The sequence below is a fragment of the Ruditapes philippinarum genome, unplaced genomic scaffold (assembly GCF_026571515.1).
Source record: "Ruditapes philippinarum isolate M1 unplaced genomic scaffold, ASM2657151v2 ctg1674_1_1_1_1, whole genome shotgun sequence".
Taxonomy (NCBI): domain Eukaryota; kingdom Metazoa; phylum Mollusca; class Bivalvia; order Venerida; family Veneridae; genus Ruditapes; species Ruditapes philippinarum.
Window position 1 is genome coordinate 1 of NW_026863016.1, and position 104,756 is coordinate 104,756.

Sequence of the window (104,756 nt, forward strand, 5' to 3'; positions counted from 1 at the left end):
GAAAAAAATATCTTAACCCCACAACAAAAAAAGTTTAAGCATAACACCAAGAGTCTGAAAAACACAACACCAAGAAGGTTTAGACACAACAACAATATGCTTAAGACACAACATCAAGAGGCCTAAGACACAAAACCCAGATGCTTCTGAACCAGCATCAAGAGTATAGGACCAAACACAAATAGGCTTTTGTCATAACACCAAAAGGCTAAAGTCACATTACCAATATGCTTGGGACACAACATCAAGAGGCTTAAGACACAAACCCAAGAGGCTTCTTACCAAACACCAAGAGGATTAAGTCACAACGCTAAGAGGATAAAGATACAACACGAAGAAGCTTAAGACACAACACCAAGAGGCTTGAAACACAACACCAATAGGCTTAAGACACAACACCATGATGTTTAAAGGGACTCAACTGAGGTTTTTTGACATGACGGGACTGGAAATATTTTTTTAGAGATTATTACTCTATTTGGTTTAGATCTATACTAATTTCTTATGTGCAAAATTTCAGATCATAAGTTCGCTCCGTTTTTCCAGAATAATTATCATAAATAGTGAAAAATGACCCAAAATTGAAAAGCGTTTAAACGCTTTTCACTCAACTCGGACTGAGAATAGCACAAGCATATGATTTTCAATGTGTTTCTTGTATATTTCTTAGTTATATTTTATTTATATTTCTGTTTAAAGTGTTCATGTTTATCTATGTGAAAAATTAAAATGGGATGTTTTAGGCTTATAAACCTCAGTGGAGTTCCTTTAAGACACAACACAAAGATGCTTTTAAAAGACACAACAACAATACGCTTAAGACAAAACACCAAGAGGCATGAGACACAAAACCAAGAGGCTTAAGAAACAATACAAATATGCTTAAGACTAAAACACCAAGATGCTTGGGACATGATACCAAGAGGCTTAAAAACAACACAAGAGGCTTAAAAACAACACCATGACGCTAAACACACAACAACACCAAGTGGCTGAAGACACAGCTAAAAGAAGTATAAGACACAACACTAAGAGACTCAAAACACAAAACCAAGATGCTTCTGAACAAATATCAAGAGGCTAAAGTAACAACAAAAAGATGTTTAAGACACAACACCAAGATGCTTCAGACTCAACAACAAGATGCTTAGGTCACAATAGCAAGATGCTTAAGATACAACACCAAGGTGTTTCAGACATGACAAGGGGCTAAAGACACGAAACCAAGAGACTAAGGTCACAGCACCAATATGCTTCTGAACCAAAATCAAAAGGTTTTAGTTAAAACAACAAGATGTTTAAGTCACAAAAACAAGAAGCTTAAGTCATAACACCAAAAGGCTTAAGACACAAAACAAAGGGGCATAAGACACACCACCAAGATGCTTCAGACCCAACACCGAGAGGCTTAAGTCACAACAACAAGATGCTTAAGAAACAAGATCAAGATGTTTAAGACAGGCCGAAAGGGTAAAGACACCAAACCAAGATGATTTAGACACAAAACCAAGATGCTTAGGACACGGCGCCAAGATGGAGGCTTTTGACACAACACATTGAAGATTAAGACACATCACTAAGAAGAGTATGACGTCATGCCAAGATGCATAAGACTCAACACCAAGAGGTTTAAGACCCAACACCAAGAGGCTTAAGTCACAATAGCAAGAGGCTAAAGATACAACACCAAGATGCTAAAGACTAAAACAACAAGATGCTTAGAACATGCCAAGAGGATTAAGACACAACACCAAAAGGCTTAAGACAAAACACCAAGAGGCTTTTGACACAACACCAAGATAATTAAGACTAAACACTAAGATGCTTCAGACACAACATCAAGATGTTTAATTAAAAAACACAAAGAAGTTTCAGACACAATGCCAAGATATTTAAGACGCAACACCATGAAGCTAAAGACATAACACCAAGAGGCTTAAGACACAACACCAAGAGGCTTAAGACACTGCACCAACATTCTTAAGACACAACACCATGAAGCTAAAGAACAACACCAAAAGGCTTAAGACACAACACCAAGACACCAAGAGGCTTTAGGTACAACCAACACCAAATGCTTAAGACACTACACCATGAAGCTTAAGACACAACACCAAGAGGTTTAAGACAAAACACCAAGAAGCTTAACACACAAAACCAAAAGGCTTAAGACACAACACCAAAAGGCTTTAGACACCAAACCAAAATGCTTCTGAACCAACATCAAGAGTCTTAAGTAAGAACAACAAGATGTATAAGACACAATATCAAGAGGCTTAAAGCAGCACGCCTCCAGATTCATGTTCATTTCCATGAACATTTTGAAATTGTATTTAAAACTAAAATATTGTGTCAGAAATAAAGCTATTTACATAATGCAATCGGCACTTACAATCCAAGAAAATTACCAAAAGGCGGTCAAAATATGCAAAACCAGCCCTTACTGCATAAGTAACGCAGTAGACATATGGTGATAAATACAAATGTACAACAAAAGCAGTCTTTAACCGCATATAACATGCAAAATATCACTTGGATCTTGATGGTTTTTACCTATCTTAAAATTTTAGTATATTTTTCTATATGTTGACTCATCTGAAGGCGTGCAGCTTAAAAACACAAAACATAGACATGTCATCTTTGTGCCACCGTAGGTAGACTATTTTAGGAATCTTGAGTCCCTCTAAGTGTAAAATTAAGAACTTCTTATTCTACCTGCATGCTGTTTTTAGACTGACAAATATAGACATGTTTGCTAATCGTGTATTGTAGCTGCCGATTTACAAAAATAATTTGTATTTAAATTAGCGTAAAGTGACAGTCAGAAGAAATTTTCGTTATAAAATGGAGAAAAATCAGAACATTCTTACACAACCAAAGCAGGGCGACAATGCCAGCTTGTGACGACTACGGCTTGATGTTTGAAAACGCACATGATCTTCAAAATCAGGTGAAATGTTGGTGTCCTGAGCAAGAATCACTGAAGACAACGATGTCATACCCAACAAGAGGTTGAAATACGATTATTATGAGGACGATAGCAGTGTCATGGATAGAGATATGAAGAATGAAGTCTACATCGAATATGCAGAGTCAACAAAGAAATCAAATATTCAAAAATGGCAAAATAAAGTAATAAATAATAATGTAAAACAAGGACTTTCAGAGGATGGGGCTGAGAAGAAAGCAAATACTAAACTCGAGAAGAAGACATTCAAGTGTTTTTTTGAAAAAGTTTACTACTCTCATGTTTCATATACTGAAATTGAAGGGACGTGTGTATACCAAAATAATGAAGTCTGTGGAGAAATATTTACAAAAAATGAAACTCGAACGTGTTATTCGCCTGACAGTGGGAAAATACAAAAGTTTACTTGAGGCGATTCTTGAAGGTTCTTACTCCAACGATGACGAAAGCGATGACAGCAACGAGGAAGATGACACCGATGATAAATGAGACGGTAAAATTAGTGACACGGATACAGATGACGATGAAATGAACTAATAAATAAGCGCATTAATATAAGATATGAAAAAATGACACTGTTTGAGCAGATTTATGTGTAAATAATAGTTTTGCATCCTGTGTGTTAAATGTTCAATATGTATATTTGAAGTTGCTTATATTATTTAAGTAGACAATAGTTTGATGTAAATAAAGTGTATATAAAAATTATCATGCCTGGCTTTATACTTTATGTACTGAAAGATGTTTCTGAGAAAGGCACTTTTATTTCAAAGGTAACCAAGGAAAATTAAGATCAGATTTTTTTTAACTTTGCCCTTGTTAAAAAAACACATCTCCTAGATACAGTTTTAAGGGAAATTTAGAACTTCAATTTTACCTTTATATTGCTTAACAAGCTGTAGGATAATTAAAGCAATACACTTTCAAAAGGGTAAGATAATCTTCAAACAAATTGTCACAAATTACACCAGTCAGAAATGCGTAGTCTCATAAAAGTGAATATTTATATTAAAATCTCACAATTCATGACAACTAAAATATTGATACTCACATTTTCATATCTGACCTTTGACCCGACTGCTCGTGACCTTGACCTTAGTCAAAAGACCCTGCATTTTTCCTCACAATGTTGAACATTTATGCAAAGTTATCTAACAACCCATCAGTGTATATAGAATTTTCAATATGGACAAATGCTTTCTGCTGACATCTAAGTGTGACCTTGACCTTTGTCCTACATACTTGCTTCTAGTCTGCAACGAAGCACATTTTCATTTCAAGATGGTGAACAATTGTGTCAACCCTACCTGTATGCGCCAAACTAAATATGGACATTTCATCATCCCTGGTGACCATAAACCTTAACCTGGATTAAGCTGGTTACATTAAGAATTATGAACATTTGTGATATAATCTATATATTCAGAACAGCTAAATTGTTCTAGTTATACACATACAGTGTATATCATTTTTTTTTCCTGATGGGACTGTAACCTTTGAAAAAGGAACCTGAATTTTGCACACTACCTCAAAATTGTAAACATATTTTTGCCAAAATTACATTCAAATTTGTCAATGCTCTTAGCAATTTTGCTCATTCATACACAAATGAAACAACCACAATGGAAGTTTTTAAAAAATAGCAACACATCAGGAATTTTTAATACACTTTATGTTCAACTAAAAATGAAGAATGAACAGTTTTGTACTATGATATAAACATTAATTCACTTAAAAACAGACTCACAATTTTTGAAATATTTAGCACCCTTAACAACAGTGGATGTCATTTTGGGGGTCATTATTCATGATATTTGACAAAATATGAAAACAAACAAAAGTAACAGATGATTTGGGTAAACAGTCATATTCATTTACACATGTGAGACAAAACAAATGTAACATGAAAGGCTTATATCACCCAGTGTTGGTGATAGGGTAAACCAGTACTAGATCACACAATGCTGATAGTTATAAGAGAATTCCATGGAATCTTAAAGAAGCTTGACTGAGGTCAAAAAGTCTAAAACTATATTTGAAAACATTACATAGATCAATTGGGGCAGCTCATGAATAATGAAATATACTAAGAAGTCAATTCAGGATTAAATTTTTAGTGTGATTCCTCACCCAATTTGAGCTTGAAGTATTTTACCACTTCATTTTAAGGTCATTTGCCCAATAAAAATTATTTTTCTGAAAGAAAGAAGAGTGTTGCAAATGATCAGAAATTTTGAACGCACAAAAAAAAATTAAAATATACACTCTCTAAGAAATATTCCAGAGCTGTCATGTCAATAAAAACTAAGAAGAGTCCCTTTAAGCACCTTCAAAATGGCAGCAAGGGGAGATAAACCAGTAATAAGAGAAACATCAACAGACATAACCCAAAGAATGAAACAATTCTTTCTTTGTAGCATATTAATTATTTTACCGGTATTCATTCAATTATTGTTCATAATAAGTTAGATTTTAATGTCATGAAAACAAAGATTTTTTTCTTTCAACCTCCTCAAGCAAATAAAGGATTTTAACAATAGAATCTTTTCTCAATTATATCTTACCAACATGTGATGCAACATTAAATAAACAAATTTCACCTTTGCTTTTATTACTTTGTTCTATTATAATTAACATGTAAAGTCAAACCTGTATTAAAAACAACCACCTATGAATCATCCTTTTTCAACAACAGTTTTATAATTTAATTGGATTTAGTACCCCCCCCCCATATACAGACCACTTGTCTTTAACAGTCATGCTTGCTTTCTCCCTTAGGTGGCCTTTGTTAACAGGATTGTAAGATTATCCATGACATAGTCCTTATACAAAAGATGGAACTTAACAATTCACAAACAGTTAACTACAACCCAATAATCTTATCAGGATCATTGATGACATCACCTCCATCAAACCCTTTGTATTTTCGCTTATATTTTATACTAGACACTCTAGTTGGTCTGCCAGGGAAAGCTGTGATTCCGTCATAAATATTATCTGTATCTGGGTGAAATCTGATATATTCTGTATTTATATGAAGATTTTTCGGCAAGTCTAATTTAGTAAGGTCCTCTAAAGCAGAAGTATCCTTTACTTCAACCTTGAAATACTTAAAAACATCTTGCACAGTATTCATGTCATTAAGATCAACACTAGCAATGTCATGATCCAAATCTTCCATCACACGAGTCAGCAACTGCAATAAAATCACAAATGTCTGACATAAGTAAGGTATTAATTATTCAAAGAAATAAGAATTTGAAAACTGCTGATTTATTGAAATTGGTAGTCAGCAACTATAATCAAATCATAGAAACTTGCCATAAGATAAGCTGATTCTAAAAAAAATCAGAATTTGAAAACCATAATGAAATTGGTAGAAATAACCATGTCTGTGAACTTTGTACAAGTGATGTTGAAGGTGAATTTCATCTTTTGCTTTTTTATTCTATTCATAGAGAATTACATCTTAAATATTGTATAAACTCTTCTTTTTCTACTGAATTTGTATTTTCCTTTGCCAACTGAATGTCCAATAACTATTCAGGCTATTGAGGTAATGATTTGATTTGCTTGTAAATTTTGTTGCTAATTGGGGATCAGTTACATTTGTTAAACTAGAAATGTGTCCGTAGGAAACTGATGCCCCTACTTCATCTGCCTTTCCAGTGGCATATGCATACATAAAGGTCAAGTTATACCTAACCTATTATTTTAACAGGTTTATATATCTATCTAAATAGTATCAAAATATAAATTTCAGAAACCTATGACTAAGGAATCTGTTTTGATTGATAACAATAGGATTTCACAAAAAAAAACGTCACTGTAACCTTGACCTTATTACCTCAAAATCAAGGGTCATCTATTGGCCATTTCAACGTCCATAACAAGCCACAATAAACATTCCTTCTAAAGTCACTGAACAGGATGTTCATACAGACGGACATACAACATTATGCTTCTCACTTTTTTAACTTGGCCATCTGTTTTCAATAAGCTAGGTGATAACTATAACAATTTCAAGCATCAATCTCATTTGCCATGTTGCCATGGAAAAAATGCACAGCATCAAAGGAATTTGGTTTTTACTATTATGGTTATAAATGTACTAGTTATCTTACATCAAACTTTTGCGCTCGATTATTCAGTTGTAAATCCATATCTGCTTGGGAACCATACACCTCTTCCACAATGTAAGATATTCTCTCGACAGCATCGGCAGGTGGTTGATATGACCGGACTTCCTCTATACATCTGAAGTATAAATAATCACTCGGGAATGTGGAATTTTTTTTAGAAAGTCTGAAGTTACCAGACTTCCCGAAAGTTGAAAAAAACTGTCAGACAATTGGTCTGACAAACAATGAAAATCTGTCGGACCGAAACAAAATCTGTCGGACCAAATAAAATTGATCAAAATCAAAGAAAAACTTGTATTTGTATTTCTAAGACACTTTTTGTTTTTTCGCCGTAAAAATCGGCACAATCCGTTGATTCATGTTCTGCTTCCATTTTTCATTAAATTTTATCTCAGGTCTATTCTTTTCATCCTTTTATTGCTGTTCTGCGCACTTTTCTGATGTAGATTTTCGGTTTTTCCCAGGTTTGGCATACATGGCACCTTTAGCGACGCCATTTTGTATACATGCGGCTTGGATAAAAGTCGGACAGTCGGACCGATCCGGAATAAAAAATTGTCGGACCTGATCAAAACTTATCGGACATGTCCGTCGGGAAGTCTGAGTTACAGACAAATTCTGCAAACCTGACTGTTAAATATAAATTCTTAATCCAGAAAATAGTCAGCAAACTTCTGTAAAATATGTTTTGATAACAGTTCATTGATAATTACACATAATATATAAGATGGCCAACAATGAAACATAAACTGATTATACATGCACTTGGTGTTCACTAAAATTGTTTTTTTTGTTGTTCTTTTTTGTCATTCAAGTTAAATGTCAGGATAAGATATTAGGTGGAGAGTTTAGCAGTAATGACAAAATGCATGTTAAGACACTTACTCCCTTTTCCTCACAGGTATAGCTGGAACAATATTTGTTTCGTCTGCACCATCCTCAATCACACTCTCTTCAGTTTCCTTCTCCGACCACCACTGCAAAGTCTTCAACTTGTCTACAAAGCCCATCTGTCTTGCATGTAACTATAAAAAAATTAATATATATCACAATAGTATCCTTGCCAACAATTCTGTCAAACAAAGTTTGTCTGTAGGTATATTTTTACTTGTGTTTAATTGTATTTTGTATACACAATGTTCCCTGGTTCTAAATGAGAACATTTCTGTTTTTCTCTAAGTTACTAGTACCAACTTTTACACAAATTTGAAAAAAATCAATGTTTTATCAATCGGTTTTATATCCAATTGGCACCAAGACTGGACGAGCATCTGTGTTTCTTTCCAGCTCCCCAAAATAAAGAAGGTCTTAACAAATCTTCAGAATATTGAATTTGTCCATGCACTTTTTAATTCTGATTACTTGGAGCAGAGATGACTGTTTGGGACAATGCTAGTGTTTTAATTTGACCCACTAACTTATTATTATTAGTCCATATGATATGAAAAAGGCAAATTTAATGTCAGAAAAATCCAGCAACATTTTGACAAAAACTATGGCATGGACACCTCAAATTTTAAAAAAGGAAGCTTTAAAACGTAACCAACACAGGTTAAGCCTTGAAACCCTTACATGAGTCTTGCACAGGCAAAGGTCACTTGTGAAAAAGTACCCCACCCACTTTTTAAACGTTATGACATTTAATTTCATTAAGATTTTAGATGTAGGTAAGTTAAATTTAGCATAACGTCTATGATAAATATTGAGTATTTGATATTTTAATGAAAACATGCAAGTTTACCAAATATGACTGTTGAGAACAAGTAAGCAGTCTGTAAAATCGGCGAATTGCATTTCGTGCTTCCATGGGCGCTGCCATCTTGGATTGTTATTCGGAATACTCTTACATTTTGGTGTAACCATGAAGAGGCTCCTACAAAAGATTTATCATTGTTCAAAAGTTTACGGGTTTACAGCTGCAGGGGCAGTTGCTATTGTTGGCATTGTGATCTATGAAAGAAGCAGAAACAATCCAGTATTTTCATCATGGACAACAAACCATGACCCGAGCGTAAAATGGGATTACAATTGGGATAAGTAAGAAATTTCATCACTCATGTACTAACATGTTTAACTTTCGTTTTTAACACATATTGCTGTAATAATCTACTATATTTTGAAAGCTACTCTTTAAAAATTAAAATACGTGATTCCTTAAATGAAATAATTTATTTGACAATAATTATTCATACTCAACAGTTCAATCTGACCTGACACTGTGACTGATCCATATTTCTCTAAATGAATCACATGACCTGTGACAGGACCAGTTACATTCTTTAAACTATATATATATGTATGTCACCATAGAACTTTTTACAAATTAGTGGAGGAGTTGAATAAGGAGTCAGACAGCTCAGTCGGTAGAGCTGTGAAACGGTATTCTGATCAAGGCTAGACTCACCTCTAGAGTGACATTTGGCACGGATTGAAGGCCAGAGATGGTATAGTTACAATGTATAGAGTTACTGAAAAATAATAGTTAAAGAGTTACTGAAAAACACTTTTAACGAAATTAGAGGACGAATTTCAGTATACACATAGTCGGAGAGTGTGTCACAGTTCAGAACTGTTCACTAATAATTATAAAGGGAGAAGATGTGTAAGCAGCAAGATTTCTCTGTCACAGTAGAGTCAAATATCACCAGAACAGGTTTGAAACATTTGCAGCCTAACTTGAACTCAGTCAAATGCTTGACCCTCAGAATACTGTTCTGCATCTTCAAATGCTTGACCCTCAGAATACTGTTCTGCATCTTGGCCTATTGAGCTTTAAGTATAGGTTATACAACCAGTGAAATTGCTCTATTTTAGACGAGAGCCGGAAAGTGTAATAAAGCCTCCAAAAGAGACAGCGACTGATGATGAAAAACTCCAGTACAAGGAGAAGCTTAAAAAGGTTCCCACAGCAACCAGACATATCATATTGATTAGACATGGCCAGTATTATGACAGGGAAAGTTTAGATATCAACAGGAAATTAACAGATCTAGGTTTGTTACTTTTTATGCCCCCACAATGTGGGAGCATATAGCGTTGCACTTGTCCGTCCGTCCGTCAGTCCGTCCGTCGGTCAGTCCGTCCCGAAATCTTGTGAACGCAACTCCTCTTAAACCGGATGACAGATTTTGCTTAAACTTACAGGGATGAACAACTTTAATGTGTAGATGGTAGTAAAGGAAGGAATTTTTGCTGCGACCAAATTTAACAGAATTATGGCCCTTTGTTGATTTTTTTCACTAGATACTATGTAGAAATTTTGTGAACGCAACTCCTCTTAAACCGGATGGCAGATTTTGCTTAAACTTACAGGGATGAACGACCTTAATGTGTAGATGGTATTAAAGGAAGGAATTTTTGCTGCTACCAAATTTAACAGAATTATGGCCCTTTGTTGATTTTTTCACTATATACTATGTAGAAATTTTGTGAACGCAACTCCTCTTAAACTGGATGGCAGATTTTGCTTAAACTTACAGGGATGAACAACCTTAAGGTGTAGATGGTAGTAAAGGAAGGAATTTTCGCTGGGACCAAATTTTAGAGAATTATGGTCCTTTGTTGATTTTTTCACTATATACTATGTAGAAATTTTGTGAATGCAACTCCTCTTAAACCGGATGGCAGATTTTGCTTAAACTTCCAGGGATGAACAACCTTAATGTGTAGATGGCAGTAAAGGAAGGAATTTTTGCTGCAACCAAATTTAACAGAATTATGGCCCTTTGTTGATTTTTTCATTATATACTATGTAGAAATTTTGTGAACGCAACTCCTCTTAAACCGGATGGCAGATTTTGCTTAAACTTCAGGGATGAACAACCTTAATGTGTAGATGGTAGTAAAGCAAGGAATTTTTGCTGCGACCAAATTTAACAGAATTATAGCCCTTTGTTGATTTTTAGTTTTCAACTTGTGGCACATGTAGTCCAAAAAATATTTGACCTAGAGTCATAAGATTGACAGAACAGTGGCGTGTGGGGGCATCCGTGTCCTATGGACACATTTCTAGTTCACTTTTGACTTGAACCTTTGGCATTTGATATTATTCTTTCAAAGTTAGTATGTTAGAAGAAAAAAGCTAATTTTAATATCAATGCATTTTTGCAAATTAGAATAACGTAAAAGACAATTAGGAGAAACATCTGTGCAGCAAGGCTTTTGCTTCTCAAAACAAAATATTGACTTGGGTGACCTGAACAGCACATTGACATTAACATGCTAAAATAAATGATTAAAAAAGGGCCAACTTAGGGTAAAATGCCATGTCCTTACAAAGGAAATATTATAGTTTCATACTTATTTGGGAATTTGAGTCAACAGTTTTATTTTACAAAGCAAATTATAGTTTGGACATTGTAAATAGCTTTAAGGTGCCTCAAAGTGCTTGTGAATATATGCATTAAACACAGAAATACTACTTTTTTGTTTAAATGTTGTTGTGTTTTTTTGTTGTTTTTTTTTAAAGATATACCGTACTTAATTAAACATCTGATGCATTTTAGGCCGGGAACAAGCGCAACTTACTGGTGCAAGATTAGTTGACATGAATTACCCATGGTCCAAATTAATTTGTTCAACAATGACCCGTGCACAAGAAACAGCTGACATAATTCATAAACAGCTTCCAGATCTTCCTAGAGAAGAGTGTGATTTACTAAGAGAAGGTGCTCCTATACCTCCAGAACCACCCTCAGGTAACTGGAGACCAGAAAAACAGGTAATTAACAACAATTTCTTGTGGAGCAGACTGGTGTTTCTGTTAGTTTTACACATGCAGGAAATTTCATCTGGCATGGGGGCGCCAGATGAGTCGCATCATTTTAGTGCATTTAATGAATTTTACCGTTGTAGATTTATTTCCTGTATAAATTTATTTATAAATTTTATGAAAATCTCCAACTTTCAAAGAGGAATTTGTGATATATTCTGTATTCACAAAATTAATATATTTTCTATATTTCATACCATTTGGTTGAAAAACAGTGCATGTAAACTTGCAATTGGTGAAGATTTTACCTCACAGACAAATTTCAGAATACATGTACATATATATGCTAGTACTCAAATAAGACTGGTAAAAATTCATTTAAAATAAGTGTTTGATTTGTATCAGTTATGAATTTATGCAGCAATTAATCTGTGGTTTACAACAATGATGCATTTACATTGTATTTATGCCAGTACATGTAAAACATTTATACCAGTATTAAATTTATACCAGTAATATGTTTATACCTGTAATACACTTATGTCAGTAATACATTGTAACAGAAATACATATAGCAGTAATACATTAATACCAGTATTACATTTTCACTGGTAATACAATTTTACCAGAATGCATTTACACTGGTGAAAAATTTATACCAGTTATACATTTACACTGATAACATAGGTAATTTTGTGGTATTACACATACAGAAACACTGTCAGAGTGAAATATTATCTGTTGTTTCAGCAGTTTTATAAAGATGGTGCTAGGATTGAGGCAGCGTTCAGGAAATACTTTCATCGAGCTGACCCTGAACAAACCAATGACAGTTACGAGATCGTGGTGTGTCATGCAAATGTGATAAGATACTTTGTATGCAGGTAAAATAGTCATTTACTAGTATGACAAGTATGTGGTTAGTTTTCAAACATTACAACTTGATGTTAAATGTGGTAAACCATGTACAGACAAATGCTAGTTGCTTGTACAGCCTAAATGCCTAACAAAACCGGCTTAGCTTGATAATAAAAGAATGCCAATGGCTGTCAGGTTTGATCCTCAAGCTAAGCTAAATTTAATTTCATTGAGATAATTCATCTTGAGTCTATTGGTCATTTTTCTATTTTTAAAGTATAGTCTTATTAGAAATTTGTTTTTTTATCTCTTACTAAGAGGGTAAATAATTAAAGAAAAACATCTTTAACACTTGTTTCAAATACAAAATGTACTAGTAAATAATAGCACAGATAAGTTAATTGATATAATATATAATCATGTTATAATGTAAGTATAGCACAGATAAGTTAATTGATATAATATATAATCATGTTATAATGTTTTCAGAGCGTTACAATTCCCTCCAGAAGGCTGGCTACGTATAAGTCTTAACCATGCAAGTATAACATGGCTGTATATAAGACCAAATGGTAGAGTAGGCCTTCGTACCCTTGGAGAGGCGGGATTCATGCCAGTGAACAAAGTTTCTGTATTATGATCAAAGCTTACCGGTAGGGCTATATTTTCAAGGTAAGGTACGTTTTTTGGTTTTTTTTCATTGGGCTCTTTGTCTTTGCACTGACCTTTCCTTCAAGTCTTTGGTCACGTAACTTTCTCTCATAGAATCTTTATGAAGATATGTTTTAGGATTTGGTGTCAACCATTGGTTGGAGTTTTCAAGTCAATTAGGGTTGATGTTATTGAAGCTAAAAATAGATTTTTCCCACATAGTAAAGACCATGTTTTTAGCTTTTTCAAGAAATCAGCAAGCATAAACTTAATGGTGTTACCAATATACTAATTCTAATTCTATTTTGGTTGGGTTGTGTAATAGAGAAAAACAGAATCTGTGACAAAATTGAAATTGTAGGCTTGTTTAGACAGTAGTTTATTTGAAAGAATTTTAGAATTTTCAGCCTATGCTCATTTAAAATTGTTTACATGTAACTAAGTGGTTATTTTAAGTTTAAACGTTTCCTGTAACAACTTGAAGGAGTGCCTTTGTTATCATTTTAGAATAAAGAGATAATCATTAAAAATTACACAATACTTTGCTTTATTTCAGGTTGTTTCAAGGGATGGACCACTTCACAGGGAAACTGTTGTTTACGAGTCAAGCTGTTGTATCTACGTTGTTAATCTATGGGCTTTGACTTCTGAACTTTAAATATTTAATATGGATCTCTATTTGTTATAGTCATTTGGTAATGACTGGAATTAAAATTTTAAAAAATAAAGTTAGGTTTATACAAATATATTTTCTTCACAACATGAAATGGTGGGATATTTATCATAAAAAGTGTTGATTTGAAAAAATACGACTAAAACTGGCAAATATAGGTAGGAGGCAAAATTCTTAGCAGTGACAAAGTAAGAAAAATATGTTTTGTAAACTCATTTGATAATAATAAAAAATTTACATCAGTGAAATTTTTTCATTTATTTGTTGTGTATTTTTCAAATGAATATTTTTTTTGTGAATGATAAAGGGTGCTTTTCTCCTGCAGGAAATGTTGGGTGTAAAATACGAGGGATGTGCAAACATTTTTTTCTCTCTTTAAAACCTAAGTGTTTGATTTTTCATTTTGTATAAAAATAACACAAGACGGATAATTGTGAGCATGTAATAATTTGAAGCTAAAAATATTTTGAATCTCTTTCTTGTTGCAATAGTGAAAGCATTTGGACTCGTACTGCATAAAATACATTAGTCATTAACGTATATTTCATGGGACACCTTTAATCAAAATGTTTGACCATGTTTTAAAGCAGTATGCCTCCAGATGAGCGAGAATATTTCAATAAATTCAAACTTGAGAAAAATGTACAGAGATTTTAGGAAAAGTAGAAAGATTAAAGTAATAATTTAAATGTTATGAGCAATTAATGGTTAATTTTTCAATATAAGTAGCTACCGGTATATTGCTTCTGCTTACTAACACAGTAAGGGCAATTTTTGCATATTTTGACTTTTTTGTAATTAATGTGGGTTGCAAGTGCCATTGATAATGTGAAAATTACTTCCTTTTGGTTACTTTACAACATTATACTTTTAATAACATTTTCATATTTTTCATTAAAATAAGCATTAATCTGGAGGCGTGCTGCTTAAAGGGAGATAATGTTCTCATTTTATCATCATAAAGTAATGAAAGAAAATTGTTCAAGAAATTTTATACATAATTATGATGATTGACTAAGGCATAATTGTCTATTGAAAATAGCGCAACATTTTATCATTCATGCAAGAAAATGTATTTTATATATAAAAGACAATCTGTTATCATGGGAAATAAATATACATTTCGTAAGAAATATCATCTTGTTATCTCTTGCATTATATTTCCAGCATTATCAATTGCTGTTTACTGTAACCCAACAAAAAGAAAACAGAAAAAAAATTAATATCACATTCTACAATAGGCACTAAAATATTGCAATTTTTAGCTCGACTTTTCTATGAAAAGGGGAGCTATCCTACTCGCCCCGGCGTCGGCGTCGGCGTTAGCGTTGGCGTCACACCTTGGTTAAGTTTTTCGTACCACCTCACTTTATTTCAGAAGTATTACAAGTATGGCTTTGAAACTTACCATACTTGTTCACCATCATAACCTCCATCTACAGACAAGAGTACATAACTCTGTCAAGGTTTTTGACAGAATTATGGCCCTTTTTTGACTTAGAAAGTGTATTGAGCTTGGTTAAGTTTTTTGTACCACCTCACTTTATTTCAAAACCATTGGAGGTATTGCTTTGAAACTGACCATACTTGTTTACCATCACGACCTTCATCAACAGACAAGAGGACATAACTCTGTCAAGGTTTTTGACAGAATTATGCCCCTTTTTGACTTAGAAAATACATTGAATATGGGTAAAATCCACTTATTGCCTTAACCCTTTGAGATATTGCTTTGAAACTTTTAATGCTATTTCACATCATTACCCCCATCTGTACGCAAGAGAAGGTAACTCTGTCAAGGATTTGTTTTAAAAATTAAGGCCTTTTATCGACTTAGAATCTTGGTTAAGTTTTTAGTACCAGTCCACTTTTTGACTGAACTGTTTGAGATATTAATTTGAAAGTTGGAATACTTGTTTACAATCATGATTCCCAAACATGTCCAGGAGAAGGTAATTCTGTCAAAGATTTTATTTGAATTATGGCCCTTAACTTGTATTGCCTTTTACTGCAAAAACTTTTTTTATTGGCAAGCAATAAAAAAGTCGAGTGCGCTGTCTTACGGACAGCTCTTGTTGTACATCCAATGTATACTAAAGATTTTTTATAGTAATGTAAAATTTTAAAACCTTATTTTAGACCTTCAAATATTTTGGGGATTTGTTTCATGTCTTGTATGTTAATGTTAAATGATGACAAAAATAACTTGCTAATATTAGCAGACAGAAGCTGAAAAGAGTAAAAATAGTAATAAAGTTTGTCATTTCTTTTCTCTGGACTGCATAAAAGTTTTAAGATATTTGTAAATTTCTAATACAAAAAGCTATATGCAAATGTCTAAGCTCTTTTGCATTGCAATTTCACTCTATTTTACAATGTAAGTCTATATAAAATAAGTGACCCCCAGGGTGGGCCAGTTTTGACCCCAGGAGCATGATTTGAATAACTTGAAGAGGTCCACAAGGTGATGCTTCATGTAAAATATCTATGCTCTGGGTATTGGTAGTTTCACAAAAGAAGATATTTTGAGATAGTGTTACTTTATTTACTACATGTACAGTTTCAGAGATTTTTACTTTACAAGTTTATGTAAAATAAGTTACCCCCCTAGTGGGGCCATTGTTGACCTCAGGGGCATGACTTTTACAAAAAACTTTTGTAGAGATCCACTAAGCAATGCTACATGCCAAATATCAAGGCTCTTGGCATTGCAGTTTCACATAAGATTGTCCATGCCTGAATAATGCAAGGATGGGCACCCAAGGACTTACTCCACCGGTAAAGCTGGAGTCACCGTACGACCTATACTGTGTTTATGTGATGTTAAACCCAACCAAAAAGTGTTTCATAGGAGGTTATACTTGCTCATGCATGAAGCCAGCTGTACCAAAGTTTCTAATTTTACCTGTAACCATGTACACAATTGTTTTATGTGGCTGTCATTACTAATTGTTATCTAAGTGGCATCCTATTGTTCCACACAAAGTTCTTCTAGCCACACAAAATATTTTTTCTAGAATATAATAGAACAAGATCAGCTTGCATGTTTACATAGACCTTTCCAGTGTTTACAGTTTTATGTAAATTGGCTAACTTGTTATCCAATTGCTACACTGAGATAACTGGTTGACCTGGTTTGCACAAAAGAACACATGGTTATGTTTGTGATACTGTTTGTGAGGAGTTAACCTAGCAATTAATGGAAAAGGTGTGGCTAAATGTTCTGCTACGAAAAACCGGAAAGTTCCATTGTATACCCAAACCAGACTACTGTTTACAATTTCTGAAGAAAAGTTCTTCAGTGTGTATCAGAGGTCCTTTTAAGTTCCCACTGAACAAGTGTGCAGTTCAGAGGTTCTTTTAAGTTCCCACTGAACAAGTGTGCAGTTCAGAGGTCCTTTTAAGTTCCCACTGAACAAGTGTGCAGTTCAGAGGTCCTTTTAAGTTCCCACTGAACAAGTGTACAGTTCAGAGGTCCTTTTAAGTTCTTACTGAACAAGTGTGCAGTTCAGAGGTCCTTTTAAGTTCCCACTGAACAAGTGTGCAGTTCAGAGGTCCTTTTAAGTTCCCACTGAGCAAGTGTACAGTTCAGAGGTCCTTTTAAGTTCCCACTAAATAATTGTACAGTTCAGAGGTCCTTTTAACATAAAAGGGCATCTGAACACTTAAAAGTTTTAAGTTCCCACTAAACAAGTGTGCATCAGAGGTCCTTTTTTAAGATCCCACTGACCTTAATCAAATTGCTTTCTTATTATAGAACAAGTTCATATTTAAAATTCACGTTGAACACATGCAGATAATAAGCTAAGCAAATGTTTTTCCTAAAACTTTGATTCAGAAATGATATCAAGACCGCCACAGTGTTTGACATTTATTTTTCTTCACAGACATTTACAATGTTACATAAACACAATACTACAAAGTACAGAAACATACAAAGCTTTAAACAACGTTGCTACCTTCAGTATTTTGGTAGGCTGTCATTTGTAAACTAATTGTTCAATTTCCTTTGACCATATGTGCCAACAATTTGAGAAAAAAAATCATCTGCTTACTAAATTTTAGAAAAATAGTAGTAAACTTGAAAGATATTACAAAAAAACACATTTTGTATGAAAATAATGATAAACATTCAAGCCTGGTATAACCTTCTTTCAATGACTCCAAATTATTATGTACATCAGACCAGCTTCTGTACCCACATATCATAATACATTGTATGTAAAATTGTTGAATAATAACATCAAGTTCCTTTCATACTGTCACTAAAACATATTTGAACACAATTGATAATGCAGTTTCTTCCAGCCAAGTAACTGTTCTTATAATATTAATGCTTTCCACATAGCAATTATTACCTCCCCTGGCCTCCATTTTGAGGGTCATTCACAATTTATTACATGCATAATGCCTAACATAAGATAAAAAGCCCTTGTAATTCATCTTTATGAAAACTGATGAAAAGCTTTCACATATATGTGCTTAAATAATATTTTCTATCATATGTGTATAAAAGAATTTGACAATTTGACTAAATCAGCTGTTTATATTGACTTTTTTCATATTCTGTCAATAATATAAAGAATATTGATCCCTCAAAAATGGCTGCCATTTTTGGCAAGGGAGGTAAATATTGTAAAACTCAGGAACTACTATGCCACAACAAGTGATGGTTCCAATATGAATAGGCCGGTTGATACTGCTCCCTACCACAATGACTCCTCCCATCATGAAGTTCACCATGAAGGTGCTGTATTTGCTAATCGTCTCATACGTCTGAAATAAAACATGTGACATGTCTATCAGTCTGCTTCTTCATTAACAATCAGTTACTATTGTATGAAACTTTCAAATTATATATTGAATGAAATATATCACCGAGAAATGTGCCATAGGACACTGATATTCAACAAGAAATCCTGTTTAATCACTGGTGTGCATCATCATAGCAGTTTTACTTCTTGAGATACATGTGAACATCACAAAGTCTTAAGTTTACTAAATTTTGCTAAATCAAGGTCCATAACTTTCCTAATCTCTAATGAATTTGTAAAATGTTAAAAAATAATTGTCATGCTTACAAAAATCCTTAGTTTAATGGCTTTATTAAGGTGCACAGCTATGCCAATCTTTTAAAAATTTGGTATTCTTAGAAAGATTTATGGCTCAAACAGTTCTACATTTGGAGTAACAAGAGACACAAGAGCTGACCATGGAGCAGGGCGTTCCACAAAGAAGTTAACAAACAGTGATCTTGACTTTTGACCTTCACATAAGTGTAGTTCATAGAACTCATTAAGGTGTATCTAAATACAAAGTCTGAAGTTCCTTAATCAATGCACTTTGATTTTATGGCAAGTTTTATGTTTGGCTATTACAGATCAAAGTGACCTTTGACCTTTAGCCCTAAAATTGGATGAGGCAGGTAAAACTTATCAAGGTGCATCTACATACAAATTTATAAGTTCTTTGCTCATTGTAGCATGTACTTTGAATAAACTGCCAGTTTTATGCTTTATTATTTAAGGTCCCAGTGACCTTTGAACTTTAACCTGAATATAGGTAAAGCAGGTAGAACTCATCAAGGAATCCTACTATTAAGTTTCAACTTTGTTTTGTAAGTGCTGATGATGACAGTAAGTGAAAATTATCATAAAAAGTTAACCAACACTGATATCAACACCATCATGACAATAAAAACGCCTTTCCTTCGAATGGTAAACTTTAAATGCCATTTTTGCTGAATCAAAGAGGATAACTCTGCTTTTTCTGCAATGAATTTGCATAAAAATACCCAACAGTATAAGTTTACATATAGACATCTATTTTTAAAAAGTTTCAGGGCTACACTTTTGGAATTACACATGACACAATCTGGTCTATGTTCAGTCAGTGTGACAGCAAGCTGTGGGATATGGGCAAATCTACAAGCGGTGGGGGGGGGGCATACAAATGCTAAAAGATATCATATATTAATGACAAAGGACATGAAAATTTTGACAAATTGCTATATGACAAAACTATAAAAAGTTACTGTCAATTACAATATACTAAACGGTAAAATTAATGGAGTTGTTGTCAATAAAAAGACAAAATGCTTAACAGTATAAAATTTTGAGATCTACACGGTAAAAAAGAAAGAGAATTTATGATGATATGGTTTATAACATGAAATAAACAAAAAATATTTATTTATAGATGACCAAAAAAAATAAAGTCCCTCCATGGTGCAGCATACTCTACTTTTCTCAGTGCTGAATTGCAAACTGTACATATTTCAAAGGGTGATATTGATCACTTGACCCTAACCCCAAAGTAGGCTTGGGCAGCAGAATTGGTCAAGATGCATCCATACATCAAGTTTTAAAGGGACTCCACTGAGGTATTTTGACATGATGGGACTGAAAATATTTTTTCCAGATAAATGTACCATTTGATGTAGGTTTAGACCACTAATCTTTGTGCAAAATTTCAGATCATTCGCGCACTTCGTTTTTCCAGAATAATTATTCAAATTGTAAAAAAATGACCCAAAATGAAAAGCGTTTAAACGCTTTTCACTCAAATCGGGCTAAGAAAATCATTAAAATACGATTTTCAATTTATTTCATAGTATATTTCTTAACTATCTTTGCATATATTTCTGTTTAAAGTGCCCCAGCTCATTTATGTAAGAAATTCAAATGTTATGTTTTTAGGCTTTTAAACCTCAGTGGAGTCCCTTTAAAGTCATTTGAGTTATTGACATAAAAATTTCATCAAAATAGATACAAAGGTCATTATGCTTTTTACCCAAAATGAGTAGGGCAGGCAGGACTTATTAAAGAACATTAACATACAAAGATTGAAATTCTTACATCAATGTTATTTGCTTTAATGGTCAATTATTTATCTTAAAATTACAGGTCCTTGTGACATTGACAGGACAATAGGGTGTTGCAGGTGTAGAACTCATCTAGGCACATGTACATCCAAATATGAAGTTTCAATAAAGCATTAAAGTTAATGACCATAACTGAAAAACTTAACAAAAAATGTTAATGAATGCCTACAAGTAGGTCATGACAACTGCTGGAAAAGCAGATGTTTTGATGTCCTCTATTATAGTGAAATCTGGGCCTCTCAAGTGGAAGTTTTGGAGTCAGTTACTCCTTAACTTGGCTTTCGAAGTCCAACATGTAATGTTTTTCCTTCTTTACCTATAATATATGATTTGCAATGTGAAAGATTTCGCAGTCTCTGACTTCCAAATTTTGGAACTTAATGGAAGCCCTGTGAAATGATTGGTCATTGCAGGGTAGATAACCAGTCGATTTTTTTTTACAATATGACACAGCAAAAGGATGACACTGACCTGGTATTTCTGTCTTGATCTCGAATCTTCTTCTCCATTTCCTGATCTGTAAGAATCTCAAGGAAAGGGCACCAGTTGTCGGACTCATTCTGGTTTCTGATGGCCACTTCAACAAGAGGCAGGGGTGTTTCACTGCAATCAGTATGCAAACTAATTAGAGAAATAGAAGAAAAAACAATTGCCGTTGTTAATTAGAGTTATCATCCTATATAATAAATCTAAAAAAAATTTAATGACCTATGCATTGTTCTTTCAAAGAGTTCATAATGTTTACATACTTGCTGTATTTGTTATTTAAACTGTTTTCTTAAGAGAAAATACTGTCAGAATTATAATCACATGGCAAATATGACTCTGTTGCCTTTGACATTTTTTTATTACAAGAGCTTAAACAAATTCTGCTGTTTTACTTATATTTTGTAGGTTTATTTTTCGCTTGTATTGATTGCAAATGGGTATTCAATGTGATGCCTCAATTCCCCCAAACACAGTTTCAGTGCATTTATGGTTGATGTGTTGTTGATACATTCATAAAATGTTCAACAATATGGTAAAGGAATTGTGGTTTCATGGAAAAGATTGATCCAACTTTCTTTGCATTCTAAAAACCTATCTTATACATTTAAGTGGACTATACAATATTTATACCATAGACAAGGAGTATTTCTCAACTAACCTAAATGCATATGTTTTCTGATGCCAGCTGATTTGTCCTCGGATACTGTAAGCTATGGCGGTCACAAACTCTCCACCTAAACCTAGAAAGTAAACAAACAACAAAAATACTATTACTGATATGCTTTACAGGGTCCTATTTTCACTAACAACACAGTCTTTCTTATCTATAAATCCTAGTAACTCAGGTCTTGCTAATTATGTCACAATAAAGTCATTTTCAAACTTTTCTTTACTGGGGGATAAACACTGTGACAGGTATAGGTCTTTGCTCTTTGCTACTTTTGTCAAAAGTAAGTATTTATAATTTTTCTCCAACTAAATGAACAGAGAAGCACCTATGTAACACCAATTTTCCCCAGACAGAAGCTAGCAAGTGTGACACCAACCTACATCTGTTAAGTCAGTTAAACAGTTTCATCACACTAATTATTTCAAAATCATTGTAAATCACTGAAACATACCTAATTCTGCACACAGTTTAGTAGCAAATTGTTCAGGGCTGTTCTCTGGCTCTGATATGTCCCATTCAAACTGGTCCATCAGTGATATATTGCCAACATGAATATTCAACTGAAAATTGTACAGGAAAAATATGTTTCATTCTTTGTTTTTTAATACATGAATAAATATCTCATGCAACAAGATTATGTTTGTGTATGATAAATCACAATGTTCATCACATTATCAAGTATAAAACATGTCAAAAACATACATTCTTAATGGTTAAGGATATAAAGGGAATCTTCAGATCAGCTTTTTTTTGTTTAATTGGGTTTTACGTCACAATGACACATTATAGGTCATACGGCAACGTTCCAGCTTTGCTGGTGGAACAAGACCTCAGGTGCCCTTCCGTGCATTATTTCAGGCACAAACGGCACCTGAGTTGAACCAACAACAGTCCCTAAGCTAGCTGGATAGCTTCCTTACATGAAAGAATCAAAAGTACCTGTCGGGATAGCAGTGAAGGGCAAGTGGTTTGAAGTCAACGAACTTAACCACTCGGCCACAGACGCCCCCTTCAGATCAGTAAACGAGGGATGGCTAGTTTGATATTCTGGTGTGGGGAAATTTTTTTGTGAAATTAATATTGGATATCGAGTCAAATGGTCATTTGTATCTCACTGCTTATTCAGAAATCACATGGCATTAGTAATCTGCCACATGTGAAGAAATTGGTACCGGTAATTACTGGTAAGTTATTCACAAAAAATGGTTAGGTGGATTGACCACAGAAATATGACTAAAGTCAGTTAAAATAGGTGTATAACAAGAGCTGTCCGTAAGACAGCGCGCTCGACTTTTTTATTGCTTGCCAATAAAAAAAGTTTTTGCAGTAAAAGGCAATACAAGAATCTCTGTATTTTTAAAGTGGACAATGGCCATGAGCATTAAGATATTTAGTGAAGAATTATTTTACTGAATTCTCCTGGACATGTTTGGGAATCATGATTGTAAACAAGTATTCCAACTTTCAAATTAATATCTCAAACAGTTCAGTCAAAAAGTGGACTGGTACTAAAAACTTAACCAAGATTCTAAGTCGATAAAAGGCCTTAATTTTTAAAACAAATCCTTGACAGAGTTACCTTCTCTTGCGTACAGATGGGGGTAATGATGTGAAATAGCATTAAAAGTTTCAAAGCAATATCTCAAAGGGTTAAGGCAATAAGTGGATTTTACCCATATTCAATGTATTTTCTAAGTCAAAAAGGGGCATAATTCTGTCAAAAACCTTGACAGAGTTATGTCCTCTTGTCTGTTGATGAAGGTCGTGATGGTAAACAAGTATGGTCAGTTTCAAAGCAATACCTCCAATGGTTTTGAAATAAAGTGAGGTGGTACAAAAAACTTAACCAAGCTCAATACACTTTCTAAGTCAAAAAAGGGCCATAATTCTGTCAAAAACCTTGACAGAGTTATGTACTCTTGTCTGTAGATGGAGGTTATGATGGTGAACAAGTATGGTAAGTTTCAAAGCCATACTTGTAATACTTCTGAAATAAAGTGGGGTGGTACGAAAAACTTAACCAAGGTGTGACGCCAACGCCGACGCCGACGCCAACGCCGACGCCGACGCCGGGGCGAGTAGGATAGCTCCCCTTTTCATAGAAAAGTCGAGCTAAAAACAGATAAACAAACTGGATTTAGAGTTAAATCAATACAGACGCATTGCATTTTAACTACAGGAAGAATAACCTCACACACCTCTTCCAGCATTATTGGTATGACAAGATATTGTAATAAAGCAATGAATAGGCTATCCAGATAGCATCCAGACATGAAAAATCTTTTCTTTCCCCAATCCTTGCAGGCATGAGGAAGCAACCTTCACCAACCATAAAATAGGCTATCATTATAAAATATGAAGTATTCCTAATTTTATCAGACATTTATCATGTCATTACAAAATTAGAAAATGGTCTGCAACTTTACCTTTAAAATGACCCGTTGATCAAAAGGCGTTTCTTCCACAGGCTCTGGCTGTTCATTCTGATACTGTTCTAGTTGTGACCTGATGACCTGTGCTATTGCTGGTACAAAGTTTACAGGATTAAGGTCAAGGTCATCGCATAAAATCTCGGCAAACATTTCTGGTGAGATCAAGGTTTCTGAAATTAAATGAAATATGTGAAATGAACCTTTCATTTCCTTCAAGGACAATCATGCCTCAAAAATCCATTTTTTTTAAATTCTTTAGAAATGTCAAACATTGTAAAATAATGTTAAGATAATGGATTAAATGCATATAATATCTTTTACGACTGAAAAAAGTAGCACTGAACATGCAGTTATGTGTAGCAAAATGTAAACAATGTAGTATTTTGACTTCCATACAAAATACTAATTTGCTATAATTATAACAGAACTACAGATGTAAAAGATTGTTCATGTTCACAGCAAATGAGTAATTTTTGGAAACTGTAACAGGATAAAAAATTAATTTTTGAAAAAAAAAAATGATAGCATTTCTGCAATCTGACTAAAGTTCAGATCTTCTTATTTCTTACATGTAGATCTGATTTCCACCGCATTTGTTTCACCTTCATTGTCATTCAAAATTCTTGAGAAAGCTATTTTTAGCAATGCAATCAAACCGTCCTTTACAGATAGACATTAAACGAAATATGAAAATAACATTGTCTGTGGAAGTAAAACAAATTGTTGATTTTTGTTAGAAAAACAATGTTTGAAGTTATGTAAAAAATAATCAACTGGAAATAATAGACTCAATTTTTAATGGTCAAGATAGTTTTGCCAGTTTACCTGCCTGTTATATGCACAAGGCCATGTTTGTTCTCAAAATTGTGAAAATTACCTTCTCAAATTTTGATTTTTCCAGCAGTTAAAAATATAGAAATTGCATCGCTTTCAAAATTATGATAGCTCACCGATTATTGGCTGTTTAAAAGGATACGAGAAGGTGACCTTTTGCTGATCATCAGATCCTAAAGTGTAGCGTTATTAAGGAGCTGATTTTAATCAGATTGTTATTTCTGAGGCATAATGGGCATGTAAGAATTTTCAAGAGTATACTTTGGAGAAAGCTTCCACTTCTTAATGTGCATCAAATTCATACTTTTTTATAAACCTACATCAATTATTTGTACCTCAGATAATCTATAATGCAACAAACCATTTTTATTCCATGTAAAACAGTCTCTGAGTTTCTGTCCCTCGTACTCCATGTCCAGTCTGATAGGTACGAGGTTCTCCAGCTGGTTGGCATTCTCGTGATTCTGTGACGGATCTGAGTCATCGTAACTGAAAATATCATAAAACATATATTTCACAGCTGTTTAAAGATGAGAAAATGTGCAGCCTGACAGTTCTTCATCCCTGAACTACAGATTGCTATTAATCATTACCAGAAGAGCTACATTATGACTTATGGTGACGCATTTTCTTTACTTCCCAATTGCTCACTAATGTCAGATACCAAAGAAAAAAATATGTCATAACTTGTATCTACATTAAATTTCCTGGGTAAATCAACCTCTGTATTAATTTTGTGCTATCAAGATTATCTAATTCAATGAAAGACTTCAATAGGAGTACTTTTTTTTCTTTTAATAAAATGCTAAATGCATAATTCTGATGGTAAAAACAAAAATTTGATCAGTAACTTGATAAACTAAACAACAAGACCACAAATAAAGGAATTTTAAAGCAGCATGGCTTCAGATTTGTATTCCTTTTTAAGAAAAATTCATAATTGTTCTAATGAGTAAAATTTTGTCAGTTGTTCAAGTTATTATGAAAGATTTATACACTTTTTGAAACTATCAATAGACTTTTCTAGTGTTTTTATTAAAGACTTATCTATCATACCTTAAGACATGCCACTTTAAAGTCTAAATAGTAACAATTTGTGAAGTTGTAATTCTTTTTTTTTTTAATTTCTACTTCACCGGATCTCCAGTAAAACCATTTATTCAGAAAATCTCATTGAGATCATTTAAAATATTTATTTTTTTTCAATATGAGAGATAACTAAAGGATCAGACTTTAAAATAAGTTCATACTCAAACTTACCATGTTGGGAAGGTTCTCACTTTGGGTTTTCCCAATCTGTTTCTATTTATAGGTGTAGAACATGGTACTGCATCCAGATGATGTGAAGTGCTGGGAACCGTTGGTACCCATGTGGAACGCTTCTGCTTAGATTCACCTCTTTGTATAGTAACAAAATAAAGTGTTAGTACAAGAGAATAAAATCATGAAGGTGAACATCTTGAACCAACTTAATTTAGATAGTCTCCTCACCATCTGATAAGGTGTGAAGGAAATTGTTTAAAATTAGCTTCCTGCTACACTGTGCTGCCAATACCATGGGATTTTAAATAACTTCAAAAATTCAAAGTTCCCATTCTTCCTGACCAGGAGGTTTCAGCAGGCAAAGTTTCAATTAACTGATGCTTAACAATATTATAATGATTGAATAAGTTAAATATAGAGTTGAAAGCAATGTACAAGTAGGAAAACAGTAATTCATCCGTATTGTCTGTGTAATTAATTGTGCTAACAAAACAGGCAAAAGGCCCTTTTTCAAAGAAAGATAAAAAAAAAAAGAAGTTTCTACCTGCAAGTATTTTAGAAATCGATTTTATCACTAGTCATTAACTTATAATTATGTTTTCAATTATTTAAAAAATTCCACACTAGTCAAAAAAAGGAGAGCCAAAAATAAGCATAAAGGAGATCTAAAAGCAAAACATTGTAACAGCAATATCTTAAAATTGCGAAAAAAGCATTTATAAACACAAAATAAAATAAAATATTGCACGGCTGTTTAACCTTCTTTGTGATTCTATTTTTGATAAAAATTATTTTTATCACTTCATTTGGTTTATACAGAATTTATTTTAGTTCGATTGTATAGGAAGCTATAAGCTTATAGACACACTTTGAATCTGTTCCTGGAACCAACCAGTACTGAGCCATGAAGTTCTTGCTCAAGGAAACAACAACTTGCCCCCTGACAGGGTTTGAGCCTGTGTGGCTAGCGAACATTAGATTACTAATATGACAAGTTTAACCACTCGGTCATGCAGCAACTTGTTTAAATTGTTTAATGTTCATGACCTAACTAATAAATGTTGATAAAATATTGAAAATGAATAACATGTGTACAAAATATATAAATGAAATTTCCTATATCTAGTTACCAGTAGCAACAAATACAACATACAAATGTATAAACCATTCAACACACCATTGCAGTGTTCCCACTAGTATTTGAGAATCTCTATTTTCCCTATTTTACTGACATTTACCCCCCCCCCTTCCCCACCACCACCACATTTGCCATTCACTCTAAAATATTAGCCCCCCTTTCAACTAGAAGGCAAATGGCCAAGTGCCCCGAGGACTTTTTTACCCTCCCAGTAAGAAAGAAATAACTAAAACCCTTGAAAACTAAATCAAGTTAGTGGTAGTGTAAAAATATTTGGAGATTGTAATTTATTCCCACCAAGGGATATTTTGGAACACTGAATAGTAAATAAAAATGCAGCATTTACATCACCCTATTCATACCATTTTGACATAGCAATATCTTAGTTCTGGCATGCAACAATAAACAATAACAACATAACAGTTGCATGCAAACCATAATCTGAACTTTCACAGTGACGTAACATTGTAACCAAGCTATTAGTATAATTTTACAAACCTTAACCAGTATTTCAAAATAATAATTATTACCATAAGTAATTTAAATGAATCAAAGTGTATTAAAATACTGATAATAATAACATAGAACAAGAGGCCTATCAAAGAGCCTAGGCCTATCAAAGAGCCTGTATCACTCACAAGTTATTGTTAAGGAAAACAGATAGTTTCTGGCAAAGGACAAAATTTGTTACCCTTGTCATTAAAGTTGTATGTTGAAGATTACTAGACAATGTTACATACCTAGGCTCAAAGCTCTAAGTTTATGTAGTTACAGAGATTTGTGCATAAAATTAACTTCAGGGTAACTTGTTGTTTTTTTTTTGTTGGTTTTTTTTTTACAATCTAAGGCATGGCCTGCAGAATTTTAAAGAGACTAAGTACAAGGCCTAGCTAACTACAAAATTTTAGTCTTTTTTGTTTTTGTTTTGATAAAGTTTATGTTACCATCACAATGAGGCAATTCAGAAGCATGACTTCTTAAGTTTTGTAAAGAATCACTAGAAAATACTAAATTCCAAAGTTCTAAGCTCTGGGCCATGCATTTTAAGAATAAATTTTTTCTCTTACATTTCAATTTTTTAAAATTTATTTTAACTCCCATGAACATTTTCAGTATAGTTCAGTGTTACCAGTTAATGAACTTCTGCAGACGACAACATAAGGATCATTTCGGAGATGTTTCTGACTATCTAAAAGGTGATTTGACAGATAATGCTATTTATAGAAATTGAGGAAATCTAGGGTTGGCAAACACCAGGCAATCAATTTGTGCTAAACTGAGCCAAAACTAAACATGCAAGCCCAAATCTACCCTCTTCTTGCTAAATCAATAAGGCTGAAGCATCCACTTGCGCATGAAAGCATTAACTCATGCATGACAACATTGATCTACCTTTTGAACACAAGTTCACTAGAAACCCCAACATCCTTGTACTTATTTCCACCATTTTCAATAATATCATCTACTTCGGTGGCTTTCAGTAGGGTAATACTTGTCGACAGCGAATGCTGACCGAATCCCGCTGAAATAACGTACAATCATATATATCAGGTTAAGTTACGATTAACAACCATTGTATACCTTCTAATGATGGGTTCAGATGAAAAACCAAGCGCTTCCTTATACTTGTCGCCACCTCCCTCGATGATTTCATCAACCTCTGTGGCTCTCAGTAATGAAATGTTTGTAGCTAATGACTGTTGTCCAAAGCCAGCTGTTTATTAAATCATGTAAATAAAACTGTCAATCATATAAAGGCACCATATGAAAAGGGCGTCACACTTAAGAACCATACTCCTATGTACATGAACATGTATTGAAATAATTTTTTGTCATATGCATAGTTGTTACGTTTTTTTCCTTTTATTGTAATGAAACATAACACAGATGTGAGAGAAATCAGGAAAGAAAGAGCTGTCTGAGGCACTGCTCCACTTTTATTCCTCTCGATTTCATGACCAATTTATGTTTTGCTATATATATATATATACATAATGTACCAATGACCTTAATCTGTAAATGGGCAAGAAAAGTAGAAATAATCAAAATGCATCTACATGTTAAGATCCAGGGTTATAGCTTTGTTAGTTAGCTGTTAAGTGTTAAAGACCATAAACAAAAACTTAACCAAGATGGTTTACCAACTATGTCATGAAGAAAATTGTATCATTATTGCTGACTGTCATAGGATTATCATAATTTATGAGTTCTTATAAATTTATATTAATTATAACAAATGTGTTTGTGTACTCTATTTCAATAATAGCGATACACAAAATTGATAACGTAGTCTATTCATGTATTTCAAAATGAAATTTTATTATAAATAAGCTACCAATTTGTGCCAATTTCTTTCGTTCATCTACTGTGATTAGACGTCTCCACATGGATGGGAACCTCTTGTACAGAGAGCCTCTAAACATGCGCAGGTAGTTGCCAACCTATTAATAGAAATAAAAATAGATAGAAATTCACATACAATAAACTGCCTATAACAATTAAATACGAAATCCTTGCAAATTGTGTAAGTGACTTTAGTGTGAATATTTTTCTTAGCCTGTGACATTTGGCACCCAAAGGGGGACCATGACAGTAAATGCTCCGAATACATTTATATAATATTTGGTATATACAGAATTTATTTTAGTTTGATTGTGTAGGAAGCTATAAGCTTAAAGACACACTTTCGCATTCATCTTTGGAACCAACCAATACTGAGAAATGAGTGTATAGTTTCTTGCTCAAGGAAACAACGACTTGCCCCTGACGGGGTTTGAACCCAAGCAGCTAGCCATCATAAGATTACCAGTCCGACGCGTAAACCACTCGTCCATGACGCCGCTATATAATACAGGGAAGTCAAAGGCCGGGACTGCAAAGCGGACCCAGGATTTGGCTTGCCAAAATAGACTACATGTGTATATTTAAAAGAAAATCAAATAAAAAAACAGTTAAAGAATATAATTATTGAATTCTATACCTATCAATGAAATTTTCAGGGTCAGTTCTAGTCAGGCGCCGCTATTTTAAATGTAACTTAATGATAATATTATAATTAATAGGCAGGATATTGAATCAGGGTCAGATCGGCCCTAAAACGTACTTGTCCCCCGAGCCAGCTCGGCTCTATTCCAAGTCCGCACGGGTCAACTCAGTCCACTTTTCTATTTAATAATTTATTGGTTTGTTTTATCACTCTTTATTCAGGGATTTTTTTTGGCTTATTTCATAGCCGTTATTGGGTCATATTCCCAATTGAAAATAGTATATTATTTTCCCAATCCACAGGAAAGTATTCCCAATTGAAAGTTACGAAAATAAAAATATTGAATAAAGAATTATAAAATCTTTGAAAATAAAGGCTTCTTCACTGTAAAAGTGCTTAAAATGTTTTAAGATGCCATCATAGACAGTAATTGTTTGCATTCATTTAATCACTGCAAAATTTCAGTCATGCATTTTTTCCCAATTTTTAACAAAATATCGTTGAAATTCCCAATTCCATGGGTATGGGTTATGTTCCCAAAATCCTGGAAAAAATCCCTGTTATTGTTGGGTCCACATAATTAATATATGGACTTATTTACAAACGTGGAAAGATGTTTTCATAAATCACTGTAAATTATTACATTTTTTTTGTAATGAAAGAGTTTTCAATGATTTAATAAACTTATATAAATAGCAATTCATCCATGTGACATTGCAAAATACATTGCATGTTAATAAATGCATAACATTTGTTTTATGTATATAAGATAAAGAACATTTAAAACTATTTTATATAATTAATATGTACACGTTTTTATTTCATATTCTATCGAAGATTACTTTACAAACAAAAAGCATCAAAACTAATTTTAACGAATCTGCAAGAATGAACAAAACAAATTTCTTCGAAATATACTTTAATTCTACAGAAGTACTATGTACAGTCATATAATAATATCAATCTCCTACGCAGAGATCTCCCATTATCAGTACAATGCTGCCAAGGGAGGTAATCAATGTGAGGATATCTCATTTGAAACAACTTTCCTTGATAACATGCAAGTACAGTAATAAAAAAATCATTAAAAAGTGGGCCGAGTTGACCTGTGCCGAGTTGACCTGTGCCAAGTTGGTTTAGGGCTGAGTTGACTCTTTACCCAGGATATTCCGATAACAAACAATCGCAATTTTTTGGATTAGTTTATTAATCGTCAATTTTTCTGAATGAAAACGGATTCTAAAGCGGTTCATGAAATACTGAATGACAGCTTTAAAATGGAAAAATGTATGATTTCTTCACCGACTCTCCAGTTCATAGGCTTTGCCTAAAACTGAAATGTTCACTAATTCGCGGAGAAAATGTGTATCAGACCGTCTTCGTCACACAAGAGTAAGAAATTTCCAGGCATAACATATTCGAGACAAGAAAAACATTTACTGAAAAAAGCATACATTTTCTGAAAATAATTTCTTTGACCATAAACAGATAAACAGATAATTTATTTTTAAAAACAAACAAAGAACATCTCGGACAGTTATAAATCGCCTGCACTATCTTAAGCATTAACGGTTAAAACAGAAAACGTGGTCATTTATGACACAAACAGTAACTATTTACTTCAGAACCAATGTAATACGATTCTCCATTTTCTTCAAGTGCGAATGACTTCGGTTTATCGCCGAAAGTTTTCAATCTTCCACCCGACGCCATCCGAATTGGCTATCTATTAACACTTCAGGAACAAAATATCCCAACACTCGAGTGTATACAATGGCACAGTCTAAACGCTCACTATAATTATAGAGAAAGAGCGAAACACGGACGATATAAATAGCAGATGGTTAATTTGGCGATGGTAGCTTGATAATAATTGGATATAATGGCACGTGTTTTAATTTACAATTAAAATCCGTGATAATTGAAATCTGATAAATTTAGTTAATAGTGCTTTCAAAGAATTAAAAAAAGATTGAATTTTATGTCACTTTTATTACGTTTTATTATAGATACATTTATATTTTATATGATAATTCATGTTTGTTACTCCATTATCCTTCAAAAATAACTTTCTTCGTATAGATATTGCAATAAAAGGTAAGGGTAGTTATTATAGACTTTTTACGTCTTCATCTAAAACTTTTCTTACGTGCATATACAGTATAGGACACTCGCGGACGATAAAGAAAGTAAACGGACAAAAAAGCATAAAGTAAAAGTACTAACATTTATATTTACATTTTATTTTGCTGAACAAACATATATATCTTGTAAAAACGTCTATAATGACTTATTTAGTGTTCTCAAATGCTGGGATTTCAACATAAAGACAAGATGTATTATGCCTCTCAAGTGTTGGGATTTTAACATGTAGACAAGATATTTCTATAATGACCTTCAAATGTTGGGATTTCAACATGTAGACAAGATATATGTATAATGTCTCTCAAGTGTTAAGATTTAAACATATTGAAACGATATATGTATGAGTTCTCTGAAGTGTTGGGATTTCAAAATATAGAAAAGATATTTGTATAAACAAGATATATGTAGTATATCTCTCAAAGTTTGGGATTTTAACGTCTAGACATGATATTTCTATAATGTCCCTCAAGTGTTGGGATTTCAACATATAGACAAGATGTATGTATTATGTCTCTCAAGTGTTGGGATTTCAACACAGACACAAGATATATGTAATATGTCTCTCAAGTGTTGGGATTTCAACACATACACATGCTATGTATTACGTCTATCAAGTCTTGGAATTACCGGACAGGATATTTCTATAATGTCCCTCAGGTGTTGGGATTTCAACATATAAACAAGATATATGTATTATGTCTCTCAAGTGTTGGGATTTTAATGTGTAGACAAGATATTTCTATAATGACCCTCAAGTGTTGGGATTTCAACAAATAGACAAGATGTATGTATTATGTCTCTCAAGTGTTGGGATTTTAACATATAGACAAAATATGTATAATGTCTCTCAAGTGTTGGGATTTTAACGTCCAGAAAAAATCTTTCAATAATGACCCTCAAGTGTTGGGATTTCAACATGTAGTCAAGATATATGTATAATGAGTCTCAAATGTTGGGATTTAGACATATAGACATGATATATGTATTATCTCTCTCAAGTGTTGGGATTTCAACATATAAACAAGATATATGTATTATACATTTCAAGTGTTGGGATTTTAACATCTAGACATGATACTTCTATAATGTCCCTCAAGTGTTGGGATTTCAACATATAAACAAGATAAATACATTATGTCTCTCAAGTGTTGGGATTTTAATGTGTAGACAATATATTTCTATAATGACCCTCAAGTGTTGGGATTTCAACATATAAACAAGATGTATGTATTATGTCTTTCAAGTGTTGGGATTTTAACGTCTAGACATGATATTTATATAATGTCCCTTAAGTGTTGGGATTTTAACATATAAACAAGATATATGTATATTGAGTCTCAAATGTTGGGATTTCAACATATAGACACGCTATATGTATTATGTATCTCAAGTGTTGGCATTTTAACGTCTACACAAGATTTTTTTATAATGACCCTCAAGTGTTCAACATATAGACAATATATATGTATTATATCTTCTCAAAAGTGTTGGGATTTCAACAAAGACACAAGATATATGTAATATGTCTCTCAATTTGTTGGGATTTCAACACATACACATGATATATGTGTTACGTCTATCAAGTCTTGGATTTTAATGTCCAGACAATTTTTCTATAATGTCCCTCAAGTGTTGGGATTTCAACATATAAACAAGATATATGTTTTATACCTCTCAAGTGTTGGGATTTTAATGTCTAGACATGACATTTCTGATAATGTCCCTCAAGTGTTGGGATTTCAACATATAAACAAGATATGTAATACAAGATAATGTATTATGTCTCTCAAGTGTTGGGGATTTTAATGTGTAGACAATATATTTCTATAATGACCCTCAAGTGTTGGGATTTCAAACATATAAACAAGATAATATGTTTTATACCTCTCAAGTGTTGGGATTTTAATGTCTAGACATGACATTTCTGATAATGTCCTCAAGTGTTGGGAATTTCAACATATAAACAAGATATGTAATACAAGATATGTATTATGTCTCTCAAGTGTTGGATTTTAATGTGTAGACAATATATTTCTATAATGACCCTCAAAGTGTTGGGATTTCAAACATATAAACAAGATATATGTATTATGTCTTTCAAGTGTTGGGATTTTAACGTCTAGACATGATATTTATATAATGTCCCTCAAGTGTTGGGATTTCAACATATGAAAAGATAATTTGTATAAACAAGATATATGTAGTATATCTCTCAATGTTTGGGATTTTAACCTCTAGACATGATATTTCTATAATGTCCTCAAGTGTTGGGATTTCAACATATAAAACAAGATATATATGTATTATGTCTCTCAAGTGTTGGGATTTTAAATGTGTAGACAAGATATTTCTCTAATGACCCTCAAGTGTTGGGATTTCAACAAATAGACAAGATGTAATGTATTTATGTCTCTCAAGTGTTGGGATTTTAACATATAGACAAAATATGTATAATGTCTCTCAAGTGTTGGGATTTTAAACGTCCAGAAAAAATCTTTCAATAATGACCTTCAAGTGTTGGGATTCAACATGTAGTAAAGATAAATTGTATAATGAGTCTCAAATGTTGGGATTTAGACATATAGACATGATATTATGTATTATCTCTCTCAAGTGTTGGAGATTTCAACATATAAACAAGATATATGTATCATACATTTCAAGTGTTGGGATTTTAAACATCTAGACATGAGATACTTCTATAATGTCCCTCAAGTGTTGGGATTTCAACATATAAACAAGATAAATACAATTATGTCTCTCAAGTGTTTGGATTTTAATGTGAAGACAATATATTTCTATAATGACCCTCAAGTGTTGGGATTTCAACATATAAACAAGATGTATGTATTATGTCTTTCAAGTGTTGGGATTTTAACGTCTAGACATGATATTTATATAATGTCCCTTAAGTGTTGGGATTTTAACATATAAACAAGATATATGTATATTGAGTCTCAAATGTTGGGATTTCAACATATAGACAAGCTATATGTATTATGTATCTCAAGTGTTGGCATTTTAACGTCGACACAAGATTTTTTTTATAATGACCCTCAAGTGTTGGGATTTCAACATATAGACAATATATATGTATTATATCTCTCAAGTGTTGGGATTTCAACAAAGACACAAGATATATGTAATATGTCTCTCAAGTGTTGGGATTTCAACACATACACATGATATATGTGTTACGTCTATCAAGTCTTGGGATTTTAATGTCCCGACAATATATTTCTGTAATGTCCCTCAAGTGTTGGGATTTCAACATATAAACAAGATATGTAATACAAGATATGTATTATGTCTCTCAAGTGTTGGGATTTTAATGTGTAGACAATATATTTCTATAATGACCCTCAAGTGTTGGGATTTCAACATATAAACAAGATATATGTTTTATATCTCTCCAAGTGTTGGGATTTTAATGTCTAGACATGACATTTCTGATAATGTCCCTCAAGTGTTGGGGATTTCAACATATAAAAAAGATATGTAATACAAGATATATATTATGTCTCTCAAAGTGTTGGGATTTTTAATGTGTTAGACAATATATTTCTATAATGACCCTCAAGTGTTGGGATTTCAACATATAAACAAGATATATGTATTATGTCTTTCAAGTGTTGGGATTTTAACGTCTAGACATGATATTTATTAATGTCCCTCAAGTGTTTGGGATTTCAACATATAGAAAGATATTTGTATAAACAAGATATATGTAGTATATCTCTCAATGTTTGGGATTTTAACGTCTAGACATGATATTTCTATAATGTCCCTCAAGTGTTGGGGATTTCAACATATAAACAAGATATATGTATTATGTCTCTCAAGTGTTTGGATTTTTAATGTGTAGACCAAAATATTCTATAGACCCTCAAGTGTTGGGATTTCAACAAATAGACAAGATGTATGTATTATGTCTCTCAAGTGTTGGGATTTTAACATATAGACAAAAATATGTATAAATGTCTCAAGTGTTGGGATTTTAACGCTCCAGAAAAAATCTTTCAATAATGACCCTCAAGTGTTGGGGATTTCAACATGTAGTCAAGATATATGTATAATGAGTCTCAAATGTTGGGATTTAAGACATATAGACATGATATATGTATTATCTCTCTCAAGTGTTGGGATTTCAACATATAAACAAGAAATATATGTATCATACATTTCAAGTGTTGGGAATTTTAACATCTAGACATGAATACTCTCTATAATGTCCCTCAAGTGTTGGGATTTCAACATATAAACAAGATAAATACATTATGTTCTCTCAAGTGTTGGGATTTTAATGTGAAGACAATATTTTCTATAATGACCCTCAAGTGTTGGATTTTAACATATTATAAACAAGATGTATGTATTATGTCTTTCAAGTGTTGGATTTTAACGTCTAGACATGATAATTTATATAATGTCCCTTAAGTGTTGGGATTTAACATATAAACAAGAATATATGTATATTGAGTCTCAAATGTTGGGATTTCAACATATAGACACGCTATATGTATTATGTATCTCAATCAATCGTATGGCATTTTAACGTCTACACAAGATTTTTTTATAATGACCCTCAAGTGTTGGGATTTCAACATATAGACAATATATATGTATTATATCTCTCAAGTGTTGGGATTTCAACAAATACACAGATATATGTAATATGTCTCTCAAGTGTTGGGATTTTCAACACATACACATGATATATGTGTTATGTCTATCAAGTCTTGGGAATTTTAATGTCCAGACAATATATTTCTATAATGTCCCTCAAGTGTTGGGATTTCAACATATAAACAAGATATATGTTTATCTCTCTCAAGTGTTGGGATTTTAACGTCTAGACATGACATTTCTGATAATGTCCCTCAAGTGTTGGGATTTTAACATATAAACAAGAGATATGTTAATACAAGATATGGTATTATGTCTCTCAATTGTTGGGATTTTAATGTGTAGACGAATATATTATTTCTTAATAATGACCCTCAAGTTTGGGATTTCAACATATAAACAAGATATATGTATTATGTTTTCAAGTGTTGGGATTTTAACGTCTAGACATGATATTTATAATAATGTCCTCAAGTGTTGGGATTTTCAACATATAGAAAAGATATTTGTATAAACAAGATATATGTAGTATATCTCTCAATGTTTGGGATTTTAACGTGTAGACATGATATTTCTATAATGTCCCTCAAGTGTTGGGATTTTCAACATATAAACAAGATATTTGTATTATGTCTCTCAAGTGTGGGATTTTAATGTGTTAGACAAAATATTTCTATAATTGACCCTCAAGTGTTGGATTTCCAACAAAATAGACAAGATGTATGTATTATGTCTCTCAAGTGTTGGGATTTTTAAACATATAGACAAAATATCGTATAATGTCTTCAAGTGTTTGGGATTTAAACGTCCAGGAAAAATCTTTTCAATAATGACCTCAAGTGTTGGGATTTCAATCATGCAGTCAAGATATATGTATAATGAGTCTCAAATGTTGGGATTTTAGACATCATATAGACATGATATATGTATTATCTCTCTCAAGTGTTGGGATTTCAACAATAAAACAAGATATATGTATTAATACATTTCAAGTGTTGGGATTTTACATCTAGACATGATCTTCTATAATGTCCCTCAAGTGTTGGGATTTCAACATATAAACAAGATAAATACATTATGTCTCTCAAGTGTTGGGATTTTAATGTGTAGACAATATATTTCTATAATGACCCTCAAGTGTTGGGATTATAAAATATTAAAATCCCAACACTTGAGGGTCATAATACAAATATCTTATCCTGACGTTAAAATCCCAACACTTGAGAGATATAAGAAATATATCTTGTCTATGTGTTGAAATAATAACATTTGAGAGACATATAGTACATATATTTTGTCTTTATGTTGAAATAAAATACATATATATATTGTCTAGACATTGAAATGCAACCATAGGAGAGACATTATACATATATCTTGTCTATATAATGAAATCCCAACACTTGAGTGTCATCATACAAATATCTTGTCTAGACGTTAAAATCCCAACACTTGAGAGTCATCATACATATAACTTGTCTATATGTCTATATGTTAAAATCCAAACATTTGGCAGACGATTTTAAGTATATCTTGTCCAGATATTAAAATCCCATCACTTTAGAGACATGTCAAGAGGTAGTGTCTGTGATCAAGGTCAAGGTCACTGTTACTAAAATTAGAAATTCAGTTTCCGCTCAATAACTTGAATTTGCTTTGGCCTATTGACGCCTTATTTGGTGTTTATGTAGCTTATATCAAGAGGCAGCGTGGGATTAATACGCATGTGTCTGTGATCAAGGTCAAGGTCACTGTTTCTAAAAATAGAAATTCAGTTTCAGTTTAATAACTTGAGTTTGCTTTGGCCTGTTGACACCAAACTTGATGAATGGGTAGCTCATCAAGATAGAGCTTTAGACTGCTACATAGGTGTCTTTGATCAAGGTTAATGTATTCAGTTTTCACGTAATAACTAGAGTTTGCTTTGACCTTTTGACACCAAACTTGCTGTGTGGCAGCTTTGGATTGTCACTTAGATATCTGGGAGCAAGGTCAACGGTCATTTGCTTACAATAGAATTTTCAGCGTCTTCTCAATACCTTCAGTGCACTTCGACCTATTGATTACTGTCACATCAAAATTTGGTCGTTGAAAACCTGGTTTTTCGTCGCATTGCGGCGCTTCTTGTTCATATGTTGAAATCCCAACACTTGAGGGTCATTTTTGCAAATATCTTGTTGAGACGTTGAAATCCCAACACTTGAGAGACATAATACCAATATCTTGTCTATATGTTTAAATCCCAACACTTGAGAGTCATTATTCAAATATCTTGTCTAGACATTAAAATCATAACACTTGAGAGACATAATACATATATCTTGTTTATATGTTGAAATCCCAACAATTGGGGTCATAAATACAAATATCTTATCCAGATGTTAAAATTCCAACACTTGAGAGACATAATACATATATCTTGTCTATGTGTTGAAATAACAACATTTGAGAGACATAAAACAAATATTTGTCTTAATATTGAAATCCCAACACTGAAGAGGCAAATACAGAATATATTGTCTAGACATTAAAATCCAACCATTATAGAGACATAATACATATATTCTTGCTATATAAGGAAATCTTGAGGGTCATCATACAAATATCTTGCCCCATACATTAAATCCAACAGTCATAATATATATCTTGTCTAAATGTTAAAATCCCAACACTTGGGAGACATTTTCTATATATATCTTGTTCCAGACCTTAAAAATCGCAACCATTAAGAGACATTATACCAATATCTTGTCTTGACATTAAAATCCCAACACTTGAGCGACATAATACATATTTCTTGTCTATATCTTGAAATAACAACATTTGAGAGACATAATACATATATTTGGTCTTCATGTTGAATGACATAATATATATATTTTGCCTTTATGTTGATATCCCAACACTATAGAGACAAAATACATATATATATTCTCTAGACATTAAAATCGAACCATTTGAGAAACATTATACATATATATATTGTCTATATACATGTAATGAATTCCCATTACTGTAGGGTCATCATACAAATATCTAGCCTAGAGGTTAAAATCCCAACACTTGAGAGACATTTTAAATATATCTTGTCCAGACCTTAAAATTTCAACACTTGAGACACATCATACCAATATCTTGTTTAGACATTAAAATCAACACTTGAGAAACATAATACATATCTCCTATCTATATGTTGAAATTCCAACATTTTAAAACATAATATTTATATCTTTTTATATGTGGAAAACCCAACACTTGAGGGTCATTATGCAAATATCGTGTTAAGACGTTGAAAACCCAACACTTTAGAGACATAATACATGTATCTTATCTAGACATTGAAATCCCAACACTTGAGAGTCATTATACATATATCTTGTCTAGATGTTAAAATCCCAACACTTGACGGTCAATATAAAAATAACTTGTGTAGACGTTTAAATCCCAACACTTGAGAGACATAAAACATATATCTTGTATATATGTTGAAATCCCAACACTTGTGAACCATTATACAAATATCTTGTCTAGACATTAAAATCATAACACTACATATATCATGTCTATATGTTGATTCCCAACACTAGACAATTAACTTGACTAGAGGTCAAAATCCCAACACTTGAGAGTCATAATACATATATCTTGTTTATATGTAAAAAGCCAAACACTTGGGAGACGTTTTAAATATATATTGTCCAGACATTAAAATCCCAACACTTGAGAGACATTATACTAATATCTTGTCTAGACATTAAAATCCCAACACTTGAGAGACATAATACATATATTCCATCTATATGTTGAAATTCCAACACTTTAGAGATATAATATTTATATCTTTTTTATTTGTTGAAATCCCAACACTTGAGGGTCATTATGCATATATTTTGTTTAGACGATCAAATTCCCAAGACTGAGAGACGTAATACAGTTTATCTTGTCTATATGTTTTGAAATCCCAACACTTGAGGGTCAAATATAAAAATATCTTGTGTAGACGTTTAAATCCCAATACTTGAGAAGACATAAAACATATATCTTGCCTATATGTTTGATTCTCAATACTTGAGAGACATGGAACATTAATCTTGTCTATATGTTGAAATCCCAACACTTGAGGGTCAATATAAAAATATCTTGTGTAGACGTTAAAATCCCAACACCTGAGAGACATAATACATGTATATCATATAGACATTGAAATCCAACGATTTGAGAATTATTATACATTTATCTTGTCTACATGTTGAAATCCCAACACTTGAGGGTCAATATACAAATATCTTGTGTAGACGTTTTAATCCCGACATTTGAGAGACATAAAACATATATATTGTCTATTATGTTGAAATCCCAACATTTGAGAACCATTATACAAATAGCTTGTCTAGACATTTAAATCATACCACTTGAGAGACATAATACATATATCTTGTCTACATGTTTGATTCCCAACACTAGACAAATATCTTGTCTAGACGTCAAAAATCCAACACTTGAGAGTCATAAATACATATATCTTGTCTATATGTTAAAATCCAAACACTTGGAGGCATTTTAAATATATCTTTGTCCAGACATTAAAATCCAACACTTGAGAGACATTATACCAATATCTTGTCTAGACATTAAAATCCCAACACTTGAGAGACATAATACATATATTCCATCTATATGTTGAAATTCCAACTCTTTAGAGATATAATATTTACATCTTTTTTATTTGTTGAAAATCCCAAAACACTTGAGGGTCATTATGCAAATATTTTGTTTAAACGTTAAATCCCAAGACTTGAGAGACATTATACATTTATCTTGTCTATATGTTGAAATCCCAACACACTTGAGGGTCAATATAAAAATATCTTGTGTAGACGTTAAAATCCCAATACTTGAGAGACATAAAACATATATCTTGTCTATATGTTGATTCCCAATACTTGAGAGACATAGTCCATTAATCTTGTCTATATGTTGAAATCCCAACACTTGAGGGTCAATATAAAAATATCTTGTGTAGACGTTTAAATCCCAACACTTGAGAGACATAATACATTTATATTATATAGACATTGAAATCCAAACGATTTGAGAATTATTAAACATTTATCTTGTCTATATTTTGAAAATCCCAACACTTGAGGGTCAATATACACATATCTTGTGTAGACATTTAAATCCCAACACTTGAGGGCTATTATACAAATATTTTGTCTAGACATTAAAAATCCCAACGCTTGAGGTACATAATACAATAGATCATGTCTATATGTTTGAAATCCCAACACTTGAAGAGTCATAATACATATATTCTGTCGATATGGCGAAATCCTAACACTTGAGAGTGATAAAAAATATCTAATTTGAGAGTCATAATACATGTACTAGCTAGTATGTCAACGGTCAGAACTGATCACTATTAAGGGGAATTGGTGTGATAAGCGGCCGAATAGCTCAGTCGGTAGAGCCGCGATACGGTATTCCGAGGTTTTCGGGTTCGTGTCCCGGCCAGACTGCACATTTTTCTCTCCTTGTGACATTTGGGGCCCAACAGGGGATACCGTGATGGTATAAACTCCAAGTTTAATTTCACATTGTTGTCTGTACCCATTTCAATATAGCGGAGGAGTTTAAAAATGTGCAGGCTGATCGGGACTCGAACCCGGACCTCGGAATACCGTACCGCGGCTTAACCGATTGAGCTATCCATCCGCTTACCCATATTCTCCCCTAAATAGTGAACAGTTTTGAACCGTGACAAGTATATATACATGTCAAAAATTGGAATCATTTCTATTTAATATGTCGGTGTTTTCTTTAAATATATATAAAAAAACAATATACTTTATAAATTATTTTTACGTCACAAAACCTTTCGTATGATTAAAAGTTGAACATAATGGCCATTCTGTTGTAACAAAATTTAAGGGATTTAAAACCGATTCCGGTAACTTTCATCGCGCAATATAATGTCTGCTTTCATTTTCCATGTATAATAATGCTATTTTAAAATCACAATGATTATCATAATAATCTAATATCATATACATAGCTAAAAGCAATGTTTTTTGCGGAGCTTTCCCTTTGCTGTCTTTGCAGTATTATTTGCACTTGTTGCATAAATATTTTATGTTTAAAAATGAACATACTAATAGAATGTATGAGGTTACGGGAAATCCGTGATGAGGTCAACTTCGTTGAATTTTAAATAATGATACTTCTAAAATGTAAAAAATAATTTATTAGCATAGTTATAAGCATAGTATTGCTGCAATTTAATGTATTTAGGTAAGATTTATAAAGCAATATGGCGCGTTTGTCGTGAATTGTTTTATTTATGTTGTAATATAAGTAAATAAAGCAGATTCTACATCTCCCGAAAAAAATATAGTAGAAAATGCTTTTTTAAAATTTCCTTCTTATTTTTAAATGAGCATCAAATTCAGCGTGCGAGAACTGCTGACCAGTTAAACATATAATAAAAACTACTGCCCAGTTAAACATATGGTAGAATCTGCTGACCAATTAAACTTATTATAAAAAGTGCTAACCAGTTAGATATATAAAATATATTATATTTTCCCGCAGTTTTCCATTTTAACTGGCCAGCAGTTTCCTATTTACTCTCTATCGTCAGCTAATTCGTCAGCGGTTTAGTTTACAGCGGTATTTCCTCAAGTGTTGAGATTTTATCACGCGTATGTTTACCTCAACTGTTAGAGTATAGTCAGACCCCAATCTTGCAGTGACCGTAATATTTGCCAGTTGAAATAATTACTATGTCAAGGATGCACGATACTAAATCACTGTAGTGCGTAAGATAGTTACCAAATCAAAAGAACTTTCTTATAGATCTACAATTTTTGATTGACAATTCACATATTTACCATTTTGGAAACAATATCACAAAATAGAATATATCATTGTTTTATATAACAAATCTCAAGATTCTAATTCATTTTCACGAACATCTAGAAAATGTTTTGTAAACATGTAGATCTATGTTTGCATGACTTTTTGACTTATAAATTAAAATACCTTCCTCGTGATTTCATTCGAATAGATCAACCAAGGTCTTTCAAATGTTAAGAAACTATTTGGACATATTTTTAAGTAGGAATTCAACTTATGAAAATGTCAGTTTAAAGATCTTTTCTCTCACTCTATTAATGTATTATAATTTGTGCGTCCTGTCTTTGAAGTGAGGTTTTTTTTTGTGGGCAGCACACAGCTTTGAATGATCTAGCTGAAAACAGTACCTATTCTTTCATAAATGTCTGCTCCAGTTCATTGTGATTGTGAGGGCGTCTCTAAAAATAAGAAACCAGATTGCATTAAATATTATTATTATCATTGCAATGATAAATGTACTTTATGATGGTTGGAATTTAAATAGCCATTTTTGCTACTAATATATACATAATGTTAGTATTGCAATCCTAATAAATCATAATTATCTGACTTGTAACATGCAGAATGCGCAATCATGCTCGTGGATATTTATGCTTACCAAATGTAATGTTTTGTAAAGAACTCCAATTTTTCTTTCCAGAATTCCTCATGTGACACAGTCATCATGAATAAACTATGTACAATATGTATCTGATGGAAAGAAAACAAATAAATTTGTGTATTGTATCAAGCGATTTCAAATAATTATGATCAAGATATGGAATTTTTGAATTGTCGAATTAAAAATAGCTTTAAATTAATAAAAACTTTTATTTTCATCTTTAAAACAGAAGCTGCAACTGGATTGGTTTACAGATGAAATTAAAAGAATGGTTTTGTACAATAAGTGTCACAAAGGAAATTTTGATTACTACAATATTTTAAGAAACAAAGTTGCATCGTTTATTAAAAAAATCTTTAACAAGGCTATTGAAGAGAATAAGGACTCAAAGTATGGAACAGCTTGAAAAGAAGTTTCTAACATCTGTTTGCGTATTTTATATGCCCTATATAACAAAAATGGAAGTAAAGAAAATTATTTCAAAATTGAACACATATAAATCAACAGGCCTTGATGGTATTGGCTCTTCAATTTTGGCAAGTTTTAGGGATACTTTTTATTCCATGCATTACATCTATTATAGATAATAACATTCATATGGGTATTTTCCTGATGATATTAAGGAAGCTCGTGTCTTGCATGTGTTTAAACCAGGGAGTAGAGACTTTTCTGAAAATTATCGCCCACTTTCAACTCTACTCACCATCTCAAAATAATTTGAACGACATATAGGCATTTTTTCAAAGTACAAAAAAAATACAAACAGACAATCAGGGTTTCGAAAAGTAATTCCTGTTATACATCCTAACTTAGATTAATTGATGCCTGAATCAAAGACATTGATAATGATAAAATGATAGGCGCAATTTTCCTTGATTTAAGAAAAACGTATGATCTTGTCGATCATGAAATATTGATATACAAATTGAAATTATACCATTTTCTCGAAAACCTCTAATTATTTTAGTTCCTTTTTATCAAGCAGGAAACATGCAGTTCGAGTAAGTAGTTTACAATCTGACGTTTTAGTTGTTAAATCAAGAGTTCCTCAATAATCTATTCTTAGAATTTTACTTTTTTTTTATTTATATCGATGATACATCTTTATTCAGCAACGATCTTAATTTAGGTTTGCATAGGTTTTACACTTTACAAATCCGGTGACTGTTTACTAGAAATACAAAACATATCATTTTCAGCCTTTATTTTCTTTTTATCAGATATTTTTACTAACGAAGTTGATAAAATTGTATATTATAACGCGTGCATCCTCCCAGTGCTTGGCTATTGTTGTACGGTATGTGGAAAGGCACAAACTCATACTTCAATAAAGTAAATTCAATCCAAAAAAGAGTTGCCAAAATAATACTGAACCGACTGATACGTTCAACAACATTAAGTTTTTTTATTTAACTTAAGTGGCTGAAATTCAATTTTACCGAACAGCGATTATTGTGTATAAATTTTTAAACAATCTGGCACCGTTATATCCGAGTGAAATTTTCAGTTTCCTTCACAATGAATTACATGATTTACGTTCAATTGTTCAATTGGATCTCGTGCTGAAAATTAGATCTCATACTTATTATTTAAACGATTCTGTTTTTTTATTTTAGCATTGGTGTTTGGAACAAATTACCTAGCTATTACTATCAAACAATGTTTGACATTACAATCTTTCAAAAACAGCTGAAAAATCATTTTCTTATTTATAATTAGATATATGATGAATTATTGGCCACTTAATATTGATGCTGTTGTTACTGTTGATAATATCATGTTTTAATTCTATTATTGCTATGATTAATATGAGTGTCAGTTGGATGAATGAAAATGTCTTACCTTTACATCAAAGAATATATTTGATTTTATGTTTGTACGAAAAAAAATCACATTTTGTATAGATCTACATGTGATTTTCTTTCTTTATAACAGTTATTCTTTCCTTTTGTTATTGTTAAATCAGAAAATAAGTATACATGTTCTCTTTTTGTGTAAAGTTTGTATGTTACCTTCTTTAAATAAAGATTTTATTATTATTTGTTATTATTATTTAATTCGTTTGGCATGTATTGCTTCAAGCAAATTTTGTTCAAATTAAATAAAATTATATATATACATGCATGTATATAATTATGCTTATAAAACAATTTTCAAACATCGAATAATATGTAAACTATGTACTGCAAATATTTGTACATATTATATGTAATCATTAAAATGTATGCTTTCATTTCTTATTGAAAAAATTGACTTAGTCTTCATAGAAAATTAATTTTTTATTACCTCCCTTTATTTACATGAAATATTAAATTCGGTAATATCTTTATAAATAATGTTTTTGGAACTTACAAAATAGATAAATCTTAATTTGAGCATCATAATTTATGATATAAAACCATAAAAAATTGTGTTACAGGATCTTTAAGTATCAATGTACATGTAAAAATCTTAAACAGGTTATATGATTCAGTGTAAACGCTGAAATCTATATTGCCTAGACGTTTATACTCAGCCATATAGCAGATAAAAAAAACCTTTATAACAAATTTATAAGACTTCAAAACCGATTTCTTTTACTGAAAATGAAAATAATGTAATGAATTTGATGCAATAATGTATAAAAATATAAATATCACGACTGTGTCGTGAAAATGGCGTTGAAAACCTGCAATTTTAGAATAAAATAATACACAAATGTACTCGTTTAATTTCGTTTTGTTTAAACATATTCATAAAAGTTAAGCTCGATTTTGAACTACTTTCTTTCAACTCATATTTATTACTTTCAAACCCCTTTTAGGAAGTAATATGCCCGTGTTGTGATCGAACCTGCAATCCATTTGTTGACTGCAGACACCCCAATGGGCAACTGCTCCTATTTTCGTTATATTAACTATCGAGTATGAACCAATTTACTATTTAAATGAGTTGTATATAGATTATAATATACCTGCTTTAGATATGTTATCTAGTAAAAAGACATATTTGTTTACATCTCCCCAACACTATGTACAGTAGCTCTTTAAAAGTTCATCTGTTTTGGTCTTTTCCACTTGCACGTTCCAGGGGGATTTCAAAAATAATCATATTTCTGCTAAAACCTGGGACATGTATAACATCACAAAGCTGAATTTTTATATCATAAATCGCCGTATGTCCCAGTCAAAACTCAAAAATACACGTAATATACGTGCCAAAAAATCAAAGTGACTAATTTGAATAAAACTGTACTTTTTCTGTGATTCATTTTTGGTGAAAGCCAAATGCATAGATCTTTTATTTTGAAAAATAATTCTTTTTTGTTGTTGTTTTAATTAATTAATGTCCTTTGTGTGTTTTTCAGCTCCTTTGTGGTATTAAAATTGAAATGTCCGAAAACCCGGAAGGTAGGCTAATTTAGGTTTAATTAGTTGACAGGTGTTGTAATGTTTGTACTTTATCTTATTTTTCTGACTATTGCTGTGTTATCATGTTTACTTTATTATACAATGTTTTAAATCGGATAGATTTAAGTTAGTGACATAGTCATTGCAATTTTTGTCTAAGTGCAGTAGTAACCGAACGTGCACCTGTGTGCGTCATAGAAAGTCAAAATTTATACTTTAATCACTTACATGTAATAATGATGCTTTATTTTATCCATGTGTATAGGATTTTAAAGAAGTAAATTATAAGCCATACATGATAGACCAACCAAACTGACTTGTTTTTTGTTTTGTTTTTTTTTTGTAATTTTATCCACAGGCACGAGTATCGGACCTGGGAAGAAAAAATATGACCAGATTGATAAAAAACCTGTGTTCATCTTAAAAGTGTCAAAAAACCAAAAAAAATGTAAATAATGACCCCCTTTAAAAATATACTATAAGTTAAGAGAAGGCCGGAAACTCCAGATTCGAGCCTACGAGCAAGGGATTCATTTCCCGGGCCGTTGTGAAAACAATTGGCCAGACAATTAAAAAAAACTTTTATCACTATTTCACGTTTATATTAAGCTTCAAAATGAGACCAACCCCAAGTCTCTAGCCCTTCCCGTTCATGAAATATCTATCAGGAAACGAGCGAATTCGTGCTAAAAATCCTTGGTAGACAGAATTGCGGCACAACAATTTGGTACGTAAACATAGACTAATACATGTATGTCAGCTGACTACGGGTCAAAATCACTTGAATTTACTAAATAATATTACTAAATACATTAAGTTGGACCACTCACAACCGTCAGTAGCATCTGATACACACGAGATTCGAGTTTCAAACTTTTACACGGTCTTTCAATCGCTTTCTACGCCATTAGGCATCCTTGTGTGAAACGTTGCAGTTTTCGTTGCTATTGGCCAATCAGAAGACTCGTTACAAAATATCGAACAGCTGATTGACAATGGCGTAGAAAGTAATCTAAAGACTGTGGAAAGGTTTGAAATTCGAATTTTGCGTGTATCAGATGTATACAATGTATATACCTGCTTAGTGTAATCGTAAACGATTTTGAAGCAGTTTGATGTAGATGTAGATAAAACTGATAAAACCCTGGAACTTAAACTAAAAAAACCCCAAAAAACTACAAATATTATTTGTCAAAAATGCTTTGCTGGCTTTGGACATAATAAAACGGGACAAACAACTTAGGTCATGTCCAGACTCCAATTGACAGTCGATAAGCGTAGTGTTTAAATCATATATTCATGCCATCATTATAAAATAATATATCACTAAATTTTTATGCTCCCCGAAGGGAGAGCATATAGTCGCCACCTTGTCCGTCTGTCTGTCCGTTGTCTTGTCCAGAGCATAACTTGAAAACCCTTGGAGATAATTTGTTCAAACATCATACAGTGGTAGAGGGCATTGAGGGGGAAGTGCAGTGTCTGACAAAGAACCATAACTCTATTTTGCCCGCTTTTTGAATTATCTCCCCTTATAGAAAAATCTTGTGCAGGACATAACTCTAAAACTATAAGAGATATCAACATGAAACTTTGTAGGTGAACAGATCTCAATGAGTAGATGTGCAGTGCACAAGAACCATAACTCTATTTTGCCGGGTTTTTGAATTATCTCCCCTTTTAGAAAAATCTTGTCCAGGACATAACTCTGAAACTATAAGAGATATCAAAATGAAACTTTGTAGGTAAATAGATCTCAATGGGTAGATGTGAGTGCACAAGAACCATAACTCTTTTTTGCCTAATTTTGGAGTTATTGCCCTTTGATAATTTTAACACTTTGAACTTTGTATGAAACATAACTCTAAAACTATAAGAGATATCAAGATGAAACATTGTTGGTAGATAGATTTCATTGAGTAGAAGTGCAGTGCAAAAGAATCATAACTCTGTTAAGCCTTATTTTTGAATAATCTCCCCTTTTAGAAAAATCGTGTCTAGGACATAGCTGTAAAACTATAAGAGATATCAACATGAAACTTTGTAGGTAGATAGATCTCTTTGAGTAAAAGTGCATTACAAAAAAAAACATAACTCTGTTTTGCCCAATTTTTGAATTATCTTCCCATTTAAAAAATCTTGTCCGGGAAATAACTCTAAAACTACAAGAGATATCAACATGAAGCTTTGTAGGTAGATGGATCTCAATGGGTAGATGTGCAGTGCACAAGAAGTTGAACTCAGCCTTGCCAAATTTTGTAGTTATTGCCCTTTGTTCATTTTTACGTTTTGAACTTTGTCAGCGACATAACTCTGAAACCATAAGAGGTATCAACAAGAAACTTTGTAGGTTGATAGATCGCATTGATTAGAAGTGCAGAGAAAAGTACAGTAACTCTGCCTTGCCTAATTTTGGAATTATTGCACTTTGAACTTTTTCCAGGGACATAACTCTGAAACTACAAGAGGTGTACTTTCCTGTGTCCAAAACCTATTCGGGGAGCATCACCCGGCTCAAACCGGGCTGTTCATTAAGTCATATGAAGGCTCAAGGACTGTTAAACATTTTGTAGATCTATACTTTGATTTTTTTTTACTTCAAAATTGTGTAATTTCCATTTATAACATAAATATTTAATTTCTGTTTCACTTACATTGACATAGTCACATGCATGTTATGGGGTGCAGATTTGTTGAACAATTGAGTGCTTTCTTGATACTGATACAGAAATATATTTATATCCTAAAATAATGTGTTTCCCCATAATTTCATCTGCCATTACTGTGCCAAGTATTTATTAGTCCAGGATCAGGGATTAACATCATTTTCTAATTTCAGGGGTCCAATGGATGCAGGCTCTGTAAGAAAAGGGGTCCAACCACTAATTTAAGGGGTCCAACTACTTATTCAAGGTTTTCAAACACTAATTTAAGCATTCCATTTCCTTCCTTTACTCAATTATTTACTGATCATATCTTAAATGTAGCAAACATTTTGTACTGTAAGGTTTTATTAAGATTTTAAGCAAAATCTAATAAACCATTATTTTATTTTTATGCATGAGGTTATGAGTTGTGCATCAAAATAAACTTTTTGGAAGTACATTTGTATTTTGATGCAGGATTCTGCGTCCAGTAAAGCCCTGCTGTCTTCTTTGGCAGCTCTTGTTTTCTTTTGTTTGCATCATCCGCAAACAATCTGACTGCATCTTTGCCCACTGATGAAAATAAATACAAAGTTATGGTTCCATTTGACCAATTCGTGTCAAATTATTTTCATCAACATTTTCTGTAATTTTCAATTTTGATTAATTTCTATTTTTAGAAACAACTCGAACATGTTCAGGCTGTTCTTCTACGCTCAATGATGAACCATACATCGAAGCTCTCAACAGTGATTGGCATCAGGCCTGCTTTAAGTAAGTACAGCAAAATCATTATCATTTGTGGATAACTAAGTTTTGTGGTTTTTCTTGGATAGCTCAATTCATTAATTTAAGATCTAATGAAGTTTCATTTCATCTGAAGATAATTTTGCATCACATTATTTACATTTTACCTTCTGAAAAATAAATAGTCCATGAATTTAAGAACCCACGAAAATGTTCTTTGTGATAAAACCATGAAATTTCATGCCCACAAAATTAATTGAATTCACAGTATATTCTAGTATGTTCAGCTGTCATATTTTAATATGTCATTTGTTTGTTAAAGTGGCATGCCTCAGAAATGATTAGATTTTATTTCTCAAAAGTTGTTATAAGTTTAGTGTATTTTTATAGTATCCAAAAATTTACTTATTGGCTAATTACATGTATCGTCTTTTTCATGTTTTGCTTTTTGGCAATAAGTACAGTTATAGTGAATTAGTATTTTGTATGGAAGTCAAAATACTACTTTGTTTAAATGTTGGTACTTTTATAACAAAATTAGTTCACATTTGTCGCTACTTTCTTCAGATAAGAAGATCTAACATTCTAAAAAACCACAATATAAACATTATAAAATACAAATTAGCCCTTTCTAAAGAAGTAAAAAATTATTTGTTTCTGAGGCATAATGTGCCTTTAAGATTATGTGTTTATAGTGTAAGAAATGCATAAATATTCATTGTGCAGGTGTAACATGAAATGTGTTGTTAAAAATATGGCAGAATTTACTGGGGTTTTTTTTGTCACCAAAATTCTTTTCTATTACTAACAAGGTAAGAGAAATTCCTGTGCATTTTGACACATTACATGTATTTTTGTAGAAAGTAAGAGTCTTAGGCAACATTAATTAAATCTCTTAATTTGTACACTTTATATCACTTTTTACTCTGGGCAATTTTTAAGTTTTTTTCTGTAAACATTGACATAAATTCAGAGCGAAACTGCTTTAATCATGCTATCTTAGTTTCAATCTATGACTTTACTTTTAGGACATGTAAACATTTGGAGATTATTAATTGTGTCCTTTTAATAGTTTTATATAAATAGATAGCAATGCTTTTATATTTATAGTAACAGTACCAACCAGTTTTTGGCGTAAGATTACTAAGGATCTTATAGGCTAAGGCATTTATATTGGATCTCTGAAGATAGAAAACTAGAGCAATTCAGAACATGTATATAATTACAGCATATTTATAAGATATATATTTATAATTTTATGTCTTATTTGGAGAAGTTTTTAACCAAGTAAGTATCTTCCGAGAGATCCAATACAAATGCCTGTGTGAAGACACTCCCATGTAATGCATATTTGAAGACATTCCTGTGAAAATATTATTCATTTGAAGATACTCCCATAATGTATCAATTCACTCCAATTACAAACCCTGTGAAGACACTCCCATATAATGTATGTTTGGAGACATTCCTGTGAATATATTATACATGTGAAGACACTCACATATAATGTACGAATTCCTGTGAAGTCACTCCAATTAGAAACCTTGTGAAGACACTCCCAGTTATCAATGCCTTTGAAGACACTCCCATATAATGTATGTTTGGAGACATTCATGTGGTGTACCAATGCAAAGACACTCCAATAACCTACCAGTATATAAGAAGACAGTTCAAGACCCCTTTCAAAATGCCTTTGAAGACACTCCCTTAATGTAACAATTCCTGTGAAAATAGCACTCATAACATACCACTTCATATAAAGCCACACCTATAATACATGTGAAGACACTCCCATAATTCACCAATTTCTGTAAAGACACTCACATTACCAACCCTGTGAAGACACTCCCATTACCAACCCTGAGAAGACATTACTATGTACCAATTACTGTAAAGACACTCACAAAGACACTTCCATTACCAACCCTGTGAAGACATTACTATGTACCAATTCCTGTAAAGACACTCCCATTACCAACCCTGTGAAAACATTACTATGTATCAATTCCTGTAAAGACACTCACATTAACAACCTTGTAAAGACACTCCCATTACCAACCCTGTGAAGACATTACTATGTACCAATTCCTGTGAAGACACTCCCATAATGTACTAGCACATATAAAAACAGTCTCTTTTATACAAATTATTGTTAAAAGTAGCTTTACCAGTGTCTGTTAAAATGAATCAATAACATACCAGTGTCTCACTCTCTGTTGAAAAGAATCAATAACATATCAATGTCAGCTAAAATAAATCAATAACATACCAGTGTCTGTTAAATTGGATCAATAACATACCAGTGTCTGATAAATTGGATCATTAACATACCAGTGTCTGTTAAATTGGATCATTAACATACCAGTGTCTGATAAATTGGATCAATAACATACCAGTGTCTGTTAAATTGAATCAATAACATACCAGTGTCTGTTAGATTGGATCATTAACATACCAGTGTCTGTTAAATTGGATCAATAACATACCAGTGTCTGTTAAATTGGATCATTAACATACCAGTGTCTGTTAAATTGGATCAATAACATACCAGTGTCTGTTAAATTGAATCAATAACATACCAGTGTCTGTTAAATTGGATGATTAACATACCAGTGTCTGCTAAATTGGATCATTAACATACCAGTGTCTGCTAAATTGGATCATTAACATACCAGTGTCTGCTAAATTGGATCATTAACATACCAGTGTCTGTTAAATTGAATCAATAACATACCAGTGTCTGTTAAATTGAATCAATAACATACCAGTGTCTGTTAAATTGGATCAATAACATACCAGTGTCTGTTAAATTGGATCAATAACATACCAGTGTCTGTTAAATTGGATCAATATTAGTAACATACCAGTGTCTGTTAGATTGAATCTGAAGTAACATACCAGTGTCTTTTAATTTGGATCAATTACATGCCAGTGTCTGTTAAAATGAACCATTAACGTACCAGTGGCTGTTTCAATATCTGTTGGAATTTGTTTATTGTTAACTATGACCATTATTATAATTGATTTAAGAAGAAAAATCATTTAATTAGAAAAAATATCAATCAGAATACAGAATTTTTAGTAAAAATACAAAAATTAATAAAAATATAACGTTCATCAGAAATAAAACATATGAACCGTATAATAAGTAAAATATCCCCCATAAAGATACAACAAAATAATTTATTTAAATGATAAGAAACAGACCCTAAAGCATCCAGCTATCAAAATAGTAAGAAATTAAGCACCCATTAATTTCATACAAAAGATAAAGAAATCTATCAGTTGCGTAGAAAAATAAAACTTTTATTACAAAAAATAGAAATTCCCATCACTCGAATATGATAAACAAGAAAAGCATTGATGCAAAGCATCAAAGGGCGACGCCAAAAGAATTTGATCCAGGTTTGCACCTAAATACTTAACAAAAGGTGTGTACTTTATAGCAGTACCATTTCATGTGACCTGGAGGCTTGGCCCAGTTTAAGTTGAAACTTAAACCAAAAAGAATAGACTCTGTCTTGCCAAGATGCAAAGACAATTAATAGTCAATAAACCAATCTTAAGATTTACTTTACCAGATACAAGGATACCTGAGTCATCATCATATAATCACAGGCACAAGTATCACACCTGGGAAGAAAAAATATGACCTGATTAATAAAAAATCTGTGTTTATCTTAAAAGTGTCCAAAAAAAAATGTAAATAATGACCCCCTTTGAAAATATACTATTAACTTAAAGTATATTTTTAAAGGGGGTCATCATTTACATTTTTTTTTTGGTTTGTGACACTTTTAAGATGAACACAGGTTTTTTTATCAATCTGGTAATATTTTTTCTTCCCAGGTCTGATACTTGTGCCTGTGCATACAATAAAAGCTTATTGCTTAGGGTTCCAGACATGTCATTGACATATATTAGACATAAAAGAGGACCTAAAATGAACATCAGGGGGACACCATAGGTATTCAGAGAGAAGGAGTACCAGCCACATTCACCAGCTGCTATCAGAGATAAGACTTGAACCATGCAAGAATGTCATTACATATGGCAGATGCTTGAAGTTCCATGAAGAAGAAGAAAAAAGAACTTCTTCATGTGCAGTATAGTGTGATCAACTGTACCAAATGCTTTTTGTAGATCTAAAAGTATCACGCAATACTGCCTTTGTCCATTTCAAATTAAATGCAATCTATTAAATGAATCAAACATGTGTCAGTTGAAAAACCACTTCTAAACCCTGACTGAAACTGCCTGACCATGACTCGAACCCATGACTTTCAGAAGACCAACTGAGCTATCTGGCCGGCTACACATTTTCTCTTTAATAATGAAACAGTTCTAAACCTAAACCTTTTTCCCCACTATATTGATTCATGTACTTGAATTTCTGATGTTTACAGAGCATAGTGAATTAAACTCATGGTTATTTGCAGTAACAGGATGAGAAAAACTTTCAGCTTGACCAGGGCTCAAACCTGTGACCCACAGAATAATGTACCGCGGCTGTAGCAATTGAGCTATCTGGCCGCTTACACATTTTCTCCCCTAAATAGTGAACAGTTCTAAACCGTGACAGATATTTATATTTTTAAATTAACAGATAATTAATTCTTAATTAATAAATAAGAAAAAAAAAACTTACATACTCATAGTCCTAATTAAAATAACAATTTATATAATTATTATTGTATAATTATTTTTACTAAAAAGGACTAAGACAGTTTTTGGTTGTGCCATTATTTATAACAGGTCAATTTGAAAGTGAATATAATTGTGCTAATACATGTACAATATCTATGATAAGAAATTTTATGAAGGCTGATTTGTATTTTACATCAAGGGCACCGGGCGAAAACATGAAAATGCAACAAACGAACCATTTTGTGGTAGATTGTATTTTCATGTTTTCATCTGGCGCCCGGTTACTTTTTGTACTTTGTTGGTTTTCATGTGGCACAAATCACCCATTATAAAATTTAGTGTACAAATTTATTCAAGGACAAGTATCAATCTACTCTATGAAAAGTCTGTAGTCGGGTTGACTCAGGAGACCTGGAAGTTGAGACCGATGTCCCTCCATTACAAATAGATAAGACAGAAGCTGTCCTTTTCAAACTATGCACATGTTAGAAAAAAATTAGAATAACTATTCAGAACATGATTTTTTGAGGCTTTATCAATTATTTGCTTGATCCAATTTCAGGACATTTTCAATCAATACATGTATTATCATTTATAACTTTAAATGAAAGTCTCATCCCTTTAATAATAATGACATAACTGCAACTCTTTAAATTCAGAAATATTATAAGTCTCATCATACCAATATACTAAGATATAAATGTATGCACATAACATTAATAATTCCAAGTTTCTATTAAATAAATATGAAATATTGGGTATATAAAGCCAGTAAAAGTATATATATATCAATATTCACTCATCAGGGCCTCTTTGCTTTTGATGACCTTACAACTGGTAAATTTTATAAAACAAAAATTGTAAGTAATACCTAAGATAGAAAAGAACAAATAATATAGTAAACATGAGTTACTTCCCCTTGAAATAAAGAAAACATGAAACCCAAAAGAACACCCTAAACATCAAAATTAAGAAATGTAGCAGGCTCATTTTAATTATGCCATGCAAATTAATGGTAAAGTATTCATAAAAAAGTAGATGGCCATGTGACAGCAGTAACTGCAGAAAATCGGATAGCTATCAACATCCGGATACTGGTACACTTTGTAAAAACAACCATTCTGTTCAACAGATAAACGTAATATGGATAAAATCAATAGGATAATCGTTTACAACAGTCCATTACCTATCCTAATACTCATTTGCAGGTGAACTTTCTTCTTGTAGGAAAGTTTTAAAAATATATAAATGAATGAGCATCAATGTAGACCACAACGATATTCGAAATCTGGGTTTTAGTATCGTCAATAAAACAAAGGGACAAGCTGTTAATCTGAGCCTGCAATTTCGTGAAAATAATATCACAATGCACATGCTTTTTATATAAAGTTATTAAATACAAATTAGTAAACATATTTGTTTACTTGATTTTTACGAATCAAAATAAATCTAATTAACACAACATGAAATTAACTGCTAATAATAACAGCTCCTTCCATAGGCCAAAATAAAAAGCATTCCATAAAAGACGACGCCGCTCACCGGCGTCGCCAATAAAAAAAATGAACATTGAAATATGAAATTTAAATTCATAATACTTGACATGATGGAGGCTGTGGTTACATAATTTATGTTTTAATGTGAGAGAGTGAATTGTAAAACACTGCTGCTGCTGCCCCTTGTTTATTGGATACAAGGGTGTTGTGCCAGCTGGGTCCTAGGCCCTGTCATATTGATCTTCGTAAAAATAAAAAAACCATAGTGATTTTTTTAAAATCCAACATATGATCATTCCCATCCCTTTCCCCTCAGATTAATCTACATTCGCTCATGCATAAATTTTGTCAATATTAAGCAGATACAACTTCCTTCTAATAAACCCTTTGAAAATTTTTTTACATTTGATAGCTTTAAATGTCTTTTCCCGACTGAGTTTATGTTTGATCAATGAGCAACATCTGTACTATTGGCAAATATCAGCAAATATTGGCTACCGGCCCACTATTGATTGTCTGCCATCAATGTCCCCGGCAGAAATGCCACGCTTCTTGTAGTACTGTACTATTTATAGTAGTCATAGGGGAGCAGATTAGAGCAAGGTTGCTTTTTTGTAGGAGGGATTACAATACGAAGCTGGAATTAAAATAAAATATTGATTGGGGGTTTTATTGTCTTAAACCCTAAAATATGGGAATACGTCGGTTTTTGTATTGGATTAAAAAATTGGGTTTTATCTTGCTTTGGGAATCTGAAATTCAGAAGAAAAAAAAAGTTTAAAAATTTTAAAGTTTAATAATTATGTTTTTTTTTAAAAATACATGCAATATATTTGAATTTTTTTCCCTTAGAAAAAGCTCAAATTCATTCTTAAGCGGAAAAAAAAAAAAATTTTGTAGAACAATACAGGGATATTGTGTTGATTGTAATCTGTTACTGGCATTTAATTGTTTACTCGTGATTGCTATGTAATTCACAAAGGCGACCAATTTGCAAGCGTAAAATGACTCTGTCATAAGGAAGCATGAGTCATTGATTTTCCTGACTATAGCACTTTCAAATGGATTTGATGTCAACAAACAATGTATGGTCTGTTATTCTAAACATCATGTGAAATTCGCTATTGATTGTTTGGTCTTGTGATTAATACGGGGCAGATTTTCATCTTATATTATACAATATGGATTACTATATTTTTTCTGTGATGCGTGTGTTTATGAAGATGTAAGTATGAAGTTATGACTATTTGCAAGTTATTGTGACATTATCTAAATCATATTATATCTTAATTGTGACATAAATAATATCATATTTACATTGTGACATCAAAATAATACCATATCTTATTTGTAAAGCATACAATATCAAAATTGTAACATTATCTAAATCAAACCATATCTAAATTGTGACATAAAGACAATACCATATTCAAATTGTGACATTATTTTAATCATACCATAACCAAATTGTGACATTATCTACATCCAAATTGTGACATATCTAAATCACACCATATCTTAATTGTAACATCTAAATCATATGTTACCAAATCTTAATTGTGACATTATCTAAATCATGCCATATCTAAAATTGGGACATCATCTAAATCATACCATATCCAAACTGTGACATTATTTAAATCATACAATATCTAAATTGTGACATATATATCATACCATATTTAAATTGTGACATTATCTAAATCATGCCATATCTAAAATTGGGACATCATCTAAATCATACCATATCCAAACTGTGACATTATTTAAATCATACAATATCTAAATTGTGACATATATATCATACCATATTTAAATTGTGACATTATCTAAATCATGCCATATCTAAAATTGGGACATCATCTAAATCATACCATATCCAAACTGTGACATTATTTAAATCATACAATATCTAAATTGTGACATTATATCGTACCATATTTAAATTGTGACATTATCTAAATCATATCATATTTAAATTGTGACTTATATAAAACATACCATATCTAAATTGTGACAATATTATTATCACTCACACCATTTTAAATTGTGACATTATTTAAAACAAAACATATTTAAATTGTGACATATCTAAATCATACCATATCTAAATTGGGACATATCTAAATGGAAGAAATCAATTATTTCCTTGTAAATGATTAAGGCGTGCAAGTTTGTAATAATTTCCTTTTGATTAATGAAATTGATGACTAGTTTGTGTATGTTACGCTTCCTTTGATTACATGTATGAATTAGATCACCTAAATTAGTAAGCAGATGTACAAGGTCCTCAACAGTGATTTTTTTCCTGTATTTTGTGAATGGGACTCAGGGAACCTTTGAATTGTTATACTAATGCTGTAATGCAATTATTTGTAATTATTGTCCTGTTTTATACTCTTAAAATTCATCTATTTTAACAGTTAAAAAAGTTTTATTTAAATCATGTCTTGGAAAATGCCTGCATTCATAATACAATGTAATTTAATGACTACAATATCACATTTTGATTTTTTTTATTAAACAGTTGTGAAATAAAGATACTTTTTGTCTAATGAATGAGTCCAAAGGAGCCTTATTTGGGCCCCAAAACTGCTGAAAAATACACTTACTTAATTTGATTGATCATGATGTATTCATCTACATTTTTGGAAGGCCATCAATAGTGTTGGAATGGGGAAAAAATGTTGTAAAAAACAGAAACTACTTAATGTGCTTTTAAAGTTAAGATATAAATAAATATATCATTTCAATATAAATAAAAGGGTTTTTTTTTTGGTATTTTTTTAAAGTAGCTAATTTCAATCAGTGAATATTATAGGATTTGCTGCATGGAACAGTGTACAAACCATGGCTCATTACTGAGTAATTGTTATAAATGCTAACATTAAAAAAAATGTTAAAGACCCCCTCTAAACAACAAATTGTTACAGATAAATGTATAATAATTACTACATACATTAACTTGTACTGATATATTTATTTGTACAGACCATGTCAATATGTTTACAAAATTATATTTTGGCAATAGAGAGACTTTTAATCAAATTCTATATCAGATGATAAAGTACTACTGTTTTAAGTACGTTTTTCCCGTGACATTGATTATCACTTATACCGTAATTGTTTACTTGAAATTTTCAGGAAATGACGGTTCATTTAACAATCTTATAGGGTTCATTAGTAACTGTTATTTTTTGCTCCTTAATCACTGATAAGCATGATACAGAAAGACTAATTGAACACAAATTAGTTACTTTAAAGGCCCATTATGTCTCAGAAATGCTTTTATTTAATTTCTCAAAAATTTTATTGTGCACTTTTATAGTATCCAAAACCTAACTCACTGGTCAATTAGCTGATCTGTTGCTTTTTGGCTGTTAGTAAATTTATATTGAATTAGTATTTTGAAGTTTGTTTAACTTTCCTACTTTTTTCCAAATTATTTTACTTGATCACTACTAAATTTACTGTAACAAGCATCTAACAATTTCTAAAACCATTCATTAAAAAAACAACAAAAAACAAAACAAAAAAAACATGGTTGCCCAAAATTCTTAAAAAGTAAAAATTAAGAATTTATTTCTGATGCATACTGTGCTTTTAATTAAAGGGGAGCAAGTTAAGCTATTGATAGTCACATATTGTGGCTTATTTCTTCATTATATTAGTTAAAGTGGGTTGATCCGTGATGGAAGGTCTGTATAATACTATAAATAGATATGTTGATAGTATCACATATCATACGTGAGAACAACTAACTGTGAGAACAACAAACCGCAAAAGTATTATACATGGATGTTGTTGCTATGACTGTGAGATACATGATCTGATATGACATATCTATATATAGTGAATTGTTCCAGATCAAAATATTATTACTCATCACATACGAATTCATACTAAATCACATGAAACTTTGTCAACATTTCTTTTTTCAACAAATATTTTATATAAGAATTTCAAAATGATACAGTTCTTTTTTTAATCAACAAAATCATGGTTTGAACATATTTATTTAAGCTTGATTGCGAAACATTAAGTTCTTGCAAGTTATATTTATCACTTTCTAGTCCACTTCCTGGAACCAACCAGTTCTGGTGTCATATGATGAAACATGGTCATGACCCAATTGGGGCTCGAACCCATAATCCCTGGGTTGAGAGGCAGACACCTTAACCACTAGGCCACTGCTCCCCTTGATACACTGTACTTGAAATACTAATGGATGGAAAATGTGCCCATTGTAGACCAATCCATTTTAAAGGATTTTCTTTTTTCTCTAACACTGCAGATTGAAATGTCCATCTGATATTGACAGCAAAATTTGTTATGCAGAAAGCATATCTGGAATATCATATTCAGTAAATATGGAGTGTCTTCTACCACAAATAATGCATTGTCAATGATCTCTGTGCCTTTATAATATCTAGTAACCCATAACTTGTTTGTTTGTGTAATGGACTTGCCCAGCTTTTTTTAGAACAGTCCATTCAAAGTTAAAGGGATTTCAACTATCAAAATACCAAAACTTGAGATACCAACAGTAAAGAGCTTGGTCAGACTATATGGATGCCTATAAAGGCCAGCCTGGCATTAGCCTTATGACAAAGGGTAATTGACATTCATTACCAAACAGATTAAAGGTTGAATTAAACTTAATCAAAAAACAAGTAGACCTTTATAGCATTAATGGCAAACCTGAGTGTGTCAGGTGTTGAATAAAAAGTCCTAAATTCAGGCAATTAACATAGCATGGACATTATCCATAGAGAGAATGGACATTGTTCATGGATAAAATAAATATTGCCCATGGAGAGTGTGGGCAATGTCTATGGAAAGCATGGGTCTTGTCCATTCACTCCATGGACATTGTCCATAATCAGGTATCCTAGGACAGCATGGGCACTATCCATTGATGGTAAATTTTGTCCATGGATGGATGTTTTAATACTCCATGACAGTTGACCATACTAAATCCATGGTAAACCATGGACATTCTACAGCTTAGGTAACCTGAACTAACAAATTTATCTGTTATCACATGATTTTCAGGTGCTCAAAATGTGGACAATGTCTTTCTAACTGGTACTTTGAGAAACATGGCCAGTTGTTCTGTAAACAGGACTACTGGGAGTCCTTTGGGGAGGCGTGTAATGGATGTACAGAAATTATCACAGGACCAGTAATGGTAAGTCAAGTTTACTCAGGTTTCAATGTAATGGGTGTACAGAAATTTATAATCACTGGACCAGTAATAATGGTAAATCAATTTTACTTAAGTTTCAATGTAACGAGTGTACAGAAATTATCACTGAACCAGTAATGGTAAGTCAAGTCAACTTTTAAGAATTAGATACTCACATTTTGTACATAGATAGATGGTAACATGATGTTGCAGGAATCATGGGTTTGTTTAGAGGAGTAGTTCACTTATTGTTATAGTATTGAGTTGTTAGCACAGTCTCAAATTCTCTTATCTGTTTTGTATCATGTGTCAAGTTTTCATGATAAAAAGGTGTCTGGTCAGAAAGCCATAATTTTATGGTAATTATAGATGTTTTAATGATTTATCATTGACAGATGTCACACAATGAAAAAAAGGCAATTTGGTCTGCTGTTATCTGAGAAAATATTACTGTGTTACGTAAAAAGTGTTATGTGGTCTGAAAGATAATGATAATATATGAAAATACCAGGCAGTAGTGGTAGCAGAATTCCCACATGGGATAATGCATCCACAGAGATTGATAATATATGAAAATACCAGGCAGTGGTGTTAATAGCAGAATTCCCACATGGGATAATGCATCCAAAGAGGGGTTAGCATTTTATCAGTTAACCATTTTATGTCAAATAAAAAACAAACTGTAAAGCATATTTACCGATTATTAGTTATATTATTTCACATTTGTATAATTTATTTCAGGTTGCTGGGGAGCACAAGTATCACCCGGAATGTTTTCAGTGTGTCATGTGTCATACATATATTGGAGATGGGGAGAATTATGCCCTCGTTGAAAGATCAAAATTATTCTGGTAATTGATTACTGTATAAATTGTTTAGGCAATGATGGCATGATAGTAGTTTTTCTGTCTTAAATGTGGAGAAGTCAAGGGTTTGATTCCAGATTGGGTCATACCTTAGCCGAGTACCAGATATACATGTATATGAAAAACAATATGGTACTATAATTATTATATAGATCGCGGACCTCAACTGCGTTTGTCCGTGTTAGGAAAAAGTTTTCCACTGTGGTATCATGAAATAAGCAAAATCCCCGCTGAGTGTACTGTACCTTAGTAAAGCTTGGCATGATCCCTTAACCTGGTGATTTTAAGATGAAAATTTAAAGTTTCTTTTTAACAGTATAGGGCTTGGTCAGACTGCATGGGTGTGCAAGCTGACCAGGCATTATACTGGTGGCAAACAGGTTAATTTCTAGCAGGTTAATATACTGTTTTTAGGATTGGTCAGCCTTGTGTTGGTATAAAGTAAGTGGATAAGGTATCATGTCAGCATATTTATAGTCTGATATTAAAACCCATAACTTGCTGTCCATGTCTAATGGATTTGCCCTGCTTTGAATATGGAACAGTCCCATTCCAGTTTTAAGGGATTTCATAAGCAAAATACGAATTTGTGTTGCCAGGTCAGGCTGCAGAAAAGAACACAAAAAACAATGAAGTGTTTTATGAATTGTGAATGTTAAAACATTTCTTAAAGGCTCAGTAAGCCCCCAAAACAATTCTGTTTATTTTTATTGCTCAGAAGCTTTTTCTTTTTGGTGTTCAATTACAGTTTCTGAAATGGTATTCACTGGATATTAAAGGAACTGTATTTGCTGTTTTCTAATTAGTAAAGTTGTAGTAATTTAGTATTTGTGTGAAAGACAAAGTATCACGCCTTGTTTTTTGCTTCATATTTCACATTCAGCTATTTCACATTTGATGTTGTTTCCTTCTTTGATAAGTGTCTAACACGCTTTAATCCATTCTTAAAGTATTGTAAATCACAATTGTGCCTTTAGTTAAGCTTTCTCATATGTATCATATTTATTCATTTCTGAGGCTTGATGTGCCTTTAATAAATTTTAAAAAGTTTAATATTTTTAAACTTTTTTAACTCATCTTAAAGTTTGAAGTTTTATTGTTCCTTGTTTGAAGTGGATGCTATAGTGGTACTTAACTTTTACTTCCAGATAGTAAAATATTTAAGTTGGATTTATTGTAAAATGTCATGATTTGAGATAATATTTATTTCCCATTACATGTACTCTAGTTTTTTTGTGTGCCGAAAACATGACTTTTAAACTTCCCTATACATTGTATTCTCTAATTTGTGTGAGAAAACTAAATATCCAGCTAGCTTGCAGAAGGTTTGTTGTTCTATTCAGAATTGTCTGCCAAAAATAATGCAAAGTGGGAAAATGCAAGGTTTTTTTTGCCAACAGTAATACTGGAATTTAATCTTATGACTTTAACAATGTCATTGTGATGCAAGATTAAACAAATTAATTACATTCTATCACATGTTCAATGTTTGGACTAGAAATTGCATTTTATGGATCATGTATCGCATATCTCTCACAAATTTGATACAAATTTGTATAGAACTTCGACATCTACTCGTATTATAACCAGGAAGTATAATATTCCTAATGGAATTAGATAATGTAATAATCTAAAGTGTATCTTTTCAGTGGGATGTGTTACAATCAACAGATGAAACCTATTCTAGCCGAGACTCCTCGTCGCCGTCGGAAACCACATTCCATACAAATGATAGAAGTACAGCCTACCCCGGACAGGCCTCGCGGCCTCCATTTTAACATTGAGAAGAAGAACACACTTTATACGAGACAGTCTGCTAACAGAATTAATTCTCCGCAAATAAAGATTTCAAAGTAAGTTTTTTTTATAGGAAACCAAGGAATTTTACAAAATCTAAGAAAATTATCTGTGTAACTAAATGAAGTTCAAAGCATTTCAGTAACAAATTTGAGATTATTTGATTTCTGGTTAATATGTTGTATCTTGTCAAAAGTGATTTATGGTAGAAAACAAGGGAAAAATTATTTTTTTCCTAGACCATATTTAGATTCATCACATAAACCACAGCCCAGGAATGTTATAGTCATTTTATAAAAACAATATTACACTGGTGTAATAACTCTTTAACATAACATCATTTGTGTTATATACATATACATTGTAAAATAGTGTTTAAGGGTGCTAATGTTAGCATTACACTATAGGGGCGTCAAGGAAAAATGACTCTTTTTTAACAGGAAACCGTTCTTAACTTGGATATGTGATAAATAGAATATTATTGGTGTAGATTCAATATTAAATTTGTTGAAACTAGACTCGTTGAATATAACAATATAATGCAATGCTTTGGTCATTTTATGAAACTTGTTCATAAATCTGAACTTGTTTAATATCCTCTATTTACCATCTTGTTTTCAACAAGATGCTTTCATGAATTAAAAAAAAGGATATAATTATACTGTTAAAAAAAGCATTCATAGTTTCTTAAACAAAAATCCAGTAATAAAAATTTTTCTCTGGTAAAAGAAAATCTAGTAGTTCTTAGAAATTTCTCTGACATAAAAATATTCAATATTTCTAAGAATTTTCTATGGCAAAAAATTGTTTTGTCAGAAATTCTTGGAAATTTTCTTGACAAATAAACAGTAATTATGCAATTAACACCTAGCTGTGGAAGGATTAGTATAAATTTGTACAGAAAAGAAAATTAGTTTGCTAGGGGTGCATTCTAAAATATTCTATTACTAAATTATTTGTTTTATGCGACAATTGCGACAATTATGATACATGTATATGAAAAAAAAAAATGTTTTGACAACAATGGAATAACACGGGATACAATGGAAATAAGTGTCTCTCTTTTTTTTCCGTGCTATCCTTGGTACTGGTGTGCATATCATTGCTTACTTAATCTGATGTATGTTAAATATTTGTACTGTACATGTTGTTTTAAATGTCCATGTATATGTATTCTATTACGAAAATAGATATAATCATGAACTTAAAACTCTAAATAAATTTCACATGCTCTCTCTATGCACCAAAAAGAATAACATGTATACATAATTAAAGTAGAAAAAAATGTTATATCATATATATTTATATTTTTCTTTTTTTTAAACAGGATTGATAGCAATCCGGAACTCTTGGATTTAAGCATTGGTGATCAAATCATTGAAGTGAATGGCCTTAGTGTTAAAGATCAATATATTCAAGAAATTAAATCAGTGCTGGAAAACCCCAATGAAGCCTTACACCTTATGGTTGAACGAGATCCCTCACCGTTACCTGTACAACAAAGTTCTCCAGTATACAGTTCTGACACCGAATCGGACACGGAGAGAGTGTCAGTTTCGTCACCTGATGCGGTTCAAGTGGAAGGAACAAAAGTTCTCCTGAGGCCAAAGGATAATGGAAGTAGCCATAGGTATGTATTGTGTTGCTCTTGGAAGTTGACATTTTATTTTCATGGTGTTTCTTAACAATTTAATGTACAAAATTAATATTTTATGTTTAAAAAAAAAAATCAAGAAAAGGTGCGATTGAAAAAAAAAGGTATGAAATTTTCTCTGAAAGAAGATTTGCTGACTGCGGGGAAGAAAATACTTTGATTCTGAATTTGAAAGTTATACCTTTTAAGTAATAGATGTAGATGTTTGTTACCTTAATGTACCTTAATGCCATTTTAAGTAATAGATGTTTGTTTTTAAAGTACCTTAATGTGTAAATATTTTTTTTTTAAAGGAGAAGTCATGTTAGAAGAAGAAGTAAGTCTCCATCACCCATGCCAGCTTCCCGTCAAAAAAGTGTAGACCTCAGCCGAGCTCAGTCATTCCGCACTATGCCAGAGACACATCGTGTTTTCCGCACCAGTGATCTTGTTCCGGGCCCTATCCTGGGGAAAGGTTTCTTTGGGCAGGCTGTAAAGGTCACACATAGACTTACAGGAGAGGTGATGGTGCTTAAAGAATTGTATCGCTTTGACGAAGATGCTCAAAAAAGTTTCTTGAAAGAGGTATGCATTTTGAATGTTTCTTTATAAAGTCAGTAGTAATGATGATTGGTTTGTAGGTGTGGAATTTTGTGGCACATCTACAATTATTTCTAATTCAGACTTATTGTTTATCTTTATAAAATACTTTGAAACAGTTTGTCACCATAAATCAAACAAATGTTCATGAAATATTTTCACTGGATGCAAGTAAATATCTTACATTTTTTGCCAATTTTTCTTCTCTGAATGAATGTTTTTTTGTTTTTTTTAAGAAATGTCAGGCTGATAGTTAATATGGGATCTTTTACTCTTAAGGTTATCACCCTTTGCTACCAGTATAGAGCCAGGCCAGCCTGCTCATCTGTGAAGTCTGACACGCTGTAGTGTATAATGTTAGTAACTAAATTTGTGTTTTTTTCTTATGTTGAAATCCCTTTAACTTTGAATGAACTGTTCCTGTATCCATAACCAGAGCAAAAACATTACAGAAATTCTGAAGATTATGGGTTTAGTCATGTTAAGAGAATCTCTCTGTTTGCAGGTTTCTGTGTTAAGAAGTTTAGATCATCCCAGTGTATTAAAACTTCTTGGTGTGATGTATAAAGACAAGAAATTGAATCTTGTCACAGAGTTTATAGAGGGCGGCACACTGAAAGATCTCCTACAGGACCAGTCTAAAACATTGTCATGGTTACAGAAAGTAAACATGGCAAAGGACATTTCATCTGGAATGGTAGGTTAAAAATTTACTAAAGTATTTCTAATACATGTACATGTATATGATGAAAGATGTTTGCATTTTATGACTTTGAATGGAGAGATATAGAATGTATATGTATTAGGGCAGGATTTTGTCCCAGGCATCTGTTTGTCACTCTTCAGACAATTTTACCTTGGCAGAAACATCTTCATTCTAATGGCTAGAACCTTAATACTTGAATACAACATCTTGGTGATGAGATTATTATCTTTGTGCATTGAAATATGACCTTGAGATTGACCTTAAAAAATCTTCTTGTGAAAAACTACTAGTCCAATTTCAACCAAACTTGGCAGGATTGTTCCTTGGGTGAAGGGCTTTCAAAGTTGTTCAAAGAATTTCATTCCATGCAGAAATCTGGTTGCCATGGCAACCAAAAGGAATTATAAGAATAAATTTAAAAAATCTTCTTGTAAAGACCCAAAAGGCCTAGAGCTTAGATATTTTGCATAAGGCATTGTCTGGTAGACCTCTAACAAGATTGTTCAAATTATAGCCCTGGGGTCAAAATTGGCCCCGCCCCAGGGGTCATTGATTTTCACTATGTACATATAGTAAAAACTTTAAATACCTTCTTGTAAAAACCCAAAAGGCCTCGAGCTTAGATATTTTGCATAAGGCATCATCTGGTAGACCCTTACCAAGATTGTTCAAATTATAGCCCTTGGGTCAAAATCGGCCCCGCCCCGGGGTCATTGATTTTCGCTATATGAACATACGAGGGTTGTTCGGAAAGTTTTGAGACAATATGATTTTCTCTGTTTCTAATTACAGCTGCGAATATTATTTAATACAAATTATAGCTTAATATGTTATTTATCCGAGTTATGTCTTTAAAACGTTGTAACGTTACTATACGGCATATAATCGTTTCCATAGCAACACCTGTCTACGCATCCTGGCGCACGGACTATTTTCTTGTTATAAGTTTTCTTACTGAATAAAAAGAGCCCCTAAAATTGCGCCAAACGTCACGAAAATTTTATGACGTCACTTCCAACTTAAGGTAGCTCGCTACTTTCCGACCGAAATTTGACAATATCTCACTTCTTGATAATTTCTGGTATACAGAAATGTAGATATGTAAGCTTTACTTCTGCAGCATTATTTTATAAATAAACAGCGTTACTATGACGTCAAAGCGCCCTCTATCGGTGGCGGCGAAATTGCGTCTTTTTTATCAATAAACCGGTCTGTTATTATCAATTTTCATCCGATTTCCTTCATTTTAATTTTATAATGTTCAGTAAATGTATGTCTTTGTAACGATGTCTTTCTTGAACATTTGCTTAATACTCTGCGATTCTACGTTATTTTCCCTCACGTTCTGACGTCCATATTTGATGCAAATATCGCGCGATATCGCAATAAAGATTGTGAAATAATAAAAAATCAACACGGTGAATTTTGCTTTAATTTTTTTAACATGTAGTGAAGTCATAAAAGAAAATATTTATGCAATAAAAATATAGGGTCAACGCGTAAGATATTTTGCTATTACTATTTGAATATAAAATAAAGGGTGAGTAAAACGTAATGATTTTGGTGACGTCAAATATTTTTCTCAAGAAAGTTTGCGCGACTTTTTCGATAAATAACATACTGACAGGAATAAAAATGTGTGAAAACCATCAACAACAATAGTTTGAAGACATGTTCCGTAAAAATGTTCTTTTAAGAGTCCTGTCAGATGCCTGCATTTCGATGAATATCTTCAATTATATACATGTACAACAAATCAGGGTATAACTGTCTGCAAAAGTTGGTATCAATCGCTGAAAAACTGCAACGAATGGATATAAATACCTCGAGGACTGAAAGACAATTCAGAATATTGAAAGATATAATTAAGTGGAAATTATAAAAACATAAATTTTGCAAAGAATGTCAGAAAAAAAGAATGAAAAGGTTGGTGCAGTCGCAATGTCATCATGCTATGTGTATCTCGGTACAACATAAACTTCCATGTTATCATATGTAACAATTTTGAATTGTATATATCAGTTAGTAGGAACAGAGACATAGATAACATCTATGTCTGTGGTAGGAAATGAATCAAATTTACGTTTCAAAAATATATGATCAACTGGAAGTAGCAACGATTTGTACGTAATCCATGATTCACTGGTAGTCTTAATTATATTATAAAATCTAGCAGACATTTTATTCAAAAATTTTCTACACGTATAAAAATTTATTTATTAACAGCCATCAGTTATTCTATTTTATCTCGCAGCTAAATACCCTGCACTAAGCGTGTGACTCAGATTTAAAGCAGGAATCACGCTCTCGTGCTATGGCTTTAATTTTTCACGTATTTCACATAATTACAGATATTCTTATTTATTTTAAACTAGCTGACTCGCGGTATGCGTTTACTAGCGCATCTTTGAGGCGACCTGAAGCCGCGATCATTTCTCGATTAGAGGCGAAAGTTCCGTTGATTTATTTTGTATGTTCAGAAGCGAAGAATTTTGCATATTAAATACAGATTCCCTTGTATTGAAGACGTACATGTAGGATCCTCAATTTGTGTGATTATGGTTGTGGGAGAAGCTCGTTTTTTGTCTGCACATAATGCAGTGCTATGTAGAGCCTATGAAAATAATGAACTATGAATTTTATGTTTTATATCTTCTTATGTTTTAATATTGGGTTTAACGCCGCTTTCAACAGTATTTCAATTAAAGCGGAGGGAGTTTAACGAAACCAGTGTTTCTCACAGTATCAACTTCTCTTTGAAAATGAATGACAGCAGTCCGAGGTGGACCTTGAAACATTTCATACACAGTAAACAATTCTAAAGGATAATCTATTAGAACAATACGCAATCGTGTCTCTAATTCAGCGTAAGACCACTTTACCGATTACAACGTGGCAACAGAAGAATATTCAAAGTAAAAAAAAACTGATTATGATCTCCGTTAATAAGGGAGAAGTCCATTTTATTGCTAACATCATAAGTTACACGTTTTGTTGGTGTGTGTTTTGAGGTTGTTTTTTTTTTTCTTGTTTTTATATTTTTGTTTTTAAGCAAACTGTATTGTATTAAAAAATGAACAAGATAACGTCAACATAATACATTATTCGTATTCAGTGGTAACAGTTGCACAAGTTATTTAATAATTATATTTTGTATTTAATCAAAATATACAGTTTAACCTTTACAGAGAAATGCCCTTTGTTGCCTAGAGTGGTTGCTCTACAGAGGTAAAATGTAGTGGAACTCTTTAGAAATAAATAATACTTTGAGGGCCGCTATGTTATACTGTACAGTAATGAAAAAACGGTAATGAATCCGAGTTGAGTAATGGTTGTATTGGGTGTTTCACATTCGAGTCTGCAGTTGAGAATATGCTTATATATATTTTTTATTCAGTATGATTTTGCTTCCAAAATAGTTTATAGTTTGTCACATAAGTGCTCATTTTCTAATTATCATGACATTTTAATTAGATTATAATTATATAATCTATGTATTGCACAGACTTAAAAATGGTAAGCAAAAATAAAAATAAAATAAAGGTTTTTGTGTCTTGTACAGTTTGTTTTTAAATATTCTTAAAGGGACTCCACTGAGGTTGAAAAGCCAAACACATAACATTTTAATTTCTTACATAAATGAGCTGGGCACTTTAAACAGAAATATATGCGAAGATAGTTAAGAAATATACTTTGAAATAAATTGAAAATCGTATTTTTATGCTTTTGTTAGCCCGATTTGGGTGAAAAGCGTTTAAGCGCTTTCATTTTGAATAATTATTCTGGAAAAACGAAGTGCGCGAATGCTCTGAAATTTTGCACAAAGATTCGTGGTGTAAACCTACATCAAATGGTTCATTTATCTGGAAAAAATATTTTCAGTTCCATCATGTCAAAATACCTCAGTGGAGTCCCTTTAACATATTTGAATATTATTTCTGAAATTTATTTATCACTTATTTCGGCACATTTGTATGCATATCTATTTTAATTGTATTTTTACGATGTGTATGTCACCGAGGCTCGTCTGCCTTTATGTGATTTTATGAAAGTGTTTAAAGGCTGAATGTAACGTAAAATAAATATTCTACGGCAATATGTGAATGTTATTTTTTGCGCTAAAACTAGTTAATTAATATAATAATATAACACTTTAACAACATCACATTATAAAATTAGAATTAAAAGATGTATGAGACTGTGTCCTGCAAATTAGAAAAGTATTTAAAAAAGGGATTGTCGGATTAAACATTGTAAATGTGCTCATCTAGCGCATGCTTTCAATGAGAAAATAATCAACAATTTAAAAAATATACATTTCATCAATTCCCTGTGTTGTTTATACTTCCTATCGTAATGTTTGACGTAAGAAAATTGTTATTTGGTATTATTCTTTGAACTCCAACAACTATTAACGTAACCAAAATCATAACGTTTCACTCACCCTTATTTTATTTTAAAACCATAATAGCAAAATATCTTACGCGTTGACCCTATATTTTTATTGCATAAATATTTTCCTTCACTATCTCACTACACGCTCGGAAAATTATAGCAAAATTCACCGTGTTGAATTTTTTTTATTACACAATCTTTAATGCGATATCGCGCGATATTTGCATAAAGTATGGACGTCAGAACGTAGAGAAAAATGACGTAAAATCGCAGACTATTAAGTAAATGTTCAAGAAAGACATCATTACAAAGACATACATTTACTGAACATTATGATATTAAAATGAAGGAAATCGGATGACAATTGATAAGAACAGACCGGTTTATTGATAAAAAGACGCAATTTCACCGCCACCGATAGAGGGCGCTTTGACGTCAGAGTAACGCTGTTTATTTATAAAATAATACTGCAGAAGTAAAGCTCACATATTTATATGTTTGCATACCAAAAATCATCAAGATCTGAGATGTTGTCATATTTCGGTCGGAAAGTAGCGAGCTACCTTAAGGACGTCATTTCCGCTAGTTGTTTAAGCCGTTACCGCAGATCATTATAGCAATACGTGCGCGACAAGACAACGACTATGGAAACACTGTCAAAAGAGGAACAGCGTGTTTTTATTAAGTTTTGCGTTAATCTTGGGAAAACGCCAACAGAAACTAAGCAACTTCTAGAACAGGCAAACAACGGACGTACTGTTAGTCGACCATTGGTATTTAGATGGCATAAAGAGTTTCGGGATGGCAGAAAGTCAACAAAAGACAAGGAAAGGAGCGGTCGCCCATCCGTCATCGACGATAAACTGACACTTGCACGAGGAATCCGGTTTGAGGACCTAGTTGAACTGCGCTCTAGAGATATGAGCATTATTGCAACATTTAAATCTGACAGGTATAGAAATGTATTCGCCAAGTGGGTTACGAGGCATGAGAAATGTGTACGTTGTGAAGGAAGATACTTTGAAAAGGAGTAGCAGTTGACTTTTCTACGGTGACGTTAAACTCTGGAAATAACGGCAACGTCGGATAATGTCGTTGCGTGCGCCGGGTCACCGGTAGTGTCTGTGCCTAACGCTTTGTAGCTTTTGTATACATGAAGCTATTGTTATGAAATTTTACACTATAATAGATGAGGTATTAAAGTAATACATAGTAAACTCTTGTTTGATTTTATCTTTTCCAACGCTAAATATTGACCCAGTCTCAAAACTTTCCGAACAACCCTCGTATAGTAAAAACTTAAAACACCTTCTTGTAAAGACTTAAAAGGCCTAGAGCTTAGATATTTTGCATAAGGCATTGTCTGGTAGACCTCTACCCAGATTGTTCAAATTATAGCCCTGGGGTCAAAATCGGCCCCGCCCCAGGGGTCATTGGTTTTCCTTATATGTATATAGTAAAAACTTAAAAAAATTCTTCTAGCAATTGACAAATGCTAGAGGTTAGATATTTTGCATGAAACATTGTGTTGTAAACCTCTAGCAAGATTGTTCAAATTATAGCCCTGGGGTCAAAATTTCCCCCGCCCTGGGGGTCATTGATTTTAATATATACATATAGTAAAAAATCAAAAAATCTTATTGTCTGAAGGTACAAGGCTTAGAGCTTTAATATTTGTTAAATAATATCATCTAAAGGTACTCTTCCAAAGTTGTTCAAATTTTGCCTCTTGTATCAAAATTAGCCCCGCCCCTGGGAGCCATAGGTTTATCTTATATGTATATAGTTAAAACTTAAAAAATCATCTTCTCTAAATTTACAAAGGATAGAGTTAAGATATTTTGCATGAAACATTGTGTAGCGAACCTCTAGCAAGATTGTTCAAATTATAGCCCTGGGGTCAAAATTGGTTCCGCCCCGGGGGTCATTGATTTTCATTATGTACATATAGTGAAATTTTTTTTTTATTTTTGTCTGAAGGTTCAAGGCATAGAGCTTTGATGTTTGATATATTATATCATCTATAAGTCCTCTACCAAAGTTGTTCAAATGTCAAAAATTGGCCCTGCCCGGGGGCAGTGATTCTCATTATGTACACGTATTAAAAACAGAAAATAAAACAAATGTTTTCTGAATAGGAGAAAGCTATAGCTTAAATATTTGACTTGAAATGTTGTTTGGTGAACCTGTATCAAGATTGTTATTAAACCCTTGGGTCAAATTTATGCCTTGCCCAAGGAGACAGTGACCTACTTTCTTGTCCTTTGATGTACAGCAATGACATTTAGACCATGTGCACAGTTTTAGTTGTAAACTTTGACCTAGATTTTGATGATGTGACCTACTTTCTTGTCCTTTGATGTACAGCTATGAAATTTGAACCATGCAGTGGCATAGCATTTTTCTCAAATGCAATCTTGTTTTTTATTGATTATCAGCTTTTGGATTATCCATCTTAGTTATTTTATAAATGCATTAATTACTTTTTCAGGCATATTTACACTCAATGGACATAATACATCGTGATCTCAACTCAAATAATTGTCTTTGTCGTGCAGTAAGTATTTTTTTTATTGGCACAGAGTGGTTCCTCTTTATTTTGTGCAAATATTGAGTTAATGCCCCTGATTTACTTTATAAAGTAGATTTTTAAATGGGAATCTGTACTTAATGGTAATCAGCCCAAAGTAGTATTTCAGCACATAAAAGTTTGTTTATATACATGTATAATAATTATTCAAACTTAATCATGAGTTACAGCCCCTAAGTAAAGCAAGATTTAAGATTATTTTTCACTGCAGCATTTTTATCTGGATGCCTGTATGAGTAAGTTGTATACACTGTTTTGAAGTTCTGCACTGGTGTTCTGTTTGATATTATGAAATAAATAAAGTGATTTGTTCTAATTTATGTAATACCTAACACTGTAAAATTATTATTTTTTAACAGGAACAGATATCAATTAAAACCTAACACTTAAGTTTTCATTTAATATCTCATAACTTTCAAATAACTTTAAGCATTGTATTTCACCATTGTTGGTCTGAATTCTTTATATATTTTTTGAAAAATAATAAGTGAGCTGATTTAAGAGTGGTGCTTCTACCAAGGTGCTAATTTTATTTTAGAAAATGAACAAAAGAGACATACATTATAATTGTTCCCGACCTTGAATGACCTTGAAAGTGTGACCTTGAATGACCTTTGCAGTATCAGTGAGATATCTTAGCACATTTTGTATACTACTCAAATAATACATTTAATAATGACACTGTGCATTGTGATTTTTCCCTTTCCTACAAGAGTTTTTCAGTGCACTTGGTTTTCTTATGAATTGGTTTTAATGCATTATACACTTATGTGAGTGGTGTGATCATGACAGTCTTGATAAACAATGCTTAAATTTATTTGGATTTTGTTCTTGTTACCATTGATGGTTCAATAAAACAGTAAAAATCTCTTGGACAGTATGTGTGACATTATGGGTTTATTGATTTACATATGGTTACCAGACTTATTTGGTAGACATTTGTTTGCAGTATTTACATTTCATTGTCTAGAAATAATTGCAGTCTTAATTGGAAAATGTATTGACTGCTTTATAGCTGAATTTGAAGAGATATTTGAATATATTGGGTAGCTGCCTAAAATGGTATATACTTACTAAGATGAAACTTGAGTTACCGTGAAATCCCTGCAAAGCAGCCCTCTCTGGAGCAATAACCTCTGGAACAACAGAACGATTCCTCCATAATTTAAGACTTCATAATAATAAATTTGATCTCTCCAGAGTAAAACCTCTCGGCAACAAATATTTGTCTCCCACATGATGTTGCTCTGCAGAGGTTTTGCTGTACATTGTTTTCTTGTTTAGGGCACACACTTTCTTTTACTTGGGGACTAATATGCCGCTTTTCATGGAATGGCAAGAAAGTGTCACATTGAAGGTTCCATGAATAGCACTGTATGAACACATCAGCTGATGTTTATAAAGTCCAAATTTCACCATTTTCATGTTTAAATGTTGAATTCTGCTTAAGACAGTGCTAGGGGGTGTGGACAGTAACTTGCACTTTCCAGTACCGTCCATGAACAGGCTCAATCAGGTCACCTTTATAAATCATTTTACCTTTGTAATGCAAGTGAGGTAATCAAATAAGGCTTTTGTCTGCCTTGTCATTTTTGGATGGGAGCGTTTTTGTCCTACACTCAAATCCAGACCTTGCAGTTTCGATACTCAGTCTGGCTGCACATCTGACTCAAGTTGTGAATCATAAACTTTAAAATGTTTTTTTATATTATTATACTGGTATGTTAAACATGTTACTATAATATTTATAACTTACCATTCAGGATCAAACTGTGGTAGTAGCAGATTTCGGTTTGGCTAGAGTTATATCTGACCATGACTTGTTCCGTCAACCTCCTAAAACACCGTCTCCGGTAAAAGGTGCCGGGAAACGGCGATATCAGAGGAAGAAGCGATACACAGTGGTAGGAAATCCATTTTGGATGGCTCCGGAGATGATAAATGGGCACAAATATGATGAAAAAGTAGATGTTTTCTCATTTGGAATAGTTTTATGCGAGGTATGTTGATTTAAAACAATGAAATAATCATCTAGCTTTCCAGACGGGTGGTTCTACTCTGGTGCTTGCAAATACCTTAAACTTTACCTTGCGGAAGACAAAAGTGAATAGTCTATGCCACCAGTATGGAGCAAGGCCTGCCTGCAGATCCGTGCAGTCTGACTAGGCTCTATACTGTTGGCTGGCCAACTTCAAATTCTCACCTTGATATACCTAAAATTAATAATGGACTGTTCAAAAATGGAAATTGGAAAAGTCCATTTAAGAAATTCAGCAGGGTAAGGGTTAAATTATAATGCATAGGTTTTTCTGTACCCAGTAAAGATGTGATTGTCTTATAAACTAAAATATGTTAGTGTGCCATACATTGTTTAGAGGTCTGAATAGTTGTGTTGTGCAAATAATTAACTGTAAAGCAAAGTTAATTTAACAACAGATTGCATGTGAAGAAGGCATTCATATCTCTGGCTGATGAATAATGTCCCTATATAAGTGCTAATTGATATTCCTAATATAATATATGTGCCAATTAATGGCCTAATATAAGTGCCAATCAATGCTTCATAAAAGATACATTAAGGGTTGTTACATATTATTCTTTGAGTAAAATAATAAAGTTTTGAAAATTATAATAAGTAGTGTTATTTTGACACAATACGGAAGAAAGTAAATAATTGTAGCACCCAGACAAAAGAGATGATTAGCACGAAATGTTGTGAATACTTAAAATACTTCAATTAAGTACTATGCAATTATGAATTCATGTGACAACATCATGTCAACATGTCAGTTACATATAGTAAGTACTTGTAGTATACAAGTACATTTGTATTATATTTTTAGCAATCTAAATTGTTTGTGCATGGTTTTCAATGTTGTATACATCACTTTGGGTTGTTAAGATATTTCATTACCAAGTACATTTATTTACATACTCTTGATATTACTGGTACATATTCCTCTTTATTAAAGTCTAATATGTCAGACTCCAAAAATTTGATTGCTGAACTGTGCTGTGGTAAATTCAAAGTGGCAAATACTCTGATGATCTGGAGGGTATACTTCAGAAACCATCACTTTGGCACCAAAATTTGATAAATACACAGGACATACAGGTTATTAGTTAGATATTGATTCTACCGAATATTCAGACATTATTTGTAAAGGTTTCTTTCTATTTGAATAAAAGCACTTGTCCTTGTACATTATTAGATAATTGGTCAGGTTTATGCTGATCCGGACATTTTACCAAGGAGTTATGATTTTGGTCTCAATGTTGAAGCGTTCAAGGAGAAGTTCTGTAAAGATTGTCCAAATGGTCTCTTGAAGTTAGCCGTCATTTGTGCTCAGATGGTGCCAGAGAATAGGTAACATTTTAAAAATATTTTTTGAATAGTACATTTTCTTATTGCCTGATTTACTGTAAGGACGTATTGAAATTTGCGCTTAATGTCCATCCATGTGTGTATCCTTAGACAATTAGTTATCATATTTTATTGTAACTTTGAAAGTTTTAATCAATTTGATTCATGTTTATAATAAAATATCAAAACTATGGTAAAGTCTGAATTTAATAACAGTCCACTGATTGGTGATAAGTTATGCTCTCTATGCCATGAGACAAATATCACAATGTTCATTTAATGCTGTTATCTAAATTGATATTCTTCATCATCGCACCATAACATAGGTCGAATATTTTCTTTTTATGTACAATGTATATAATTTCAGACCATCATTTGAGAAAGTTAACCTTTGGTCAGAGAATCTTCTTCTGCACATAGAGCATGGCATGAAGTTACCATTAGAGCTTCAAGGAGATGCTGTGACATTTTACAAGGATTTAAAGGCAAGTGCAATGTCTAAGGCAGCTACTAAAGAGAGTAAAAATAATGCTAAAGAAAAAGAGGAAAGATCAGTAGAGAGGAAAGGGTCCAAGAAAGGAGTGAGACGAAAGTCTAGCCTGTGTGTTATTAGTGAAAGTTCTAATAATAAAACAAATGCATTTGATAAGAACATAGATGGAAGTGGTGAAAAAACAAGTGAATTACAAGAAAACACAACTGAGCCTATAGATAACACAAAAGATAAAGGTGCTGATACAGAAGAAAATGCAAATGAGAAGACAGAAAATATGATAGATGCAACAGAAGAAATTGTAATAAATGTTACAGAAAAGACAATAGAGAATACTGAGAATTCAATTAACACTAATGAAAATATAACAGATGTAGATAACACATTAAAGCATTCCGAAATTGCAACAGATTCAGAAGTTGTGAAAGATAATTCTGATATTGCAGAAGATCATTCCGAAATTGAAAAAGATAATTCTGAAATTGCAAAAGATCATTCCGAAATTGAAAAAGATAATTCTGATATTGAAAAAGATCATTCCGAAATTGAAAAAGATAATTCTGAAATTGCAAAGGATTATTCAGAAATCGATAAAGTGTGTTCTGAGGAGTCTTCCGAAATTTCTCAGATTGAAATAGAACATTCTCTGAATCAGAAAAATTCTGATATTGGAATAGGTGACTCTACTGGTATGTCTGAAACAGAGGGGACTGTTACTGATATGCAAACTATTGATATTTCAAAAGGTGCTGATAATTTTTTGAGTGATATATCCGACCACTGTGATACAAGTTTCGCTAAAAATAATATTGCAATCACTTAAGTGACCACCATAACGCTGAAGATTTGAATAAGACTTTGTTGGGAGAAAAAAAAAAGGAATTTATTTTATAATCAAAAAGAAAAAGACATGTACACAACAGAAATGATATTTTAGTGCCTTTCTAAAGCTTATAAGAGAAGGAACTGTTCAAAGTGAGCTATTTGGATTGTTAAAATTTGTCTGACTTAAATATTATGTTAATCCACTATCACTTTAAACATGTATTCATAATCTACACACATATTTATTACTAGACTCTATAGTAAATAAACAATGCGGGTCCAAAATATGGAAACTTGAATAAGGTAATTGTTAAACCCTTATACTAATTTACCCAAATTGAACTGAAACTGAAATAAGCTCTTGCCACCACTGGGCAGTCTTACCATCTTTATACTGCTGGTAGCTCAATCTTTTTTTTTATTTTGATAATAAAATCCTGTAGACTGTTTCAAATTCGAAGCTTGATAAATCCAATACAAAAATTCTGCAGGTTAAGGGTGATCATGCTGAATTTATTAAAATAGACATAACTAGCTTCTATTTCTTGGAACTGCTGACTCTCAGTTTTGTTAAAATTGTGATGAAAATTTTAACATGGTCAGCATTAGTGTAGAGTTTGGTCAGCTTTGCAGATATGCAGGCTAAAGTTATGTGAAACTTGTTTTGTATTAGCTGTCAGTGGTCACTTAAACTATTTTTTTAAAATTTTAATTTTTGAAAAAGAACAAAATATTTAATCAAGAAAATGTTGACCAGAATTCCTTTTAAGTGTTAAACTAAATTATGCAAATATGTCTTACATGTACATAGGGTCACTATATTTTATACAAAAAAGGAATAAAACAGCAAAAAATATTTACTTTAACATAAATAAGATTATGCAAAAAAGGAAAAAGTAATAACAATGCTGATAACAACATTTAAATGTCTCATTTCACATATTCATGTATTAATTGTGATAATAAATCATTTTTCATTGTGGTTACATCATGTCAAATTAAATATGTTCCATTGTAGTTAAATCATTTCATATTAAACATGCTCCATTGTGGTTATGCCTTGTCATATAAAATATGCTCCATTGTGGTTACATTATGTCATATGCTGTAATTTATTACATCCTTTTCATAAATAAAGAATAAAGAAAGTGAAATTATGTTTTGATAAAAATGATATTTCACTGCAGACAAACCATGCTTAAATTAGTATGAAAAACAATTTATCATTATATTAATAAATGAATTGAGATATTGTTAGGAATACACTCCACTGTAAGTACATGTACATTGTACATGATTTCTGGTTTGTACATGTCATATTAAATTCTAACAAAAGTAGAGTATTTTTTTGCAGAATTATTTATTAACGTAAGCTGCTATCATTATTTGATGATGTCACGTAATACAGCAAAAATCAGTAAATGTGACATAAAATTATAAAAAAGAGCATGAAGCAGTCGTAAAATTTGTGTGTTTTGCATTTTAGATTGTTTAAGTCTCATTAACACTAGCTGCTTTCACTTGTGGCTATGTCTCTTATGAAATTATTACATGATGGTGTTCACTCTGTGAAATATATTAGTAATGATAAATTATTGCCATGAAATTAAATGACTATTTTGATGGAAAATTACCCCACTTTCAATTTGCCCCTTAATGACTTGCCCCACAATTTGACCCTGAATGACTTGCCCCCACAATTTGCCATTCTTTCAATTTCAAGTCACCCTATTCAAATTTACCCCTGAATGTCTTGCCCCTCTTTCAATGACAATTCACCCCACTTACAATTTGCCCGTAAATGACTTGCCCCACAATTTACCCCTTAAAGATTTGCCCATATTTAAGTACAATTCATCTCACTATAAATTTAATCCTGAATGACTTGCCCCTCTTTTAATGACAATTCAACCCACTCACAATTTGCCCCTGATTGACTTTCCCCTCTTTCAATGACAATGTACCCCACTCACAATTTGCCCCTGAATGACTTGCCCCTCTTTTAATGACAATTCAACCCACTTACAATTTGCCCTGAATGTCTTGCCCCTCTTTCAATGACAATTCAACCTACTCACAATTTGCCCCTAAATGTCTTGCCCCTCTTTTAATGACAAATCACACCTTATTGACTTGCCCCTAAATGACTTGCCCATATTTAGGTACAATTCACACCTACTCTAAACTTTCACCTGAATGACTTGCCTATATTAAGTTTCTATTCAGTCCTATTCATTTCCTATCTGATCATAATAAACATGTTTTAATCATTTTCTTAGAGAATATTGTTTTTGTGTTATGTTTGTATGTTTTTGGTAAAATAACTTTTTATTGGTTAGTTTAAGAAATAAAGGTATGGGTAAGTTTCTAGAAGGTTTAAAGCTTTCATATTGATTTCTTCATATATTTGTAACCATAAAGTGCATATTAAGATATTTTGAAAACAAGTACAATGTACAAACAAATGTTAAGGTTAAATGTTTTTGTATTTGATAAATGTTTGAAATGATGGCGTTTTTGAGGTTACAAAAAAGGTCATAAAGTTATCTTGAGTGGGAAAAATTATGTTATTTCAAAGGATATCACTGTAAAATGTAATAATTAATAATATGTCATTTATGAACTGTTATGATATGAATTACATGTACTTGTTCAATGCATATTTTTAAGAATTCCTACCATACATTCCTTAATTAACACACATTGGGCTATACATTTTCCAAAAGTTGGTTGGGTTATTAATTAAAAGTACAAAAAATGTTGAATAATGTCGAAATTAAGTATTTTTGTGTTATTTTCCTCTGAATTACATAATATTATACAAATCTGTGAAGTTTTTTTCTGGTTTAATAATAAAAACTGTCACCTTGGTAACTCGGTTCTCTGTCAAAAGGGAATGGTGTTTATTAGGGGAGAGGCGTTAATTAGAAAATGTATGGTACTTGTACATGTAATTATGTTGGCTTTGATATATTGGTATTTTGTATACATTAAGGGAACAATTTGCTTTTTAATTGTTGAATAATAGATATAGATAATGATATTTTCTATGAAAATGTTAGCATATTATAAATCATGGTAATCGTAGCATACAATTACTAGAAATTATGGTATTTGAAATTGTATTTTTGTGTGTATATTATATAAGTTTGGCAATTCTATTTAAGCTTTATAATGTTAATATGATAGAAGGTGAATGGTTATTTATAAATCCATGCACATGTATTAATCATAAAAGTGCTGGGTAGGCTAAAAAGCCCTTCCACATTGAAAAGAAAGTTTATTTTCCATTTATTAAAGTTAAATTTTATTGAAGTTTAATTGGAACAAAAGTTGTGAAAGTTATCTGCTTGGAAACTATTTATACCTATATGTGTTATGGTATTTTCATATTCAGTCATTTTGCCATTGCATTGATTTTGTTACCCATCCAAAAATATGTGTTCACTTTACATTCCGATCAAACAACTTATATGTTTTATCATTTCTTTAGCAGGGTCATTTAAAAAGAAAGACTCCCACATCTTTATGTACATGATGCTGGTAGATTTATTTTAGGTATTTTGGAGTAATCAAATTGGAAGAGTATTTGAATAGTTGCAAACTAATTATTAAAGGTTTAAAGAAGGGGACCATATTAATAGAAATATCCTATTCTTAACCATTATAATGCTAAACATTTAAAGCAGCAAGCCTCCAGATTCATGCCAATTTTCATGAAAATTTTGAAAATGTGTTTGAATGTGTAATATTGTGAATTAACCAAAAGGAAGCAATTTACATATTATCAATGGCACTTACAAACCATGTAAATTACCAAAAAGTTGTCAAAATATGCATAAATAGCCTTTACTGCGTTAGTAACGCAGTAGAAATATAGTTGTAAATACTGAAAAATCAGTCATTAATCGCACATAATATGTAAAATATTACTTGAATCTTGAAACTTTTTACTTTTCCTTACATCTTAGTACATTTTTCTCAAGTTTGATTTTATTGAAATATTTTGACTCATCTGGAGGCATGTAGCTTTAAATGGATTGTTCAATCTGGTCAAAACTATTTGTGGCGGGAAAATTCATAATATGAACTGATAGAATAGCTAACAGTGCAGACCATGATCAGATGGCATGGATGTGCTGGCTGATATTTGTCTGCACTGTTTTCATGAGTGGAATCTGTTACAATCAGTAGGCTGAGTGTTAAGAATGGAAATATCTCATGTTTTAATGCAAAGAAGGCAAATAGTTTTTTTAAATTGTCTGTCTGGAAGTTGAAAATTTTACTTTTGCCTGGGCATCTTCATTCAATCAAGCTAGGCCCTTTATATGTATTTATGAATAATAGCTTCATTCTCGGATATTGTAATTTGACCTTGATACATAAATAACCTTGACCTTAAATATAAAATTAGTAACATTGTTGTTCTTTAAGCAATACTTTGATACAACATACCTCTCTGTTCAAGAGCTTTGTAATGGTATATTTATAAATGATCTTGACCTTGACATGGCCTTGAACTTAAAGGTTTATTTTTTTTTTATATTTATAAATTATCGACACAGAGTTGTTATTGTATTGATTTGGAATGGGTGCCTATTTATATAAATCCTTGGACAAAATGATAAATTTATTTTAACAATATTTTCAGCATTAATTTATATAGTTTAAAAGATATGCCATGTCTGTCTAGAAAAAAGCTTATTTTGTATTGAACTAAATGGTTTTTAGCTCGACTTTTCTATGAAAAGGGGAGCTATCCTACTCGCCCCGGCGTCGGCGTCGGCGTCACACCTTGGTTAAGTTTTTCGTACCACCCCACTTTATTTCAGAAGTATTACAAGTATGGCTTTGAAACTTACCATACTTGTTCACCATCATAACCTCCATCTACAGACAAGAGTACATAACTCTGTCAAGGTTTTTGACAGAATTATGGCCCTTTTTTGACTTAGAAAGTGTATTGAGCTTGGTTAAGTTTTTTGTACCACCTCACTTTATTTCAAAACCATTGGAGGTATTGCTTTGAAACTGACCATACTTGTTTACCATCACGACCTTCATCAACAGACAAGAGGACATAACTCTGTCAAGGTTTTTGACAGAATTATGCCCCTTTTTGACTTAGAAAATACATTGAATATGGGTAAAATCCACTTATTGCCTTAACCCTTTGAGATATTGCTTTGAAACTTTTAATGCTATTTCACATCATTACCCCCATCTGTACGCAAGAGAAGGTAACTCTGTCAAGGATTTGTTTTAAAAATTAAGGCCTTTTATCGACTTAGAATTAAATTTATTTAAGGCTCAACTCAGTTTTTTTTTCTTTCTTACCAGCCCTCTTTTGACTTAAACATTTCAAACTTTGCTGCAGTGTTCAAGGGTATCACACAATTCAGTAAAATAATTCTTCACTAAATATCTTAATGCTCATGGCCATTGTTCACTTTAAAAATACAGAGATTCTTGTATTGCCTTTTACTGCAAAAACTTTTTTTATTGGCAAGCAATAAAAAAGTCGAGCGCGCTGTCTTACGGACAGCTCTTGTTAAATGCTTTTCTAAACTGAACAATAAAGGCTTTGATTAATTAATAAGAATTGAAAAAAAGGGACCACTATGCTAGATAGATTTTTTAACCAGGTTTTCCGAAGGAAAAAACTGGTTATAAGATTGAGGTATGTCGGCGGGCGGGCGGGCGTAAACAATTTCTTCTGTGCGCAACTCCTCCTACATTTCTCAACGGATTTTGACCAAACTTTCACAGAAGCTTTGTCATCAAGTGCCCTGGCGCATATTGTCGGGGTTTTGCGATTAGATAATATTTGACCTAATTATGGCCCTTTGTTTTTTTTCCTTATATAAAATATATAGTGAACAATTTCTTCTGTGCGCAACTCCTCCTACATTTCTCAACGGATTTTGACCAAACTTTCTCAGAAGCTTTGTCATCAAGTGCCCTGTCACATATTGCCAGGGTTTTGCAATTGGTATATATTTGACCTAATTATGGCCCTTTGTTTTTTTCCCTTATATAGAATATATAGTGAACAATTTCTTCTGTGCGCAACTTCTCCTACATTTCTCAATGGATTTTGACCAAACTTTCACAGAAGCTTTGTCATCAAGTGCCCTGGCGCTCACTAAATTCCCATGTTTCTTCCAAGACATCATTCAAGTATTTTTTTAAAATTGTGAACATACTTTTCTTGATATCGCACAAAACACCACACGCCAATATTGTTGACAAAAGAAAATGACAAGAGACGCAAAAATGCAAAAATTAAGCAAAAATAAAGTACTGTTTACCTTTCTAAAATATTTGGGAAAAAAAGGCGAATAGACAACATAAAATTTCTCAATCATTTTTGTTTGAGGAATATTAAAAAAGCCATAATTCCTCCTAAAAGTTCAATTAAAAACAAATGCCCCTTCATGACAAAGCTTCTGTGAAATATTTTGCTGAAAACCTGGTTGCATCGCATTGCGATGTTCCTTTTTGTAGTTTTTATTCATGTTAATATATAAATTTAGTCATTTTTTTTTATTTATCTCTTTATATTATATAGAAGTGTGAAAAGTTTTAGCTCTTGCAATATAATATTGTTACATTTATACTTTTATACGTATGTTTTATGTCTTGCCCCGGGCCGGCAGAATTAGGGAAATAGGCATTAAGATTATATTATTTTATTATAAAAATAAAGAGTTAAAAGAAAAACAGACATGTTGGTTGTTTATTTGTATAATGATGGATAAATTTATGGATAAAAGGCAATGGTTATTCATCCCTTTGGAGCTTGCACCTCGCATGGAGGCAAAGGTCATTGGCAGGACAACTTTAACCTCCAATTTTCAAACCAGAAGGTCCCGACTGATGCCTACAAAGTGGCATGGACAATGAGAGAAATCGTATTTAAAGATGCACAAGCTCCTTGTACACAGAGATGGCTTAAAAGGCAGGTCTTGGGCTGCTATTCCATTAGTACACGAATTGCATCGAGGGCATGTCCACGGTTGCTTTAATGGATCCGTTATAGTGTAGCAAGCAGAGAATAATTATTTGTAGAATATTATATAATTTCCTTCTTATACCAAAAACAATAAATTACGGAAAAATCATTAAGTACCAATGGAATAGCACCCTTATACATGTACCTTAAGTATATCAGCCTTTATCAGGGCTACCTCACCTTTCAATTATTTCCACTGGTTAATGTTAGATACAGGTCTTATATGCCACTTAAGAGACCTTTCTGGCTCAAAATTAATTATTCAGCTACTTCTCTGTTGAACTGCACAGGAATAAATTATAACCACTTTTTGCTTAAAAATTTTCACTTCTAAGGCAAGATGGTGACATGTCAGAGGTCCTTACTCTGTGCCTCATTATTGGCTGATAGGCCCTCCTTCAGTTTACATGCATATTAGCCTCCTTATTGGCAGTTATTGCATTGACACTCTCAGTTGATTTCCAGACTATATCTAGTAATCTTGGCCATGTAGTAATGAATGACTAGCTATAACCAGTAAAACAAACAACTTAATAGGGATGAGCTTGTGATTGGCTGAGATTTAAAACATAAAAGAAATGGTCTAGCAGTTACTGCCTACCTCTCAACGAGAGATCTTGGGTTTGAGTCATACTGAGCCAGTACATGCAATTCCAGCCAGCAGACTGTAGACTTTCAAAAATTGAAGTAAGCCATAAGCTTTCATTGCAATAGAACTCAAATAAATCTTGTAAAATTAAACAAATTGGAGACCTATCCAAATAATTCTCAAAATGGTGGTAACACATGTTCAGTTTTTATGACTGATACATTCTCAAAAGGAAAACAATAAAGATCATACAATTTACATAATTTATTTGATAATCTGAAGCACTATAGTTTCTACTATTACAAGCAGAAGATAATATATGCTTAAATCTTTATCACTTTATATATATACCCTTGTCCCCAATATATTTCTGCAATGGACTAAAGATTTAAAGACGTTTTTGAGAGTAGTGCAATATTTTTTTTAAAAGGCAAGAAGTTCAATATGTAAATTCATTGAAGCATGGCAAAAGTTTTGGTTTTTTTTAGATAGAATTGTCTTAATCTTTGCATAATGACTAAATATGAAATAGCAAAACAGAATTTGAATAAAATAAGGTACAAAATGAGCTTGATTTTTTAATAATCTGCTCCTGCAAGAGACCAAAGTAGTAAAAAATCTCACTTTTAGGGGCAGATAACTCAAAAACAAAGGTGACAACATTTTTTATTTGTTTTAATCACTATTCTCCTTAATGCTTTCTGTTCTCTGTGCAAGTTTAAATTTTTCTTCTGTGCCTTTGTTAAAAAATTTGCATTACTCCCAGAAACTTCTTTAATAGTTTATACAGTAAATGTTGAAAGTTATACAATTGAGTACTGGTAACAATCAATAAAGAAGTGCGGAATAACTGTGCTCTGTGCTGGTGCCAGTGGCATGGTATTGCTAGCACTTGGCGTACAAAATACGTGTGTGATTCCTATAATTATGACTAATTAATTTGCAAATATAGCCCTAAAAAAATTGAACAAAATAAACCCTGAATGTGATAAATGAAGAAAACTTCAGCGGACGGAACTGAAAAATTATACTAAGAAGTTAAGTAGATCTAGTACATTATACAAAATTGACAAGGTACTGATTTTTAGTGGCCTAAAATACCATCAAGTTTATGCATAATTCTTAAAAAAAATTGAGATTTTGTCATTTCGGATCATTTGTAGCTGTGTTATTAACACATCACATCTGGAAATAAGCATTATTCATTTGCACAAGCCCTTATGATCTTTTTCTGGAAATAACAGCTATATATCCAAAAAAGTCAGATGATGAAGGCTTATGATTGAAGACTAAATATCTTCAGATAAATTGTCAAAAAGTATAGTCTGTCCCATTTTCCGAACACAGAAATAATTAGGAGCTATACCAGACAGTAAGTGTCTAAAATGTTTGTCAAACAACCACATTATAAGAAGACTAGATCCTAATCATACAAGTCTCCTATGAGGGATTATAGAAAAATTATCTTTCACATGTAGGCACCAGTTTTTAAAAAATAAACAATTCTAAATTTATAACTTGACTTACATTTCTTTCTTCCTAACATCTGTTTTATAAAGTTTTAAATAAGGAGTACAGTAATACACAAACAATATAGTAATCACTTGATAAATATCATTGCATTGCACATATAAGTTATTGACTTTATATCATATCTTTGAGAAGGTAAGAAAATATCTAACAGACAGTTTTGAATAAAGAGTACAGTAAACAAACAACACAGCATTACATTTTTTATTTAACAAATATCATTGCACCTAAGTTTTTTAATTTATCCTAGTTTTGAGAAGGTAAAAAAATATTTAACATATATTGAAGTACAAGCGAGCTTTTCACTAACAACCCTTAAGTTTTGCATATCTTTTTACATAAATTTGGACTTATGCAAAACTTAAATATACATTAGTTGCGTTTCACTAAACAGAACGTGTAATTAATGCCAGTAATAAGTGAGCGTAATTTTACGTTTAAACTAAGCTAAGAAAGTTTAGAGAAACGCAAATAAATACTTAAGTTTTGTTTACGCAAAAAGTTACGTTCAAACGAGTTACAATAACATAAGTATGTTAGTGAAATGCACCCCAGATGTTCTGTAATATACGAGGGGTTATCCAAAAGTTTGTGGACTTTCTTTGTTGCGTAAACTATACTTGAGATATTGATTTGAAATTCTTACACTGCTTAGAAGAATATATAGCAAATAAACACAGACAAATTCATGTTAGTAGCTTCTTATATTGCAACAATATTTAATTTTACATAAACACATGTCACCAACAGCAGCGCACTCCAAAACGTTATTGACGTCAACGTCATAATATTTAACGTACAACGTATGCTTCAACGTTACGCAGTCAATAATCATTACTGCTTCACAAAGTAATGTCCATCACTAAATTTTTTATGCCACTTAAACACTTATGAAAGTAAAATTTTATTTTCTTTGTTTGCCTGTTGTTTTTTCTTCAAATGTTTTTGTTGGTGTCATTCCAAAATTGCAACAAAATTTTATGATCACGCTATTTTCTTATTTCTGCATGTCCTCCATTTTTCCGTTGTAAACACTCGTCGTTTGGCGTTTTCAACAAAAATTAAAGGGAATGACGTCCATAATTTTAATGAATTCCTTAAATGACATCATAGAAGAAGTATGCGATGTTTAGCGGCTTTTCTACGTTAATTAGTAGTTTTAGCAAAAAAATATACGATGACTAACTTGGTTTTTCTACCGTGCGCCAGGTGCCGTGTATGTGCTTATTTAAAAGCAATATAAAACCATTATTTATTGACGCAGTTAATTGTTCCTTTCAAAACATGTTGATAATATTCTACAAAGTATGCTGATAAAATTTCATTATCATACACGTTGGCGTTCAAAAGATATTGAAAAAGTGCACGAATTTTTGGATAACCCCTCGTACTCTTAAAAGATTCAAACCCTAGTGGTCTGTAAGGAGTCATCTAGAAGATTACATCTAACAATTGTCTACACAAACTAAAAATCGACAGTACTGTACATTATAAAGATTTGGAAAACTCGAAACAAATCGAAAGATTAACGTTCAGGAAAAAATAACTTACACGACCTTGACTGGTTAATTATACATGATAATGGGTTCCAAACATTTTTTATGAAGAATTTTAAGTTGAGCCAATACATTGAAGGCTGTGTACTATGAAAGTCACATACATCTTCTATAAAGGCAATGTACTATGAAGGCAGACAATGTGGGTTATCCCTAATAAGAATATTGCATACAGAGTTAATTGTGTCCTAAAATTCTACCATGTTTACTTTTCAATTTTTTTATAATGCATGAAGCTTTGCAGCATGTCAAGCTATAACTGGGTTATATATACACGCATTTATAAATACCAAAAACTATACCATCAAATTTATTTCATATCATATTGATATTTTTGTAAAAATGCCTTTGCAATCTAACACAGATTAATTATTAAAGAAAACAGAATAAAAACATTCCTTTACAAAAGTGTTCAATGTTTATTTTAGTGAAAAGAGCAATGACTTTATGCATGTTCCACATCTACTATCCTAAACTTACAAACATCATTTTTTTCCCAGTGAGAATAAAACATGTTAAATTTCTACCAGTCATTTTATTGGTTGTTTTTTTACCCTTTAAATTTTGTTTGTAGTTTTAAGAACTATTCTCTGTATTACAGCTTGGCCTCGGTCCTGACCTGACCAACATGTGCGGACAACTAAACAGTATTATTAATTCCTCCATAAGTAACATACTACTTATTGCACATGATTTCTGCATAAGCAGCAAAGGATAAATGAACATTAGACTGAATGTCAAAGATCAAATGTCATGGAGGATCAAAGACATGGAAAAGAGTTAAAGGGACGTACCTGCAGAGACCATAATTAACATGACATGATTTTATATTATAATAATAATTTCAATACATGACAATACTATAAAAATACAAATATATAGAATATTTCAAAGAAATATACAAAAAAAGTTATAAAAATTGCATGCAAACAGCTTTATATATTAAGCCATGCAGGCCACAATTTTATTTACAGAACTGGAAAGTTAGCCAATGAATGGCAGAATTGAAAGGAAAGAAGAATAAATAGAGAAATTTATAGGGAAGGAAAAAGGGAATAAAGAGGGGAAAAAATAAAACTTAGAATAGAGAACACTATATTACCATTTACAAACTTGTATTCACTGGAGTAGTGAAATTTGTAAACATTTTTCAACCTAAAAATATATGTTTATAACTTCACTAAATTGAGTTAATAAAATAAACACATTTGAGTATTGCTAAATGAATTACATTTATAAAACTAGGTCAAAGAAATGTTATCAGTTTAACAAACATCATCACTTCTCATAAACATCAAGTTGAGTTACAGCCAGACTAGATCGTTTCAAGTTATCAACCATTAAATAATGTTTCATTTTCGATTACATAACTTTAATAACAAAGTTAAAAACAATGCCTACTACTGACGAAATATTTAGAAGTCTTTGGCTCAAATAATATCTCAAAATCATGCAGAAAAATTAAAATGTTACAAAATATCATAAACAAGATCAACAAGGAAAGGCCGCGTTCAAAGAACGCAACCCTCATACGACCCAGCAACAAAAACCAGTGGAAAGGAGCCCAGACGGACCCCAAACAAAAACAAGGCAGGGCACAAGAGGACACATGTCGAGGGTCGAACAAAACTGTTGTAAGTCCTTCTTTATGTTATATAATATACTGCAGTTTTGCGGTCAACCCTCAATGTATCTAACTGTTCAACTGATCAAAATTTAATGAAATCAACAGATTATATTAAAACTAGTCTTTTAAAAGCAATTGTGACTCCTGGCTAAAAAGCCGCTTTATGACAAACAACACTTTCAAGGCACCAACAACACTAAAAGCATGAGGTAAAACTCCCAAACTAAAAAAAATCATATCAATATCTACTGGCAGATAGAAACTGACTTTTTTAAGCACCTTTAAGTAAAATTAAAACATAATTAATGCCAAATAAGCCACAGAATATATTTAAATATTATGTCCTAAAAACTTTAAAACATTAATACACGCTGCATTCTTAAGCCCTATTCTATGAGTATATTCCAGTAAAACATGCAATTAAAACAAAACATAAAAGTACCAGTTAAATGGCTCTCGAGAACCAAATTAGACTTTAAAACAGTATATTGTTTGCCACTTTTGACTGACCCATCTACACAAAAAATAATCCATCAAATCCTTCTTGTCAGATCTGTTCTTTGTTTCCATACAAGATAGCAAAATAAAGGACACAGTGTTGCATCTAGTTTGTTGTACAGTGCAACCAATTTTGACAAAAAATCTAAATTTAAAAGCGTAACTTCAAAAACATAGCTTTGAGAAAAATGCCCTTATCATCTTATGTCTAACAACTGCGCCTTGTCATAAGCAAGAATTTTAAGTTTCATGTTGATAACTTTTGAAATGTTTGAATATTGGGCTACATTAAAGATTATGCACAACAACGCTGCAGCAATCATTACAACTTGACCTTTTTATTTAAAACAGACAAGCTAAAAATGCAAAATCTTTCCTTTTCTTTTTGAAATGAAATGTATATAAATTATGTTTCAATCAAGTCGGAAAAAACAACATTGATACATATTGCCCATCAACCAGCCCAAATTTTAACAATTTGGGTCAAATGTGACAACAATTTTCTTAGGTAGCTTGAACTGGCTTCCTTTATAACAATTACAAATGTATTGCACTTATCTACACATTAACATATAAGATCGTAACATTTATTACCATTATTTGGTTGACTTTCAATGTCAAACCACTTCTGTGAAAAGATCATAATTATCATTGAATCCAGATCTACAACACGTAATACAAGACAACTAGTTGCCCTTTTACATCACACATTAGTCTGATTTTTTCTTTTTGGTACAACCTTATACATTTATATCTAAAGCAGTAATATACATATATGTATAAAAAAAATAAATTTCTGGCTCTCTTCTTGGTACCCAATGTGGCAAGAACATAAAATATCTATATTCTGTAAATCAATTAAATTTCTGTGATCTGTTCCCTCCGTCGCCCTGCCCTTGGTGTCTTCAGAGAACCGTTTGTAATTGGCGACAAACACTGTAATGACCTGAAATATCATAATAACCTAATAAAGTCATTGAAAAACAATTCAATTACTTCATGCTTTAGTTCTTTATTTCTGTCCAATATACATACAGGCAATTTTAAAAATTTAAAAGAAAAGTCAAACATGTTATTTTATTTAATTTTGTTCAATAAAGGGTCAAAACTTTGCTTCAGTTGTTGAAGAAAAATTTGTTCTCTTAACAATTCAAATATCAACTTGTTGAATCAAGGTCATAACTTTGCTTCAGTTGCTCAAGAAAAATTTTTTCTCTTAAAAATTCAAATATTAACTTCTTATTAAATTTTGTTGAATCAAGGGTCATAACTTTGCTTTAGTCACACAAGTGACAAGTAAAATTTTGTCACTTCTGAAAATTCAAGATTACCTTCTAGATCTGGATCTTGTTTGAAGTGTTCCAGGTGTTAAGTTGACCAATGCTTGCATGTTTGCTGTCAAATCTTCTACTTCCTTTCTTAGTCTTGTAGGTGTTTCAACATCATGCCTTGAGGTACAAATTTTTTTATTATTATTACACATACATTTTGTAAAATAAGTATGTTTAGCAGGAGAAAAGTTAAAATTATCAATAAAGTAATAATAAAGATTTCGAGCTGATTATATAGCCTAGTATTAAGAACTGCAAGCAAGCCACTTGATCACATTTGAGCCGGTTGATGGCATTTATAAAGAAAATAAAATTTATATATATACATGTCCATTTCACCTGTCCAAAGTCTTTATATCGAAGGTATTATATTTCAAAATTACAGAACTTGATTGCTTGTTTTGTTTGGTTTCATGCCAGCAGCCACACTGCCACTATAAAGGCCACATGGCAACTTTCAAGCTTAGATTGTGAAGGAAGACCACAGGTGACATTTTTAAACATTATTTCAGACATGAGCAGGCACCCAAATAGAGCCACCAACCTTCCATTAGCTAGCTGGATAGCTTCCTCGCATGAAAGAATCTAAATTCCCTGACAGGATTTGAAACAACAACAACACTGAGGGTCAAGCGATTTGAAGTTTGGGAACTTAATATAAACTTAGCCATGGAAGCTCTCCTCAAATATTTTACTAACTGTTCATACAATGTAATTGTAGAATGTTACATAGTAACGTAAAATCAAGCAGACAAATCTCATTTATAAAATTAATCATAAAAGGCTGAAGTTATTTGAATAAATGATACTTACCACCTAGGCCTAGCTCTAATGCCCATCTTTGCTCGTGATTTGGGTGTTTCTATTTGAAATGGAGAATACATGCTCACCTCTCTATAACCTTTAAAAAAAGTGGTTAATATGTTCAATATGTTTTACTGAATATGTTTTAATGCAATCGGAAATTACAAAATTACACATTGCAGCTTATAGGATCTTGTGTACAACCCCAAATACACTTTGTACATGCATTTAACAATCTGTCAGACAAGAAACAAATATTTAACTAAAGCCACAATTAGCTAATGTTTTGCTGTTACTGCTTCATGAAAATCTAGTAGTGATATCACAACATCCTCACTTCTGTCTTACACATCAAATTAAAGAATAGAGTATGAATGGCACATTATGTCTCAACAACAAATTAATATTTACTTCTTTACTTCTAAACATGAATTATAAAATGTTTAAATAATGATTTAAAGAATGTTAAATGTTTGAAGAAAGTAGCGATAAATGTAAAATAATTTGTCATAAAACTTAAAAGTAGCGTAGTGTAAACAAAGTAGTATTTTACTTCCATGCAAAATACTTATTCACTATATACCTGTACTTAATGCCAAAAAGCCACAGATAGTTCAGATAATTTGCCAATGAGAAACTTTTTGGATACTATAACAGGTACACCAATATCAAAAAAAACTTTTGAGAAATAAAAATAAAAACATTTCTGGGGCATAATGAGTTAAATATTTGTATTAAAAAATATCATCATACCGCCCTTTGTAGTTTTGGCTTGGATCTTTTTACTTGATTTTCTTGATCTTGCTGTTGGAGACATCGGTGAATTTATACCATCTTGAAGACGTTTTCTCTGACGGGTGGACTTTTTCAGTTTCTGAATTTATTATTGTAAGCATGTTAAATTCATCAAAATGTTTATGTCATTGAATTAGTCATTTAAACTGCAATTTTTTAGGAAGAAAATGTGTAAATCATTATTGTGCAATTTAAGTTAATGAACTATCAATATTATTTAAAGGATATACTGTCACCTTAGTGCAGTAACCGGTTAACTCCTATTGAATTTTAAAAGGAGTTAACCCGTAACTGCATTATGTTTACAATATGTATGTCAATTCTGGTTTTTGGGTCGCACATGCATAACAGGTAGAATGCCTGTTTGCCAGTTTGGTGCCTAATTTTGTAAGGTTATAGTAATAATGTTATTGTTTTTGGATCCCAAAAGGGTTGATTACCAGAAACCAGCTCAAACCCTGATAAATTATACAAAAAAAGATAGTATACTAAAGCAATTACCGTCCAATATTTTCACTCATGTTTAAGTTTTTAACTTTTCTATCTATCTTCCATTAACCTTTTCGAAAACCTAGCTAAACACCGTTTTCCGGTACATTACGGATTAAGCTCAATTGCAAAGTTTACAAAAAATAAATTGTTTATAATAAAAATCAATAAAATTTAAACAGTCGTTGTGGCATCTTTCATGATAAATAAAGACATTTTTACCGTAAACCTGTGTATTTACCTTATATTTTGTATGGAATAATTCATTCAATGATATCTTATTATTTTCTTACAAAAAAATAACAGTTTTATCTCACTTTAAATTAAAAAAGGCCAAAAACATATAGCGTTCGTTGTTACACTCTATTGATTGGGTAAATTCCCCAGAGCTATGTACAGAAAGTACCGGATAACAGCGTTTAGCTAGGTTTTCGAATTCGTGAATAAATGTCAAACCCCTTGTGTGGATGTAGACATGACTCTTTCCTTCAGAGTCCAGTTAACTTGCGGTTCTTTTACATGCCCAGTGTTACTGTGTAAAGCACTGATACATGTATGCAAGTGTTAACTGGATTTTAAGTCAATTTTTCTTACTGGTCAGTACACCTCTATGTAAGTGGGAAACACTTAAGTGTCTCCAAAAAATCCCAAGGGTGTTAACCAGGATCGAAACCAGGACTTCAGGAGTGACAGTCAGGGGTCTAATAAACTGAGCTATTGCGCCACCTCGAACTTTTAAAGATGGTTTGAAAACTGAAATAACTAACACTACAGTTTTTCTGGTCCAACGTGACCCAGGTCCGACATGTATACAAAAATGTATATGAAAAAACTTTAATACGACACATAAATATTACCTGTCTAATTGTTCCCACAACATCTCTAACCGATTGCGTTACACTGCTGTTTCTCCTAAAGTTTGACTGCGATTTGGACTTCTCAGAACTTTCCCCGTGACACGACTGACTTCCTGCACTTTTCGCCATGTGTGACTGTGTGCTTTTTGAACGTGGAGTTTCAAGATAACCTTTGTTTTCTTTGCCTCTTACAGCTTCATATCGATTACGCGCCCCAGCACCCCGCAACATATTCTTAAAAGAAGCCATTTCTCAAAAAATAATATGACTCACTTCAAACGGACCGCCAATAACAAACAATCACACGTGACTTCCCGGAAGTTTGCATATTTTATAATGGGATTATCTCGGCTTTTACGTTTTACAGTATAGGTTGTGCCCAACTAAATTATTTCCATTTCTAAAAGATCTAAATTAGGCCTACTCAATTTGAATTGTCTTTGATCTGTTGGAAAATCCAAATCTCACCAATTATTTGTATCATTCAATTAAATTGAAAATTTGATTAAGTCAATAAAATTGACCTAATATCATAGAGAAATTGTTGTTGTTTTTTCACATCTGATGTTTAAACATATTTATTTCAATATTTTACATATATTACATTTTATATGTGAATAATTGTTACATAAATTGAAAGGGATTAGAACGAAAGAAAACTTATATAGTTCCTCTCCCTAGATAACAAATGATATTTACACAAACATATATGGCAGGATAGCTATTTCATTTAAATTATTAAATAAGAATATTGCAAGATTTAGTTTAAACATAAACAATGAAAAAAAAAAAGGAAAAAGAAATTTTCAGATGAGCACTAAGCAAAAGAAAACAGACAAAAATAAGTTTTTTTTTATTTAGACTGGCACTTAAAGCAAATTTAGCAAATGTCTAGAAATTAACTATTTTAAGCTAACCAGAAAAAATATTATGTGTATATTAAATATATATCAAAAGAAGACAAAAAATATTGGAAAGACCAGACTAACGAACAGAGGTCAAATTGGAGATATTGCAGTATATTAAATGTTGGTAGTATAAAATACATCTAGTGGAAACGTCCGCTGCTATTTATAAATTCAAATACTGCATCTAATATCCATGTGTTTGTTTGGTAATCATTTGACGGATCTCCATATAGAAGGGTTCGAAGATCAATGGAACATATTGGAGTCAAAGTTTGAAAAAGTGCATTTCTTATTTGTGTATAATTCTTGCAAGTAAAGAAGAAGTGGTGATTGTCTTCAATTAGGCCACAACTACATAAAGGAGATGATACTATATTTTTTAAGAACAAGTGGTGATTAAGAGAGCTGCATTTCGTTCTAAGTCTGGTATGAAGAATTTGTGACCGTCTATCTCCATAATAGAAGTGTCGGGAGTTTTAGTTTTGTCTTCGTTCAAGAGCTTTTTGAAAGAATTCAATGACTGTAGCTGACGGGTTTCAATCGGTAAGGAATTCCATTCACGAAGTGCCGTTGGTAGAAAGGAGTTATAGTATAGAGTTGTTCTTGTACGAATTGTATCTATATTTTGAGAATTACGTAAGTTATATGTAGTATTCAGGCCAACAAGATTGGTACAATAGACGATAGATAGGATGGAGTGAGACAATTTTTCATTTTGTAAAGTTGAATAAGCTTATGCTTCCTTCTTCTGTCAGAAAGTGATTCCCAATTTACATCATTGTATAAATCAGCTAACGATATCAGCTTTGTTGCACCCGTCACAATACGTGCTGCTTCATTTTGAATTTTGTCTAATTCTTGTTTTTCGTAAGATGTACAATTGTCCCATATTATATCAGCATATTCAATAATAGGACGAATGAAGGATGTATATATGATTTCTAGAGACTTTCGGTCTAGTTTGAATTTAAGTTTACGCATTATGTTTATTCTATTCCATGCCTTTTCTTTTATATAATTGATATGGGAATGCCAAGAGCAATCATCAGAAAAAAAACACTCCTAGATGTTTGTGATCAGAAACTTGAGGGATTTGTTGGCCATACATGGAGAAAGGTGTGTGATGTGGTTTATTAATTCTTCTTGATATAATCATTGACTCGGATTTAGATGTATTAAAGTTAACTAGCCATTTATCAGCCCAAAGACAAATCTTTTGTATGTCATTCTGCATTGTATCATGTGTTTCAGAAGGTGTTTCAACAATCAGATGGAGACTAGTGTCATCTGCAAAAAGATTAATGTTGGAACCAATATCTTGAACAATATCGTTGATATCAACAAGAAATAGGAGAGGCCCAAGTATTGATCCTTGGGGGACTCCAGATGCAATTGTAACACAGTCCGACATGGTACCAGGAAGAACAACTTGTTGTCTACGATTTGTTAAGTAATCAGAAAGCCATTGGTGTACATTTCCACGAATTCCAGATTCATGAAGTTTCACTAACAAACCTTGGTGCCAAACTTTATCAAATGCTTTACTAATATCAAAAAATACGACCCTCACCTCAAGGCCATCATCTAAAGCCTTGCAAAAATTATTGTAAAGATACGCAAGTTGGTTTACAGTTGAGTCACCTGGCAAGAATCCCGACTGAGATGGAGTGAAGAATGAAATGTCTCTGTAAAAGTTAAAGATATGTTTAAAGACTACTCGTTCAAATACTTTTTCAATAGTGTTGAGTAAAGATATAGGTCTATAATTGTTTACAACAGCAGGATCGCCTTTCTTATATACAGCACAGACATTTGACAACTTCCAGGATGTCGGCATTTTCTTGGATCGTAGTGAGAAGTTAAAGAGCTGGTGAAAGGGAATGAGAAAGTTGTTGGTAGGCCTCATATAAAACTCGATAACTGATAGTGTCAGGTCAGATGCTTTATCGGTTTTTAAAGATTTCAGTACATCCTCAATTTCAGAAGGAGATATATAAATCGTTTCCAATGTCTGTTGATTGTCTATGTCTGAGGGTCTGGGGGGATCCCTGTTAGAGTCGTCAACCATTGTCTGGTTCTTGAAAAAAGTGTTTAGTAGATTAGCCTTTTCAGGTTCTTCAGATACAATGGAATTAGTAATTGGATCAATAAGAGAAGGAATACCTTTTTTTGTTGAATATGATATAAAGGATTTGAGGATTTTCCACCAATCTTTTGATGATATGGAAGTTGATTTAAGATTGTCAGACAATGAAAGAAAGTAACGAGATTTGCTGTCTTTGACTAGCTGAACTGCTTCATTTCTGAGTTTCCGAAATTTTAACTGTAGACACTGAGTCACCTAGCCATGTTTCGGTGAAAGCAAGAATATCGAGATTACTTAATTCAGCATAAAGGATGTCAAGCTTAGGAAATATGCTTTGGACATTATAGTGAACAACTGTAAGATATTTTGAACATTTAAAAAAATCATGGAGAGTGTTATCAAGAAAAGATTCTGATGAGACTGAGCTCGAGAAAGATTGAGAATGATCTGGTCCCGGATTTGGATGAATATCTCCACACATTGTTAATAAAACATGAAGCCATAAACTTTATGATAAAGTGGTAGTCGTGAAGACGATGACGAGAATACAGCTTTGAGTAAATTCCAAGTTCTCCGAGTACTTTTTATTTGGAAAAACCTTAACTTTTTTATTTTGTATGTTATGTGATACATTTATTGACAACATTATATATTTATATATTGAATATAACTGTAGAGAATTGAGATAAATGGATATTAGAATAATTGCATGATGTCATCACAGTGTTACTTTTAAATAGAAAAAAAAATCATAAATTTATGTTGGAACCAATATATTTTTGGTCCCAGATTTATGATCATTTAGTCACAAGTTACAATTATCTACCTTGTTTATTTTGAAAAAAATAGATATATTATCAATATTGCAATGGAAATTTGACAAAATAAAATAGCTGATTTCAATAAATTTTTGAAATGTGTGAACCTTTTTAAATTTGTATTAATGTTCATATATCCCCGTACTGCCACTTTCCGATCAGCTAACAGATTTTTCTATAATAACTGACAGTGAAATTATAAAAATAAAATTTTTCTTACAATTCTGCAAATATTAGCATTTCAGCTAATAAATGCAACAACTTTTTAAAATTTTACCTGAATTATTATTATGAATCGAGGACAAATCATTACTGACCCATTTTCCTGTTCTTCTAAATTTCACAACCACTTTTCAATCAGTTAACAAAATATAAACTGTACCACATAAAAATTGTCATACAATGTTAAAATATAACCAGTTATGTATTTTGAAGAAATTTTGACAAACTCAACTTCAGATAAATGGTAATAAACAATTTTAACCTATTTATAATGACATTTTTCAATCTTGATATCTTTTTGCAGTAGTAAAGCTGTAACAATTGGGGTAGGGATGTACATCTCAATGTGCATAACAGAAAAAGCATGTTCTTGTGAAATTTTTAGAATCTTAGGGTCTATATGACCCCATTCTAGTGACAGCTTTCTGAAAAGTTATCGGAGAGAATGTTTTTCCTTGTTTAAGTGACTGTTAGTTTACTGACGTATAATCTTCCAATTAAGAATTGTATGGTAAAATATGTACATTTTAAAATTATAGCTTTTGAAGTGCAGTATACATTATGACTTAATGATATTGAAACAGTTGTCTAACTTAATATCCATTTTTGCAGACTGACAAAAAACTGAGTCTGTAAATCAATTATTTTTAGAAAATTATTGCGATTTGTAACTGGGTAAATAAAGGATTAGTGGAAAACACAAATTTTACATATTTTGAACTAAAATACTGTTATTTTCTTTTTTAACGCCATATTTTATTGACATTGCTGCTGATAAATGCAGTCAAGGTAAATACAAGATGTGCATACAGTTTGGTTACATGACAAATAAGGTCAAAAATAAAGAATTTCCAGGGGTGATTGAAAAGTGGTTGTGATTGAAAACTGGCAGTATGTGGATACTGGAGTCAAATTTTGCTTTTTTGTATTTTTGGCAACTAAAACACTTAAAATTTAGTGATTTGGCTTCATTTTTCACAAATTATTTCACTTTCAATGATACTTTCTTCAGGTGAAAAGCATCTCACATGCTCTTAATTCATTATTACAACATTGGATGCTTGCTTTTTTATTGAAGCAAAGATTTATTAATTTCCGAAACTTAATGAGCCATTGAAATTAATTTTGGTTATAAAAAAGCCACTACAGTGGCATTTGCCTGTTATTTATACCAAAAAAAAAATAAAAAAAATAATGTATCAAATGGACCGATATAGAATTTTTTCCAGTCATTTCATATTTGAAACACTTTGATCTATCAACCATTGGTCCATATAAACAGTTGTTCATGTAATGTATCTATTTCTAACTTAGGTAACATTACCAGGAGTTATTGATTATACATGCACACACTTGCAAAACACAAAACAATCAAAGGAAGTTTCAACTTCTGTATTATCAGGCAATCTCTTATGATGAGATCACATAAATTATTAGGAAGAAACTTGTGATGACAAAATATTGAATACAAGAAGCGCCGCAATGCGACGAAAACCAGGTTTTTAACGACCAAGTTTTGATGTGACAGCAATCAATAGGTCAGAAAGCACTGAAGTTATTAAGCAGAAACTGAAAATTCTATTGTAAGCAAATGACCTTGAACTAGCTCCCAGATATCTGGTGGCAATCCAAAGCTGCCACTCGGCAAGTTTGGTGTCAAAAGGTCAAAGCAAACTAAAGTTATAACATGAAAACTAAATACATGTACATTAACCTTGATCACAGACACCTGGGTAGCAATCCTAAGCTGCCTCTTAATATAAGCTACCCATTCATCAAGTTTGGTGTCATTAGGCCAAAGCAAACTTAAGTTATTGAGCAGAAACTGAATTTCTATTTTTAGTAACAGTGACCTTGACCTTGATCACAGACACCTAGATAACAATCCCAAGCTGCCTCTTGATATAACCTATCCATTCACCAAGTTTGGTGTCAATTCACCAAGTTTGGTGTCAATAGGCCAAAGCAAACTCAAATTACTGAGCAGAAACAGTGACCTTGACCTTGATAACAGACACCTGGGTAGCAATCCCAAGCTGCCTCTTGATAAAAGCTATCCATACACCAAGTTAGGTGTCAATAGGCCAAAGCAAACTCAAGTTATTGAGCAGAATCTGAATTTATATTTTTAGTAACAGTGACCTTAACCTTGATCACAGACACCTGGATAGCAATCCCAAGCTGCCTCTTGATATAAGCTATCCATACACCAAGTTTGGTGTCAATAAGCCAAAGCAAACTAAAGTTATTGAGCGGAAACTGAATTTCTATTTTAAGTAACAGTGACCTTGACCTTGATTACAGACATCTGGGTAGCGATCCCAAGCTGCCTCTTGATATAAGCTATCCATACACCAAGTGTGGTGTCAATAGGCCAAAGCAAACTCAAGTTATTGAGCAGCAACTGAATTTCTATTTTTAGTAACAGTGACCTTGATCACAGACACCTTGGTAGCAAACCCAAGCTGCCTCTTGATATAAGCTATCCATAAAACATGTTTGGTGTCAAAAGGCCAAAGCAAACTCAAGTTATTGAGCGGAAACTGAATTTCTATTTTAAGTAACAGTGACATTGACCTTGATTACAGACATCTGGGTAGCGATCCCAAGCTGCCTCTTGATATAAGCTATCCATACACCAAGTGTGGTGTCAATAGGTCAAAGCAAACTCGAGTTATTGAGCGGAAACTGAATTTCTATTTTTAGTAACAGTGACCTTGATCACAGACACCTGGGTAGCAATCCCAAGCTGCCTCTTGATATAATTTATCCATACACTAGGTTTGGTGTCAATAGGCAAAAGTAAACTCAAGTTATTGAAACTGAATATCTATTTTTAGTAACAGTGACCTTGCCCTTGATCACAGACACCTGGGAAGCAACCTTAAGCTGCCGCTTAATACAAGCTAACCATACACCAAGTTTGGCGTCAATTGGCAAAAGCAAACTCAAGTTATCGTGCGGAAACTGAATTTCTATTTTTATTAACAGTTGCCTTGTCCTTAACCACATACACCTGGGCAGCAATCCCAAGCTGCATCTTGATATAAGCCACTTACAGACCAAGTTTGGGGTCAATAGGCCAAAGCAAACTCAAGTTATTGACCGAAAACTGAATTTCTATTTTTAGTAACAGTGACCTTGACCTTTATCACATACACATGGGTAGCAATCCCAAGCTGCCTCTTGATATAAGCTACCTACACACCAAGTTTGGTGTCAAAAGGCCAAAGCAAACTAAAGTTATTGAGCGGAAACCAAAAGT

The 104,756-nt window shown here is 32.3% G+C and overlaps 5 protein-coding genes across 12 annotated transcripts; 2 read left to right on the top strand and 3 right to left on the bottom strand.

The window, feature by feature from the left end:
* Positions 1-4,629: 4,629 nt before the first annotated feature.
* LOC132720882 (large ribosomal subunit protein mL50-like) lies at positions 4,630-8,985 on the bottom strand. Its single transcript, XM_060705112.1, has 4 exons — positions 8,852-8,985; positions 7,996-8,135; positions 7,093-7,225; positions 4,630-6,164 (listed from the first exon to the last, which is right to left on the bottom strand). Exons 1-4 carry the CDS (start codon positions 8,927-8,929, stop codon positions 5,832-5,834), a joined length of 684 nt encoding a protein of 227 aa, XP_060561095.1. The 5' UTR covers positions 8,930-8,985; the 3' UTR covers positions 4,630-5,831.
* LOC132720881 (serine/threonine-protein phosphatase PGAM5, mitochondrial-like) lies at positions 8,972-15,136 on the top strand. 3 transcript variants are annotated; one of them, XM_060705110.1, is made up of 6 exons: positions 8,972-9,147; positions 9,925-10,103; positions 11,616-11,830; positions 12,572-12,705; positions 13,169-13,356; positions 13,887-15,136. In XM_060705110.1, exons 1-5 carry the CDS (start codon positions 8,972-8,974, stop codon positions 13,317-13,319), a joined length of 855 nt encoding a protein of 284 aa, XP_060561093.1. In that variant the 3' UTR covers positions 13,320-13,356; positions 13,887-15,136. The 3 variants fall into 3 exon arrangements, with proteins under 3 accessions (XP_060561093.1, XP_060561092.1, XP_060561094.1); XM_060705109.1 differs by having other exon boundaries at positions 13,169-13,351; XM_060705111.1 differs by having other exon boundaries at positions 12,575-12,705; positions 13,169-13,351.
* A 3,107-nt stretch (positions 15,137-18,243) lies between these two features.
* Positions 18,244-44,247, bottom strand: LOC132720883 (SWI/SNF-related matrix-associated actin-dependent regulator of chromatin subfamily B member 1-like). 5 transcript variants are annotated; one of them, XM_060705116.1, is made up of 11 exons: positions 44,210-44,247; positions 32,319-32,409; positions 30,048-30,153; positions 29,294-29,426; positions 26,572-26,709; positions 25,673-25,800; positions 24,472-24,647; positions 22,497-22,605; positions 22,034-22,115; positions 21,358-21,489; positions 18,244-18,779 (listed from the first exon to the last, which is right to left on the bottom strand). In XM_060705116.1, coding segments are annotated over exons 1-11 (1,137 nt in total). In that variant the 5' UTR covers positions 44,212-44,247; the 3' UTR covers positions 18,244-18,739. The 5 variants fall into 5 exon arrangements, with proteins under 5 accessions (XP_060561099.1, XP_060561096.1, XP_060561097.1 ...); XM_060705113.1 differs by having other exon boundaries at positions 21,358-21,507; XM_060705117.1 differs by lacking the exon at positions 29,294-29,426 and adding an exon at positions 29,105-29,234 and having other exon boundaries at positions 18,246-18,779.
* Positions 44,248-48,336: 4,089 nt separating this feature from the next.
* LOC132720885 (LIM domain kinase 1-like) lies at positions 48,337-83,437 on the top strand. 2 transcript variants are annotated; one of them, XM_060705118.1, is made up of 12 exons: positions 48,337-48,374; positions 51,700-51,793; positions 62,965-63,100; positions 63,839-63,948; positions 65,613-65,816; positions 67,088-67,390; positions 67,708-67,978; positions 68,499-68,690; positions 75,586-75,651; positions 77,448-77,684; positions 78,897-79,051; positions 79,416-80,657. In XM_060705118.1, exons 1-12 carry the CDS (start codon positions 48,356-48,358, stop codon positions 80,362-80,364), a joined length of 2,736 nt encoding a protein of 911 aa, XP_060561101.1. In that variant the 5' UTR covers positions 48,337-48,355; the 3' UTR covers positions 80,365-80,657. The 2 variants fall into 2 exon arrangements, with proteins under 2 accessions (XP_060561101.1, XP_060561103.1); XM_060705120.1 differs by lacking the exons at positions 48,337-48,374; positions 51,700-51,793 and adding an exon at positions 58,983-59,134 and having other exon boundaries at positions 79,416-83,437.
* A 4,782-nt stretch (positions 83,438-88,219) lies between these two features.
* LOC132720886 (uncharacterized) lies at positions 88,220-97,790 on the bottom strand. The gene is made up of 5 exons (XM_060705121.1): positions 97,458-97,790; positions 96,070-96,190; positions 95,326-95,413; positions 94,513-94,629; positions 88,220-94,127 (listed from the first exon to the last, which is right to left on the bottom strand). The coding sequence occupies exons 1-5, from the start codon at positions 97,704-97,706 to the stop codon at positions 94,040-94,042; spliced, it is 663 nt and encodes a 220-aa protein (XP_060561104.1). The 5' UTR covers positions 97,707-97,790; the 3' UTR covers positions 88,220-94,039.
* Positions 97,791-104,756: the final 6,966 nt, after the last annotated feature.

What these genes read in the sequence shown, in the direction of transcription:
- LOC132720882 (XM_060705112.1), bottom strand. Translation starts at nt 8,929, where the DNA reads ATGGCAGCGCCCATGGAAGCACGAAATGCAATTCGCCGATTTTACAGA. An exon ending in ATACCTGTGAGGAAAAGGGA is followed by an intron (nt 7,226 to 7,995) that starts GTAAGTGTCTTA and finishes TTTATACTTCAG; the next exon opens with ATGTATAGAGGAAGTCCGGT. An exon ending in ATCGAGCGCAAAAGTTTGAT is followed by an intron (nt 6,165 to 7,092) that starts GTAAGATAACTA and finishes ATTTTATTGCAG; the next exon opens with TTGCTGACTCGTGTGATGGA.
- LOC132720881 (XM_060705110.1), top strand. Translation starts at nt 8,972, where the DNA reads ATGAAGAGGCTCCTACAAAAGATTTATCATTGTTCAAAAGTTTACGGG. An exon ending in CAGGAAATTAACAGATCTAG is followed by an intron (nt 10,104 to 11,615) that starts GTTTGTTACTTT and finishes GATGCATTTTAG; the next exon opens with GCCGGGAACAAGCGCAACTT. An exon ending in ATAAGATACTTTGTATGCAG is followed by an intron (nt 12,706 to 13,168) that starts GTAAAATAGTCA and finishes TAATGTTTTCAG; the next exon opens with AGCGTTACAATTCCCTCCAG.
- LOC132720883 (XM_060705113.1), bottom strand. An exon ending in TTTTACATGGAATAAAAATG is followed by an intron (nt 24,648 to 25,672) that starts GTTTGTTGCATT and finishes ATTTAATTTCAG; the next exon opens with AAACCTTGATCTCACCAGAA. An exon ending in TAAACTGTGTGCAGAATTAG is followed by an intron (nt 22,116 to 22,496) that starts GTATGTTTCAGT and finishes TTTACTTTCTAG; the next exon opens with GTTTAGGTGGAGAGTTTGTG.
- LOC132720885 (XM_060705118.1), top strand. An exon ending in GAAAGATCAAAATTATTCTG is followed by an intron (nt 63,949 to 65,612) that starts GTAATTGATTAC and finishes GTATCTTTTCAG; the next exon opens with TGGGATGTGTTACAATCAAC. An exon ending in CCGCAAATAAAGATTTCAAA is followed by an intron (nt 65,817 to 67,087) that starts GTAAGTTTTTTT and finishes TTTTTTAAACAG; the next exon opens with GATTGATAGCAATCCGGAAC.
- LOC132720886 (XM_060705121.1), bottom strand. Translation starts at nt 97,706, where the DNA reads ATGGCTTCTTTTAAGAATATGTTGCGGGGTGCTGGGGCGCGTAATCGA. An exon ending in ATTAGAGCTAGGCCTAGGTG is followed by an intron (nt 94,630 to 95,325) that starts GTAAGTATCATT and finishes TTGTACCTCAAG; the next exon opens with GCATGATGTTGAAACACCTA. An exon ending in ACAAGATCCAGATCTAGAAG is followed by an intron (nt 94,128 to 94,512) that starts GTAATCTTGAAT and finishes ATGATATTTCAG; the next exon opens with GTCATTACAGTGTTTGTCGC.